Source organism: Muntiacus reevesi, chromosome 12 (assembly GCF_963930625.1).
Source record: "Muntiacus reevesi chromosome 12, mMunRee1.1, whole genome shotgun sequence".
Taxonomy (NCBI): domain Eukaryota; kingdom Metazoa; phylum Chordata; class Mammalia; order Artiodactyla; family Cervidae; genus Muntiacus; species Muntiacus reevesi.
Genome location: NC_089260.1, coordinates 4,402,121 through 4,528,156, shown reverse-complemented (window position 1 = coordinate 4,528,156; position 126,036 = coordinate 4,402,121). Strand labels below are relative to the sequence as shown.

Below are 126,036 nucleotides of genomic sequence, written 5' to 3'. Positions count from 1 at the left end.
AAAAAAAGGAAGGAAATTTTTGGCCAACTCAGCATATTCACTTCAGACTCCGCAAAGCGGCACCTCCCTCTTGCTGTGGAGCACCTGGTACCCAGACTTTGATTTCTGAATGCCCTTGCCCTTTACAAGAAGTCAGAGCCCCTTGGAGAAGTGGCTACTTTCAGAAACGGAACAAGGAAAGACCAAGGTGAGTCTAGAACATATTTTTTATGCCAGAAACCTAGAAAGTGCTAAAAAAAACTCAGTCAAGACAATGAGACGAGCCACAGAACTGAAGAAAAGGCTTTCAAAGGGCTGCCGTCCAAGATAGACACAATACTCTTAAAACTTAACAGGAAGAAAATCACTTGATTTTTTAAATGTGCTAAAGAGCTTAACAGGCACCTCACCAAAGAAGATATACAGATGGCATACAGGCTAAGTCACTTCTCACCTCTGACTCTTCACGAGCCTATGGACTCTAGCCCTGCAGGGTCCTCTGTCTACAGGATTCTCTAGGCAAGAATACTGAGGAGGTTTGCCAGGCCCTCCTCCAGGGGCTCTTCCGGACCAGGGATTGGACCCACGCCTATTACTTGTCCTGCATTGGCAGGTGGGTTCTTTACCACTAGCGCCACCTGGGAAGTCCTATACGGATGGCAAATAAGCACATAAAAGATGCTGATCATACGTCATCATCCGTCATCCATCATCATACGTCATCAGGGAAATGCAGAGTAAAAAGAGAGATACCACCTGTTAGAATTGGTGAAAACCCAGAACACTGACAAGACCAAACGCTGGCAACAACGCAGAGCAAAATGAGCTCTCATTCGTTGCTGGTGGGGAAGCAAAATGGTACCGCCATTTCAGAAGACAGTTTGGCCGTTTCTTACAAAGCCAAGCATGCTCTTCCTGTGCAGTCCAGCTAGTACACTACTTGTTTGGGATTTACCCAAATGAGTGGAAATGTGTGTCTTCACAGAGGCTACACATGGATGTTTATAGCAGCTTGATTTGTAATTACCAAGACTTGGAAGCAACCAAGATGCCCTTCAGTAGGTGACTAGATAATATTATTTAGGAGTAAGAATAAGCTATCATCATGAAAAGACACAGAGGCACCTGAATTGCATATTGCTAAGTGAAAGAGGCCAATCTGAAATGTCTACATACTGTATGATTCCGACTATATGACCTTCTGAAAATGAAAAAAACTGTGGAGACAGTAAAAAGGTCAATGGTTGCCGAAGGGGCACCAAGATGAACAGGCAGAGCACAGACGATTTTCAGGGCAGTGAAACCGCCTGAAACAGTGCAATATCCATACAGGACCACCACCAGCGAAACACTGTGATACTACTATGATGAACACATGTTACTATAAACTTGTTCAAATCCACAGAACGTAAAACACCCAGAATGAGTCCTAATGTAAGCCATGGTCGTTAGGTGATTCCGATGTGTCAAGGTAGGCTCATCAAAGATACCCTCTGGTGGGAGACCGTTGAAAATGTTTGTGGTTATCCACGTGTAGGGGTGAAGGGTGTTTGAAAACTCTCTTCACCTTCCTCTCAATTTTGCTGTGAACCTAAAACTGCCACCCCAAAATAAACCATTAAAAACTGGACCCATAAAAAAACAAATGGGGTCATGTAAAACACATACACCCCCCACTCCGCCCCCTGCCGTGTGAGTTAGCTTACAGGAGGTCCCACTGCCAAATTTGGGACAATTTGGCCATCAGAAAGAAAAATGATACTAATACATTAAACCTTTCTTGCAAATGTCCGGAGGTCCATAGTGGTACACAATGAGAGAGAATGAGAGAACGTGAACTTCCTTATGAGAGAATAGCAACTCATACAGATGAAATGATAGAATTTTAAGCGACCATTTTTGCAAGGCCAACTTTATGCCTATTTCAGGCGAGGATCAGCTGCTGCTTCTGCTGCTGCTAAGTCACTTCAGTCGTGTTCGACTCTGTGCGACCCCACAGACGGCAGCCCACCAGGCTCCTCTGTCCACGGGATTCTCCAGGCAAGAGTACTGGAGTGGGTTGCCATTTGCAAGGTTCAGTAGCAGGTGCTAAAACTTCTGGGTGGAAGATTTCATTATTGGTGAATAAGATATTCACACTCTCTAGGATTAAGAGACAAAAGGTACATATGAACAAAACACAATGTGTAAATGCTTAAAAAAAAAACAACCCACAGTGTGTGACCTCAGTTGCATTGTAAATTGGAGGGGGGAATCTGTAACAGATGCTTTGGGGACAGCTAGAGAAATATAAGCACAGATGCTGTGTAATACTATTGAAATGACGTTAATTTTCATAGGTGTGATGGTGGTACTGGGAACACTTTAGGAAAGGAATGTTAAAGCTCTAAGGCTGAACTACCTGCTGCCGGCAACTGACTCTCAGTCAATAACTGTGACATTAGCGGAGGGATGTTTGGATGCTAATGATGCCATTCTTGCAATTTTTCTGTGAGTTTTAGCTTTCCAAAAGAATCTGTGGGGACGAAAACCTACTTTCTCAAAGCAATGAACCTGTTAACTTGCTAAGTAATTTATAACTTTGGGTGGACTTTCATTAACAAGAAGCCTCTGTCTATGAGATCAAGTAAAGTGAGGTTAGCACTAGCCAGAGAACCCAGAAAGCCTGACCAAGGACATGGTCATGCCCTCCACTTCACCCTTGAATGAGTTAATCCAATACAAGTTTCCTTTGCAGAAAAGCACGCTTAAATCACCTCTCCTCATTGAATCAGATACTATACATATGTGAGGCACTCCATAAGTTACCACCCTAGCCATGCAAATATTTAATTAAACATAGCATATTATAGAAATATCAAAGTGTGAATTAAAATTCTTTTGTTAGGGTACACACACAGACCCTTCGTCTGAAATACACATTCTTCTCCAGGGATTCTTTTTAGAAAGTCTAAATGTCAACTGAAGTGGCTATCTTCATCTGACTTTTGGTGGTGGTTTAGTCGCTAAGTCATGTCTGACTCTTGCGACCCCATGGACTGTAGTCTGCCAGGTTCCTCTGTCCATGGGATTCTGCAGACAAGAATACTGGAGTGGGTTGTCATGCCCTCCTCCAGGGGATCTTCCCGACCCAGGGATCGAACCCAGGTCTCCTTACCCACCAGGAAACTGACCTGAGCAAGGTTCCTAACTCCTCGGTTTCCTGGAGAGGCAAGCCTCACAGGTAGGAACCCAGCCTCCGTTTGCAGAGGCCCACGTCCAAGGTGCTCTCACTTTGCACCCGTGTCCTTCAGTCACCAGTCCTGGGATTTGCACCCCTGAGACTGATTAACCGAGAGACTGTCTTATCATTTGCTTTGTTTGATGTCTTGCAGAAAGTGTTGATTTTATGGAGCTGATACGGTATGCCGGTTTCGATGTCTTTAATTTTCCATTCCTAAGGTTATCCTCAGGTTAGAATTGCATAAGGCAGGCTCTCCAGGAGATTACACTGAGGCCCAAAGGGGCTAAAGGTCTTGTTCAAGGAATTGAGACTTCACACCTGGATGAGAACTCTCAGATCAGAACTGGAAAGGTGTCTATAAAGAGTCAGCTCTTAAGTCACTTCCCAGATTACAACTTTCAGAAGCTAAAGTTTGTCCCTTAGGATCAGAGAAGAGCACATTGCTAAAACCCTGCCTTCTACATTTTTGGTCTTTTGTTTAATCTCACATTGTTTTGTAAAGTAGTAGAAATGTATCCATATCCTATTTTATAGTATTTTGTGTCTTATTTGAACGTAGTATAAAAGCAGATAAAGTGTGACAAAGGAGAGCCAAGATTACTTAAAAGAAAAGGAAGTTGCATAAACATTAGAAAGGTGTTGAAAAGTCCAGATAATTGATGCCAAAATAATTTAAGTGCCAAAGAATTTAGTTAATTATTCCTTGACTTTGAATAAGTCAATGTCACTCTATTCCTGCCAACATTTTGAAACATAATGACAGATAAATTCAGGTGCTAACAGACATTCTGTCATCAGCTCTTCTAAAGCCTATTTATCCTGTTCTGTCTTCTAGGAAAGGGCAATCTATTCTATCAAGAATGGTACCCATAGCTCCATCTCAGTACCAAGGGAGGCTTGATACAGCCACACCTGGATCCCACCATTCCCCTACTGAAGGTCTGATGCACTACCCTTGCACACCTAACAAAACCTCCCACTCCACATACCATTATATCCTTTATAACCGACATTACCAACCCCACGCCGTCATCATTGCCATCAGCAGACTAAGAATGAGTTCTAGAATTTTCTCTTACGGGGAAGTTTCTCCCAGCACACACATACAGCTCCCATTGGCTACCCACCCATCGTCTGGTGTTTCTTGGATTTTTCTCCCTATGAGTGTTCAGTCATTCAGTCATGTCTGACTCTTTGCAACCCCATGAACTGTAGCCCACCAGGTTCCTCCGTCCTTGGAATTTTCCAGTTAAGAACACTGGAGTGGGTTGACATTTCCTTCTCCAAGGGATCCTCCTGATCCAGGGACTGAACCTGCGTCTCTTGCATCTCCTGCATTGGCAGGCAGATTCTTTACAGTGGCACCACCTGGGAAGCCCTTTTCTCTCTATATTCAACTATACTAGTAAGTTTTATCCAGAGATACAGGACCACACAGTGCAGGTATGTCTGTGTCGTAAAGACATTTATGATAAGGAATTGGTTCACACAATTATGGAAGCTGCTATTGCTGCTGCTGCTAAGTCGCTTCAGTCGTGTCTGACTCTTCGCGACCCCATAGACGGCAGCCCACCAGGCTCCGCCGTCCCTGGGATTCTCCAGGCAAGAACACTGGAGGTGACAAATCCCCAGATCTGCAGGATGAGCCAGCAAGCGGGGGACCCTGAAGAGTCAATGGTGCAGACGCAGCCTGAAGGCTGGCGGGCGTGTGACCTGGAAGAGCCAGGGTTTCGGTGCCTGTCCGAGGGAGGTGACAAGCTTATGCCGCGGTTCGTAAGCGGTCAGGCAGGAGGAAGTTTGTCTTCCTTGCGAAAGGCTCAGTCTTTTTGTTTTATTCAGGCTTTCAGTTGAAGGATGAGAGCCACATAATTTGCTTCAGGCCATCTACTGATTTCAGTGACAACTTCATTCAAAAACATCCTCACAGAAACATCCAGGACAGTGTTTGCCCAAACATCCTGGCATCTTGTGAGCCAGTCAGGTTGACAGAAGAAACTAACCATCACACAAACCTTTAAATCTGGGGGGATTGGGCCTTCCCCCGGGATCTCTCCTCTCTCTGCACTCTCTTTCCAGGTCCTTCTATCAGTTTCGAGGATATCATCTCCAGAGATCAGATATCCAATTTTGCTGGATATACACTAATGATGGATAATGCTCTTCCAGCGTGATCCACATTTTACATTCTCAACTGTTTGCATTTTTTTAGAAAAGTGAAAATAAAAGTGACATTTGTTTAAGTGATGTGTCTTATTTAACCCGATATATCTAGAACCTTATTGTTTTAACATGAATTAATACAAAAATTAATGTGTGCCAATTATCAATTTATTATTAGATTGATTAATATTAGATTAAATATCATTATGAAATTCAGCATTGAACTACCTGCTCTGTGAAAACAGAGCTTTAAAAATCTCTTTGCAGCAAGCACAAGGGTGTTTTCTCCATGGAGGGACACTGTAAGGGGGGAGACTGGCTTCCTGGTTCTGGCGTGCTGCGTTTTTTTCTGCTTTCCTCTTGCTCCTCTTGGGCGCCTGGCAGGGACATGTGTGAGTGCGCATGCAGGGGCACCTTGCCCCATCCTCACACCGAGCGTGCACTCGCTCGGCAAGCCCGCAGCCTCAGCCCCAGGCCAGCGGCTGTCTCTCTGCCCCTCTTAGGACGGGCCCCACGTGGCCCAGCTGCCAGGCCACCCTGTTGGCACAGAGATGCCCCCACTCGATGTGCCCAGCTGCTCACCAGCCGTGGGCGGTCTGCACCATGGACAGCGTCCGCCACGGCGCTCTTACCAAGACCTGTTCCGCACACTCCAGGCTGTGTGTCGCCCTGCCAGAGCTGATTTCCCGGCTCTGAGTCCCTTTTGCCACCTGCATGCCAGACGTATTCCTCTGTACCCTGGAGGGGTGTTTCTGCCGGCCTGGCAACCGTGGACCAGCTTGGTCCGGGCCACCCTTGAAACTTCCTTCCGTCCAGTGGGTTGCAACCACGCGTCTCCATTGATCCGAGTCCTGACTTCAGAAAGGAGGCCAGCTGCCAAGCTTGCCCTTCCTTGGAAACTCTCCCTTAGCCGTAGGGTGTTCCTGAGTGTTCTCTGACATCTTTAACTCCATTTTAGAGTTAATAATTCTTTACAGTAAACGTTTCCTGTTCAAGTGATCGTGTGATTTCTGCCCCCTGGTTGGATCTTAAGTGAAATAACATAGCTTTGACATTCTTTTTTCTTAGGAAGTCTTCCAAATCTGTTTTGTATTTTACTCTGACGGACTGTCTCTGTTCACCCCGCCTCATTATAAGTGACCGCTGGCCGCATGGGGTCACTTATATATTGGGCAGCTACTACCCTGGGCAGCACAGTTCTAGGTCCCCTGGACTGTACTCAACTGCTGCAAGTTCAGGTGTCCAGAAAGGAACGACTTACCCCCTCCTCCACCCCATTCTCCTTCTCACAGATTTTGCTCTCTCATTAAATGGCACTACCACACTCTCAGCTGTGCAAGTCAGAAACTTGCTACTCATATTTCCAGCTTGTCTCTTTCTCCCCTCACCTCTAAATTTTGTCAATTTTGACTCCTAAACAACCTGTGGATATGACAAAAACAGAAAAGAAAGAAAACTGCCCTTTATTTTATTTTTTTGAAAACTGCCCTTTAAACATATAACGAAGTTCAAAAGACATGTAATTCTATAAAGGTCTTTATGCTCTTTCTTCCTAACCAAAACTTCAGTTTCTTAAAAGGCATCAACATTCCATATTCATAATGATGCTGTGAAACACGCATGTTCAGACACTGTTTGTAGAAACATAAAATACATGTTTATATTTCTGGAGACAATTGATAACTTAAATCAAGTATTTTAAGATTTATAATCTTAGATCTTATTCCTCGTCATGCTCTCCAAGAAAATGTTAGGAGATTGCTCAAAGGTTTATGTAGAAGGGTGTTCATCACAACGTATTCATAACAGAAGAAATCTAGAAACAATCGAAATGCTAGTGATAAGAATATTTAACTAATATCAAACATCAACAAGATGTAACTTTAGAAAGATACTAAGTATATTTTAAAATATGCTTAGTATGTATGTTTACATTTATAAATTATAAATTATCTAAAGAAAAATTCCAATTTTTAAGAAACAACAGTTTATCTGTTTAGGAAAAAAGGCTGCAAAGAAATAAATCTTTAGAAAGTTAAGTGGTGGAATTTATTCATTGTTCAAGAATAACTGTTGGGCTCCCTTTACGTGCCAGGCACTGTTACAGGCACAGGGGATACAGCTGCTGCACTAACCAGCTTCCAAGATAGTCTTCAACGATCCTCACCTAGTGTTCAGCTCCTTCTGTAGTCTCCTCCACTGGATAGGGCCAGCATGTGTAATTGTAAAAATTCAGTGGAAGCAAAGGTGTACAACTTCTGAGTCTAGGGCATAAGAGATATTGCAGTTTCTCCCTTGCTTTACTGGATCATTCAGTCTGGGACTAGCCTGCTTCCACAGCAGAGGACCCTCAAGTAGCCCAGCAGGGAAGTTCAGGAGAGGATTTGGGGAAACCTGGCAACAGCCAGCACCAGCTTGCAGCCATGTGAGTTGCTTTGCAAGGAAACCCTCCAGTCTCAGCCAAGCCCTCAGATGCCTGCAGCCTCGATCAACATCCAACTGAATCTCGTGAAAGACCCTGAGCCAGAACCATCAAGCCAAGTCTCTCACAAATTCCATGCCCACTGAAATCATGAGAAAATAAATGAAGACTCTTATTTGGAGAAACTCAGTTTTAGGGTGATTCATTATGCATTAGCGAACTAATACAGTAGCACACAAAACCAGATAAAATGCTCTGCCTTTATGGAGCTCACATTCTAGCAGGAGGAGATAGGTAATAGGCAAAGTAAATAGCATGGGATGCTACGTGATGATAATGGTGGAGAAGGAGGGCAGGGATGTGGGAGGAATTGGTATTTTACAGGGGTAGTCGTGAAGCCCTCACTGGAAACCAGGGCATATGAGAGAAGACCGGAAAGAGGGTCCCAGGTGGCACAGAGGTGAAGAATCTGCCTGCCAATCCAGGAGACGCAGGAGTTGGGTAGGAGTTGCGGGGGGTGGGGGGCGGGGTTAGATCTCTGGTTGGGAAGATCCCTTGGAGGAGGAAATAGGAAGCCACTCCAGTATTGCCTGGAAAATCCCATGGACAGAGGAGCTTGGTGGGCTACAGTCCATGGGGTTACAAAGGGTTAGACATGATTGAGTAAGCACACACTGAAAGAGAGGGAGGAGCTTTGCAGATATCTAGTGGGCGAGCACTCTGGGCAGAGAAGTAAGAAAACAGTCAGGGGTGGGGTGGGGTGTGGTGAGGGTGGGGAGAGGAAGGTTGTCAAACAGGACTTCACAGGCCATTGTAAGTACTTTGGCCTTTATCCCGAGTGATGTGGGAAGTTCTGGAACTTCTGAGCTAAGGAATGACATGATCTGATTAACATCTTAGCAGGATTCCTTCTGGGGTAGGTAGAGATTAAAGCAGGGGAACCAGTTAGGACGCTATTACAGTAATCCAAACGAGAGAAAGACTGGTGAGTTAAGGCAGAATGCAGTAACTGCTGGCTGTTCACTTCCTTCTTTATACTTTTCTGAATTTTCCGAATTTCCTCAAGTACTCTTCATGACTTTTCTAATCCAAAAGGAAAAAAATCATGAAATCCTTATAACCCTCAGCAAATTCCGTCTTATTTAACAAAATATAGATGATTACGTAATTCTTAGTAGGATTTCAGAACAAGAGAGTTCTGAACAAACAATACACAAAGAGAGTCGGAAACTGTCTACTTTAATTTAGATATGATCTTGGGTGGCCTGGGCCTGAATGCCTTGGGGCAGGGCTGGGGTTCCCAACCAGAGATGGAGGCTGCGTCACGGCAGCGAAAGCACCAGATCCCAGCAACTAGACCAGCAGTTAGTGACAAGGGCCCCAGCCCTTTGGCGTTGCAGAAAAGAACTTCCACAAAGACAGAAAGTGGTGAAGCAAGTAAAGCATTTCTTAGGAGGAACAAGTACAGTACATATGGATAGACACATGGGCAGACTGAGAGAGCACCCCTGAGTCGCGCCCTTGCGGCAGTTTACATCACTTCTGCGGGGCATTTCTCCCAGATTTCCTCTGGCCGCTCATCTTGACCTGCCTGGGTTCACAGTCCATATTCGGTATATCTCAGGATCTTTCCACGTGTGTGCACGCATCTTAGCCAAGATGAATCGTACCAAAAAGGCATCTGGGTAGAACAGCAACAGAGCCTTTTCTGTGCATGTGCGGCCAGGGAGGGTCTCCTGACTTTGGGACGAGAAACTTGTGGTCTGTGCAGGGTCCAATCTCCTCCCTTTGATTGCCCTGCTATTCTTGTCTTGGAGTTTTGGTCAGTAGAGAATGAATCTCTGATTGCTTTACCCTGGGGGGCCCATCTGCCTCCTGCCTCATATAGACTCTGAACAGAACCATATCAACAGAAAAAAATCTCAAAATCATTGCTGAACTTTATAGACAACTTGAGTGTTTACATTATCAATTAAACATGGTAATTACAAATCACAGCAGCCTTTAATTTTGCTTTAAACACTGTTGAAATTTGGAGTGCCAAATGATAATTTAATAGCTCACTGCCTCCTTTGCAGCTACCAATTTTCTGTGTTAAAAATGCATTTGCTAAATATTCCCCAATTCCTATAACTGTTAACCATTGCTTGCATTTTAACCTAGCATCACAAAAAATGTGAAAGGACTTCATGTACTCTTTGAATATCTTTATTGCCTTTGTGATAGGGATTTCACTGTTCCTCACCTTCAGATATTTCATATGCAAGCCATCCTTTGTAACTGTAATTAGCTCAGGTTCAGGATTTCTAGGCATTTGGCCAGGAGATTACTCTGAATAAAATCTGCTTAATTAAATTTAAAACATATTTGTCAAACACCTATCACTTCCAAGGAACAGTACTACAAAAAGCTAAAAAGAAGTGTTCTAAGTATTTTTCAGTCGTGCTAAAGACAGAGCTTTAAAGTCATTTTCAGTGTATTGGCTACAATCTCTTCTCTGCTTCTTATATTTAAGGAAATTTTATTTCATTCAGCAAATGTTTATGCCACACCTTCCATGCACTGGAAATAAGGAATCCTGCATGGCAATATAAAGGTGAATGAGTAGTGAACCTGGCCCCTGAAGAGGGCATGTACTAGCTGAGAGACAAACGTACATACCAGTAATATGATATTTGATTTAAATTATAGAAAATAAATAATAAAAATACAAAGCCTGTAATTCACCTCCTACAGCTTCAGAATACCCTAAGGAAGTGTCGTTTTTCCTTCACTGCAGAGTGCTAATACAGATATTTCCAGGAATCTGACCTAGACAAAAAGATGGAAGGTCCTGTCTGCTCTGCTCTACTTTATTATATAGAATGTTATAAATGCTTATTCTTAGTCTGAAAATAAATTCTTCTGTCACTGAGGGGTCAAAGGAATAAAAGACTCTGCATTCCTGTAATCAATCATGAAACTTTTCATGAAAATTGGCTCCTCACAAAAAATGCATTTTTCCTTGAAGGGTAGGTAGCTTTCAGGATTCTGGAGAGGGAAATACCCACTCCAGTGTTCCGGCCTGGAGAATCCCATGGACACGACTGGGCCACTCTCACTTCATTCCTGCTGCACGGCTTGTTTACACTTTCTTGCGCCTTTGCTGTTACGTCAGTTCTCATCCGCCTGAGGAAAGCACTGCAGCTCCGGCTCACTACAGTCTTCGCCTAGAAGTCCCAGTGCTAGCCCCGGATCCGCTCAGACCCTAGGCGCTCGGTGCCGCCCAGCGAGCCTGGGGCGCCCCCAGCGGCGCGCGTCCCGCGTCCCGCGTCCCGGGAGCGCGGCCCCGCCAGCCCGCAGGACGCGGCCGAAGGCCGACTTCTGTGAGACCGCCTTACGGCTCTGGTGACCAAGAGGCGCCGGCTGGTTTCTGTACGCGACTCCGCGCGAGGAGCTCGAGGCGCGCCGCGTCTTCCGCGTCTCCGCCGAGTAGAGCGCCTCAAGGCAGCATTGGGCCAGAGACGCTAACCGGCGGGACTTCACACGGCGGGCGTGACTTCGCCCTGTGGGCGGGGTTGCGCGGCCTTCGGGGGCTGGAGCTCTGCGCGCCTCGGCCGTGTGGGCGGCCCTACGCTCGGTGGGTGGGAACCAGCGTGGGGCGGAACCACGCCCTATGGGCGGGGCTTATATACGTCTGCAGCTCGAACTCTAGGACGGGACTACTCTCTGTGGGCGGGGCTTATCCTGTCTACCCACCGAGCTCTGCGACGGGACCACGCTCTCTGGGCGGGGCTTACTCTGTCTACCCACAGAGCTCTGGGACGGGACTTCGCTCTGAGAACGGGAATTCGTCCTGTGGGCGGGGCTGCGCGGCGCTCAGGGGCGGAAGCTCCGCGGGGCCTCGGTCCTGAGGGCGGTCCTACGTCAGGTGGGTGGGAACCTGCCCGTGGGTGGAACCACGATCAGTGGGCGGGGCCTATCGCCCTTTACAGACCAAGACCCTGGACTGGACCGCGCTCTGTGGGCGGGGCTTACCCCTGTCTACCCACCGAGCTCTGGGACGGGACCACGCTCTGTGGGCGGGGCTTCGCCCGGGGGCGGAACCGCGGCCCGAGGGAGGCCCTATGATCCCGGAACTTCCGGGTGTCGCGTGTGTATATGGCGTCGCCTGGAATCTGAGAGGCTACACGAGGGTGTCGGAGGCCTGGTGAGAGGTTAGTGAAGGACACTTCCCGGGCGCTGACGCGAAACTTCGCGGGGCTGGGGCAGGCCTGGTGGGCCGCTGCCGTCCAGAGGTCGGTTCGGCCGCCCGCTGTCTTGGGCGGCTGTCCTCGGCCGCCGGCCCGCGGGCTCAGGCCGGAAGGCCCGGTGCTGGGCCCTCAGTCCGGGGCGAGGGACCAGAGTACAGTCGTTGTTTTGTCATTCGTCTCCACGGAGTCGTCACGGACAACCCCTGTACCCGCCCTGCCCCCAGCTGAACTGTCACCTTCTTCACGAACCTTGCCCGAGTCCCCAGACCCGTTGGATCTTTCCGTCTGCTCACAACGCTTTATGTTACCAGACTCAGCCCCTGTCTATGCGTTTTGTGTTTGTATATGTTTCATATGATGCATATGAGTTCTGTACCGAATTTGGCACGTAGTAATTCGTTAATGAATGATCGGATTCTGGTTACTTATTGGAAGGATTTTAGATTAATTTGGGGTGGCTTTTTATGTGTATTTTCTGCTTGTATAATGCTCAGGTATTTTTTACTGTTTTCCTTTTTTTTTTTTTATTAGAAGGAGTACTATTCCGGTTCGGGAAGTTTTGCCGTCTCTGTTGTTTCCTTAAGTTGGACATTTAAGGAGGAGAGATACAATGTGAGCAAAGGAAGGAAAGGAAGAATGTGTAAAGTGTCTTCAGAGATTAGTTAGTATTCTAAGGTGGCTACAGAGATATAGCAGAAGATACCTTTGACACATTTATGCTAGAATCAGCTTTCCTGCAACATATCATGACAAAGAATATTGCTTCTTGTGGGTTGGAGGAGCCATTGAAGGATTTTAACATTGGGACAGTTCATTTTGTACCACTGTGCAGGATAGACTTGAATGCATATGGCTTAAGCCAGGGCTTCACAGTCTTTCTTTAAAGGGCCAAATAATAAGGATTTTTGGCCTTGTGAGCCACAGTTGTGGCAGAAAAGCAGCCACAGACAATACATACATAATTAAATGGACAGAGCTGCATTCTAACAGTCATTTGCAAAGACAGGTGCCTGACTTGATTTGGTCTGTGGGTAAAGTTTGTCCAACCCAGAGTCTAACCAAACAGTCCTAGGAACTAAAGCAATAACCCACTCCTGAACTAGGCAGTACTAAATCGTGGTTTTGTGTTGCTCTTTATGTATTTGTGAAGCCATATCACATGAGAGCTCAGGATCTAGTCTTCCTGGCTTTGAACTGTGGCATACCCTGACTACTAACAGTGTGACAATGGGCAGATTAACTTCTCTTTGCATCAGTTTTTTTATCCACAAAATGAGGATGAAATAATACCTCCCAAAGTGTTTTTGTAAGAAGTAAGTTAGTTGAAAAGCACATAAAATGTTAGCATAGTGCTCATACATGTAGTCAAAGCTTAATAAATCTTAACAATTAATATTTTTGAAATTGTTCCTCACATGCATTGTTAAAGACAGGTTTGAGAGATGTTTCTAAAATAGAATTTATAGGCTTAGTGTGTTTAGCTGTGGAACAAAAATAATATGTAAAATTTTTAGGCAAGAGCCATTCACACAGTAGTGACATGGAAGTCATGAAAATAAGGCTGGGATTTGGACATGCAAGATTAAGTACTGATTTTGAGGAGCTGGGCTTCCCTGGTGACTCAGAGGTAAATAATCTTCCTGCAATGCAGGAGACCAGAGTTCAATTTCTGGGTTGGGAAGATCTCCTTCAGGAGGAAATGGCAACCCACTCCAGTATTCTTCTTGCCTGGAGAATCCCATGGACAGAGGAGCCTGCAGGGCTGTAGTCCATGGGGTTGCAAAGACATGACTGAGCGACTAACTTTGAGGAGGTGCACACAGGAGTGAAAATGGGGCAAGTAAAAAGGAATGAAAGAAGGAAGGAGAAAGGAGTCAGTCTTAGAGTATGAAAGGAACCCCAGTGGAATACCACCATGTAAACTAGCGGAAGGATGGGTGGTGACATTAGCATTGTCAGAAAGTTGAAAAAAAAAACCAGTTGTTGTGTTGGTAATGTTAGTTAATGACTCTAACTGGCAGAAATTAATGTGGAGCCTCTTACGGTCCAGGTGCTGGAGATGCAGAAAAGAATTAGATACTCACTGCACTCAAACAGGAGAATCTGTAGGACCAAAAGACATGGAATTTAATACAAGTAGCAGTTTTAAAAATAATCAGGAGTAAGGTGGATCATCTTAATTGGTATCTTTATTTCCTAAATTTTAGTTGATTTACAGTTCATAAATGTGGGTAACTTAATTGAACTCATTCTTTTTTTCCTAGACAATGGCCAAGAACAAACTCAGAGGGCAGAAGTCCAGGAATGTATTCCACATAGCCAGCCAGAGAAGCTTGAAGGTTAAAAATAAAGCAAAACCAGTTACCACTAATCTTAAGAAGGTGAGTGTCACTGAAGCACTCTGCCTTTGCTGCCTACAAAAGCAAGATGATTTTAAGTATTTGTTTTAAAAAAGAAAAATGATGAAGAAAAATAACCTCCCTTTCTTGAATCCAAATGTGTGAAAGGAAAACATTTTAACTACAAACGTATGAGGCTCCAAGTAACAGTTAATTCTCAGAGACTGGAAATCAGAAAAAAAAAAACAAACACATTATGGAAAAATTCTCTCTAAATTCATATATATTCAAGAAGCTCTCAACAGAGCCAGGACATAAAATGTCAGTCAGCACCCATTCTTTTTATCCTCAGTAATTCTTATTTCTCTGTGGACATACCTAGAACTCAAATAAAAACCTGAAAATAGGAGATAAAATATTTTGTTTAAAATACAAAATGAAAAGAGTTGCTTTATTTTTTCAAAATATTTGGGGAATGAGAAATTTCTTCAAGATTAAGTAGACGCCTTAAGAAGAAGATTCAAGGAAATGTTTTCAAGCTTAAGTACTAGATGGAGTCAGCTTTCAAGGACTTAATAATTATCATAATGGTCCATAGAAATGTAACATTTTATCTTTCCATCTTCATGAACTAGCTGAATTAAACTTTTTGGTGGAGCAGTTTCATGTCTTTGGAAATGCTAAAAGGGAAATAAAGCTGAATGATATGACTGGAGTTTGGGGGTGACAAGTGTAGATAGGATTGTCTTCAGGGTTGATGCTGAAGCCAAGACCTGAGTGACAGGAGCTCGTGACGCCAAGAGCGGTGCAGTGTTGGAGCAGCAGCATGCTCTGGGCAGGCAGAATAGCGGGTACAAAGGCCTCCAGCTGGGGAAGAGCTTGGTGTATTTGAGAAAGATTACTCTGTTTAGACAGGAAGTCCTAGAGACTTTGTGGATGCTACTGGAAAAGACCTGTGGGTAGGTAGCCTGGTTGGAGAAAGTATCAATTTTCCCAGAAAGTAGCTTAACTTACTAGGGTAAGATTGCCAGGCAGCACATAAAAGGTAAGTTGAAGTTGGTGGTTATGAACGGACATGAAGCCAGGCAGCCAGTTGTGATTTCCTACAGCTTCCATGTCAGGCTCAGAAAAGGCTGATAGTTGAGTTTAACCAAGTTGCCACGCAAATCTGATCAAGGGAGAGGAGGAGAGTTAAGAGGGTGTAAGGAGTGACTGACGAGTGGTCATGGGATCTGAGTAGGCTAACGCAAGAAGTGGAGATGGAAAATGTGAACAGTAGGCAACTTAGAAAAGGTTTCAGCGAGATTTAAGAATTACTAATAAACTAAGTGAACTAGAGGGACAGGAGGTGGTGCAGCCTAAGGTAATGCAGTGCAGTGGTGGCAAGGTAAGTCATGGATAAGATCCCTGGAGACGAGGACCTGAAAAGATGAAGCGGCCCTGGATAGTTCTTGTTGAAGCCACTAAGCAGTGCTGCCAGGCACGAGGCGGGTCAGTGAGCCAAGGTTTGAGGTCGTTCACAAAGGAGTCAGTCATCCTGGTGTTGGCAGGGGGCAGCACTGAGGAGAGGGGGGGTCAGAATGTCCTGGGGACTAAGGTGCAGAGGAGCTGAGAGTTTGAAGGAGGAATGCTCGGGAGCAGTGAAGACCAGAACTCCGCCCCACCTCGTACTCAAGCACGAGGCGCTCCCGTCAGGGAGGATCCGGAGGGGCTGTGCTGGGACCCTGGCAGGGTTCTATCCAGGGTCCTCGTTTCACAGATGAGAGACGGTAGCGTCATGGCCTGCAAAGATTGTAGGCACATGTTTTGGCCTGGTTATACCAGGAAAGTCAAGGTAGAAGGTATAGCTACATAATTCTTTTTTTAAAGCAGAACCTTTTGTTGAAAGTGTCTCAATAAGACTATAAGAATTTTAGTGTGAAAAAAAATTTTAGTGTGAATTATCTGCACAAATTGGTAGGATGGATAAGAGTTTATAGATTTGGGGGTTTAATAAGATTAAGGTTGCCTATATTTTATCTATAATGGTTTTAAGATCATGAATTACTGCTCTTTTTTTCTTGTTTTAAAAGATAAACATTGTGAATGATGAAAAAGTTAACAGAGTGAATAAAGCTTTTATAGATATACAGAAGGAACTGGCAAACTTCTCAACAGGCCTTTCCCTTGAACCTCTGCAGAAACAACTGGTGAGTAGAAATCACTTGCTTTTCTTCTGGCTAATGAATTCCAAATTTTCAAAGCCCATATTGATTGTAATTTTTAGTACTTGACTCTGTAGTATGTGTAACACATTCAGACAAATATGGGAATTTACTGTTCCACTTCCAAAAGTAAGACTGGAAGAAATTATATTGGATAATAGATTATATGTCAGTAGACTGTGTCATTTTTGTTTGCAGTTATGTAAATTTTTAAATGTAATTTCTTCTTTCTAGATATCTCAGCAGTGTCATGAAAACGTTCCAGTTAATGTTGATGAGGCTACAAGATTAATGGCTCAGTTGTAATACACCAGTGATGCATCAAATTCCCCAAAAAGACCAATAAATTTAATCTTTTATACAATTTTATTTAAAAAATCTTGTTAATGTACAGGCATTGGCACATTTTAAAAACAAACTACATAAACAGATCTTTCCTATAACCTAGGAAAGTGGAATGTCAGAAGTCAACAAAATGTGATCAACTTAAAGTGCTAAACCAGAAGGCACTTCACAAACTCTGTTCACTGAAGCAGTTAACATATCCCAGTTCACACCCTTCACTTCATGAGTGGCAGTGAATGTCTGGATTGGAGGGCACAGACACAGTCTCGCGGCAGTAAAAATGGAAGACAAAACAAGTGATGAGCCCTTGGCCAACGTTCTTGTTTTTCACGACCTGAAGTCTACTTAAACTTTCTTCTCATATAAGAAAAAAAAAAAAAACAAGGGTTCAGAGTGGGAAGAAAAGTTGAAATTTCAGAAAGTAATTACTTGAGGGTGGAGGGTTGGTGGATGTGAAATAATTTTTTCTCCTTAAACAGTCAGAATCCTTTGTTTTTATAGTTGGAAGTTTTGTGAAGCAAAAAGAAAGTATTAGGGAAGAACATTTCAGAATCAGTGAACTAAAAAGGTGTTACATTCATTATTTTAAATACTTAGGTTATTAAGAAGTCTAAAATGTTACACAGTTAGAGGTAGATAACAGTCCCAAGTTTCCATGGAATCTAATAATTTAGTATCTGGACATCAAACAGATCACAGACGCCTTCATTATCGTCTAAATTAAAGTTGTAGTCATCTGCTGGGGTCGGAGAAAGCCGTAAAAGCGGAAACACTGCAAGCGAAAACACAAATGCAGTGTTAAAAGATGGCTTCTGCATACAGGTAACGATGTCTAAGATAAAATACCATCAAAAACATCAAGCCAAATTATGCTTCCCATGTTACAATAGGAAATGTAATGATCAAATTAATCATTTGTATTTTGTGTGTATCTTCAAAGATTCTTATTTAAAGACATTTTATGCATTGATTATAGGTTTAGCTTGGGAAATAGAAGTTAAAATTTTTATTGGTTGAATTCATCACTAAAATGATTCAGAAACACTAGTCAGTATTTTCTCTGATCTGCTAACTAAGCTACCATTTTGAAAACAGACAGGAATCAGACATAAGTTAATAAAAATGCTGAAATTCTCCGCTTTTACAGAAACGTTTGCTAAGTCTTTTCAGTGGTTACTAGAACACTTGTTAATTTAACAGTTGCCGTGTGTGTTGTATGTGTGTTAGGAATTCAAGAACTTACAGGAGGGGGAGGTCCAGACAGTAACTGTTAAAGTAACTACAGTTTTATAATCAGTTGATTTTTAGGAATTATTTCAGGTTAGATGACGATGTAGCTATCACTGAAATTGGCCATGATGGGCCTATTTACAAAATTAAGTTTTCAGATTTCTTGTTGACTCAGATACATTGTTCTATTCTTCTTGGCCAGATTGTTCAGGTGTGAAAAGAGCCAGCATGCCAACAGTATAGAAGTTTATTCTGTAAATGTGACTAAGTATCCCCTTATGAATTATTTTTCATAAAAATGCAGGCAAAGAAATTCTTCATGATGTCTATAACTTAACTATAAATTTCATGAACCATCATATTAAGCAGTAAAAAAAATACAGGTTCTTTGTGTCTTTTAAATCGTAAAGCCACCCATAAATTCTAGAAAAGCATTTTTAATATATAAGGTTAGTTATTAAATTTTTTAACTACTTACCATCAGAAGACATTAACTCATCAATGATATCTCCACTAATAGATCCCGCTGGAAACAAATGTGATAAAAGTTTTTTTACATTTCTTTTTATATATTTTAACAGCAAAAAGAACAAATAATGGTCTAATTCCAAAATGGAATCCTAAGGAAAACTGTATATAGATACATATTTACACAGTCTATGAAACTAGTAGTAGTAGTAATATAATTAAATGGAGAGGGAATTGGCAACCCACTCCGGTACTGCCTGGAAAATCCCATGGACAGAGGAGCCTGGAGGCTACAGTCCGTGGGGTTGCAGAGTTGGACATGACAGAGTGACTAAACACCACAATGTAATTAAAGACAGGATCTGTTTTTAAATTTTCCTTCTAATATGTATTCCAGTGCTGGGCATGTAGGAGACACAAAATTAATACTTGTTGATTAGGTTTACTATTTAGCCTCCTATACTAGATAAGCGAATAACATCACAACTGAGAGATTCAGAAATGCTCACTTGTCCAGTGCAGTCTTCATATTTTCCCCTCTTTTTTTGAAAACAATGGCTCCGAACTCACCTGAAGACAAGTCTGTGGCTGGCGTGTGCTGAAGAGTCTGGCTCCGCTCGGAGATGGGGGGCTCAGGCGGGCTCTGAACGGCCGTGCTGGGCTTGTGCGGAGGCACCGGGGTGGGGGGCTGAGAGGGGGGCTGCGTGAGGTCGTCCGGCGGGGGCACGGGGAAAACCACGGGCTTAGCTGAGCTGGACTCTTTATTTATAAGCAGCACGTGGATAGGTCCTGAATGACTCTTTAGATTGATCTGGTATTTCTTTTGTCCATTCTGACCCTTCGAAGTTATTGGGCATAAACAAATGAACAAAGGTCAACATTTCTAACCAACATGAAACAAAAATAAGACAGGCAACTACTGTATCCTATTTTTCTGTGTATTCATTCTAGAGAGTTTCATATTGAAACTCCAACTTAAAATCTTTATCTACTTAAAAAAATAACTAATGGAACATCCATACATAATGGAACTCTATGTAACCTTGTTCTGTATTTTCCAAGTCTACTATAAATGTGTTACCATATTTTCATTTAAAAAAAGAAAGGCAAAGCTATAGGGACTGACTAAATACAGCAAAAGTCAGTAAGTCAAAACAGTGTAGAGACCCGAAGAAGGGGATACTGAGGACTACGAAGCACTTGACCCTAAAAAGTGAGCTCTTCTCAAACAGTGGTCAGAACCTCCCAGGTGTAGACTGCCGGAGCCGTCTGTTTTTGCTCTAATTACACACTGCTCAGCGGTGCTCAGAGCATTCCCCCCAGCTGTGGCAGCCATCTCCTTCGGCGCTGACGGCCATGCACGTGGTGGTCATCTCAACATGTGGTCTTAAATAGCAAGTTTCGCAAGGCAAAATTTTTTTCCATTCAGCAAAGCACAAAGACAACTGATTTTTCCTACAGAGATATAAATGTAAATCCCTCCATTTCAAAAAGGTAATTTGTATCCTGAGGCTTAAGAAACTATAAATGCCTAAATACAAACTTACAGAATAGCTGAGAGAAGCAAAGGAAGTAATAGGAGATAACAGTAATTTTTTTTCTATTTTTGAAAATGGTTTTCAAATCTGTTTTAGGAAATTTGAAAATGAAAACAATGAAATTTATATTAGCATAGAGTCAATAGACATCCTTGACTCAATAAACCAGAAAATGTTTTTTAAAAGACCTAATTTAAAGCAGTATATTATTGTTGATATTTAAAGTGAACTTTTTCTTCAGGATTGTTATATTGGCTATAGATTGGTCAAACTGATTTTTTAAGGTTATTGACTGTATCATCACTCATTCCTTGATGTCTTCTAGCTCATAAGATTTTTTTAAAAGTAATCTGTTCAATGATCAGTCACATCCATAATTTTGCAAAAGTACTGAAGACATCTAACTTCAGATATGAATACTTACAACTTAAAAGGAGTTACTTGAAAGTGTTTACAATTAGCTCATGTTCAGCTCTAGAAAATGTCCCTCGTGAAGCAGCAGACCCATTTTAACAAAAGCTATCCTACATACGTACCATTTCTGGAATAGGTACCTCCAGCTGTGTACCAGAAGGTGCTTGAATGGCCAAAAGTGTATCACCTGGTCAAGAAAAAGTTAAATAGATTTTAAATTTTAGAAAACACTATTGACCTTGCAATACAATGGCCAAGAGAGTGGGCTGTGAAGTCAGAATGCTTGGATTTGGTGACCTGGGGTTCTGGTTCTTATTCTGTAAAATGGGGGTGACATAACTTACCGCACAGGGTTTTTGAGGGTTAAATGAGGAAACATATCTTGTCAGTTTTATATAGAGAGATACAGATAAATATATATAACGTCATTTAATCCTCAAGGGCTTTCCTGGTGGCTTAGATGGTCAAGAATCTGCCTGCAATGCAGGAGGCCTGGTTTTCACTCCTCGGTCAAGAAGACCCCTTAAAGAAGGGAATGGCAACCTAGTCCAGTATTCTTGCCTGGAGAATTCCACGCACAGAGGAGCCTGGTGGGCTACAGTCCATGGGGTCACAAAGAGTCAGACACAACTGAGCAACTAAAGACACTTATGTGTTAGTAGATCTTACAACAGGGTAAATGTATTCACTCTATTCTCATTAACAAATACTGCTCAAGTTAATTTTGGTTTCACCCAGGCTCATGTCATGTCTGAGACTCTCAAAACTTCCTTTTAGCCTTAATTAAATAACATTGTTTAGTTAAGTATTTATACTACTTAAATTGGTATGATACAGTGAAATCTGAAGCTTACATGAACTTTTGAAGCCAGATTCTACAGCAGTATCTGCTGGGCTGAACATTAAGAATATTTCCCCAAACTTTGTTTGAAAGCTTGGGAAATACGGTGACAAAGTAGAGCAATGAGGCCGCGTATGAAACCAGCGCAGCCTTAGAGTCAGGTTCCACTTGGCAAAGCGTTTGGCAGTTTTTCTTTTTTTTTTTTGTATGTGCATGTTACAAGACTGTCCTTTTAATACCTATGCCTATTTTGTGTTATATATTACGGGAATTCAGCCCCCACCATCATTTTAGTTATTCATAGTGGTAAAGATCCTGCCTGCCGGTGCAGGAGATGCAAGAGATGCAGGTTCGATGCCTGGGTCAGGAAGATCTCCTGGTGTAAGAAGTGGCAACCCACTCCAGTATTCTTGCCTGAAAAATTCCATGGACAGAGGAGCCTGGTGGGCTACAGTCCACGGGGCTGCAACGAGTCGGACACGACTGAGCAACTGAGCATATCATCTTAAGGGGAACACGTGGAAGCTGGGGAGGGAATAAGGTGAGGAATCATTTTCCAGATTATAAATGGATGAACCTGGCTGTGTCCTCATGCTTTCTTTGAGCTTTTTTGGTGCATTTTTCACCATCACATCTGCTACACACACTTTCATAAACAGTACCAATGAGAACCATGTTCTAGTTCAAGTTTAGTCATTGACTGATTCTGTGACTCTGAGGCTGTTATTTAATCCCTCTCTGACTTAGCTGCCTCTCCCACACAGAGTTTATACCTACCAAGGCAGGAAATGAGGTGACAGCTGGGAAAAAGCAGTTACTGTCATGAGAACAGAAATGAAAGCAGCCTATCAACACACAGCACTACAGAGGGAGACCAAACAATGGCCACAAATCCAGAAAATAATGACGTGCGGTGACTGCATGGGGAATTTTAAATCACATCACACTAAATATGTTGATCAAAGGAAGAACAAGAAAAAATATACGAACAGTACTTACCATTAAAACAATTACAGATGTCTTCATGAGTTACATAGGAAAATGTACTGTCAGAGAGTTAAGGAATAACATTTTTATCAAAGCCTGGATATATAAATTAAGATAATTCTGAAGACCAAAGTGACCAAATGCATGAAGGGACTGTCACACATGGTCAGATCAAAAAGAACACAAGTCTTTTGTCTGAAAAGGCAATCAAATAAAGATCCGTAAGAGAAGTATCCATCCTTTGCTCTAAGGAGAAGCCACTTTGGATTTGTGTCTTCTGAGGACTCCTGGGGGAGGGAAGGAAACACATTCCATGGAGACGGGAGCTTCTGGGGGAAGGACCCTGATGGGGGAGGATGCTGTCGGAGGGACTGAAGAGCCAGCTACCGAAGTCGCTGCATCGAGACTTCTTGGGTCATAGTTTGGGGAACTGGGAGTGCCGAGATCTTGGCAAGTGGTGCAGCAAAGTGCGTGATCAACTAGTTCAATGCTTTTTGGAATCTCGGGGCTCCACAAGGCACAGCTGAAGACCCCCATTATTATCAAACTGTTAAGGAGTTCTGATTCTAGAAAGGAAATAACAAATGACATCATGGACTCATTCACCAAAGACAAGACAACATGAAAAATAAATTATATACACAGTCAAAAGTTCATGAGAGGTGGTACAAGATAAATGTAGTTAAAATGTTCCATGAGTACGGGTAAGTCACAAATCAACAGCCACATACCTGAAAGAACACAGTGGTCATAAGAAACATATGGAGTATATCACTAATGTTTTTCCCCAAATATGGTAGATATACCAGCCTTAGAACCCTACCCTCTACTAAAGTTCTGTCTTTGGGTTAATATTAGGCAGAATGTATCCTGGATTGATTGCAGGCCTGTGATATTTCATTTTCAAAACAAAATTAATTTTTTAAAAAGAGTTGCTGAACTTTCACCACTTTGAAACACTGAATGATTTAGGTTCAGTCATTAACAACGACTTCCAAATTTGCAGACTCCTTCTAAGCACACTTTAGCTAGTGTATTGTATCCTGTCAATGGGTAGACCAAACAAAGGGGAATTTGCAACAGACGTATCTATTTGATAATAGATGTACTATATGACTTAAGAAAGTAAAAAATTTAAAATATTCATATAAATTATTAGAAGAATGTTATAAAATTAAAATGTTACAATCACTTGCAAAACTGAAGTCTCTAAAAACACTAAAGTAACTGATGTTCAGACTGAAAGATAAATACATATTACATCTATGTACAGTTCATTTAAAAGGATATCTACTATTAATGGAGTCGTCCATCACATTTTTGATGCTCTGCTGTAGCCACAACTTCTGCTGGTCAAGCTCTCTCTCCTTCAGCTCTAGATCCTCGATCTCGGCTCTGAGGAGCCTTAATCTGTCTATGACTTCTTTAGTGTTACAGCCAGCGCCCACACCCCTTAAAAACAGGAAAATTAACATCCCCAGTATCAGACCCAGGTTAACATCACTTAACTTTTATAGTAAAGATTGTAAAGCTCACTGAATACAGACAAGACAAAAATCTTTACAGGCTTCTAAAATCCTTAACCATTAAAATCTTTAGAAAACGTAAACACCACACCACCGTCTAAACAAACACCCGAATCACAAAGTTCTGCATCTCTTCTGTTGTGCCCTTTGCCATCCAGAAGGCCGACTGGTGGCTGAGGCACCAAAGGATGCCAGAGTCGAACGGCCACACTGGCCGTCTACGTGGACTGAGACGCGGGTGAGACAGATTACCGTCTTTTAGTGTTCTGTCGGGATTTTTGGCTAAAATAAACTGAAAAGCTAAGGATAAGGGGGGCAAGTTTGTGGAAAAGAACGTGTTTGTCACAAACATACAAGTTAACGAATGACAACATGCATTTCATCTAATCATTATTTATAAAGTACATATTGTATGTATGTATGACACTTAGTTCCTGTTTTCAAGGAGTTTATATTAGGTGAGTACCTAGAACACCCAGGCAAAGAAGGATTAATGATAGAAAGCAGGATACAGTGTGTGCCAAGTAAGCAGCTGGAGGGAGAAGAGTTGAACTGTGAGAGTGTAAATTAAACAGCGGAGTGAGCCAGCGGCCATCCCGTGTCACACAGGGGGGACACAGAAGTCCAGAGGTGTGCCCAGGGACACGCGAGGGGCCGTGTAACCAGCGGAGACGGCTGGGACAGAGGACTCAGGAGACATACATGGCAGAAAGGTAAGCGTGCACAGAGCATTGAGAAGAAAAAGGTAGACTAGAGTGGTTTGTAACTTACTTCCATTGTATACTATTTTTTGACTTTTTTTCAATTAAGTCAATTCCTTCCAAGACATTGGTGATATCATAAATTCTTCTTTTTTGCCTCACAGCCAAAGTATCTGCAGCCTGCTTTAAAAGGGGGGGGGGGGGGAGGTGAACAAAGAAATAAATTACAATTCATATTTTAAGGCCAGAAAGGCTTTGGTTATTAAGGTCACAGCATGAGCGCCCAGTCTTAAATCTGACCCAGGCAGTTGCTTGGGAACAATAGCAGGGTATGCGCAAAGCAACCCTCAGACACTGAAAATACCAAAGCAAAGATTCCATTTAAAAGCCAGCAGATGTTGGAATGGAGGAAAAAAATGAAAAGGTCATGACACAAAGCCCACAAAAATAAAAGACCACAATGAGAATACTTCATATCACCTTATGGGCTAATCCTTAGGAGGCGCTGCTAATTGTCTACCCTTGTCACTTCCTATCTTATTTCTCTGTTCATAAACAGTCTTGTTTAAATACAGCCTTACTTTGTTTTGAAACTTTGAAAAATTATATCTCAGTGATTTTTAAATAGTGAAGTCAAGATACTTGGGAGAAAATTCTAAATTATACACACATTGTACAATATCTTGAAATACACAATCTGCATTTTCTAAATTCAATGATAATAGAGGAATGAATCATGCCATCCCAAAACAAAGCATAAAATTGACAAGGTTGTGGTACTAGCAAATACAAAAGCTTGGTAGTTTCACTTACGTTAGGTAAGACCAACAAAAATATTTCATGCTACCATGCATGTCATGAATGAATCAAGGAACGCTCTATAGTTCCTCTAATTAGTTCTCACTCACATGTTACATTTGTTCCCCACCAGTATAAACAGAACCTCAGAGAAGAAGTTACCTGAAAGCTCTTTTTTCAGAGTAGATTAGTCAATAGACTATTTTGAATGTGGAGTCACATTTTAAGATTCATGGTAGTAACAAAAAAACACATGTATGTCCTTACTGACAATATCCAGTACATTATCTACAGAATTTAGTCTCAGATGATTAGTTACTGGCTACCCCAGGGCTTCACTAACTGCTTCATTCTATATATAAAAAGAGTTCCTCCTACAGAGCCAGGGCAGCATCGTGTTTCCTTCCATGGGGAGCAAGTGTGACCAACAGCTCACTCTGCAGGCATCTGGAACCTGTAAGAGATCTGGTGGTTGCATTACCAGAAACGCCAAGTGCCTGCTGCCAACCTCTGAGGCCCTCAGCAGGGGATTCGTGCCTCGGAGAGCGGACCAGAGGGCGACTGGATGTGGCAGGGTGAAAGAAGGAAGCAGGGTGTGAGGCTGTTTGAATCCCCAGCTCTGACTAGAATTTGGCTCATCTCTTCTGGCCACGGTTTCTTTCACCCACACCCTCCTCACTGTACTCGGCGGTTCCCTCCCTGTCTCATCTACCAGCAGAGTTTCTGTTCTGAGTGGGAGGCTGTCTTTCTCAAGAGTAATCGTCTGCTGCAAAGCTAAGTGTAAAAATCTTAAGTTGTGAATTCATGTCTCATTTCCCTCTTGAGAAGCAGCCAGAGCACTCCAAGCTCTGCGTCATCCGTAGCTAGGGACTCACACACCAGAGCCGTTACAACCTTAGCGACAGCTCACCAGGTATGAACCAGGTCACAGAGCTATTCTAGGTCACTAGGCAAAGAGCCATGAGATCTCAAGTTTAGTTCAAAATTTGTAAAAAGGATCTCATTTGCAGTTGATTTGTTGTTATTGTTCAGGCACTAAGTCGTGTCCAACTCTGAGCCCTCCAAGGCTTCTCTGTCCGTGGGATTTCCCAGGCAAGAAGACTGGAGTGGGCTGCCATTCCCTTCTCCATTTATCACTGCTTAACAATTACAACTCCGGGAGTTGGTAATGGACAAGGAAGCCTGGCGTGCTGCAGTTCATGGGTTCACAAGGAGTCAGACACAACTGAGCAACTGAACTGAACAATTACAAAATTGAATCCCTGGTTCCCAAAACGAAATACCATTTCTTAAAAAATCTATTAAAGCATATGAACCTAGAAATGACCAAAATTAAACAGGATCTCCAAGAGGCTTTTATTTTAGCAGCTGCATCAGCTGAAGTCTGGTTCTGGAGCTGGGCACACCAGTTCCAGATGCAACCCAGTCCTGCCACTTCCTGTCTTCAGCTGGCTTCAGGCTCTTTAAACCTCATTTCCTTTTCATAAAATGGGATAACAACACAGGCTGAATTGTGGGTGCTATGCAGGACGATCTTAGCACAGTGTCCTCTAGGTAACTTATACTTAAATGTTGGTAACAGCCTCATCATCAAACAGAGGCTGAAACAAGGGATCAAGGGTGAGAGTTTGCGTGGATACGGACCTATAATATTTTTTATGTAGTGATTTAAAAAGCTGCATTAAATTCTTAATTTTATTAAGTAATTTAAGACCTTTGTAGTCGTAAACCCATACCATGAATCATCAACCCCTTCATTCATGTCTTCAGCTCCCACGGGGTGCCAGGCTTGTTCTGGGTCTTGAGGATACAGTGGTGACAGAACAATGCTCCTGTCCTCAAAAGGAGGCGGCAGTGAATAGTGTATTAACATAAGTATTATCTTAGGAGGAATGCATGTAGGACGCTACTGTATTTGACGGCCTGTTCAGAGAAGGGCTCCCTGATAGAGTGAGTCTGAACTGAAGACAGTGACCCCGGGAGCGCCTGGAAGAGGTGCGGAGGAGGAAAGGGAAGAGTGCAGGACGGAGGCGGGGGCAGGGAGAGGGGAGGGAGGGGGAGAGGGAGAGGAAGATGACAAAGAAGAGGCGGCGGCAGGGGCCAGGGGTCTTGGTGCGGCCACTGTGGGCCACTGGAATGCTCTGAGCGCAAGGGCAATTGGCTCCACGTTTGAAAAGGTTCTCTGGGGCTGCTCTGGGTGAAACAAGGAAACCAGTGAGAAGGCAGCGGTGACAATCCGTTCAAGAGATGGTGGTGGGGGCTGAGAAATGGTAAGAGCCGGGATCTGTTTGGAAGGTACGGTCAGCAGGCGATACTGAGAGAGGACTCGACAGCGACCCTTCCCTTTTTCACGCGGGCAGCTGGAGACGGGAAGGCCGCAGGAGGAGCAGGCTCGGGTTGCTGGGAATCAGGAACTCTGCTCTGGCCGTTTTGACACCGCAGGGGAGAAATCCAGACCACCACTGGACATGAGAAGTGTGTGGGTTAAGGGAGAAGTCCCAGGGGAAGTGCAGAATCAGGAGGCATCAGTAAGTAAGACACTTTAGGACACAGTCGGGCACCCGCTGGATTCACCTAGGAGGTGAGCATAGATGTGGGAGACGTCTAAGGGCCAACCCTTGGGTTTGGCAGTGTTTAAGATCCAGGGAATGAGGAGCAGGCTGCCACTGAAGTAAGAAAAGTGGGTAGAGTGGGGTCTTGAAAGCCAAGTCAAGAAACAGTGAGTGTGTTAAGTGCTGCTGGCAGGGGGACCCACTTCTGCGAGACTGCATCCCTGGATTTGACTATGGAGACATCATGCCGACCTCGCAGGCAGTTTTGATAAAAAGCCGAAAGCCTTCTTGGAGAGATTGAGGCAGAGTAAAGGAAAGTTGGCGTGGACAGCTGTTCTGAGGATATTTACTGGGAAGAGGAACAGAGAAGTGGGGCGGCGGCTGCAGGAAACTATGGGGCCTCCCCAGGAAGTTTCTTCTCTCCTTCATCTCTTTCCTTTTAAAGACAGAACCATTTCCACACGTGAGGATGCTGAGGAATGACCTGGTCAAGGCGGGAGGGGGGCAATTCGTGATGCAGGAGAGAGAACAGAAAAAAAACCATCAGAGAACCGCACGGTGGGCGGCGGGGCCCTAACCAGACGAGCGGAGGCGAGCGGGGGCGATCGGCCTTAGGTGAGAGGGCCCCTTACCAACCGGAGCCCGGCCCGAGCGCGCGCGGCGGGAGACAGGTGAGGGGTCACACGGCGGTAGGCACGGTGAGGGGCCAGGCACCTCCTGGGTGTCTTTCCTCATCAGCAGAGAGGGGAGAGGCGGCTGCGAGAGGACAAAGTGCGATCCTTGTCGAGGAGCGCCGAGGTAAGCCGTGGAGCAGCAATGCTGGCCCCACCGAGGCCCCGTTGGGCTCAGCGTCCCGAATTTAAAGCGGGAGCCGCTGGCATTACTGGGCTTTCCCCTGAGGCCCTGCAGAACGCCGGGTGTTGCCAAGGGGCAGGCAGGGAACAAAAGGGGGCGGCCTCGTCCCACGCTGCGCTGTAGCACTGAATAAACGCCCATGTGTCAAATGCAGCAAATTGACTTTAAACGTTTACATTTACTATTGTAACACCTGACCATAAGGGGAGCATAAGCCATAAAGGAAGCATCTACTAGATGCTTGACTTCTCAGGACAAACAGAAGCCTTTGAAAGACACAGATCTCCCCTCCAAATATTACATCTTTTTGTAAAAATGCCACCACCAGTGAACAAAGCGATATCCACAGTTGGAACAAAACAAGAGCGTGTGATGCTTTTAAGTCAAACAGAACGCGGAGAGCTGACAGAGCTCACGCTTAAGTGCAAACAGGGCTTCAGGAATGTTCTGGCCCCACCCCTTCACTTTGGCAGATGACTCCAGTAAGACCCGGTGCTAACTCCGGGGTGCTAACGAGAGATGGGGGTGCTAACGAGAGATGGCTGCTAGCTTTATTTGGGTTAGGATTAGCTGCAACTCATTTGCTCAAGGATGTTATCCCCATGAAGCCTGACGCTGCGCTCAAAGGGGCTGACATAAACACAGTAACTATGGAAACGTACTGTCTTTGAGGTTCTCCATCTACAAAGCAGAAACTTCACTCTCTTCCAGGACCACAACTGTTGATACACGTGCACTGGATGTCTTAGCCACTGTGCTTCAGAGACTAACATTACAGCGAGGAAGTCCAGATCCAAAAATCAACTGTGCAACAGAATCATCAAATTACAAAACATCAATTAACTATACACACATGCACACAAACATGCACAAGTGATGGGATCCTGAAAATAAGGTAGGAGGACCTCAAGTGATGCATCAAGACGGCTTATAAAATATTTAATGAGAATTTTTAAAAAACCTGAGTAAATTCATTTTCAACTGTGCTCGATAATGTTACTTTGCTTTATCTCATAATAAGATTACTTGTTTCAAACACTGCTAAAGATAATTGAGATGTAAAATGTTTGATTTCAACCCACAGTTAAGAAGAACCATTTATAAGCCAGTAATAGGATAATTCTGTAATAGGCTCTTGCACAGATACTATCTAATTTAACACTCACAACTGCTTTGTAAAGTAGGTATCATTCTCCCTGTTTTTTAGGAAACAGATTCAGAAGGCTAATGAATAGTCAGATGGAATTTGGCATTAATTATACATTTATGAAACAAATTTGTGGCAAAATATTTCCACATGGGCTATCACTCTAAAAGACTCTAAACACACGTGGCGGACAGTCAGAGGCTCCCAAGTATGCACATCCACCGAAGCGCAACTCAGGTGCCACTGGTGGCCTCACTGAGGGCAAAAATGGTCTGAGAAAGCAGAGGCCGTCATGTCCATATACGCATTTACTTAAAAATGATGACCAGTAAAAACATTATAAACACATTCAAGGCTTCAAGACCATGGCTACCACCGTCCAGAATGAGGCTGAAAAAATGAAACAGTTCTGGAAAGTGAAGTGTTACAAGAGACTGAAAAAAGATTACTGAAGGTGGGGGCAGAAAGGACAGAGATCCTGGAGGAGGCTGCTTTGTGCTTTCAATGCATCTGCAGGTGTTGAATCAATAAGGAAATTAAACGCCACAAAGTAACACACTTACTTTCAGGATACACACCGCCCCCTCCAGAAGCAGCACTAAGCGTTAGGCAGGTGTTTCAACCTTTTCCTGAACGACTCTCTCCTTAGTCTGCGGTGCTTTCACTACCCCAGACTAACTGCTCCTGCATATGACATTTCAAATGCGTAAGGCTTTAACTTTGTTCTAATTCTTAAAATGTTCTAACAGACTCTGCATAAACCTTTACAAAGAAGCTTAACTGTACTGTCTTACGCAAGTCAGCAAAGAGCTCTCAAAAGGAAAAACAAGGCAGTTGATAAAATACCTATTTAAGTAGGAAAAGCATACTAAGACTCAGTTCTAGAGACTGTTCGCTGGAGTCCCCAGCTGCATGCTTTGAAATTCTCATGTACGTTACGTTGTTAAACCAGGAACCAAACTAAGCAGCATCTGCTATTCTACCACTGGGCTCTGCATCTGTACATTTTTTATAACCCTGATGGGTAGTCATGTATGGATGTGAGAGTTGGACTATATAAGAAAGCTGAGTGCTGAAGAATTGATGCTTTTGAACTGTGGTGTTGGAGAAGACTCTTGAGAGTCCCTTGGACTGCAAGGAGATCCAACCAGTCCATCCTAAACGAGATCAGTCCTGGGTGTTCATTGGAAGGACTGATGCTGAAACTCCAATACACTGGCCATCTTATACGAAGAGCTGACTCATTTGAAAAGACCCTGATGCTGGGAAAGACTGAAGGTGGGAGGAGAAGGGGACGATAAGAGGATGAGATGGTTGGATGGCATCACCGACTCGATGGACATGAGTTTGAGTAAACTCTGGGAGTTGGTGATGGACACGGAGGCCTGGTGTGCTGCAGTCCATGGGGTCGCAAGGAGTCAGACACGACTGAGTGACTGAACTAATGGTTAGAAGTTAGGAACCAGAGAAGTGGTGAAGAAGTCAAGGACATGGGCTAGGCTGTGAGATAGCAGCTAAGATGTTGTGGAGAGTAAATGAGTATATCCAAAACACTTAGGAGACTGCCTTGCACAAGTATTACATCGTGTTAGCCATTATGACTATTACTGATCCAGTTTCTCACTTACAGTAAGAAAACACTGACCTTTGAAAAACGTATCATGGAACGTAAAGACCATCTTTATTTATCTGCAACTTTAATACTTCAGAACACAGTCAAGCACAATGAAGTAGAAGCAAAAATAGATGCAAAAAGCTATGTTTTACTACTCAAAAGAGTTCAGTCATTTGGATCCTATGTATTCCTCTTCTATGATTCCTATCAGTGGGGCTACTTAATGTCAATGTGCATAGGAGAACTGGAAGTACCATCCAGGACACTGGTGAGGAATCACAACAACAATCAAGGGATGTGGCAGAAATTATAGAAAGGATAAAAACCTCACTGACAAAGCTAAAGCCACTGGACACAGCAATAATCCACCATACTTAGAAAAGCTTTGGGGTTATCACCTCTAAGGGATACAAAAAATAATATTCATCATGACTAACCTGAGTTAGACAAAAACTAAGTGCAGTTTTTTAGTTTTAAACAGACATGTAATGGATTTTGGAAATTTTTCAAACCAAAATGGTTAAATGTTCTTCTATAAGAAATGTCATTAATAGACATAAACCCTTAGCTAATCAGAAAACTCCTGCTATGGACAAAAGGATAAACAATGGTTTCAGAATACCTAGACTTGTCATATTCAAGGATACACTAGTCGGATTTTAAAATGAACCTAAAAATCTCAAAGGGATTACAGTGCATGTGACCAATGGCTGAGTTACACTCCATTTTCATGTCAGTTTCCTTCACAACTGTGACCGGCAGCCAGTCTCCTATTGCTGCTGTCCAAATCACCACAAATTTAGGGACTTAACCCAACGCAGATGTATTATCTTACAGGTCTGTAAATCAGAGTCCAAACATGCCTCCCTGAGCCCGAGATACAGTGAGGCTGTGCTCCTTTGGGGTGCTCTAGCGCAGACCCCGTCTCGGCTTCCAGAGTCTGAGGCACTCCTTGGCCAGTGGCTTCTCTCCTCCATGGCTTCCCTGGGGGCTCAGAGGGTAAAGCGTCTGCCTGCAGTGCGGGAGACTAGGGTTCGATCCCTGGGTCAGGAAGATCCCCTGGAGAAGGAAACGGCAACCCACTCCAGTGTTCTTGCCTGGAGAATCCCATGGACAGAGGAGCCTGGCGGGCTACAGTCCACGGGGTCACAAAGAGTCAGAGACGACTGAATGACTTCACTTCCCTCTGTCCTGCAGCAATGGTCGGGCTAGTTGTCTCCACGCTGCCATCTCTCTGGCTCCCTCTTCCACTTTTAAAGACCCTTGTAATTATCAGGGGGCTCAACTGCATAATTCAGGAAAATTCCCTCATCTTAATAACACCAGCTGATCAGCAACTTTAATTTCCCTTAACTGAACATATTCATGGGGCTTCCCTGGTGGCTCAGCGGTAAAGAATCCGTCTGCCAATGCAAGAGACATAAGAGATGTGGGTTTGACCCCTGGGTTGGGAAGATCCTGTGGAGAAGGAAACGGCAGCCCACTCCAGTATTCTCGCCTGGGAAGTCCCACGGACAGAGGTGCCTGGCAGCTACAGTCCACAGGGTTGCAGAGTCAGACATGACCGAAGTGGCTGAGCGCATACCACAGTCACAGGGCCCAGGCATTAGGCCATGGGTATCTTTCAGGAGTCATGTTCTATCTATCACAGCATCTAAGAAAACATTTAAACTGAGACCACAGGGTTTAGAGAATCAGCCAGTGGGGGGTGGGGGCAGTGTGTGTGTGCGCATGAAAATGCGCTCCAGGTAGAAGGGAACAGGTGTGTGTGTGTACACATGCGCTTCAGGCAGAAGGAAAGTTGGGGGGGGGGGGAGGTCTGTGTGTGTGCAAACATTTGCTCCAGGCAGAAGGGAAAGTCTGCACCCGCAGTCCTAGGGCAGGAGCAGAGGGTGAGGGAGGCCCCAGAAGGACTGTGGCTGGAGGGCTGGGCGCTGAAGAGGCGGGGGAAGGACGCACCAAGGGGCCGGGGTCCTGGAGGCGCTGGGTGCTGCTCTAAGAAGAGAACCACCTGACCTTAAATGCTCCCCTTTCATACGTGAGAACAGCACCGGAGTCTCTGAGGCCCGTGGAGCTGGCTCGCCCCTCACTGCCCCCTGGAGTAATGCGGCTCTCCCGTCGCAGCCCCCGGGCTCAGCGGGTCCACACCTCTCTGAGCCCGGAGAAGGGTCCAGCTCCCATCTCCCTCCCTCTGCCCCTCAGCTGTAAGCTCCAACCTACTAAGGAAGGGGCCAGGGTGCACAATGGTTAACTCGTGTTTACTGAGTGAAATGGAAAAACCTAGAATCAACTTACATATACCTACCTGTAAGAATGGTGAGTTTTTGAGGATAGCACTAAATTGAGGCTCTCAAAATTTATGTTTACAATTTGAGAAAATAAAAGTTATCACCTCAGCTATAAAAAGGTTAACAAATTGGGGAAATACTGAAAATTGAAAATAGTCGCTCCCTGGGTAGTGGTGTACTGGGTAGTTTTTATCCCGGACTATATTCATTTCTTCCCAAGTTTTCTACTATTTGTATGCTATTTCAAGATATCAGTCAGTCAGTTCAGTTGCTCAGTCGTGTCCGACTCTTTGATACCCCATGATCCGCAGCACACCAGGTCTCCCTGTCCATCACCAACTCCTGGAGTTTACTCAAACTCATGTCCATCAAGTCGGTGATGCCATCTAGCCATCTCATCCTCTTATCGTCCCCTTCTCCTCCTGCCCCCAATCCCTCCCAGCATCAGGGTCTTTTCCAATGAGTCAGCTCTTCGCATGAGGTGGCCAAAGTATTGGAGTTTCAGTTTCAGCATCAGTCCTTCCAATGAACACCCAGGACAGATTTCCTTTAGGATGGACTGGTTGGATCTCCTTGCAGTCCAAGGGACTCTCAAGAGTCTTCTCCAACACCACAGTTCAAAAGCATCAATTCTTCAGCACTCAGCTTTCTTCACAGTCCAACTCTCACATCCATACATGACCACTGGAAAAACCATAGCCTTGACTAGATGGACCTTTGTTGGCAGAGTAATGTCTCTGCTTTTTAATGTGCTATCTGGGTTGGTCATAAGTTTGCTTCCAAGGAGTAAGCGTCTTTTAATTTCATGGCTGCAATCACCATCTGCAGTGATGTTGGAGCCCCCCAAAATAAAGTCTGACACTGTTTCCACTGTTTCCCCATCTATTTCCCATGAAGTGATGGGACCGGATGCCATGATCTTAGTTTTCTGGATGTTGAGCTTTAAGCCAACTTTTTCACTCTCCTCTTTCACTTTCATCAGGAGGCTTTTTAATTCCTCTTCACTTTCTGCCATAAGGGTGGTGTCATCTGTCTATCTGAGGTTATTGATATTTCTCCCAGCAATCCTGATTCCAGCTTGTGCTTCTTCCAGCCCAGCATCTCTCATGATGTACTCTGCATATAAGTTAAATAAGCAGGGTGACAATATACAGCCTTGATGTACTCCTTTCCCTATCTGGAACCAGTCTGTTGTTCCATGTCCAGTTCTAACTATTGCTTCCTGACAGGTTTCTCAAGAGGCAGGTCAGGTGGTCTGGTATTCCTATCTCTTTCGGAATTTTCCACAGTATATTGTGATCCACACAAAGACTTTGGCATAGTCAATAAAGCAGAAATAGATGTTTTTCTGGAACTCTCTTGCTTTTTTGATGATCCACAGGATGTTGGCAATTTGATCTCTGATTCCTCTGCCTTTTCTAAAACCAGCTTGAACATCTGGAAGTTCACAGTTCACGTATTGCTGAAGCCTGGCTTGGAGAATTTTGAGCATTACTTTATTAGCACATGAGATGAGTGCAACTGTGCGGTAGTTTGAGCATTCTTTGGCATTGCCTTTCTTTGGGATTGGAATGAAAACTGACCTTTTCCAGTCCTGTGGCCAATACTGAGTTTTCCAAATTTGCTGGAATACTGACTGCAGCACTTTCACAGCATCATCTTTCAGGATTTGAAATAGCTCAACTGGAATTCTATCACCTCCACTAGCTTTGTTCATAGTAATGCTTCCTAAGGCCCACTTGACTTCACATTCCAGGGTGTCTGGCTCTAGGTGAGTGATCACACCATCGTGATTATCTGGGTCATGAAGATCTTTTTTGTACATTTCTTTTTTTTTTTTTTTTGACCTTCAGAGTCCGCCAGAGTGTAGCCCTGGCCGGGACTCATCAATTGCCCCCACAACCGTTCGCCTGTTCACTGAAACTCCCAAAAAGGAAAGGAGTTGAGGGAAGATCAGAGAAGAGGAGGAAAGGAGAGTAAGTCAGAAGAGAGAGAAGAGAACGATGCACCAGAAGAGAACGAGACCAGAGACAATGCTGGCACACACAAAACACGGAGAGCCGAAGACAAACACACGGACAAACAAACGTCGGCCGACGACACAGCGCTGGGTTTTCGGGCCCCCTGAATTCTCTTGCCTCCCGGTAGCAGATTCACCTTACCGAATGGCGCCCGCTGTTCACCAGACTCGGGATCAGGAGAGGAACTCCCCTTCCCGCGGAGCCGGCAGCCTTCCAGTGCGCTCGCTGGCCTCGGTCTTGCGCTGGCTGGAACGTTCAATCCGTTCCCTCTTTATAGAAAGCTTTCTCCTGCGCCAGTTACCTTCCTCCTTCTCACCGGTGCTATTATTTATCCTTCCCCTCTGTCCTGAAAGTGTTCTCTTTCCCCGGTCAAAGGATCCCAGACGAGCCCCCAAATGTTATGCCTGATGTCCGAATCCCTGAGCGGGAAGAGAGAAGGCTTCCAAGACAATGCAACTCACAAAAAAAGGGAGGTTTATTGCTGACTCAAGTCAGGGCTCCTGCTGCATGTCCAACGCAGTGGTACGGGGTCAGAGAGCCTTTTTTGTACATTTCTTCTGTGTATTCTTGCCACCTCTTCTTAATATCTTCTGCTTCTGTTAGGCCCATACGATTTCTGTCCTTTATCAAACCCATCTTTGCATGAAATGTTCCCTTGGTATTTCTAATTTTCTTGAAGAGATCTCTAGTCTTTCCCATTCTGTTGTTTTCCTGTTTCTTTGCATTGATCACTGAGGAATGCTTTCTTATCTCTCCTTGCTATTCTTTGGAAATCTGCATTCAAATGGGAATACCTTTCCTTTACTCCTTTTTGCTTCTCTTCTTTTCTCAGGTATTTGTAAGGCCTCCTCAGACAACCATTTTGCCTTTTTGCATTTCTTTTCCTTGGCGATGGTCTTGATCCCTGTCTCCTGTACAATGTCACGAACCTCCATCCATAGTTCATCAGGCACTCTATCAGATCTACTCCCTTAAATCTATTTCTCACTTCCACTGTATAGTCGTAAGAGATCTGATTTAGATCATACCTGAATGGTCTAGTGGTTTTCCCTACTTTCTTCAATTTAAGTCTGAATTTGGCAATAAGGAGTTCATGATTTGAGCCACAGTCAGCTCCTGGTCTTGTTTTTGCTGACTGTATAGAGCTTCTCCATCTTTGGCTGCAAAGAATATAATCAATCTGATTTCGGTGTTGCCCCTCTGGTGATGTCCATGTGTAGAGTCTTCTCTTATGTTGTTGGAAGAGGGTGTTTGCTATGACCAGTGCGTTCTCTTGGCAAAAGTCTATTAGCCTTTGCCCTGCTTCATTCCATACTCCAAGGCCAAATTTGCCTGTTACTCCAGGTGTTTCTTGCCTTCCAACTTTTGCATTCCAGTCCCCTATAATGAAAAGGACATCTTTTTTGGGTGTTAGTTCTAGCTTGTAGGTCTTCATAGAACTGTTCAACTTCAGCTTCTTCAGCGTTACTGGTTGGGGCATAGGCTTGGATTACTGTGATACTGAATGGTTTGCCTTGGAAACAAACAGAGATCATTCTGTCATTTTTGAGACTGCATCCAAGTACTGCATTTCGGACTCTTCTGTTGACCATGAGGACTACTCCATTTCTTCTAAGAGATTCCTGCCCACAGTAGTAGACATAATGGTCATCTGAGTTAATTCACCCATTCCAGTCCATTTTAGTTCACTGATTCCTAGAATGTCGACATTCACTCTTGCCATCTGTTTGACTACTTCTAATTTGCCTTGATTCATGGACCTAACAATCCAGGTTCCTATGCAATACTGCTCTTTACAGCACTGGACATTGCTTCTATCACCAGTCACATCCACAACTGGGTATTGTTTTTGCTTTGGCTCCATCTCTTCATTCTTTCTGGAGTTATTTCTCCACTGATCTCCAGTAGCATATTGGGCACCTACCGACCTGGGGAGTTTCTCTTTCAGTATCCCGTCATTTTGCCTTTAGATATACTTTAACTTAAAAAAGGTAAACCTCCCTTGTACAAACATATTAAGTTTAAGACAGAAAGGGAGATCCATGAACTAATAATTGGGGAAATTCAGTCTTAAATGGCAAAATCTAAAAGAAATGTACTTATAAGAAATATTTATCATACCCAAATGTACCATACTAAAGAATAATGTACAACACATGTCCAGACAAAGGCACGTGTGATCCATGTTGCTAAGGACTATATAAACAATGACTTTTACGATTTGCCTTTGGATTATGACCTCTATCAGTTTACACCATTGAGTGCACCTGATATTAAGGCAGACTTTCTCTGGAAATCAGTACCTTTACTCCTGATTTCTCGTTGCCTGGTATACTACAATTAAAGTTTTTGATTCCTTTCCTATGTTGGTGCTTTTCTTGTAGACAACAGATGCCTGAATTTTTTTCCATCTAAACCACCTTACTAAGAACAAAGGAATTGGATACATTCACATACTGGAGAAACTAGTAGGTTTCAATCATTACTCATTTGATGTTTTTTGTGTATTATGCTTTCATGCATTTTATCTTTTGATCCTTTTCACAGATTTGTTAAGCTTTCTGTTATTTTTACTCCCCTGTAAGTGAGCTAGTAATTCTCTAGCTAGTGTGTCTCTAGTCTGTTAAGTTACCTTTTGAAGAAGGAAATGGCAACCCACTCCAGTATTCTTGCCTGGAAAATCCCATGGAGAGAGGAGTCTGGCTGACTAGTCTATGGGGCCACCAGAGTTGGACACAACTTAGTGACTGAACAACAGCAACGATACCTTTAAAAATTTAACAAGATAAGCAAAATGATGTATCAAATTAACAAAAGCTCAACACCTGGGCACTCTGCTAATGAAATCTCTGTTAACTGAGCGTCTCAACTAAATCCTCCTTGCTCTTCTTAGATGAGAATATACCTAACGTGTCTCCAGTTGTGCCTACACACTTCCCAGTCAAGGGAAGGCTCTCCCAGCAGTGGAGGCCCTTGCATCATCTTGAGCATCCTTTCATTCACTGCTCAGTCCCCTGGAACACAGATGATGATTAGCTGCAATTATGCCAATCTTGTTCTTTTTAACAATATAAAATTTTAAATCTTATAATTTTCCTATTCCCCAGTAAGTAAAACAAAATAGAATTTTACTGTAAAAGTACATTTTAATTTATTCCATTAAAGAAATGACTCTCAAAGCTTACTAATTTCCACTAGAAATTAGGTCCCTTAATTAAGATTTAAATGCCATATATGTGTGCATGATCAGTCGCTTCAGTCGACTTTGCGACCCTTTGGATTACAGCCCTCCAGTCTCCTCCGTCCATGGGATTCTTCAGGCAAGAATACTGGAGTGGGTTGCTATGCCCTCCTCCAGGGGATCTTCCTGACCCAGGGATCAAACCTGGCCATAATATGCTGCTATTCAGACATAAGCAGAGACTATTCCAGAGCATATAAAAGAGGAATTTCTTCCATCCATAGCTTCCAACATTTCCCCAAGAGTAGCTCTCATCAGTCTTAGTGAGCTCCTAAAGGGTCAATTCTGTTCCAACATTAACTCCTTCTACTACCAGAACAGTGCTTTTTGATTCATGAATAAGGCAGAAAAGAAGAGGAACGAGAGTTCATTCCATGGTTCTCAGATGTCAGAATATATCAAAACTACCTGGGGGTATCTATGTAAAAATGCCAATTCCTAGGCTCCTTCTCTAGCGCTATAGAACCTGATTTCCCAGGTCCCATGTTAGAATCTATTATCTTTAAAAATTCAGGAGAGGCTGATGCATTTGACCTTTGGTCTACACACCGAGAAAGTCAGTATAATCCCTTTCAAGGCCACCAGCTTTCTTGAAGCACTGGGGAGGAGGGACTGTAGTTTTGCACAAAAATAAAATCTGCCTGGTGCGTCTCAGTTCACAACTACTGCCACCACTGAGGATGGCTCATCCCTTCCTCCTCCTTCCACCTTAATGATAAAACAGAAAGGGTATGGGACATAGCCAAGACACACTGCTGACAAGTGGCAGAATCAAGACCAAGAACTCATTAGTACTCTTTTGGCTATAAGCCTGTCCAGAACTGCAAAATGAGATGGTCGGTTTCTTTTTTATTTTCTTTTTCTCTAGAAAAGTCATTCTTCACGTTATACCAAAACTTTGGAGGTAGGCAGGTACTTTACCTAACATGGCATCAGTTCTGACATCAGATTATTCAGCTTCTTACCTCCTTTTTTGCAGATACTGGCTGTAGCCGATTAACCTTATTAAACCTCAATCTCCTAATGAACAAAATGAAGGTATAGTAACTCATTTATAGTTTTATTACAAGGATGAAATGTGCTGTTAAAAGTAAAGCAGCTGGCCTAGTACCACGCACTTAGCATTAGCTACTAGTAACCGTGTGTATTAGTGCTGCAGAGCTTTAGTCTCCTAAGGACTCCCTTTTCCCATTTGGTCATGCATCTTGTATTCAACAGATGTTTAATAATTAGATCCTTGAATAGATGTATCCAGAGAAGCTTCCTATATCCATTTTAATATATTTTTTAAAGTAGCTTGAGGCTCATGGCAGAACTGTGTAAAACATAGAGATCTCCCATATGCTTCCTGCCCCCACACATGCAGAACCTCCCCCTTGATCCACATCGTCCCGAGTGGTGCGTCCCAACCGATGAGCCTACTCTGACCCATCACAATGACCCACATCCACAGCTCACATCAGGGTCCCTGTTGGCGTGGTGCCTTCTGCGGGTACAGGACACCAGTCTCACTGCCCTAAAAGTCCTGTGTTCCACCTGTTCATCTCGCTCCCTGAACCCCAGGTCTTTTCCTGTCTCCATAGTTTTGACTTTTCCAGACCCTTATATGGTATCAGTCTTATAGGGCAGCCTTTTCAGATTGGCTACTCTCACTTTGTAATATGTATTTAAGGTTCCTCCATGTTTTTTCATGGTCCTAACTCATTGTTTTCCAGCACTGAATACTATTCCGTTGTCTGGATGTACCACAGTTTATTCATTAGTTTGCATACGCAAGGACATCTTGACTGCTTCCCAGTTTTGGCAATTATGAATGAAGCTGCTATAAACATCCATGTGCAGATATCTTTGTGAACATAAGTTTTCCACTCCTTTGCATAAATACCAAGTAGTGTGATAGCTGGATTGTATGGTAAAAGTATGTTCAGTTTGGTAAGAAATTTCTGTAACATTTTGCATTCCCTCTGACACCAAATGAAAGTTCCTACTGCTCCACGTTCTTGCCAGCATTTGGTGGTGTTAGTGTTTTGGATTTCTGCCATTCTATCAGGTACACAGTGGTACTACATTATTGTTTTGCCTTTTTTTACCTGCAGTAAAATACACATAATATAAAATTGGCATCTTAACCCTTTTTTAAGTGTACAGTTCAGTAGTTTTAAGCACCTTCACACTGCTGTGCAACCAATCCTCCAGAATTCTTCTCAGGTTGCACAACTGAGACTCTACACCCACAGTACTAGTTTGCTAGGGCTGCATAATGAAAATACCACAGACTGGGTGGTTCAAACACCAGAAATTTATTTTGTCTCAGTCCCGGAGGCTTGAAGTCCAAGATCAAGGTTTGGGTGGGCTTGTTCTCTTCTGACGTCCCTCTCCTCGGCTTGCAGACAGTGGCCCTCGTCTGTCCTCACCCGCGCTGCCCTCTGTGCGGGCATCCCCGGTGCCCGCGGGTCCAGCCTGCCTCTTCTCACACAGACACCAGTCAGATGGCCTTCGCTCACTCTAATGGCCTCGTTTTAACTGAATCATCTCTTTGAAGGCCTTGTCTTCAAATACAATCACATTCTAATGTACCTGGGGTGAAGACTTTTACATAGGGATTTTGAGGGAGCACAACTGAGCCCCAAAACACCCACGAAGCAACAACTTCCCATTCTCCCCTCCCCCAGCAACAACTCCTCTGCTTTCTGTCTCTATGAACTTGACTACTCCGGTTACTTCATTTTTGAAATCATACAGCATTTGTCTTTGTGTGACTAGCTAAGGTATTAAAGGTTCACCTATGCATGTGTCAGGAATTCCTTCCTTTTTAAGGTTGCATAACCTTTCATTATACATATATATCACAATTTTGCTTATCTAATTCAATTGTGGATGGACCCTTGGGTTGTGTCCACGTTTTGGCTCTTATGAATTATGCTGCTAGGAACATAGGTATACAGGTATCTGTTCAAGACCCTGTTTTCAATTATTTGGGGTATATACTCACAAGTGCAATTGTCCTGTGAAGATTTAAGCACGTATTAAAGTAATGGCTGTTCCACCTAAATCCCTCTCCTTAGGATAATCCTTGCTTTATTCTGTAACATCACATCTTTGCTCAATATCACAAACTAAGGCCTTAGAGTAAATCATGTATTTCTTGCAGGATGTGTATTAATCAGCTAATCATAAATGAGTGTGAGTCAAAGACCTGTGAGATAAGAAACACCATAAATATTTTATCATATGAATCCAGGTATCATTCAGGCAATTGATAACTTGAACAATTATAATAAAAGATAAGGAACATTCTTTAAAAAGTTGATTATGGCATCAAAATAGCAAATATAAAAACCTAGTTATAAGAGGAATTTTCAAAAAAACATATAGACAGTCATAATTATCCTAACTTACTTAAATTCTTAGTTCTAGAAAAATAGAACTAGTTTAATTTATGAAATATTATGGAATTTGTCATCAATATCTTCATTTTCAATGCAGGAGATTAATACTTTCTGTTCTATCATGAGTAGAGGTATAATAAAAATAAATACTCATGCATTTTTCTTTCAAGAAAGATTCCATGCCCTTATACAGATGAAAAACTTAATAAGAAATTAACTTTTTTAGGAGTACTGAAAGGCAGTATAGCACAGAAAATAAGAAAAAATGGTCTAGTTTCAAGTCACAGCTGTCACTTTCTACTGTGTGACATTAGGCAAGTTATATAACCTACTAGTTTTCTCATCTGTGAATTGGGGATGATAAGCCCAAATTTCTAAAGTTAGGAGGATAACATTAGTTAATATATGTAAAATGCCTGGCACGTACTAAGCTTGCAATAAATGCCAACTACTAACGGCATAAATTGACAAACCACATAAATGGAGAGGACCATGACGTAACTTGTCATCTCACTGGAATTAAGAGAGAGTAACTACCCCACTCCCACTGTTGTAAAGGAGGCTATATGGTGGGGGTGTAGGAGGAAGACACTGAATAAAAAATCTTAAACTACTTCGAAGGTGTTTCCATTCCCTCCTTATGGTTAAATTATACTAGAATAGCCTTATTAGAATGTGTTTGCTTTGTTAAGCTATGTCCTCAGTTAGTTAAATTACTAAGAAGAAAGGCATCACTAAGATACAGCATTATGTTCTTATTCTTCAGTAGTATATGTCCTAAGTTAGGAAAGAAACAGCATCTACATGGTGTGGATATTTTATGGATATCTAAGACACTTGGATGTGATGGTTAATATTATTTTTTATAGTCATGATATTCACAGAAATCTTTCATTAATTGCTCTTAAAAAAATATCAAGTGTATAAGGTTGAAATAGACTACCCCCAAGCAAGAATGTAAGAAATACACTACTCCCAAGTAAGAATATAAGAGATAATGATTTTATAACTAATTTCAAATTAGAGAAACTTATCAAAGTTAATCCATCTTCAACATGTATCATCAAAAGTCATGATGATCTTTTACAATGGTGCACAGTAAGAAACATCATTGGAAAGATTTCAATATAAGATTTTTATAATATAAGATTTTACACATATATAAGCAAATGTAAATAAATGAAGTTTACAAACATATTCATATATATGTAAAAAAGAATACCGTTTTTTCCAAATTGCTTTCTACAAGTAAAAAGTCATTAATATAATGAGACCTACTGTTACTGCAGAAACCTTTGAACTTTTCAGAAAGTTTCAGGATGAATGAAACAAAGTTGTTATGAAATATCAAAACTCCACTTCCCGCTCACTGCCTTTTTGACTTCTGGACAGTGAAATCTGACCACCGATGAAACACGAAGACCACAAAGACTTGAGGGAAAAGCAAGGGCAAAGTTCCATCCTATTCCAAGGAAGTTGTAGAAGCCCTCACAGTCAGCCCTCAGAGCTCAGTTTCATCTGGAAAACCCCAAATTTTCCTGATTCCGTACTGAAGGCACAGGCTACAATTGAATTTCTAGATTCTGAATAGCAATCTGCAAGCTGTGTTGTGTAACATCCCTGGCTTTCACCGATGACCTCATGATTTCCTGTGAAATTCTTTAAACAGAATCCAATTTAGTTCATAACAATTTAAATACTACTATATATGCCATAAACCACTTTGAGGGAGGGACAGAGCTATGGAGGAAAGAGCTGGGGGTAGGGGGACGGCGGGGAAGAATAAGGACCAGAATTTCCAAAGGTGTGGGAAAATTCTAGGAATGACACTTCCAAAAGAAAAGACTATAAATCACCTCCCAAAATGCAAAATTTGTGCATCATGCCTTGTTTGTGTAAAGTAGAACAATTCAGATAACTCAACAATCACTTACTGAACACCTACTACACCCAGGAGATGGAGAGGGCATTCCAAGACACCTCACCTCCTGGGGTAACCTGAGAGGAGGGCTCCTGGCAGGGGCCATCAAGTTGGCCTCTTTTTTTGAGTTTCAGGTCAGGGAGAACTAGAAGACCCTCTCTGCTCAGACGCTGCAGCCTACTTTCAGCACAGCCTTGATAACTGCAGCCTTCAAGGGAGGTAAGGTTGTTCCAGCACTCCCTTAGGGGCTAGGACCAATCGCCCGTGTCAGACCAGATTCAGGAGTAAAGCCTAGGAAAAGCCTGCGATGCTTACTGACTCATTAGTAATATTCGTTTGTTCTTAAAGCTTTAGTTCTACTTAAACTGGGTGTGCTGGATGAATTTTAATTCAAATGATCACATTCTTTTGCTCCTCAGCGCTGTGGAATCCTTCCAAATCCGGCCTGGAACGGTTAAGTCACTTTGTTCAACGGAACAGCTTTTGATGCATGTTGTTGTTTGAAAATTCTGAAACTGTAGTAACAGACCAAGCACACGGTCTCAGGAAACCGGAGAGTTTACAAGGCGCTTCCATCTCTTTTGGTGGTAGTTATTAAACATCCCCTCGTCGTGTGATGGCAAGTCTCACTTTTATAAATGTGTATCAGATACCAAATTAAGTCGCAAATCAAAAATCCCTTTTAGTTATCAGGGTTATGAAAAGAAGTGTAAGAGCGAGAGGTATTTTTATTTACTATTATTATTTTAAGAGGAGAACTGAAGAGTTCACTTTGTTTTCGTTTCATCCAGGAGAGGTGGCAAACTCGGGTTTTGTTTGCTTGCTTCAGATACCAAATTAACTGACAAATCAAACATCCTTCTTAGTCATCAGGATTGTGAAAAGTGTAAAAGAGGTGTTTTTATTTACTATTATTAAGAGGAGGACTGAAGCGTTGACTTTTTTGTTTGTTTCATCTAGAAGAGGTGGCAAACACCGGTTTTGCTTGCTTGCTTCAGATACCAAATTAACTCACAAATCAAACATCCCTCTTAGTCACCAGGATTGTGACAAGAAGAGAGAGAGGTGTTTTTATTTATTATTATTATAAGAGGAGGACTGAAGAGTTCACGTTTTGTTTGTTTCATCCAGAAGAGGTGGCAAACTCGGGGTTTGCCTGCTTGCGCGTTTTCAACAACCGACAGACGCCCTCACAGGAATCGCCCACGAAAGCCGCCAGTCCGCACCGGCGGAGACCCCCCGGGCGCCCCGGCCCAGGCCCGGCGCGCTGAGGTGAACGCCATGCGGGCGCCGCGGCTCTTTGTCGGCGGCGCGGCGCGGCCCCTGCTCATGCCCCGCGCCCCTCACCCCCCCCGGCCCGCCCTTCCTCCTCCTGAGACCGCGGCCCGCGCTCACCGCCTTGAGGTCCAGCACGCCATCCTTGGCCTCCTGCAGCAGCGACACGAACTTGGCGGTGAGCAGCCCCAGGCTCTTCTCGTGCCGGCTGCTGCCGGGCCCGGGCGGCGCGCAGCTCGCGGGTTCGGCCGCCGCCATCGCGTCCCCGCGCTCCGCCACCTGCCGGGCCGGACCCGCGGCGGCCGAGGCCGTCGCCGCCCGCCTAGGGCGGGACGAGGGTTCGCGGGCTCCCGGCAGCTACAGGTGCGCGGCGCCCACCCGTCTGGGGCCTTCGCCCCTCCCCTCCCCTCCCCGAGCCCTGGGCAGCTACAAGGGGGCCGCGACCGGGGGCGGGGTGAGAGCGCGAGCCGGCGCGCCGGGGGCGGGGCCCGCCTTTAAATGGCCGGAAGTGACGAGCGGCCCGCCGGCGCTGGGAAACGCGCTTCTCCGAAGGCGGGAGGGGAGAGTGGGGCGGGGCGAGGCGGCATGGTGGGCGGAGCGATGGTGGGAGGGGAGGGGAGGGCGGGACGAGAGGGGTGGGCGGGACGAGAGGGGTGGGAGGGGCAATAGGGCGGGGTGGAGGGGCAATAAGGCGGGGTGGGAGGGGCGGGGCAATAGGGCGGGGTGGGAGGGGCGGGGCAATAGGGCGGGGTGGAAGGGGCGGGGCGATAGGACGAGGCGTGGATGGGGCGGAACGATAGGGTGGGTGGGGCTGGGCGACAGGGCTGGGGGTGGGATAGGGCGGGGCGGCAGGGGCGGCGGCGGCGGCGACGGGGCGGGGCTGCGGGGCGACGGGGCGGGGCGGGAGGCGGATCCCACGACTGGGAAAAGGGGCTTCAGTTCAGTTTAGTTCAGTCGCTAAGTTGTGTCCGACTCTTTGTGACCCCATGGATTGCAGCACGCCAGGCCTCCCTGTCCATCACCAATTCCCAGAGCTTACTCAAACTCATGTCCGCTGAGTCGGTGATGCCATCCAATCATCTCATCCTCTGTCGTCCCCTTCTCCTCCCACCTTCAATCTTTCCCAGCATCAGGGTCTTTAACAGTAGGTCAGTTATTCGCATCAGGTGTCCAAAGTATTGGAGTTCCAGCTTCAGCATCAGTCCTTCCAATGACTATTCAGGACTGATTTCCTTTAGGATGGACTGGTTGGATCTCCTTGCAGTCCAAGGGACTCAAGAGTCTCCTCCAACATCACAGTTCAAAAGCATCATTTCTTCGGCGCTCAGCTTTCTTTATAGTTCAACTTTCTGTTTAACATCAGTGATTTCCAATACCCTGTCTTCCAGGTTGCTGATCCATTCCTATGTATTATTTAGTATACTGTTGATTTCTTCTAGTGTATTTTTCATTTCAGTTTTATATTCTTCATCTTTGGTTGTTACCTGTATTTTCTAACTCTACTGTTAAATACTTCTAGTTCTGCGCTAAAGAATTCCATTCTTTACCAAGTTCTTTGATCATCTTTAAAATCATTCATCCTGAGTTCTTTCCAGGTCGATTGCCTATCTCCACTTCTTTTTCTGGTGTTTTATCTTGTTCCTTCATTTGGAACATGTTCCTCTGTCACTTTATTTTGCCTGACTTGATGTTTTATTTCTGTGTATTTGGTAGGTTGCTTATATTTCCCAGCAATAGCTTCTTGTAGGAGACACAGCTATGAGTCCCAGCAGTCTTCTCCCCTCTTGTCACAAGAGGTAAATGCTCTGGTGGTACCTTGATGTGGGCTGCTAGGGTCCTTCTGTTGTGGCAGGCTGACTACTGTGGGCAGTCTGCTAGGCTTGGTTAGTCCCTGGTCCAGCTGGTGGCCGGGCCCTGCCTTGTGTGGAGGCTGCTGACCATTGGTTGTTGAGAGCAGGTCATGAGGTAAGCTGGCTGCAGAAGCTCAGAGGACTAATACTCACTCACCAGTGCAGTGGGCTGGGTCAGGTTCCAGGAGACCCTAGGGTTGGTTACTGCCCACTGGTGGGTGAGGCCATGTCTTGGGGCTAGTGCTAACCTTTTCGTAGGCATAACCACATCCCGAGGTCCACTTGCAGGGCCCATGGAGTCCCAGAGCTGTTATTGGATAGCGCTGGTTCCTGATGCCCCTCTAATGTGTTCTGTAGCTGGTGTGGGCTTGCTGGTGGGTGAGGCCAAGGCCCCCCAGTCCCAGGGCTCGTGCTGGGCTGTTGGTGGGTGGGCTGGGCTCATCGACTGTGGGGGTTCACTTGTCCTGGGGTTAGGATTAGCCTTCTGGCCTCTGAGGCTTGGTTCCAAGGCAGACTCACTGGTGGGCAGGGCCAGGTGCCTGCTCATTGGTATTGGTGACTGAGGGCTGCTGGGTAGGGGAAGGGCTGGGTCCTGAGGCTTATGAGCTAGAGGGAAGATTCCAACTGGGCACTTGGCCAGCAGCAGTGTCCATGGGGTAGAAATGAACTCCCTAGAATGGCTTCTGCCAGTGCCTAGGTCCCTAGGGCGAGTTCCAGTTGCCTCCTCCCTCTCCAGGGAACTCTTTCAAGATCCCCATGTAGGTCTGACCCAGGCTCCTTTCAAGCCCCTGCTTCTGCACCGGGTTCCCAGAGTGTATGAGAGTTTGTGCACACCCTCTAACAGTGGAGTCATTTTTATGTTTCTCTACCTTGGAGACGTGACTGTCTCTGCTGGCCCTCCTGGGTGTCCCCAGTGTCCCCTCCTCTCGTCACCCAAAGGCTAGGGGCCAGCTGGTCCCAGGAAAGTGTCTGGCCTGCATGCGCGGACTCAGCCTGCAGGCTCTGGTGCTTTAGTTTTCTTACTTCTGGTATCCGTGTCCCGGTACTTAAGGCTGGTCTAGAGGCTTGTGCTTATTTAACTTGTATGCAGAGTACATCATGAGAAACGCTGGGCTGGAGGAAGCACAAGCTGGAATCAAGATCACCAGGAGAAGTATCAATAACCTCGGATATGCAGATGACATCACCCTCATGGCAGAAAGTGAAGAAGAACTGAAGAGCCTCTTGATGAAAGTGAAAGAGGAGAGTGAAAAAGTTGGCTTAAAACTCAACATTCAGAAAACTAAGATCATGGCATCTGGTCCCATCACTTCATGGCAAATAGATGGGGAAACAGTGGAAACAGTGTCAGACTTTAATCACTGCAGATGGTGACTGCAGCCATGAAATTAAAAGATGCTTGCTCCTTTGAAGAAAAGTTATGACTAACATAGACAGCATATTAAAAAACAGAGACATTACTTTACCAACAAAGGTCTGTCTAGTCAAGGCTATGTTTTTTCCAGTAGTCACGTATGGATGTGAGGGTTGGACTATAAAGAAAGCTGAGCGCTGCAGAATCAATGCTTTTGAACTGTGGTGTTGGAGAAGACTCTTGAGAGTCCCTTGGACTGCAAGGAGATCCAACCAGTCCATCCTAAAGGAGATCAGTCCTGGGCGTTCATTGGAAGGACTGATGCGGAAGCTGAAAGTCCAATACTTTGGCCACTTTATACAGAGAACTGACTCATTTGAAAAGACCCTGATGCTGGAAACGATTGAAGGCAGGAGGAGAAGGGGATGACAGAGAATTGATATGGTTGGATGGCATCACTGACTCAATGGACATGAGTTTGAGTAAACTCTGGGAGTTGGTGATGGACAGGGAGGCCTGGCATGCTTCAGTCCATGGGGTCCCAAGTCGGACACGACAGAATGACTGAATTGACTGATTGAGAGGCTTGTGCTGGCTTCTAGGCAGGAGAGGCTGGTACCTACCCCTCGAGGGTGGAGCTGGGTCTTGGTTCCATGGTGGGCAGGACCATGACTAGGGGCACGTCTAGAGGTGGCTGTGGGCTCAGGAAGTCTGTCTGCTGACAGGTGGGGCTGTGTTGTTTGGCCTGAAGCATTCCATCACTAGAGCCTACAGGCTGTTGGGTGGGGCCAGGTCTAATGATCCAAGCAAGATATCTGCCTCCAGTGAATTCACCTAGATGAACACTGCCCTGTATCTCTGCCATCACTATGTATGTCCCCAGGGCAGGGCAGAGCTGCCCCTTGCCTCCCTAAGAAACCCTCCAAGACCAGCAGGTAGGTCTGGTCTTCAGTTCAATTCAGTCGCTCAGTCGTGTCTGACTCTTTGTGACCCCATGAACCGCAGCACGCCAGGCCTCCCTGTCCATCACCAACTCCTGGAGTTTATTCAAACTCATGTCCATCGAGTTGGTGATGCTAACCAGCCATCTCATCCTCTGTCGTCCCCTTCTCCTCCTGCCCCCAATCCCTCCCAGCATCAGGGTCTTTTCCAACGAGTCAATTCTTCACATGAGGTGGCCAAAGTACTGCAGTTTCAACTCAGGGCTGATCTCCTTTAGGATGGACTGGTTGATCTCCTTGCAGTCCAAGGGACTCTCAAGAGTCTTCTCCAACACCACACTTCAAAAACATCAATTCTTCGGCACTCGGCTTTCTTCACAGTCCAACTCTCACATCCATACATGACCACTGGAAAAACCATAGCCTTGACTAGATGGACCTTTGTTGGCAAAGTAATGTCTCTGTTTTTAATGTGCTATCTGGGTTGGTCATAAGTTTGCTTCCAAGGAGTAAGCGTCTTTTAATTTCATGGCTGCAATCACCATCTGCAGTGATTTTGGAGCCCCCCAAAATAAAGTCTGACACTGTTTCCACTGTTTCCCCATCTATTTCCCATGAAGTGATGGGACCGGATGCCATGATCTTAGTTTTTTGAATGCTGAGCTTTAAGCCAACTTTTTCACTTTTCTCTTTCACTTTCATCAAGAGGCTTTTTAGTTCCTCTTCACTTTCTGCTGTAAGGGTGTCTGGCCTTGGCAACTATTAAGTTGCTGCTTTCTCTGTTGGTCCTGGTACACATGAGATTTTGTGTGTACCCTTTAAGAATGAAGTCTCTATTTCTCCCCAACACTGTGAAGCTTCTGCAGTCAAGCCTTAGTGGTCTGCAAAGCTGAATGCTCTGGGGGTTTCTCTTACTGGTGCTGCACTCCCAGTCTGGGGGCCCTGATGAGGGGCTCAGAGCTCTCATTCCTGTGGGAGAACCTCTGTAATACAATTATTCTCTAGTTTGTGGGTGGCCCACCTTGTGGGTATGAGATTTGATTATATCATGGGTCTGCCTCTCTTGCCAGTCTCATTTGGTTCCTTCCTTATGTCTTTAGCTGTAGAGATTTTCTGGTAAGGTTCGGTCTTTTTAAGTGATGGTTATTCTGCAGATTGTTGTGATTCTGGGGTGCTCCTGAGAGGAGGTGAGCTTAGGTTCCCTCAACTCTACCATCTTGACTGCTTTTCTCCTGTAGTTTTCTAGTTAAGTTTTTAAATAAGGAAGTGTGAGTTTTCTAGCTTTTCCTTTTTGAAGATTGTTTTGGCCCAGATTCCTTGATTTTCTATATGAATTTTAGAGACATGTTGTCAACTTGTGCAAATAAGTCAGCTAGCTGAGATTTTGGTGGGGATTGCATTTAATCTGTAGATGAATTTGGGGGAGAATTACCATTTTGTCAATATTAAGTCTTCTAACCCATGAATATTGTCTCTTTTCAATAATGTTTTGTAGTTTTCAGAGATTGAGATTTTAACTTTTGTTAAATATAAACCTAAGAGTTTTATGTTTAAACTTTATTGTCAGTGGAATTTTTTTTAAAAAAATTTAACGACTTTATTAAGGCATGATTGACATGTAAAAGCTGTAATATTTAATCTATACAATTTGATGAGTGGGAATAAGTATACACATGAAATTATGACCATCATAAGGAAACATATTTGTCAGCTTCCAAAGTTTCCTCCCACTCTGTTATTTCTTTGTATTCATTTTTGATTCTAGTCATTTAAGCCTTTTTTCCCTTCATTAATCTAGCTCAAGATTTGTCTGTTTTTCAAAGTCAAAAATTTAGATGCATTTTTTTCAATTCTTTCATTAATTTTTGCTCTAATTTTTCTTTCATTTTTTTTGTTTTGGCTTTAGTTTGCTCCTTTTCCCCCTGTATCTCATAGGTAGAGGGGCTTCCCTGGTGGCTCAGATGGTAAGAATCCACCTGCAATGCAGGAGACCCGGGTTCCATCCCAGGGTCGAGATTTCCTTGAAGGGAAAGGCTACCCACTCCAGTATTCTTGCCTGGAGAATTCCATGGACAGAGGAGCCTGCTGGGCTGTCGTACATGGGATCGCAGAGTTGGTCACAACTGAGTGACTAACATTATAGGTGGAAGATTAGGATGTTGATCTCAAATATTTCTTTTTAATATAGTTGCTTGCAGATAAAAATTTCCTTCTAATTACTTTAGCTACATCTCGTATTTTCTATTTCCATTCACCTCAAAGGATTTTTCTAATTTCACGATATATTCTTTGATACAGTAGTTGTTCATTTCCACACTGTAAATTCCCCAAACTTGTTACTTTTCTAATTTCAGTTCACTGTGTTCAGGGAGCATACTTTGTGTTATTTCAATAATTCCAAATCCACTGAGGCTTGCTTTTTGATCTTGTATCTCATCTATACTGCAGAAGGTTCCAGGTGCACTTTGGAAGGACGTGAAGATTCTATTCTTAAAGTGTTCTACAGTTGTCTGTGAGGCCTCGTAGGTTGTGTTGTTGAGGTCTTCCATTTTCTAGCCGACCTTCTGCCTCATTGTTCTGTCCGTTGTTGAAAGTGGAGTATTCTTACTGTTTCTTTGACTGCCCTGGGCCTTTGTTGCCGTGCGTGGGGTTTAAGTTGCGGGGAGCGGGGTCTGCTCTGCAGCCGCAGTGCATGGGCTTCTCTCGTTTCAGACCATGGTGGGCTCAAAGTGCACAGGCTTAGCGGTAGCAGCACTTGGGCTGAAGTAGCCGTGTTCACCAGCTCCAGAGCACAGGCTCGGTAACTGTGGCGTGTGGGCGTAGGTGACCTGTGGCACACGGGATCTTCCTGGTCCAGGGATCAAACCTGCCTTCCCTGCATTGGCAGGTCAATTGTTTACCACTGGACCACCAGGGAGGTTCTGTGTTCCTATTGGATAATCTTGTCCCTCACCCCACCCGCTGCCTTCAAGTCTTTTGTCAGTTTTTCTTCATGAGTTTTGGAATATGTTGCTAGGTGTACCCATGTATATACTTATTCTTCTTGATGAATTGACACTGTTTCATCTCTTTTCTCCTAGTACAATTTTTTAGTCTATTTTGTCTGATATCAGTATAGCTACTCTTGGTCACTGTCTACTGTCTTATGGTCGATTTTTTTATCCTTTTACTGATATTTCCAATCTGTTTGCATATTTGAAAGTGTTATATAGTTGGATCTTGTTTTCTTATCTATTCTTTTGATTGGATCACTTAATCCAGTCACACTTAATGTAATTATTGATGTAGTTAAATTATGCAAATTAAAAAATTTACCATGGCCATTTTACTGTTTTCCATCTTGTCTTTACTGCATTTAAAAATTGCTTAATACTTTATTGCTTTTTCCTACTTTTGTATTACACGAATATTTTCTAGTGTAACATTTTAATTTGCTTTGACTATTTTTTGGTTATACATTTTGAGTTACATCCTTAATGACTTCACCAGTTTATACATACAACAGATTTATACTAACCCAATTTCAGTGAAATGCAGAAATATTTCTATTTAGTTCTATTTTCTTCCTCTTTTTGTTATGGAACTGTTTGGTTGCTGTATATAAAGTCTAAGTAGGACAGCAGACATATATTCATAGTTAAATTAATTTTCTCACTTACAACTCGTTATTGTCCCTTGTTCCTATGGGTTTCAAGTTATCCTGTCTCCTGTTTCCTTACTTCCCAATCCAGCTTTGCCTCCATCCAGCTTTGTGCTGATATGGAGAAATGTTACATTTTGTTTTACTCCCAATAATACAATTATAAACATTATTTTATATATTTTGATTCTTTAATCAGTTAAGGGATGAAAGTAAAATATGAATTTATATTTTTTTATAATTATATATTTTGCTTTATGAGTGTTTCTTCTTCTCATGTTTATTCAAATTACTCTCTAGGGTCACATTCTGAAAGGATTTGAAGTAAGAACTTCCTTCAGCCTTTTTCGTTAAGGTGGGTCTGGTAGGAACATATTTTCCAGCTGTTACCTGAGAATGACTTTATTTTGGCTTCATTTGAAAGACAGTTTTGCTGGATATAGAATTCTTAGCTGATTTTTTTGTTGTTGAAAACTCTGTCAGCCCACTGCATCTAGTGTGTTTTGCATTTTATTTTGAAGGATAATTTTGTTGGATGTAGAATTCTCAGCTTACTGTTATTTCCTGTACCTAAAATATGTCCTTCACTGCCTTCTAGTCTCCATTATTTCTCATGAGAAACTTCTCAACTGCTAATTACTCCTTTCCATTAAATCATATTTTCTTGCTACTTTCAAGATTTCCCCCAACAGTCTGACTGTGATGTGTCTAGGTGTGGTTCTCTTTGTGTTTACTTATCCTGGGTTTTACTGAAGTTCTTGAACATGTAGGTTCATCTTTTTCATCAAGTTAAGGAAGGTTCCAGCTATTATTTTCCCCAATGTTTCTTGTCCTCCCATCCCCCTAGAGGCTCCTATTATATGTGCTGATATGCTTGATGTCCCACAGATTTCAGTATAAACCTTGCCTATAATAAACGGGGCCCTCTCTTTACATTTTTTTCTGATTGCATTTAATTTTAAAAATCATAGTTCACTGACTATTAGAGTTTGGTATTATGTTCTCTTTCTTTCAGAAATAGTAAGGAAAATAGTATTCAGATCTTTGTTCTGTATACACAGGAACGTAAGAGATGACAAAATTGAAATAGGAGTAAATGAACTGATATGAAATGGAATATAAGTATTTTAAATTGTAAAATAAGAATTCTCCTCATAAACTAAAAAGGCGTCATTATGAGTGATGTGGAAACATACATATGCATTCTTAAAAATACCACATCTCTTATACAGATTTAAAATATTTTTTGGCTACACTTATGAGCATTTTAAAAGAATGGAGCTACCTCAACTAAAGGACAACCAATAAGTATAATTAGTTCATCAACACAGTAAGGTTAACAGTATTAAAATACTTTCCCTCATGTAGTCAAAAGACTAAATTTTCATTAACATACTTATAGGCAAATGTGTAATGACCAGACAATGTATATAGCACAGAAACAAGAAAAAGTGTTTTAAGTCTAGTTATTATGATAGGTTTTTCTAATACACATAATTGTCAACAATTTATTATAAAAAAACCTACATATACAATTAATACTTGATCAAAAGTCTTTTAAAATATAATCAGAATGAAATGTGTAGAAAGAGACATTTCAAAGTCACAGCAGTTACTACTATTACAATATTTAATCATTTTTACAACAGGCCTGCCGATCCATTTCAATTAAATTTGTTCTCAGAACCATCAAATTTCTTGCTGAATTTGACTTAGAGCAAAAGCAAGTTGCTTAATTTTTGTTTCCATTGCTTTTTTGTTCTTGCATGTTTCTTCCAGAAGTCCACGCATTTCTTCTTCAACTCGATGAACCTAAATCAATATGTACATTTTGTAACATTTAAATTTCTCAGTGAAAATGCATTTTAAAAAATGGAGAAAGTAAATTTATTTGTATACATTTTATAGTTTGTGATGTGATATTCATTTAAAGCAAGAGGTTAATAAAATGTTAACCTATTCAAACACTAAAATGGAAAACAATGTCATACTGTATACAAAATATTCACATGTGTACCATCCATTTATTTCTCATAGGCTCTTGTAATGAACACATGGTAATTTAACTCTATTTTGTAGTTCAGAAAGCGTGTTCAAGGTTGTGGTGCTTCTCAGTAGCATATCTGGATGAAACCTAGTCTTCTGACTTAATCTTCTGACTTAACTGCTTTCTCATTCATAAGCAGTTATGAAAGTCAAATCATGACTCTTGACTTATCCTTACAAACTTTCAAAACTGAAATCACCTCCCTTCCCAAAGAAACTCTTTAAACACTGCATTTCTAAAACTGCTGGTGGTGGTTAAACATTATCTCTTTTTGAGAGATAATTTTATGAGTTACTGTTAACCAATATTTATTCTCCTAGGATTCTATGTATTTGATACTATTAATTTCTGCTTGAAACATTCTCTCCTATTATTCAACATTCCTGAGTGTACTAGCAATATAGTCATCCCTATCTGTCTACTTCCCTCTTCCTAATCTCTAACATAGACTTCCTAATTTTTTTCTTCTAAAAATTAACATTTCTCCTAACTTAAATGATCACTTGTATGTGATGCCTTTCTTCATGATTACCACATTTAAACTTTGGTGCCATTTTTCTAATTCCCTAACAAACACCTCCCTATGATATTACATCATACTGTAAGATGTTCAAAATCAAGCAGAGTATTGTGCTTTGAGCTAAAGGCCTAATATCATACCTTATTTAATAATACCTAGTGTACTCTTGCTCAACACTCAGTAGATTTTAAATATGTGAAACAACCACTGAACTGAAATAAAGAACTAAATTGTGAACAAATTGTATTTCTTTATTAATTGTGATTATTTTCAAAGACGTAATTCCCACTTTCTGGTTATACAGACTCCTTTAATGTCATTTAACTACACAACCTTGATTATAAAATATGAAGTATTCCTTTCCTTTTCTATTAACTCTTTTCCTTTTCTAGTTGCTGATTTCTGAATTTCCAGTCTTAAGGATATGTGTTTCTTATTAACACTTCAAAATCAGGGGAAAATGAAAGTTCATAACTGTTTCATTTAGTGGACCTTAACAGTGGAGTCACACAAGAATCACCTGTTGAGTTTTAAAAATATCTAGGTTTGAACCTAGTCTTGGTGAATCAAAGTCTGAGGGGAAAGCTCATACATAAGTATTATTAAAAAGCTTCATAAGTTAATTCTGATGTTTCCCTGTCATTTAGTATCATCCTAAACCCATTTCTTTGTCAACAAGAAACTTGACAGGTTGAACCCTAATTCATAATAAAACAATCCTTGAGAACTTGTCCAAGGCAGTAACGGATTGTACTTAATACATTCACATTCTCACCTTGTCTATGTGTTACCAAAAGGGCTTCCAGCTGAAATTGGTGAGGGATATATAAATTTTTATCCAGAGCTCATGGAGCAGGTGCATATCAGGATCAAATTTATAATCTTCGTTTCATTAAAATTCTATTCTACAACTAATCTAAGTATTACCAACATGTTGGTCTGGCTTCATGATTGTATTAGTAACATTCTTCATATCTATTTTGGTCATTAAATCATGCTGCCTTTTCTCCTTATCACTATTGAAGATACAATTTACTTAGCTATAACAATTTAATATTGATTATCAAAGTGAATTTTACTTACGGTACCTTTAAATTTGCAGAATCAATACATTTCTGTTTTTCATTTGCCAGTTGTATTATTTCATTTTGATGAGCTTCAACAATTGCATCAACTTGTTTCTTAAAGGCATCATCCATACTATGAAGCTTTTCCATTGCATCCCTTAAAAACAAAACAAAACCACATATATACCTGGATGTATAAAAATTAGGACTTTTTGTTTTTACATGGAAGCACTCATGTTCACATTTTAATGGAAGCATAACTCCACTGAGTAGCAAAAGACTACCCTGGGTAACTAAAGTTGTAAGTCGTTCATCATCCAACAGAATCTGTCAGTGCCAGTTCAGAGTTGGGTGACGTAAGTGGGAGTCTGTTACATTATCCTCTGAAAGTGAGGATACATGGTTCTCACTTATTGTGAGTCTAAGGATATGCTTTATAAGCATCTTCACAGATGCTACTATCAATTTTTTTTCTCCATGTATTAGCAGTATGATAATAATTTACAATGCACGTTCAAGTTTATAATCATATGTCTGATTTTCCTATGTTTATGCTTATCAGATAAAACCATATGTTAATAAACATATTATAAATAGTATTTACAAAATTTCACTGCTACATGTTTCTTACAGGCAAAATACCCATTTCTTAATATTAAGTGTGAATAATTTTATTAAAAACGTTAAGCTCATAATGAACAAGCTTCCTGGTTTTGGCACAGCCCACTGCAATAGTGGACTGAACATTAGGACCGAAACTGTGCTCCTGGGCGCGGAAGCCTTTCTGTGTCCCCCGTTTCCTGTTTGCAGGGAAGAGACTCCAGCCTCCAAGACTTTCCCTGAGTTTCAACGGGTAGGTATGAGCAGTCGCTTATCAGGGAAGGGAGGGGATGCAAAGATTAGGGAGCAGACCACCTTAGGCCTGATCAAAGGAGTACAGGCCCTGCACAGACCCTACTCTTTAACAGCAACTCCACCCCTGAACCACTGCTAGGCTGCTGCTGCTGCTAAGTCGCTGCAGTCGTGTCCGACTCTGTGCAACCCCAGAGACGGCAGCCCACCAGGCTCCGCCATCCTTGGGATTCTCCAGGCAAGAACACCGGAGTGGGTTGCTATTTCCTTCTCCAATGCATGAAGGTGAAAAGTCAAAGTGAAATCGCTCAGTCGTGTCCAACTCTTAGCAACCCCATGGACTGCAGCCTACCAGCCTCCTCCATCCATGGGCTTTTCCAGGCACGAGCACTGGAGTGGGGTGCCACTGCCTTCTCTGGAACCACTGCTATAAAACTCAGCAAATCCTCCCGCACTGGGACACAAGTTTTGAGGCACAAGCCTGCTGCGTCCTCCTTTGCCGGGCAAAGCAACAACGCGATCCTTTTCTACGTCACCCAAAACTCTCTGACACTTCGTTGGGCACAGGTGCAGGGAGACTGAACTTTCAGCATTAGGATCATGAATCAAAAGCCTTTCTTTTATTCCTGTTGCAGCATTTGGTAGCTATGTGACCAAGGGCAAGTTCACAACCTCTGGATTTAAAGTCTGTCGACTATAACACAATAATCCTGCCTGTTTGGCTAACCTCACAGCATTACTGCTGGGTTCAAAGTAAGATATAAGAAAAAAATCAATTTATATATTATAAAAAGCTATGCAAATACAATCTTTCTTATGAACAATGATATACTTACTTTATTAAAATTCCATTAAATTAAAAATCATATCTACCAATCTCAAGTTATAATAGCATTAAGGTAAAAACCAGGCCTTTTTATTGTTTTGCTCTTAAAACCACAATGAACAAAATAAGAGATTCTAAAAATTGTCAGGCTTTATGGTTTTTATTAAGTTTAGGAACTTCTAGTTATATGAAGTGATTGTGTCTTTTAGGATCAAAAGGACTTCACACTGCAAAGCTGTGACCAGCAGGAAAGAAAACAGGCTCTAAGTTGATGTTTCGTTGCATTCATGTTTGGTTGTAAAGCAAAGTGTAACAGGGGCCATTAGCAGACAACTGACTGTATTATCAATTAAAACTTCTGCGGTGTATAACAACACCTTTCACCTTTTCATTTACATTGAGTTAAAATATGAAAAATCAAATTTCGAGGTTCTATTAGATTTGATATAATGGGGAACCTACCTCTATATGGAATTTTAGGGCTACCTACATGCCACATTATCTACACCATTCTATATTTTGACATGAGAACTGGTCACTAAACCATGCTATCTATTTTATAGGTGAGCTAACTTTAAATTATTTTAACAAGTCTAGTCATATAGTTTATAAGGTTAAAACCCTCATTTCCTCTACAGTATTTTATAAAATCCATACAACAACGGCATATGCGTATAGATTTTCTTCCCCTTATTTAAAATCAGCTCTCATCCTCAGCTGGTGCAGGCCAACTGCTACCAGCATGTTGTAGATTCTTCAGGCGCTCTCTGTCCCTGGTAGCCAGTGACTGTTTTCCTCTAAACTTCACATGTTGTTGTTTAGTCGCTAAGTTGTGTCCGACTCTTTGCAACCCCATGGACCGCCAGGCTCCACTGTCCATGCGATTCTCCAGTCAAGACTGCAGGAGTGGGTTGTTATTTCCTTCTCCAGGGGATCTTCCCAACCCAGGGATTGAACCCATATTTTTTAGTGCTGAACCACCAGGGAAGCCAAAACTCCACACATAACTCCACACACAACAGCCAAAAGTATTAGCTGTTTTCATTCAAACAGAATTTGAAAACAATAATTCTAGTAATAAAAACTAAATATTTATATAGCAATTACTATGCATCAGGCACTATTTAAATGCTAAATAGCCCATACAAATATTATACATACATAAATACTCATATATACAAAGTTTAAACTTTCATCAAATATTAAGGGAGGAAATATTATAATCTTCATTTTATAGATGGAATGGAAACTAAGTACTTGGCAAATAACTATGCCCAAAATGTTTTACCCTCCTCACGCCTACCCATCCCAATTCAGCTTTCTTTAAAGATATCCCACATACTTAAGGACTCAATGCTTACTTTTGTAGTTCGATACTTTTGTCTCTTTCCGCTTTAAGTTTTCTTTCTTTGTTTTCAAAGTTTTCTTTCACTTCTTTTACTTGCATTTCAAGATGACAGAGAAGTTCTCCTTTATCATGCCACTTCTGATTAAGTGTACTAATATGAAAAGAAATAATTTTTTAAAAATGGTTACATGAAATTATTAAGCCACATGTTATTTCTCAATAGGAAATACTATATAATACCTGTAAGCTTTTCTGATTTCATCAAGTTCTAATTCCTTTACTTTCAACTGCTGTTTTAGTTTTTCTTTTCTTTCATTGTGTCTTTCTAGTTTCTCAACTATTTCATCCAGTTGTGAAGATTTTTCTTCAAGTTGTTCTTGAGTACATTTTTGTATTTCAGTGATTTTTTCATGTAATATTTTGATTTGTTCCTCTCTTTCCTGTAAACACTTCATTTTTACAGAAAATAAATCATCATTAAAAAAATAATTATTTTTCTTAATCTTAAATGTCTTATTTCCAAATTCAATATGGCTTAAAATTATTATAAAAACTACAGATCAAAAAATTAATTGAATGTTCAGTGAATGTTTTAGAAAAGATTTCTACAGAACATTTTAAAAATCACAATCAATATAGAATAGCACCACTACTTTGTTTTAAATGCCATTAAGCATGATACACCACTATCCACACTTTTTATTTCATTAGGTTACGAGCAACCACACAAAGGGAGTACAGGGGAAGAAAAACAGTACAATGACAATTTTATTTAACACGGAATATAGCAAAGATTGATATTCATGATGCATGTATGACATAAAACACTATTTCTACTCTGCTGAACAAGCGCCTTCTGCATTAGAGAGGACAGACACTGTAAAGCATGATGCATCGCTGCTGAAATGTCACATGGACATAGGCTCCACCTTCCCCCACACCTCCTGTCACTGCAGCTTCTGTCCTGGGAGGCTGACTGTACCCTCTATTTGCATACACAAATCAGGATTAATGAAAGATCAAAACCACCTTCGGCACTGTTAAATGTTTGCAGGCACTAGGTCTCATCTGACTCACTTATGCCAACGACCGTATCTGCCTTAGAGGGCCATGGCTGGCTGGCTGGAACACTGTAACATCAACTAGTGGTATCAGTCTCCAAGAGTGAGAAAAAATGAAATTAGCAGTTCCTGCTTTCATCCTGTTTCCCCTGCCCCACCTTGCCTTTTTTCCCTTTTGGGAAGATGACGGAGGCAAACAAACAAATACTGAATGAGGCTAATTTAGGAATGAATTCATCAGTATTTTAGAAAATGTGGTTCAATTCCTCAGTGTGTTATACATCTAAAATTCTAAGCAACGATATCAGGTAGTCTTGACCAATATTTCCATAATTTATTTTCTCCCCACAACTCTCATACTTAAGTACTTAGGGGACAGCAGTCTTAATATATTATTAGGAATTAATAAAAGCTACCGAAGATTCTTATGAAATAACCCTGTTAATAAAAATAATGGTAGCATCAGAGAATCTTGTGGCCCATACTTAAAAGTACCAAAATAATATATATGAGGAAATCAAACCTCAAAAATCCTGTTTTAAAATCTACTTTATTGAAAATATCAAACTCCAAATTCTACAGATTAGGTCATTATCCCTGTAACTTTTTAGCTATGGTGAAATATTTGGGCTTCCCTGGTGGCTCAGTGGTAAAGAATCCTCCTGCCGATGCAGAAGACACAGGTTTGATCCCTGGGCTGGGAAGATCCCTGGAAGAGGAAATGGCAACCCACTCAGTATTCTTGCCTAGAGAATCCCATGGACAGAGGAGCCTAGTGGGCTACAGTACATGGGGTTGCAAAACGTCAGACATGACTGAGCAACTGAGAACATGGTGAATTTATTGCTATAAAAAATTATACCTAGTTATCTCTGTATGTTCTGTGATGAGCTGGGATGCACCATTAATGCTCCTATCTTTGAGGGTGATACAATGCTCTTTAAAGTAAATGTACTAAATTGCCGGGAAAAAAAGAAAAATGATGAGTTGAAAACCTGAAAACTTTTTTTTTTTTAAACCAAAAATCTAAAAACTAAAAGTCATTTCCTTTTTGGCGCCACTGTGTTATTCAGTACTAGTCATTTTCTCCCCAAACTCTGTTCAGAGACGGATAAGCAGCAGTCTCACTACAGAGGTAGCTATGTCAAACACAGTGTTATACTGAGCATAGAAAAAATGGTTATTGCTTAAAAATTCTGAATAATTTTCAGTGTAGCTTGGCATGTATGACAGATATAATGTAAGTTTTGGTTTCATCGAAAAGCAAAAAAACAATATAATTGTTTAGGGTAATTATATTACCTAAACACAGTTCAAAAATCACAGTTCAAGCATTCATAGTCTAAATCTAATTATGGATATAATAACATGGTGGTAATGTTTCTTTATTTTCTGTACTTGATGAAGTTCTGTTTCTTAAAAATGACTAAGGGGAAAAAAAAATCAAATCTTAGGTAGTTATAATTAAAAAGTGAGTTCCTTAAAAAAATAGAGAGAGAGAATGACTTTTTGGGTGATAATCCCATTTTGAAGTTTCTCAAAATCTCTTTTCTTGGGCTATTTTTTTTACACCTTGAAGATAATCGTCAGAAGAAAATTTTGGAGTTCAAATTTTATTCAAATTTTGGAGTTCATTCTAACTGTCAGAATAGTTCTCTGGGAATTTTCAAGTAATATACTTTGAAACAAGAGATCCTTAGTTTTCTCTAAGACAGGCCATATTAAAGAAGAGGGTAAAAACGGTGTCTCTTGGAAATAAGCAGGAATCTTTTACATTCTATTCATGGCATGCTGAAGTCCATGGGGTTGCAAAGAGCGGGACACGACTGGGTGACTGAACGTTTTGTCAGAGAATTCTGAGAGCTGATTAAGGAATACTGGGGGATACTAAACAACACAGAGTTTAAATAAAAATGCGGCCTTCTTTTGATTCCTAACCCTTTTTGGGGCTCTGAAGGCAAGCACACTGAGGTGGTTTGCCATGTCAGGCCCTACAGCCGCCCCACGCGGCCAGACAACACGCCTGGCGCCCTGACGTCCGCTGCTGGTCCTTGCTGAGTGTGCAGAACTCTACCGGCCGCCGAGGCCAGGGGAGCCTGGTGTGCAGCGGTACACGGGGTCGCAGGGAGCTGGACGTGACTCAGCAACTGAAGAGCAACGACCACCCATTATGGACGCTAGTTTCAATTACTCTGAAGGGCCATCGTAACACCCTCCATAAAATTTTGAGGTAAAAGTAATTTCAAGTTAATAAATGTTATATATAACTTTTAAAAGCAAAGTGGCAAACATTATTAAAAAAACACGATAGTATGGCTTAAACTCCACAACAGTTGGGATTCATAGAGACAAACATTTATTAGGTACTTTGATCCACAGATTTTCAAACTTCCCCTAGCTTTTCCTAAAATAAAATGTCAAACTTACTTCTTTTAATTTTCCAATGGTTTCAGTTTGGTCGTCTATGATTTTACATTTGATTCTTATTGTGTCACTGTCACGCTCACTTGCTTTTCGCAGACATTCATTCTCCCTGCACAAACTTTCAAGCTGAGCCTCTACTCTCCCATGATTTTGGACTAGACAAGATCCTAAGAAACAGACATCACAGTAAAAAACTTAAGAAGACCTTAGAGATTTGTTTTTAACAAGTATCTAATTTTACAGTGTATGATATAATAAATGAAAGAAGCTGAATAAAGAAACAAAATATGTAACAGCATAATATGAAGTGGAAAGAGAAGAAACAGGCCTTTTAAAAACTGTGGATATTTGAGAACCTAAAACCACAGTAACCATGTAAGCAGTTACTTTTGTAAACCCAAAATATTTAATGGGTCATGTTATGCTGTCCATACAAACAAAATTAACTTGTAATCATATTACAGATTCCTACATGGAATGGTCAAATAAGCAATGTTCCATTTAGGCCAACATCTACTATTCATAATTTGTAAAGTCCCTGTTTTACAACTGTTTTATGCCTTAGAACAGTGTATATCTCTTGCTTTATGGTGACTGGAAAGGGAGTGAGACTAAGGGTAAGTTTACCTGAACCTAAAATGGTTTTTATTCATGACTGATCTCACATTTCTCCACATGTAACAAGATAAATGTTGCTAACATTTATTGCTATGTTAGCAACATTTATCTTGTTAGCAAAAAAATGAATGCTGCATAAGTACAAACAATTAAAAATCACTAAGATAAGAAAGAACTGTTTTCAATAACTTACTCAGCTGTAGCATCATAAAGGTATACCTGTTCATAAACGTAACCAAATTATACTGGGAATAAAACCAGAGACAGCAAAACATCAGAGCTATAACCATAAAATGGGTGTTCCTTCTCAATTCCTTAGTATAATTTCATTACTATCTGACTGACCGATGACCAGTTACCCTTCCTTATAAAGCATCACCTTCTTTCCTGGGATGTCTAGGAAGAGTTAACCTTCCCTTTTCTAATACACCGGTTTGGAGGATGAGCAGAATGGCTATTTTTTCCCTTTGAAAATTTGAGAATTTTACCCTGTAGTGCCAACTCATGTCCCCATACTGTTCTTTCTGTTCTTAAACCATAAATTAGCGATTCCTTGGCAGCTAGCTCGGAAATAAGCTGCATTTTTTCCTGCTTGAGAAGTTCTATTTGAATACTCTTCTGCTTGTCATCTTCAATTAAAATTTCAAGTGTGTTGATTTGATTCTGTATACCACCAAAAAACATTGAAAAGAATGCAAAGTTATTATGTTTAAGTACTTTTAAATTTTCTTTCTGTATTTTATAGTGAGAAAAAGTCTTAAGCAAATACAAAGTAATATTCCTAAATTTTACTAGAAAATGTTTTAATTTTATCAACTAAAAATAAATGCAGGTCATTAAATAAAAAGTCAAATTTTAAGAGGCTATTCCTGTAAAAACTCTGAATTTTATTTAATATTTTAAAAGAGCAACCACACATTTATTACTCAAAATTTCTCACCAAGGATCTACATCAACAGTCTAAAGGTCACTTATATAAAATGAGTCCTTTAGAGCAAAATATCACTAATATTTAAAACTGAGACAACAGAAATAAAGTAATTAAAAATTATTATAGTTAGGTATATTAATATGTAAAGAAGTCTACTACCACAAAATTAATATCAATAATTCCTTTGATATTTTCCAAACTTCAACCATCTGTATCACTGTAAAACTGGCATCTATTTACTTAGTATGCTTCTTAAAATTAATTCACTTATTTAAATACGATTTTAGTATAAGTAGTACAACCTGGGCAGCCATGGTTTATCTCCTTATTAGTCTTCACACACATAAAAATACACTTAGTGTTATCTAGTTCACAACTGTATACTTCCTAAAATTATCACAATATACTTGAAAAAATGACATAAAAGTTAAAAAGGAAATATAATGGTACAGTGTCTTACCTGTAAATTTGCTGCTGTTTCCTGTTTCAATTTAGAAACTTCTGCAAGTTTTGTTTTTTGTTCCTTCACCATACTGGTTAGGTCTTTAATTAAAGAGGAAGACTCATTTTCTTTTCGTTGAGCCCAAACAAGAGCATGCTTGCTCTTTGCTAATTCAGTTGCAACATTTTCAAAACCATCTTTAACCTATATTTTAAAATTGCATTATAAATAGCAGTTCTCTGAATATTTAGAAAATACCAGATTTTGGAAGCAGCTTACTTTTTTCATTTTTAGTATCTGAGTTTTAGCAATAGAATGAAATTCACAGATAACTGGCTTCGTAGGTCAGCCAGGCCATATGTGTTTATGTTTTTTTGTGTGTGTGTGTGTTTATGTTTTAAGGTCTGGACCCTGCTACTTTTTGACATAAAAGCAGCCAGACACTGTGTAAACAAGTGAGCATGGCTCTGTTCTCATAAAACCTTACAGAAATACGTAGTGGGCCAAAAATAGCCCAGAGACTTTAGTTTGCCAATCCCTGCTCTATAGCACTAGATTATTAACAGAGGACGCAGGTTTCCCCATTCCTATTCGAGTGCTCTCTTTACTTGACCATTTATAATGTCACTTAGCTTTGGCAATAGCACTGAAGATTAGCTATTATTTATGTGAAGAAATTAGGCTCCTTATAAGAACCTAAGTAATCTGCTTAAGATCCTATAGGCAGCATGCAAATACAGCTAGAATTCTAAAACATAGTCCTCTTATCAAATCATAACTTGCTGATTGTTTTCAATGAAAAGCTAGATGCCAGTTCTTACATCTTTAAATCTTCTGGCTTCAACAGTTAAAGCAATGCGGAATTCATTTTCTAAATCCATATACTGTTGATTTAATGCATCGATTTTGTCTTGATATTCTTTTATAACTTGCTCATGCTTTCTCTCTTCTTTAGCAATTTCTTTAGCTAAGGCTTCCTGGAACTCAGCTTCACTAAAAAACTCCCTTGTTTCAATGTCTTTCCTGGAATGAAAAACAAATAAAAATCACAGGATGCTATTTACATGGAAAGAAAAACTTTAAAGACCTCTAAGTACTAAATATTCTATATTCCCTATTGTTAAAGATCAGCTCCTTACTTTCAAATGCAAAACTAGGGACAGGATGGTAGAGCAGAAAGAATATGAGTTTTATTTGACTGTTCATTCAGTGGTGACAGGGATATGCCAAGTCTTAACTTCACTGAGATAGTTCACAGTCATTTTATGGTTTCTAATATCCTTTGGGTGCATTCATAGGAGTCAGGTTCTGCTTCACTGCATCTTCTACGTTGCTTGAGTCTTTAATATACAGTAAATACAGTCTACTGGGCAAAACTACAGCCCTTGGACCAAATCTGGCCTGGTGCCCTTCTTGTGGGGAAATAAACTTTTATTGGAACACAGCATGTCCATTTGTTTACACACTGTCTATGGTTACTTTTGGGCGACAGATAGTTAGACATGACCTGAAAAGCCTGAAGTATTTTCTATCTGGACCTCCACAGGAAAAAGTCTGCTGAATCCTGCTTTAAAGGAGTAAAGTATACTGATAACTTAACAAGTAGTTACTTGGAAGTCAATTAAAACAGTTTTCTCTATATTATAATGATCAACTTTTGGTTGGGCTTAGAGAAACGCAAAATGAGCTTCACTGCTATAAATTCATACTTCAACCTTAACAAAGTCACTGATTTGTTTCTAAGTTACAAGTTCTTACAATAAGACTGATTCTAAAGTGTACATAAACATGTCATCTTTCACCAGCTAGTTCTGTCCGACTTCACCATTGCTGAATCACTGTCTAGTTCTGGGTGAAGGGGCAGAGAGAACCAAGTGACTTTTCCTGTTGTTAAATGTCCATATTTTCCTGATCTACACATCTTTCACTGACCTGTGTTCTTGTTCTTTCAATGCAAGCAGTTCATGAAGCTGTTGCACCTGTTCCTTCTCCTGATGAAGAGAACTCCTAAGTAAGTTTATTTCTCTATCAGCAGCGGCAGCTTTGAGTTCCACCTCTTGGATAAGTCGCATCTGAGTAAAATACACACAATTACAGTATTTAGATAATCTCCTGTGCTTCTATTTTAATGTCAGTTCCCCAAAGAAAAGTATCTTCTAAGTAACAGGACCTAGTGACTAAGCTGATTTCCAAAATTAACTAAATAACGGTGTGGTTACATAAAGTTAAGTCTTAGAAGCATCAAGGGTTTCCCAGGTGGCGCTAGTGGTAAGGAACCCAGCTGCTAATGCGGGAGACGTCAGAGACGCGGGTTTGACCCCCGGCTCAGGAAGACCCCCTAGCGGAGGGCAAGGCAGCCCATCCAGTACTCCTGCCTGCAGAATCCTGTGGACAGTGGAGCCTGGTGGCCTACACTCCACAGGATCACAAAGAGCTGATCACAACTGAAGCGACTCAGCACGCACGCAGACGCATCAAATGTATTAGCATGAAATCTTATTTGCACCATGAACCTTAAAAATTCTATTCAGAAAACACAAAAAAGCCTTCAAGCACCCCTAAGGAGTCATTTAAAAACTGGCTCTAATAAGACACAAGCCTAACAACTAGCAGTGTATCCACCAACTCTTCTTATAACTGCTTTGTGAATGTTGGCGGCCTTAGTTCAAGAAATAATTCCGCAGGTTAAACGACTGGCATGTGAAATTTCTGCATCCAGCCCAACAGCTCTGTCTGCGCATGGGGACAGAGGCGTTTCGGGAGAGGCGCCGTGAGCGCGGGGCCCGCGGGCGCGCAGACGGCAGCGCGTACCTGCGCGGCTTGCTGCTGCCCTTTCTGCCTCTCCATTTTCTCCAGCGCCTTCTCCAGCGTTCTCAGGTGTCTAATGTGGTCATCCTGTTGATCTCTTGCTTTAATTAATTCAATAGTTAGTTTTTTAATTTCATTTTGAAGTCTGTGAACCATAATTTCCAGCTGCAGCTTGGAATTTCTCTCTTTAAAAATAATTTCTTTTAGCCTAAAACATAAATCACATTTTAAGTATACTATACATATAAAAAAGACGAAAATTGTACTAAACACTAAGCTTAGAGAGGAAGTAAACAGGAAGATTTGTAAGTAGGAACACAGCAGAGAGGAAGATTTGAAGTATCTTCCAAATTCTCATTAGATTAAAAAATGGCTGAAAAACAGTATGCCATCCCCCTGATCCCTGAAACTAGCATTGTGCCAAAGGGAAAACATTTTACATAAATTAATGAATCTTAATCTTTTGTGAACTTTACTCTATTTGACAGCAAAGTTTAAAAACATCTTATTTGTTTCAGGCATTGTGCTAGATGTGGGCTTAAAAGCAAGTAAGATAATTAAGATACAGCCTGGCCTGTAAGGAGCTTAACATCTGGCAGAGGACACACATTCATTTATAAAGCGACAGAAGAGAAGCAATTCTGAACAGAAGCCTGCAAGTCAACTCTGACTTTCCTGCATCTTCCCCAGATATTAAGTACCACATCCTAGTACTATACTAGCTCTGTGTTACTCAGAGTCTTTTGACTGAAAATTCTCAGTTTTAGGAAGAAAGAATTTAGTGAAACATATAACTAACAAATTCGGTGCCATCAGGCAGGGATGGCACTATTCTGAGGGACCACTGAAACCAAGGATATGAATACCATAAGGTCTCTCTGGATCCCTACAGGCTGGTCTGAATTCTTCCCATGGCGGGTTTTTTATAATGCACTCAGGGGAGACAGGGAAGGCTACAAACAACTCTAGACTCATGTTCTGACAGCAGTGAGAACCAAACAGAAGAGATTACCTTTCTCTAGCTCAACTTTGAACTGAGTTCTGGGAAAAGCCCCGGTTAGTCCAATTTGGTTCATATGCCCGCTTCATGCACCAGTCACTGTGGCCACGGCTAAGGCTTACCTTTACCTCTCGTGGTCAGGGGTTCCTCTCTTGACCAATATTATAGGCAGAGAGGCAGTTCATGACAGAACAGGAATGTTTGAAGAGGGGACAATGAATAGCAAAGACAGAGCCTCATGAAGGAGTTTCTGAGCCAGGCAGCCACTCCAATGTGTCATTTCCAGTCATAATTGAGAAAAATCCCTGTACCTATCAACTCCTACACAAGAGTCACTGCTCCAATTTTCATTCTTAATATCTCTCTTCTTGCTTTTGAGAGTGGTCTCCAAACTGGTCTTTCAACTCCAGTTTGTTATGTTATATGAAAGAATATTAGACTTTAGTCTGTGAAATATATGGTGGAAGGGGCAGAGAAGCTACAGATCAAAAGAATTAGAGTAGTCCTCTGAGCAGGAGATAAGGGCCTAAACTAAAGCAACAGTTTGGGGATAGAGAGAAGATGGTTCAACATCTTTTAAGAAGAATGAAGAGGGTATCAATTCCTACTGGTTATGAAGTCTGAGAAAGAGGAAGGAAGCAAAAAAATGATTCTGAAATTTCTATCTTTGGTGGCTGATGATATGTAATGTCATTTATTAGAACAAGGAATATAAAATAAGGGAGCAGGAAAAGTTGACCTAATGATATGTTGATCTTAGGAACTTAAAGCAAAGTAGACAAGGAATTTTTAGTAGATGATTAGATGTACAAGCTGTTAATCAAGGAGGCCTGGATAATAGATAAGAGATTTGGGAGTTTATAGATTAGGTATTAAAAGGCATCAGGTTAGTTCAGTTGCTCAGTCGTGGCCAACTCTTTGCGACCCATGGACTGTAGCATGCTAGGCCTCCCTGTCCATCACCATCATTACTCAAACTCATGTCCATCGAGTTGGTGATGCCATCCAACCATGTCATCCTCTGTCGTCCCCTTCTCCTTCTGTCTTCAATCTTTACCAGCATCAGGGCCTTTTCAGATGAGTCAGTTCTTCGCATCAGGTAGCCAAAGTATTGGAGTTTCAGCTTCAGCATCAGTCCTTCCAATGAATTTTCATTGGAAATCCTAAATTTCTTGAGGATTGATTGGCTGGATCTTGCAATCCAAAGGACTCAGAAGAGTCTTCTCCAACACCACAGTTCAAAAGCATCAATTCTTCTGTGCTCAGTTTTCTTTCGGAGAAGGCAGTGGCAACCCACTCCAGTACTCTTGCCTGGAAAATCCCATGGATGGAGGAGCCTGGTAGACTGCAGTCCATGGGGTCGCGAAGAGTCAGACACAACTGAGTGACTTCACTTTCACTTTTCACCTTCATGCACTGGAGAAGGAAATGGCAACCCACTCCAGTGTTCTTGCCTGGAGAATCAATCCCAGGGACGGGGGAGCCTGGTGGGCTGCCATCTCTGGGGTTGCACAGAGTCAGACATGACTGAAGCAACTTAGCAGCAGCAGCAGGAGCTTTCTTTATGGTCCAACTCTCACATCCATACTTGACTACTGGAAAAACCAAAGATATGACTAGACAGACCTTTGTTGGCAAAGTAATGTCTTTGCTTTTTAATACGCTGTCTAGGTTGGTCATGGCTTTTCTTCCAAGAAGCAAGTGTCTTTTAATTTCATGGCTGCAGTCACCAACTGCAGTTATTTTGGAGTCCAAGAAAATAAAGTCTCTCACTGTTTCCATTGTTTCCCCACCTATCTGACATGAAGTGATGGGGCAAGATGCCATGATCTTAGTTTTCTGAATGTTGAGTTTTAAGCCAACTTTTTCACTCTCCTCTTTCACTTTCATCAAGAGGCTCTCTAGTTCCTCTTCAATTTCTGCCATAAGGGTGGTGTCATCTGCATATCGGATGTTACTGATATTTCTCTTGGCAATCTTAATTCTGGCTTGTGCTTTATCCAGCCCAGCATTATGCATGATGTACTCTGCATATAATTTAAATAAGCAGGGTGACAATATATGGCCTTGACGTACTCCTTGCCCGATTTGGAACCAATCTGTTGTTCCATGTCTGGTTCTAACTGTTGCTTCTTGACCTGCAGGTCAGAATGGTCTGGTATTTCTCAGGAGGCAGGTCAGGTGGTCTGGTATTCCAATCTCTTTAAGAACTTTCCACAGGTTGTTGTGATCTACACAGTCAAAGGCTTTGGTGTATACAATACTGCAGAAGCAGATGGTATTCTGGAATTCTCTTGCTTTTTCTATGATCCAATGGAGGTTGGCAATTTGATCTCTGGTTCCTGTGCCTTTTCTAAATCCAGCTTGAACATCTGGAAGTTTGCGGGTCACATACTGTTGAAGCCTGGCTTAAAAATTTTGAGCATTACTTTGCTAGCGTGTGAGATGTGTGCAACTGTGCGGTAGTTTGAGCATTCTTTGGCATTGCCTTTCTTAGGGACTGAAATGAAAACTGACCTTTTCCAGTCCTGTGGCCACTGCTGAGTTTTCCAAATTCGCTGGCATATTAAGTGCAGCACTTTTACAGCATCATCTTTTAGGATTTGAAATAGCTCAGCTGGAATTCCATCACCTCCACTAGCTGTGTTCATAGTGATGCTTCCTAAGGCCCACTTGACTTCGCTAGGTGAGTGATCACACCATCGTGATTATCTGGGTCATGAAGATCTTTTTTGTATAATTATTCTGTGTATTCTTGCCACCTCTTCTTATCTTCTGCTTCAGTTAGGTCCATATCATTTCTGTCCTTTCTTGAGCCCATCTGTGCATGAAATGTTCCCTTGGTATCTTTAATTTTCTTGAAGAGATCTCTAATCTTTCCCATTCTATTGCTTTCCTCTATTTCTTTGCATTGATCACTGAGGAAGGCTTTCTTGTCTCTCCTTGCTATTCTTTGGAACTCTGCATTCAAATGGGTATTTCTTTCCTTTTCTCCTTTTCTTTTAGCTTCTCTTCTTTTTCAGCTATTTGTAAGGCCTCCTCAGATGACCATTTTCCTTTTTTGAATTACTTTTTCTTGGGGATGGACTTGATCACTGCCTCCTGTACAATGTCATGAACCTCCATCCATAGTTCTTCAGGCACTCTGTCTATCAGATCTAATCCCTTGAATCTATTTGCCACTTTCACTGTAAAATCATAAGAGATTTGATTTAGGTCATACCTAAATGGTCTAGTGGTTTTCCCTACTTTCTTCAATTTAAGCCTGAATTTGACAATAAGAAGTCCATGATCTAAGCCACAATCAGCTCCCTGCCTTGATTTTGCTGACTGTATAGAGCTTTTCCATCTTTGGCTGCAAAGAATATAATCAATCTGATTTCGGTGTTGACCATCTGGTGATGTCCATGTGTAGAGTCTTCTCTTGTGTTGTTGGACATGGGTATTTGCTATGACCGGTGCGTCCTCTTGGCAAAACTTTGTTAGCCTTTGCCCTGCTTCATTTTGTACTCCAAGGCCACATTTGCCTGTTACTCCAGGTGTTTCTTGCCTTCCAACTTTTACATTCCAGTCCCCTATGATGAAAAGGACATCCTCTTCGCATGTTAGTTCTAGGTTTTATAGGTCTTCATAAAACCGTTCAACTTTAGCTTCTTTAGTATTACTGGCTGGGGCAGAGTTGGATTACTGTGATATTGAAAGGTTTGCCTTGGAAGTGAACAGAGATCATTCTGTCATTGTTGAGACTGCACCTCAATACTGCATCTCAGAGTCTTCTGTTGACTATGAGGGCTACTACATTTCTTCTAAGGGATTCTTGCCCACGGTAGTAGATATAAGGGTCATCTGAATAAATTTGCCCATTCCAGTCCATTTTAGTTCACTGATTCTTAAAATGTCAATGTTTACTCTTGCCATCTCCTGTTTGACCACTTCAAATTTACCCTGATTCATGGACCTAACATTCCAGGTTCCTACGCAATATTGCTCTTTACAGCACTGGACTTAACTTCTATCACCAGTCACATCCACAACTGGGCACTGTTTTTGCTTTGGCTCCATCCCTTCCTTCTTTCTGGAGTTATTTCTCCACTGATCTCCAGTAGCATATTGGGCACCTACTGACCTGGGCAGTTCATCTTTCAGTGTGCTATCTTTTTGCCTTCTCCCACTGTTCATGGGGTTCTCAAGGCAAGAATACTGAAGTGGCTTGCCATTAAAAGCACAGTAGAGATCAAAGATTGGGCTTCTCAGGTGGCTCAGTGGTGAAGAACCCGCCTGCCAATGCAGGAGACATGAATTTGATCCTTGGGTTGGGAAGATTCCCTGGAGAAGGAAATCGCAACCCACTCCAGTATGCTTGCCTGGGAAATCCCATGGATATAGGAGCCTGATGGGCTATAGTCCATGGGGTCACAAAGAGTCAGATAAAACTTAAGGATTCAAAACAAGAGAGAAGATTCAGTTTTTGAGATAATATGTACTCACAGCTTGGTACCTAGATGTCAGACCCTGTACAGGTATGAAGAATACAGAGTCCCTGCCAACTCACATAAGGGAATAGCAAGACTGGTGAGGATCTAATCTCCAAAACCCGTTTTGGGGGATAGATGAATCAGTACAAACTGAAGCTAAGTTTGCAAGAAAACAATGAATATGTAACATCGCAAACATGACACAACAACAGAGTGGTAAAGGAGGATGAAGATGAAGCATGTCCAAAGCTTTCCAATTAAAATAGAACCTGGCTCGCAATCCCAGACACAGCTTCCTTTAATATTCCACCAGATAACACTTAAAAGCAGAGGAAAACAAAGCTGCATCTGCAAATGACCCTGAACAAGAGAAACACACTGCCAAAATCTGGGAGGAGTCTCAGTACCAAGCAAAGGGAACTAAACGAAACAGGAAGAAGAATCCCCCTCTTTCATTGTCTGACTGTGACTCATCAAGTCACACAGGCTGTGTACATCCATCATTACACTGCTGACTACCTCTGCACCTCCTGCAAATTAAAGTGTTGTTTCTTCTAAGTGGTTATAGGACTGCTACTCACCCATTCTGCTGTTACATTTGTCCAGCATCTTACTCTATCAGGAATAGCAACTTCCAAAACATATAAGGTAAGAAATTGATGGGTAAGTGGTGGATTGTCTAGTAATAGCATAAAGAATCATAGTTTGCCTAATTACAGAGGTTTTCACAGAACACATGGTGCGTATTGAAATTTTCCTTATTTTCCACAGGTACAAAGAATGAGAGAATCTGCTAGAAAATACCACGAAACTTTACTAGTTATACGTATAACAGAATCTGGGAATCGGGCTGGGGCCCATGGACACAAACTTACTAATCAATGAAGACTGTAGAAAGGGAATTAGCAACTGTATCCGTAGGTAGGAAATGGAACCAAGAGCAACTTCCTAATGTCTATTTGTTGGCAAGTACCAAGTCTAGAAATCTGGTGCTTGTTCAAGAGTAAGAAGAGATAAAAATCAAAAGGAACTCCATGGACAAAATCTTTAACCTTTTGAGAAAAATCATAACTTTAGAAATAACTGCCTACAGGAAACCAAAGAAAAAAGTTATTGTCATTTCAGAAAAACTGTGTGGTATTCTCACATATTAGAATAAGACATTCCTGTATTACATAATACAATATAGAAAAAAAAGATAAAATGGGAAATGAAATAAGACTGAACAAAAACATTAGAATTAAGAAACGTGGGTTATCTGATACCAAAGTCCATTGTGGAGAATAGCAGACAGAGACTGATCATGACCCAGAAAACCTACAGAAAAAGTATGCCAAGACCTGTCACTTACAGAACAAGTCTGCCAATCCCTGCTCTATGCTTTTCCTGTTTTTCACTTTAATACTTTATCTATCTGACATCTCCCACCTTGAGGGCTCAAATTAATATCCTGAATCCTTTGTTTATATAAGCTGATAAAGCCCAAAGTCTTTAAACAAAATTAGTTCAATTCAAACGAAAATCACACACAGTTTTCGATCATACTGCAGCTAGTTGAAGGCATTTTCAGTTCCAAGTTCAATACTTTTTTGTCCTACGAGATAACCTTAGGTGTACACTTTTCCCTTACCTGTCTGTAGCAAGAAGAGCCTGGCTATGAATATCTTTTTTTTCATCTGCATGTTTATGCAGTTCATCAATATAATCCATAAGCTTCTTTTCAGTTTGTTCAGCTTTCCATCTTTTCTCTCTCTCTTCATCTAGTTCCTCAACAAGTGCCTAAAAAATACACCAATATATTTGTTATGTGAACTCAGAAAAGTTACGTATAGCCTCTCACTGCCTCAATTTTCTCATTTATGATATGGGAATAAAAGTATCTAGCTCAAAGGGCAATTGTGAGAATTAAACAAAATATGGAAGTAAAGCATGCAGAATAGCGCTTGGCATAAAATAACCACTCAAAAAATGTGTGAATGTGTGCTAAGTCACTTCAGTTGTGTCTGTCTCTTTGTGACCCTGTGGACTATAACCCGCCCGGCTCCTCTGTCCTTGGGAGTCTCCAGGCAAGAAACACTGGAGTGGGTTGCCATGCCGTCCTCCAGGGGACCTTCCCAACCCAGGGATGGAACCAGCGTACGTTACGTCTGTACTTGCAGGCAGGTTCTTTACCACTGGCACCACCTGGGAAGCCTTCAGTAAACGTTAACTGCTACTATTACTGTCAGAATGACTATTACTATTGTCTAAATACTAAGGCCTTTATAACCGAGAACAAGAGGAAAAAACCAATAGCATAATATTGGAAGTAAAGTGTACTTTACAATGAAAAGTATAACCAGCTGTTCACAAGTAAAATAAAGGAAAGTAAGTAAAAATTATAAAATAAATCAACGTGTACTAAAAATTCCTAAATGACTAAATCTGGAAACCATGGGTCCAAAATTGGGTTTCAAAAGAGTCCATGAAAACCCTGAAATTATTTTCAAAATATTACTCAAAATACTTTATGAGTTTCTCTAAGAAAGTTTCTCTGAGAAGACTTATAGATTTCCTCAGATACTTAAAAGACTCTAAGACTCCTAAGTTAGGAATCACTGTTTTAGGAAGAATTTGAAAATTTAGACCTATTTTCTCCTTCTGAAGCATATGACAAAATGATTTCACTAAAATCTGATATAAAATGTTGTAAGTTCCATTCCTTTAAAAATTATAAAAATAGTGACATTACACAAAATCTGGAAATCAGGATGGGGAAAATAACCCAACTTCATCCCCTCAATAAAATATTTTGTGCTCAAAAAAACATGCATTGTTTTTCTGGGACTAACTTGTATTTAAAACTAAGATTATTCATATTCAATTTCTCTTCATCTCTTGAATCATACCCGGTAAGTGGCACCATCTGAGCCATCGTTGTTTATTTTCATTATTTCAGTCTTCTGGTTTTCCGAGTCTTCTAACATATTATTGTTTGGCAAAGATGAACTTATATATAATTCTTTAAGGAAAGGTGGTTTCATTTTACGATTACAACTGTGAATAAAAAACACAGTTAATAACCCAAAGAAATGTATGACACTTATAGTTTTTACAACTTAGGTAATGACAATCTAGCATAAAGAGATTCTTTATATACATTTATATGAATATACTGACCAAACCTGAGCTGGCAAGGCTGAAAAGTCAAATCTTTGACATTAGGAAAGTAAAAAGAAATAAGACCACGAGGCAGCTTTAAGGAAGGAATAGGGAGTATAAACGTCTGTGTGTCGGATCTGAATTTCTAGAACTAAAAGAAGTACCTTATAAAAGTACTGTTGTTTTTACTGTGGTGTTTAATAGTCTGAATAGTTTTGGAATAATAGGGGATTTTTGATCTTCGAGAAGTTTTCTTACTACATTCTTTTCTGTTTCCATAGTCACTTTCAGAAGTTACATCTGTGTCTCTTTTTGGTCTGGGATCTTTCTCAGGAATATTATCTATTATAGAATTAGAAGTCTAGAATAAAAAAAAAAACAACAACAAAGTGTTTCAAAAGTTCATTTTGGTATAAAAGAATATAATTTGACGTTTTCTAAAATTTTAAAACGTTTTATAAGTTTAAGATCTATAAACTAGGTATGTTTGCAATTAAAGACAAGGGATTCAGCTTCTAGTATGGACAAGTATGACCCTATGAGATTTGATTCTCTCAAGATCACAGTTACAAACCAGGGCAGAAATACAAATGAAACAAAAACTACTGAGAGATCCTGGAAAGTGAACAGGAGCAGGCTTATTCTAAAGAAGAGTTGACTCTTGAAAAAATGACCAGAATTAATTATTTCTGCCTTATGGTTTTTAGCCTAAGAACATATCACAAGTGGCACTATGTAGGGAGTCTTAAAACTCAAGTGGAAAAACCACAAACTTTAGAGCCTGAAGAATTAGAGAGTGTGGAGTAGACTGTAGGAAGTTCAGTAAAGGATTCAAAAGAGCAGCAGTTAAATCAAAGCAAATTAAATGCTTGCTATAACAAAATTATTAACACTCTTTGGAGGCCTACAGCAGCATCTAAAGTCTCCACAAAATGACATTCACTATGTCCAGGACAAAATCCAAAATTACTCACAATAGGAAGAACCAGGAAAATATGACCTATTCTCAGGAGAAATGGCAATCAACAGAGACCTAACCTCAGAGACTTAAATGTTAAAATAAGCAGAGAAGAACTTTACAATACTGATCAAAACTATGCTCAATGATATAAAAAATGCTTATCATGAATGAAAAGAAAATTCAGCAGAAAAGTAAAAATTAGTTAAAAAGTGGAAATTTTACAACTGAAAAAATACAATGTCTGAAGTAAAAAGTGACTGGCCACACTATAGAGAATGAGATGATAAAAGAAAGAAAGAATATGTAAACTTGAAGATAGTTCAGTGAAATTATTCAATATGAAGAACACAGAGGAAAAAATTAATAAGATGTACAGAGCCACAGGGGACTGTGGGATGCATCAAAAGGCCTAAATGAAATTTGAAAGAAGAGGGAAGAGAATGGGACAGGAAAATATTTGAAGCAATGATGTTCAAAAATTCCAAAACTGAGGAAAGACATAAATGTACATTTCAGAATGATAAAAGGGGTCAGTTCATTAGGAAGAAAAAGTAGCCATAAATGTGTATGTGCTTAGTAACAGAGCTTTAAAATATAAAAAGCAAATGTTGAGAGAATGTCAGGAAACAGATGAATGCACAAATAGACCCCCAAAAAATCAGTAAAATTAAAATTGCTGCTTTTCAAAAGACCATTAAGGAAATGAACATATAACTCACAGGTTGGGATAAAATGTATCTGACAAAACATTAGTATTCAAGATACAAAATAGATTCTTATGACCCAGTAATAGACTAACAACTCAAAAAAATATGGGCAAGATTTTTGAATACTTCACAAAAAATTCAATAAGCACATGAAAAAGTGCTTAACATCATCATTCATCAGTGAAATGCAAGTTAAAATTACAACTAATACCAGTGTACGCTCACCAGAATGGATACAATAAGATCAGTGCTGACAGGAAGCCCTGCTGAGTACGTGGAACCACTGAACGGTCAGCCACACACTGCTGGTGGGTGTAGGATGGAAGTCACCTTGGGAAAGCACGGGCCGCTTCTTATTTACCTAAACAAACACCTACCCTGTAATCCAAAGTCTGGTTCTAGGCTATTTACTGAAGAGAAATGGAGACATAAGTTCACAAAATGACTTGCACTGTATTGTTCAGTTTTATTCACAAACCTGGAAGGAATCCAGTGGCATATCAATAGAGATAATGGAAAAATAAACTTTAGAATACTCATACAATGGAATACTATATAGCAATAAAAACTACTGATACATGTAATAACAGAGTGATTTCAAGGTTATGCTGAGTGAAGGAGGCCTTACACAAAAGTGTTACATACTGTATAATTACATTTACATTAGGTTCTGGAAGAAGTATTAAATAACCTATGGTAAAAAAGAGGAGAAAAGTGATTGTGCGGTGGGGATGGGGGTGGAATGCAGGACAGGACTGCCTGTGAGAAGCAGAGTGAGGGGACATTCTAAGACAGTGATGTTTATCTCCATGTAAGTCTGGGTAACACGCGCTGTCACTGCTGCTGTTCAGGTCCCTTCCTGGACCACAGCCCTGTCATGGCAAAGGGCCTGGTGTAACTCAAGGAAGCCCTGGGCCACGCAGGGCCACCCAAGTTGGATGGGCCACAGGGAAGAGTTCTGACAAGTGTGGTCCACTGGAGGAGGGAAGGCCAAACCACTCCAGTTTTCTTGACACGAGAATCCCATGAAGCACTGTGAAAAGGCAAAAAGATATGACACTGGATGATGAGCCCCTCCAAGGCGGAAGGTGTCCAATATGCTACCGGGACGAGTGGAGGGCAATTACTAACAGCTCCAGAAAGAATGAGGTGGCTGGGCCAAGGGGAAATGACGCTTGGTCATGGACGTGTCTGGGGGTGAAAGTAAAGTCTGATGCTGTAAAGAATGGTATTTTCGTAGGAACCTTGAATGTTAGGTCCATGTTAGGTCTAAGCTAAGTTGGACATAGTCAAGCAAGAGATGGGAAGGGTGAACCTCGACATCTTAGAAATTAGGGACTAAAATGGAAGGGAATGGGCAAGAATTCCCCTTGGAGTAGTCCTCATAGTCAGTAAGAGTCCAAACTGCTGTACTTGGGTGCAATCTCAAAAACAATAGAATGATCTTGGTTTACTTTCAGGGCAAAACATTCAACATTATAATAATCCGGGTCTACGCCCCAACCACTAATGCTGAAGAAGCTGAAGTTAATCTGTTCTATGAAGACCTACAAGACCTTCAAGAACTAATACCAAGAAAAGATGTCCTTTTCATCACAGGGGATTGGAATGAGAAGTAAGAAGCCAAGAGATCCCTGGAGTGACACACACGTTTGCCCCTGGAGTACAGAATGAAGCAGGGCAAAGGCCAACAGGAGTTCCGTCAGGAGAACACACCGGTCAGAAAAACACCCTTTTCCAACAACACAAGAGATGCCGCTACATAAGGAATTACCAAAGATCAACACCAAAATCAGACTGATTATACTCTTTGCATTAACAGGCAATTCAGTGAATTGTAGGGTCAATTCAGAGAATACGAACATCTCTATTTTACATCAGAAGTAAAAAAAAAAGTAAATGTAAATACTTTAAAAAAAAAACACTGAACTCTGTAAAGATACAGAAGCTTAAATAGAGGGAAGAATACTGACATGTGCAATTCACTTTGAAATGTGTCATAGAATAATACAGTTTGATAAATGGATAGACATATAATGAAATAAATACAGTAAAATGTTGATAGTGGAATCTAATTGGTGAATATACTGGTATTCACTAAGAAAGTCTCTTATATTGCTCTAAGTTTTAAAACATTCATAATAAAATGGTGTTGAAAAACGAAAACCTAAAGACAAGTCTCTCACAGAAAGAATTCTCACAATTAATATAATGATTAAATGGGTGTTGAAAAATGAAAACTTAAAAGTCTTTCACAGAAAGAATTCTCACAATTAGTATAATGACTAAAGTACAATAATTAGGAAGAATAACTATACTATAGCACATTTTCAGTAACTTTATGACTTTACTTATAATTTAAGTGTATATATCAACTGAAATTCAAATTGCATGTTTACGCTTTATACTAAGGTAGTGAAAAAGAAGGGCTCCCCTGGCAGCTTAGCTGGTAAAGAATCCACATGCAATGCAGGAGATCTGGGTTTGATTCCTGGATCGGGAAGTTCCCCTGAAGAAGGGATAGGCTACCCACTCTAGTATTTTTCGGCTTCCCTGGTGGCTCAGATAGTCAAGAATCCACCTGCAAGGCAGAAGACCTGGGCGCAATCCCTGGGTTGGGAAGATCCCCTGGAGGGCATGGGAACCCACTCCAGTATTACTGCCTAGAGAATGCCCATGGACAGAGGAGAGTGGCAGGCGACAGTCCATGGGGTCACAATGAGCCGGACGTTATTAGCCAACTTAGCGCAGCACAGCACTGCACAAGACGCCCTTCTCTCAAACACTTTTACATGTGTAGCAACAAATCGTCCTCTCCCCCGCTGCCCCACCGTCCCCCACAGGCTGGACTCCTATTCTCACTCATAAAGTAGGAAGAATGACCACTGAGATGCATGACTGTGGAAAGGATACCAGAGTGGGTTTTAGGACATTTGAGTTTGAAGTTCAACTCTGCCTCGCTAAAATAAAGGACTCAAATAAACTGAGTTTCTATTCTATTTTACAACAACAACATATTAATCCTTATTTCCTTGATTGAATTGTCATGAGAATGAAATGAGGATGGCCTAAGAGAAGCTGAAAGTTCACTTCAGATGTGGATGTTAAGCTTAAATCTAAGCTCTGACACGGGCAGAAGAGGCGGCCATTAGAAAGGATGGAGGACAAGCTCTGAGGAGACGAAGGTCCTACCAGCTCGGTGGGGTGTTATCAGTGATGCCAAAGAATGTATCTGCCAGCACTCCCGTCCTGGCTCTCCTCTGACCTACCTCTGTGGCCCAAGCTGAAACCTCCAGGGATTTCTGGCACATGGGATCCTTACAGTCTTAAGCACATACCCACCTAAGGTAGGTCTCATGTTTATTAAGCATTGCTAGTGTTAAAGATCATAGTTCAGAATTATTACAAATCAGTGAACTATAATCATTCCATAAGCATTTTCTATTACCCACTGCCAGGAACTGAAGCAGGAATTTCAACTTGCCACTTAGGTGTAAGTTATAGAAGTGGTTTTGACTATGAAAACAACTGAAGAGAAAGTAGAGGCCAAAAGCTGCTCATACATCCTTTGTGCTAGTAAGCACTGAATCCAAAGGTAGATGGGTGGAACTAATGTGAAGTACAGTAGAACACCCAATGAATTACATAAGATTTGAAGAAGATCATTGAGGAAAATGAGTGAAAAAAGTGTGTTACCACCACCACTACAACAGAATCCTATTTTAAAGAAAAAAAATAAACATACACACCAATGTAAATACAGATTGTTTCTGGTTGGTCAGCTTGTATGCAATTTTATTGTCCATTTTCTTAATTTTTTTCTTCAACAAACACACTGCTTAGAAAAGCAGGAAAACTACTTACTTCACTGAGAAGCTGTAAAATTTGGTCATCTAATTTCTGCAGTTTCATCTCATTCTGAAGATCATTTTCATGATTGACTTTCTCTGGCTCGGAAGAGGGACACACAGACATGAGCGATGTCAAACCGGTATCTGTTGGTGTGCTTGCAAACTGATCCAAAGGCGCTGCCTCATGGATGGGGGGCGCCACTGGCATCCCGTCAGTGATCTGGGACACGGAGGCAAACCAGAACCCTTTACACTTACATTTATTAGAATCTGAAAACATCTTTTACATTAGAAAAACAAAACAGTACCATACCTCATCTTCACTTATGTTTAGGGGAGAATCAGAAGAAACTAAATTATCCAAAAGACCTTCAAAGCACTGTAGGTGTGATGAGTTTATTTCTGCCATGTTTATTGGCTCACCAAATATGTTCTTACAATCTAGGATTCTGAGCTGCGGCAAAGTCTGCAGCATAACTGCTCTGTATCCTTGGAAACAAATCATTCAAATGAAAACTCAAGCATTAAAAAAAGGTTAATTACGTTCAGAATAAAGTAAAGTTATCAGCTACCACATATATCACCTGAATGATAAAATGAGTCCTGGAATGCAACTAATAAACTAACAAAAAACTACTCAATTCTTCTCCAGTGTGCAATCATTAAATACAGAACAAACAAAACACTATGCCCAAATCCCTCCCAAACAATCCTCCTGATGAAATCAGGAAGTTAGTATCATTTCTGCATTGTTCATAAAACTGCCTTAAAGGTATAAATGCATGAAACCAGTAGCAATGTACTCTAGACAGGAGGCCAAACATACCTCTTGCTTATCCGTAATACAACTAGTACAGATGTAAATCAGGATGATAAGAATAACAAATCAGAGATCAAAATTTTGCTAGTGAGGCTACAAGTATTAACCAGCTTAAACATTTCTGCTTTCTCCTCTTACACTACACAAAACTAGGATTAAAACACGCAATCTATTGGGTATTTAAAAATATGATCATCTTCCTTAAGTATAAATAGGAGAAATCTGGCAAATGAACATAAATTTGGTTTTTAGGCTAACAAAAATGCTTTAGTTAATTTTGCTCAACTGCAAGTTAAGTGGTTGGATAAAACTCCAAAGGAAAGAAGTCTAGCAAATTTACATTAGAAATTTTAAGGAAAGAAAAGTAATTTCAGTAATAAATAACTCTGGGGAGTGAGCAACTGTGTTCAGAGAAATACCTCATCTAGGAAAGAAAGTGAAAAACAAGGGTTCAAACTATTGGAACTAGAGGCTCTTGAGATGAGATTATTAGAAAAAATAAATCCAGCTTGTGGGTTAGTAAAGGAAAATAAATTGTCTTAGGGATAAGGTTTTCTTCTAAGAAAAGGGTTTCCCTCCCAAACAGAAATCTGTTCTGATTTTCAGTGAGATTCTATTATTCTGTGGGCTTAGGAAAACAGGTGATCTCAAACCTAACATATTCTTCTGAAAGTAAAACTATGAAAGCAGGTTTCCATTCTGGGAAAAGCCTTCTTATAACTGCATATTAATAAGACTAGAGCCTCTTCAGCCAACTTCTATCCAAAAAGATCTTAAGAATACATGTTCATATTTTACATTTGAATCCTATTGTTAGGTTAAGCAATTTGAGATAAATGAGTTCTAGAAATGATAGTCTGGTCCACTTTATCTTCACAGATCTCAGTGATTTTGAATAAGATCAAATGGCATTTCAGTAGCATCTTCTATATATCATATTAAGTTTAAGCTTTCTTCTTAAAAAATCATTTACTTATTAATAAGTTAAGACATTCACATGGAGTAAAATTCATAAGACACTAAAAAGTTTTTCTAACATTTCCTGATTTTCAGCTGCCCTTTTCATATTTCCTGATCCCTACCCACCAAATACTGAAGCTAATTATTATTATCAGTTTTTTTGTGAATCCTTCTAGCTATTTTATATGTATACTCAGCAAACACACACAGTTATCCTTTGCACACAAATAGTAGCCTATTATACACACTGCTTTGCAACCTGCTTGCTTTTCTTTCTCTTAACAGTGGTATATATTGGAGATAACTACTTATCAATAGCTATAGAAATGCTATATTCTTTTTTTGTATGGTTGCTTAGTATTACAGGAATATATCAAACACAATTTAATTTTGAAGCATCATTTATTAAATATAAAACTGTCTAAATACAATTACTTATCTGTTCAGTCTGTATCCCTCTTTTAACAGTAATTCAGTCTTAAAATAATTTATTTGTAATTATATTCTTCCAAAAATATTAAGCTGCAAAGTTTAAGACAAATTCAAGGAGGTCATAAACAGTAGTTGCAGAAAATAAAGAACCTTTTAATATCATTGTTATAAAAATCATTAAGTGAATCATTCATACCTGGTAAATGACAGACAGGATTATCCTCTCCATTTTTTTCCAAAATAAGATTAGTCAAGAAGTGTAATCCTACTGTACACTGAAGTAGGTGATGGATACTATCGATACAATTACTATGCAGGTCAATATATCTAAGTTTATGTTTAATTCCATGAAGAGGCATCAAACCTGCAATACGAACAATGGTCTTGTGATGTCACAGCAGTCATTTTTCTAACAACTCATTAAAAATAACTTTCATATTCATTCTGTTTCAAGAGGCAAAGGAGCTGCATTAATAAGACTCTGCTGCAAAGAGCTACCTAATGAATAGGCTATCAGCAAAGTGAGCTGTTGTTTTGAAGAAACGAGGGTTTGACATCTTTCGAGGCCAGAGTCTGGGGTACCTAGGCTCTGGTTCTCTTCCAACAAAAAAATGGGCCTCCCCAGCCCCATGCACTTTTATGAGAATAAGAATAAGGCAATGGCCTCCAAGTTCTCAACCAACACACCTTTTTAAATGATCAGACACAAGCTAACACCCCAATGCTACTGGGTTGATTGAGCATAAAACAAACACCAACAGCATCCCTTTGACTTAGTCCCCTGGTAACGTCTCTCGCAGACGCTCACAGAGCAAGGCGACGTCAGAAACCAGGGTCGCAGTAGAGGCTCCTGGTGCCGGCACAGCCCCTGGTCAGCCTGACTTCAGCCGCAGCTGCAGCACACAGGGGTCAGAGCTTTACTCAAAATGGAGTGTGCTGAGCAAGGCTTAACCCAGAAGTGTGAGGCAGTCAAAACACCTCCAGGAGCCCCTCAACGAGAGGAGAATCACCTGCGTGGCCCTTCTTTTGGAAGGGCCATTCTTTCAAAAGGACATCTCTACTCTGCTCCACTGAGGGTCTTAGTTTTCGAATTTTGCCTGGCTTAGTACTCTCCATTCATAATTACACAAACTTCTAGTAATTTGAAAACATTAACACAAATAGGAAGAAAAAATATAAAAATTAATATAAAAACTGCCCTAACATAATAATAAAAGGATAAGTACACAATATAGTACTGTGCTTAATTGCTCAGTCATGTCCAACTCTGTGACTCCAGGGACTGTAGCCCGCCAGGCCCCTCTGTCCATAGGATTCTCCAGGCAAGAATCCTGGAGTGGGCTGCCATGCCTTCCTCCAGGAGATCTTCCCGACCCAGGGATCGAACCCAGGTCTCCTGCATTGCAGGGGATTCTGGAAGCCCATTATAGTAGTATATTAACACTATTGATAACAATGGAAGAGGACTCACCTTTCTTTTCTTCCATTTCTTCAACCTGACTGGAATACTCTTTTCTCCTCAATGATCTTTGTTTCTTGCTAACTTCTACTTATCTTTTTTACAGAGCTGCCTCTTATTTTCTTCATAGGCTTTATCACTAACTTCTGTTCATCTGTCACACCCTCAGAAGTCTTCTTTGACCACTCACTACAAGATCAGATTTCCTGTCATGTATTCTCATGCATACTCAACATTTCTTCTTAATTTACCATCACATTTCGGAGTTCCAGTTCCCTGTTACCTGTTCTTTCTCTTAAGTTACAACTTCACATCCTGTTTATGTTTCAATTTTAAAGTGCCCCTGGGGGCTCATTTCTGGTCCTCCTTCTCTAGCAACAGACTCTCAGAATCTCCCAGAGTCATGGCAAGGAACACCACTGAAGTGCTGAATCTACAGCACCCACTGTGATGCCCTACCCCCAAACCGCAGATCACACACACACACTCCCAATAAGGTTCTCAAATTTAAGACAGAATCCTTAATTCTTACCCCTGCACACGTTTGTGCGCACACACACACACCCATATATACCTCATGAGGGTCTCAAATTTGAGAATCCACAATTCTTATCCCTGCTCCAATCTTTCCCATGTCAGGAAATAGCACCATCATCCATTCATTATTACAAAGAAAACTCTTAAAATACCTTTTGATTCCTTCTCCCTTCACTTCCTCATCTCAACCTATCAACAAATTCTATGAACTTCACATGCAAAACCTATTACTTACTTCTCTATACTATTTCCATACTAGTCCAAGGCCCCGTCATCTCATACCCAGACCACTGAAAAAGCTTTCTATCTGGTCACTGGCCTTTCACTCCTGTCCTACTAAAGTTCATTCTTCTTCACCCACTCAGTAGCCAGAGTGATTCTTTAAGCAGATGGATTAAGCACTTACTGATTTAAAGCCTTTCAATGGCTTCCTATTGTTCTGAGAATAACATGTCAATTTCTCACCCTGCTTATGAAGCTGCATGTGATATGATTTCACCTACTTTCCCAACTCTTTTCTTAGCACATTAATCCACCATTTGCTATGCTCTAGCTGCAGCAGCCTTTTTCCTGTTCATTATCCTGGCAAGCTTGATCACACCTTGGTGTCTCTGCATGTGCTTAATAATATAAACTGTCATTACCTACTGAAGTGCTTTTAAACATTTCATTTGAAGAATTCTCTATCAGAACTTATAGTTTTGCATATTATACTTTCCTTTGGACTGCAGACAGATAAAATTAGTCAATCCTAAAGGAAACCAACCCTTAATATTCATTGGATGAAATGATGTTGAAGCTGAAGCTCCAATACTGTGGCCACCTGATGTGAAGAGCCAACTCATTAGAAAAGACCCCAATGCTGGGAAAGATTGAGGGCAGGAGGAGAAGGGGACGACAGAGGATGAGATGATTTGATGGCATCACTGACTCGATGGACATGAGTTTGAGCAAGCTCTGGGAGATGATGAAGGATGGGGAAGCCTGGTGTGCTGCAGTCCATGGGGTCACAAAGAGTTGGATACAACTGAGCGACTGAACAACAACAAAATTATATATTTTCTGCATAGAAAATATATACATAGAATCTGATGTGCTTTAACAAACATATATGGTTATGTTACCCTTACAATGGAGATGAGCATTTTCATCACTCAAATCATTGTGTCCCTATGTAAATCAATCTTTTCTTGTCTTCAATACCTGGTAACTATCTCATTTCTGCCTCTGTCAGAATATCACACATATGCTGCTGCTAACTCACTTCAGTCGTGTCCGACTCTGTGCGACCCCATAGACGGCAGTCCACCAGGCTTCGGGGTCCCTGGGATTCTCCAGGTAGAACACTGGAGTGGGTTGCCATTTCCTTCTCCAATGCATGAAAGTGAAAAGTGAAAGTGAAGTCGCTCAGTCGTGTCTGACTCTTCACTACCCCATGGACTACAGCCCACCAGGTTCCTCCGTCCATGGGATTTTCCAGACAAGAGTACTGGAGTGGGGTGCCATCGCCTTCTCCCGATATTTGGGAGATTTGCTTCCTTCAATTAGCTTGAGTTCATTTCAGTCCCTCAGTTGTGTCTGACTGTTTGCAACCCCATGGACTGCAGCTTTCCTGTTCATCACCAACTTCCAGAGCTTACTCAAACTCATCGAGTTGGTGATGCCATCCAACCATCTCATCCTCTGTCATCCCCTTCTCCTGTCTTCAATCCTTCCCAGCATCAAGGTCTTTTCCAATGAGTCCGTTCTTCACATCAGGTGGCCAAAGTATTGGAGTTTCAGCTTCAGCATCAATCCTTCCAATGAGTATTCAGGACTGACTTAAGATTGACTGGTTTGATTTCCATGCTGTCCAAGGGATTCTCAAGAGTCTTCTCCAACACTACAGATCAAAAGCATCAATTCTTTAGTGCTCAGCTTTCTTTATGGTCTAACTCTCACATCCACACATGACTACTGGAAAAACCACAGCTTTGACTCGATGGACCTTTGTTGGCAAAGTAACATCTCTGCTTTCTAATATGCTGTCTAGGTTGATCATAGCTTTTCTTCCAAAGATCATCTTTTAATTTCATGGCTGCAGTGATTCTGGAGCCCAAGAAAATAAAGTCCATCACTGTTTCCCCATCTATTTGCCATGAAATGATGGGACCAGATGCCATGATCTTCATTTTCTGAATGTTGAGTTTTAAGCCAATATAAGTCTCCCTCACTGCAGGTGGCTTCTTCTCCAGCTGAGCCACCAGGGAAGCCCAAGAACACTGGAGTGGGTAGCCTACCCCGTCTCCAGTGGATCTTCCCGACCCAGGAATTGAACCGGGGTCTCCTGAATTGCAGGCAGATTCTTTACCAACTGAGCTACCAGGAAGTCCTCACTTAGCATAACTTAGTGTAATATTTCTAGATTTACCTATGTTGCTGCATATATCAATATTTCACCCCTTTTTTTTTTCTTTTAGGCTGTACATGTGGGATTTTAGATCCCTCATCAGGGCTCCAACCCACACCCTCTGCATAGGAAACATGGAGTCTTAACCACTGGACTGCCAGGGAAGACCCAATAGTTCATTCCTTTTTATTGCCAAGTAATAATCCATCCTGTGGATGTAATACAATTTGTTTATCCATTTACCAGGTGATAGATATGTTGGTGTTTTCTAGTTTTGGAGATTAAGAATAACCATATAAGCATGATAATTAAAAAAAGAAATATAATCATTTTACCATTCTTATACAAGTCTTTGATTAGACATGTTTTCATTTCTGTTGGGTAAACACCTAGGAGTAGAAACGCATGATTATATGCTTACCTTCAAACTATTTTCTGAAGTAGTTTTACCATTTTGAATTCTACTAGTAATGCATGCAAGCTTTAATCTATCTCACCAACATTTTGTAATTTTTTTAAACTATATCTAGTCTAGAGGTATGAAATGGATCTCACTGTGATTTTAATTTGTATTTCCTTAATTACTAAGGATGCAAAACTTTTTTTTTGGTGCTTGTCATTTGGATATTCTCTGAAAAAGAATCTGTTCAAATCTTTTGCTTATTTTTTTTAGAGGGCTGACATGATCTCATTTATTTATTTCCCCACTACAATGTAAGCCCTATGACAAGAAACTTAAATAAATATTTGTTGAGTAAAACTATCTTATCCAAGATTCACATTTTTCAGTTAAGGAAGCTGCATCCAAAGAACAATATACTTTGCCCAACATCACACAGCAGAGACAGAGCTATGGTTAATACTCAATTCTAATACTTTCACATTTTGGGGGAAAAATGTTTTTATAAATTAAAATATTTTTGCTGCTTTGCTTAAGGGTAGGGACTAGGTCACTGTATTTTATTTTTTGTGTACTAAATTCCTGGCATAGGATAGTATTTTCCTAGCAGGGGAGAAAAGCAAACAAATGAAATAAGACTGCTTCAAATACAGTGTTGATAAGGATTATGAAGATAATTAGGGGCTTCCCAGATAGCTCCGTGGTAAAGAATCCACCCGCCAATACTTGAGATGCAAGAGACGGAGGTTTGATCCCTGGGTCAGGAAGATCCCCTGGAGGAGGGAATGGTAACCCACTCCAGTGTTTTTGCCTGGAGAGTCCCACTGACAGAGGAGGCTGGCATGGACTGGGTTTGCAAAGAGCTGGACGAGACTGATTGACTAACAGACAAGAAGCAGCATGAAGATAATTACAGAATTTCCCTGGTTCTGACAGATTATTTTAAGAATAATCATAAAACTTTGCTCACTCTGTCAGTGTATCACTGTAAGTCATTAAAAGATTAACAGTTTTCAGTGTTCTTAAGACATGGAAATGTCAAAAAGAAAAAACCGTTTGTCTGACAGTCAATTTGCTATAGCCTTTGGAATGCTACACACCTATGTTACATCGAGCATGGTAGTGCTAGTCACATGTGGCTTTTTAAATTGAAATAAAAATTTAATTAAAATTAACTAAAATTACAAATTCAGTTCCTCAGTGTACTAGCCACATTTCAAGAGCTCAAAGGCACATCTGTCTATTAGCTGCCATACCTGACAGCACACACATAGAGCATTCTCATCTCTGTGGAAAGTTCTATTAGAACTATTCCTCTCCATATACTAGTAACAGATAACTCATCAATCCTCTAAGATTAAAAGTACATCCCTCCCAAAGTATGTCCTTCTTAACCAGATTTTTTTTCTGTAACTCATTACTCTAGTTTTTATTCCTGGTTTTTTATTCATCTACAGCTTCAGCTCCAGCAAAAAAAATATGACTGAGAAACACTCTCTAGATGAGATTTTAAGAAAAAAATTATTTTATTATTCAGTTCTACAACATGCAGAGCTATATCACTCATTACATGTGGCCAATACTCAGCTTTATAGAAAACAGAAGCTCATCTACTTACCACTAAGATCATTTATGTGGTTGTAAGATAAATTCAGTCTAGTCAGATTAGTCAGTGCTTCAAGACCTAAAATAAAATAAAGTCATTATAAGATTCAATCCTAATCAACTAATTAGGATTATATAATATTACAATACTATTTCAGATTGCTTTGAAGCAAATCTACAGTCTGATAACAATGAAATCAGTTTTACTGGTACTTTGCAAAATAATTTTTTTAAAAATTGGTAACGTTTTTAGAAAAAACTTTTTATATAATGACTTAAAAATTTATGAATATTTATCATCTTCCTTACACAAAGTAACACATGAAAAGCACTTACAAACCTTCTATTCTTGTGATCAAATTACAGGACAAATTTAAAGTGCATAGTTTTGTCAGTGTGTTTAGTCCTTCAATTTGACTTATTTGATTAGATGACAGATCTAAATGTTGTAAATTCCAAATGTGATCAATGGATGTGATCTTTGAGATGTTATTGCAATGCAGATTGATGGCATGAAGAGCTGAATCTAAAGATAACTCTGATATGCTACAAAGGAAAATATATATTATTAAAAACAAGTAAAAAATGGACTTAAAAATCATGACTAAAAAACTGAAATTAACCAAAGAGCATGTAGATAATATGCAGGTATTCTATTCATCCTATAATAAAATTTTTCCTACTTATGGTAGCTTTGAAATGTCTCATAAGGTGCAATGTTTCCTACAACCAGTCAGTATTTGGTACTATTTATATAGATAAGTAACTCAATTAAGAAAGGAAAGGGATGCTGGACATTTCTAGGTTTTATATGCCGTCATCAGTATAAAGCAAAAGCAATATCTATAAAAGTTCAAATCTGCACTTTTTTTTGCTGTTATTTGAGTAAACGAATTAGTCTCTCTAAACCTGTTTCCCTCTGCTCATTTAATCCTCACAACTCCAAGCAGTAGGTATTTAAGGACACAATTTACAGAAAGTAGGTAACTTGTCCAAGTTCTTGTGCAAATTACCTAATTGAGCCAGAATAAATATGGATCTGACACTTGAGTTTACAATCTTACTCTCATCACTGTCTGCAATGTCTGTTTAACCCAGAATGTAGCTGATTTCAAAATAAACCACTAGCTATAGCCATTCGTAGTGAAAAAGTCCCTGTCCTCCCTTGCTGAAATTTGGACCGCATCTCCTCTAGACAGAACTCATCTTTTCATTCTCTGAATTGCTGCCATTTTTAACTAGAGTCTCTTTTGAATATAGGAGTTCTAGGAATACAGGCTACAGTGCACATAATTCAGAGATGCTGGAACTGGGACACACAAAATCAGGGGCATTTCTTCCATGTTTTGTAGAAGCCACAGTAAAGCTGGAGGAAATCTCACAGCGGGAAAATGAGTTAGCAGTCAAAGAGGAAAAAGGGAAAACAAAGAATTCAGGTTTGCTTCCAAATTAGTATTAAGAATCTCAAATTTAAAATTGAAACACATAAAGTTTGAATATGTCGTAAGATCAGTTTATGCTTTACTCTTCATACTGAAGCTCGTAAGAACTCCTGGCAGAAAAAGATTACGTGTTTCTAAATTTCATACTAGCACTCTCTGTGACTATTTCTAATATTTTCCAATTACCTAGCTTCTGTCATTTACTGGGTATTCCCTTGTGGTTCAGACGGTAAAGAATCTGCCTGCAATTCAGGAGACCCAGGATAAGCTATTATTTAGTGCCAGACCTTATGCTAGTAACACATGCTCTTAATGACAGACATTTATTTTCTGAAACATTGTTTCTGAAAGATAATATTGTGCAGATATCTTAGTATAGTTATCTGTCTGAAAAGCAGACCGTGAAATTAGACAGCAATGATTATGAATTCAAACTCAGTCCACCAGCTGCATGAAGTTGGGAAAGTTATAAAGATCTTCTGAGTCTCAGGCATGTCCCCCGTAACAATACTACCATGCACAATTCTGAGGATTGATGATAATACAGTCACACACATAGATGGCATTCAACGTGGCAGCTATTATTAAATATAAATAGTCCTCTGGGAAAAACACCTTCGTGGAATTTTCTGGCATATTTTAGATCGAGATCCAGAACAAGCTATTTTAATTATCAGCAGGGTGTTCAGAGAGCGCAGGCAACAAACCACGTATGGGAAAGGCAACAAGCCTACAGTGGCACAGAGCTGCCTGCCTGGGGCTTCAGTGTGGCTAATTTCAGGGTGTCAGATGGAGAAAGGGAGGGGGTGAGACTGAAAAAAAGCACACATGGGGCCAATCAGCAACGCAGAACCAAGAGCCTACCATCGTGCACACGTCTGGGCTGCATGAAACAAGGAAACGGTAAACTAAATAGGGTTAGCATTTTCAAAAAGCGTGAACAATACACGCATCACAGCGCTCTGCAAAGGAGAAATCAGAATGGGGGCAAAGAGAACGGAGGCAAAACCAATGAAGAGCAGCCAAGTCTTACTTCACAGTTGCCAGAGACACTCCGCTGCCACTTTCTGTCACAGGGAAGGAGCAGAGAGGACAGAACCCGAGAAGTCCAGGAACGACAGAGAGAGCAAACGAACAGCAGCGGTGAATAAAGGACCCGCAAAGGCTGGCAGGGACGCGGGCAGTCCCGGGAGCGGAGGGCGGGCGGCCCGCTGGACACGAGCCTGGCCCCTCAGCAGCGCCGCTGTGGCGCGGAGCGGCGGGCGAAGCCAGACGCCTTCGGGCGCGGCCTCCGAGAAGCCGCTCCGCACCTCCGCTCTCCCCCGAGGCCGCCCGAGGCCCACGACCCCCGCCCGGGGCTGCGCGGGCCGCTCCCGGCGGCGGGAGCGCCCTTTACCTCCGCAGGCCTTTGTCCATGAAGCACAAATCCCCGCAGTTGCTGTCGCCGTCCTCATTCTCGACTTCCGCCTCCCCCGGCGCCTCCATGGCACCGGCGACGGGGAGAGGGGTCGTAACCGGCGCCCAGCGCAGGGCCGAGAGCCCGGAACACGCCTCCCGGGATGGCGGAAGCCCGGCCCTACGGGGCGCGAAACCCCCCTCTCCAACCGACGGAGAGCCCTTTCCCGCCCAGACGGCGTCGTGAAGCCGGAAGCCAAAGATTCTCCCTAGAGGGCGTCCTTCCCTTTTACGGCATCTATGGCGAACGCTTGGGACTTGCCGTAAAGCGAGACATCTTGCGGGCCGTTGGGTGTTTGGGGAGTGAATAGGTCTTTCCCGTGTGGCTCTTCTGTATGGTTTTTGCACTGTGGGCAATTGACTTCTGAAGGCGATTTCACAGCAGCTTGTTCTTACAGATGTATAGGCTTTCAGTTCACTCATTTCAGTCCCTCAGTCGTGTCCGACTCTTTGGGACCCCATGGACTGCAGCATGCCAGGCCTCCCTGTCCATCACCAACTCCTGGAGTTTACCCAAACTCATGTCCATCGAGTCGGTGATGACATCCAACCATCTCATCCTCTGTCGTCCCCTTCTCCTCCGGCCTTCAATCTTTGCCAGCGTCAGGGTCTTTTCCAATGAGTCAGTTCTTTGGTCAAAGTATAGGCTTCCATATCTATCAATTGTTCCCCAGGGGCAATTGGCTCTCCTGTTGATTCCACAGACATTTGTGGGATGCCTTACTTGTGCTAGTAGAGTTTTGTTAAGAGAACGCGCTGGTCATAGCAAATACCCTCTTCTAACAACACGAGAGAAGACTCTATACATGGACATCACCAGATGGTCAACACTGAAATCACATTGATTATATTGTTTGCAGCCAAAGATGGAGAAGCTCTATACAGTCAGCTAAAACAAGACCGGGAACTGACTGTGGCTCAAATCATGAATTCCTTATTGCCAAATTCAGACTGAAATTGAAGAAAGTAGGGAAGACCACTAGACCATTCAGGTATGACCTAAATCAAATCCCTTATAACTATACAGTGGAAGTGAGAAATAGATTTAAGGGACTAGATCTGATAGAGTGGCAGATCAACTATGGATGGAGGTTCATGACATTGTACAGGAGACAGGGATCAAGACCATCCCCATGGAAAAGAAATGCAAAAAGGCAAAATGGTTGTCTGAGTAGGCCTTACAAATAGCTGTGAAAAGAAGAGAAGCACAAAGCAAAGGAGAAAAGGAAAGATATTCCCATTTGAATGCAGAGTTCCAAAGACTAGCAAGCAGAGATAAGAAAGTCTTTCCTCAGCGATCCATGCAAAGAAATAGAGGAAAACAACAGAATGGGAAAGACTAGAGATCTCTTCAAGAAAATTAGAGATACCAAGGGAACATATTATGCAAAGATGGATTTGATAAAGGGCAGAAATGGTATGGACCTAACAGAAGCAGAAGATATTAAGATGAGGTGGCAAGAATACACAGAAGAACTGTACAAAAAAGATCTTCACCACGCAGATAATCATGATGGTGTGATCACTCACCTAGAGCCAGACATCCTGGAATGTGAAGTCAGGTGGGCCTTCGAAATCATCACTACGAACAAACCTAGTGGAGGTGATGGAATTCCAGTTGAGCTATTTCAAATCCTGAAAGATGATGTTGTGAAAGTGCTGCAGTCAATATGCCAGCAAATTTGGGAAACTCAGCAGTGGTCACCGGATTGGAAAAGGTCAGTTTTCATTCCAATCCCAAAGAAAGGCAATGCCAAAGAATGCTCAAACTACTGCATAATTGCACTCATAATTGCCACACTAATAAAGTAATGCTCAAAATTCTCCAAGCCAGGCTTCAGCAATACATGAACCATGAACTTCCAGATGTTCAAGCTGGGTTTAGAAAAGGCAGAGGAACCAGAGATCAAATTGCCAACATGAGCTGGATCATCAAAAAAGCAAGAGAGTTCCAGAAAAACATCTATTTCTGCTTTATTGACTATGACAAAGCCTTTGACTGTGTGGATCACAATAAACTGTGGAAAATTCTGAAAGAGATGGGAATACCAGACCACCTGACCCACCTTTTGAGAAACCTATATGCAGGTCAGGGAGCAACAGTTAGAACTGGACATGGACCAACAGACTGGTTCCCAATAGGAAAAAGAGTACATCAGGGCTGTATATTGTCACCTTGCTTATTTAACTTATATGCAGAATACACTGGGCTGGAAGAAGCACAAGCTGGAATCAAGATTGCTGGGAGAAACATCAATAACCTCAGATATGCAGATGACACCACCCTTATGGCAGAAAGTGAAGAGAAACTAAAAAGCCTCCTGATGAAAGTGAAAGAGGAGAGTGAAAAAATTGGCTTAAACCTCAACATTCAGAAAACTAAGATCATGGCATCTGGTCCCATCACTTCATGGGAAATAGATGGGGAGACAATGGAAGCAGTGTCAGATTTTATTTTTTTGGGCTCCAAAATCACTGCAGATGGTGACTGCAGCCATGAAATTAAAAAACGCTTACTCCTTGGAAGCAAACTTATGACCAACCTAGATAGCATATTTAAAAGCAGAGACATTACTTTGTCAGCAAAGGTCCGTCTAGTCAAGGCTATGGTTTTTCCAGTGGTCATGTATGGATGTGAGAGTTGGACTGTGAAGAAATCTGAGCGCCAAAAAATTGATGCTTTTGAACTGTGGTGTTGGAGAAGACTCTTGAGAGTCCCTTGGACTGCAAGGAGATCCAATCAGTCCATCCTAAAGGAGATCAGTCCTGGGTGTTCATTGGAAGGATTGATGCTGAGACTGAAACTCCAATATTTTGGCCACTCCATGCGAAGAGTTGACTCATTAGAAAAGACCCTGATGCTGGGAAAGATTGAGGGCAGGAGGAGAAGGGGACGACAGAGAATGAGATGGTTGGGTGGCATCACCAACACAATGGACACGGGTTTGGGTAGACTCCGGGAGTTGGTGATGGACAGAGAGGCCTGGCGTGCTGCGATTCATGGGGTCGCAAATAGTCAGACACGCCTGAGCAACTGAACTGACTGACTGACTGACTTGTGCCAGGTACTTCACCTTGTAATAAGGAATAAGATGAAAACCGTTTTCATTCCTGGAAGCATTCATAGTTCAGTAGAAGAAATGAAGAACTGCCGTGCGGCAATGCTCTTGTTTGGAATAGCACAATATCATCTATGGCCAACTGCACAGTTCCTGTGGGTAGTGGGGAAATTTCTAAAATGAGGTCATCAATAGACGCCTGAGCAGGATCTTACTAGGTTACAGTGTGTTCTGTACAGAATGTCATTCCAGGTAAGCAAACAGGGCCCAGATAAGGTAAAAAAAAACACTCCTGGTTATTCTATGTGGCATGGGAAAAATTTTGTTGCATTGTGTTCAGTCACTTAGTTGTGTCCGACTCTTTGTGACCACATGGACTATAGCCCTCCAGGCTCCTCTGTCCATGTGATTCTCAGGCAAAAATATTGGCATGTATTGCCACGCCCTCCTCCAAGGGATCTTCCCAACCCAGGGATGAAACCTACATCTCATGTCTCCTGCAGTGGCAGCCAAATTCTTTACCACTGTGCCACCTGGGAAGCCCTACACAACCATAGGATGGCTAAAATGACCATGAGATTCAGTTCAGTTCAGTTCACTGCAGTTGATCTGTGAAGCCTAGCTGCTTCAGTTTTGTCCAACTCTGCCACCCCATGGACTGTAGCCCATCAGGTTCCTCTGTCCATGTGATTCTTTAGGCAAGAATACTGGAGTGGGGTGTCATTCCCTTTTTCAGGGATTTTCCCAACCCAGGGATTGAACTAGCATCTCCTGCATCTCTTGCCTCGGCAGGCAGATTCTTTACCACTGTTCCACCTGGGAAGGCCACTGGGAATATCTTTAAATGGAGACAAAAGTTATAGCTCAACCCTGGACCTGTCACTGTCCTGAACTAAAATCTTCAGTGGTTCCTCATTAGTGATGGAAGAAATTTTCAAATATTAAGTCATGCAGAAGTCATTCTGGCTTTTATATGATTTGTCTTTATGCTAACTAGAACTTCTGTGTTATGTCAAACATGCAGTGTACATCTGCTTTCACCATTAAATGAGAGAGTGTGTTTAAAAGTCGAAATGGATTAACTGATTCAGACATTCAAAATGGAGCTGAATGGCCATTGTGGATGTGGTTTCAAACACATTCCTGCATCTTTGAGAATTTGAGTTTTCTGTGCTCTGTCAAACTCCAGGACACCACCAGTTGTTTTCAAAAGAGTATCTGCTAGCAGCTACCAGCTGCAACATTATGGTCACAAGTCTCCCCTTGTAACTATGCAACCACTTCAGAGCCCAATCAATCCTTGTTTATTAAGCATCCATATTTCTTGCCAGCTCCAATCCTAATTCTGGACAAACAATTTATATAATTTTGCTGTTTTTGCCTTTATAAACTTTCCCCGTTTTGTAGCCCATCAGAACATTATTTAAGTTCTTCTTGAATCTGTGCCTACTGAGCTATAATCCTTAGTTTGGCTGTAATAAAACTCTTTCCTATTCTTATTATAGATCATTTATTGATTATCAGTGTCAACATTGGCCATCTAAATAAAGGCCTAACTTTCTAATCTAAAATGGAAAATATTTACAGATGTAACTGTCAGTAGTCACACACTGTACAGGTGTACCTAATACATTCTAAAGCTTGCAGCAACAGTTAACTGTGTCTTACAGTTATGCACTTTACTGTGTGTCCACAGCTCCTCTCAACAAAATGTGGAGGTATGAACTCTTTACCAGCTCCTTGATTCTGGGTTTATATGTGACTTTTTGTTTTAGTCAGTAGAATTCATTGAAATTGTAGTGCTAGTCCCAAGACATCAAGTGCTGGGCCTCAGGATGTCTTGCATGCTTCTGCTCTGTCTCTTGGAAGACTGCCTGAGCTTCCATTTGAGCAAGCTACCTGGAGCAGAAATAAGTCACCCCAGATAAGGACAGACAGATGCATGCATGAGCCTGGAAGCACTTAGTTGAACAAGTGCAAATTGCCAAATACTGGAAATAGAAGCTAAATAAACAGTTTTTATTTATAAACAGTTTGTTTAGGTTGGTAAATTATGGAGGAGATAGGATTAGATGACAGATAAGTCACTTATACAGTAACTGAATATCAATTAAAATAGAGATTTTTTTCAATTAGGATAAGTATTATAGTCTAACCTTAAACAAACAAATGATATAAGAAATAAATCATTTTAAAATGATTTTAAATGTACCAGGTCTTTTCTCCAAAATTAAGTGCACAATTATTCAAGATATTTATTATAGTTAGTCAAGTTTAAAACTTGTAGGTTGTATCTGAATTGCCTCAGCACCGAAAGATTGATTTTTTTAGAATGATAATTTGATGAATTATATTTCTATTATTTGCCTGTTAAAATCACTAATTCTTAGAAACCTGAAGTTTTGCTTTTAATTCTCTATCTGCAAAAAGGATTGTTAAAGTAGTTTCTATAGGATATCTCAGTTCTAAAATTCAAAACAACAATATCATGGTAAATAATCTGTAATCAACCCTTTTCAGTAAGGACACTGTAATTTTATTTTATATTTTACATTGGAAAAAAATTCCTTTTAGAGAACATGTATTTATTTGTTTATTTTTGGCTCTGCTAGGTCTCAGTTTCAGCGCGTGGGCTTCTCATTGCAGTGGTTTTCCTTGTAGAGCACAGGCTATAGGCACACGGGCTTTGGTAGTTGCAGCACACAGGCTCAGTAGTTGTGGATTGTGGGCTCAGTAGTTGTGGCACTTGGGCATAGGTGCTCCATGGCTTGTGGGATCCCTCTGGACCAGGGATTGCATCCCCTTTCCCCCACTGGCTGTTGAATTCCCACCCACTGTATCACCAGGGAAGTCCCTATATTTTACATTTTTGAATTGCACTTCAGTCTGCCTTTGACTTGCTTTACATAGTATGAATGAAGTGTTTGTGGTTGCAGAATGGGCAATATATTTGGAAGCAATCTTATCAATGTGTAATCAAACAAGAGATAGGCAGTCAGGTTGATGAGCTGGTATTGTTGGGAAGGTAGAGATAATAGTATCTATTCTGTAAATGATAAGTTATGTAGAAAGGCTGGTGTGTGATGAGGGTGTGTCTGTTTGTGTAAGTGTGTATGTGTGTGCATGCAAGAGAAGGCAAGAGATGAGGAAAGAAAGGTAGAAAGTTAGGCTTGAATCAGATCTTGGAGAACCTACCATGGTCAGCTTAGGAGTTGATATTTAGTCTGAAGAAAGGTGATGATGAGGTGATGGTGTGGTGGTTGCACAGTTGTGAGTGGGAGAAGATGCAACAAAATGAGAAGGCAGAATATTTAAGCAGGAAGGTGATAGGATTAGATTTATGTTTTATGATATGTATAGAAATGGAGTGGAGGCTGGATCGAAGGGAAAATATTGGTGGCGGGTGCATAAATTAAGATACAGTTGCATAAGCTAGGTGAGAAAAACGAAAGCCTGGACGAAGGCACTAGGGGTGGGACTGACGGGAAAGAAAAAGACCTGAGATGTTAAAGCTTTGTTGACTGATTTGGATGCAGGGTGTAAGACAACGATAGTTGTTGACTTTTTCTTCATCTTGATAGTTTTTAAATATCTCTTGTGTTTTACCGCCTTCCTATGAGACCAAAATGTAATGGTGGTGTTACACATCCTGGAATTTACATTTGTCTTTTTCTGGTTGGACTCTACTGGCACTTTTATGATAATTTTTTCAGATAAGATACAAAATCATTTTTGTTTTGTTTTTTTTTATTTATTTTTCTTTTTAACTACATAAAATGCGTACAAGCTTTTTGCAAAATAAAACCCAAAGCTTTTAAAACGTTATGATGACGTGATACTTCCAGATAGCAGTAGAGAACATCAGGTCAATGACACGGGCACAGAAGATCAGTCTCCTTTGTAACTTGTGGCCTTGAAAAAATTTACATCACTCATGAATTCTAGTTATGCTTAGTTGTGTATATTACCCCATCCAAACAATGGACAGAGAATGCCAGAACATCCTGGCCTTTCATGGAGCTGCTAGAAGAGCTGGCTTTGGCATTCTTTGAGGGGCGGGGGTGGGGTGGGGTGGGAGCTAAGAACAAAAGAAAAGAGACCAGAGGCTTGCTGTGCACCCAGGCACAGTTCTGCTAGGCTGGGAGAAAGCCTGGACTTGAGGCTTCTCACAGGAAGTGAGGAGAACTGTGCAACTGCCTTCACAAGCTGGCCTTCGGTTTGTACAGAGGTTGTACACCAGAGGGAGTAAGAGACTATGGGCTCCTGAACAAAGAGAACTAAGGACTAGAAAAACTGTAGGAAAGCTACAAAACAGAGTTGGTGATTTTTTGTTTTTTGTTTTTTTAAGATAAAATAGAGAAACTGTTGGACTAACAGAAAAAAAGAGGGAAGACTCATTAAGCTAAAAATGGGCAAAATATATCCTACATTAGTTAATTAAGAAGAAACCATAGTTATCTTCAGGAAGCCAAGGGTTGTTTAGTAGATTCAATATTTTTTTTCATAATTAAAATCTTAACAAGTGAAGAGTAGACAATGGTATAGATAACTAAACAGCATTTTCTAAACACCTATAGCAAATATCATGCTTAATATGAAACATTAGAAATATTTTCTTTAAAGTCATGAGCAAATTCAGGATTTCTGTTTTTCTTTTGAAATTAACTAGAACTGATGCTGTAAGAAAGAAAAAATGTCTTAAGAATTTAAAAATAATAGATAAACTTCATTTGCATAAGATATAATTTTCTTGGATTTTCTAAATCAACATAGCCACTAAAATTGTAAGCTGTGAAATAAGTCTAACAGGAAGTATGCAAAGGTTTGTGTAAGAAACTGAAGCTTAGGGAAAAGCTTCCCCCTGATCCCTCAATAAGTTTCATCAAGAGAAACCTTTAATCATTACAATAAAGGTGTCAATTTTCCCTAAATACACTTTAAATAAAATTCCATTATGAGAGTCCCAAATGAATCTTTTATGGAACTTGACAAAATTATTCTAAAATGCATATGGTTTCAACTAAAGAGCCTCTTGATGAAAGTGAAAGAGGTGAGTGAAAAAAACTGGCTTAAAACTTAACTTTCAGAAAACTAAGATCATGGCATCTGGTCCCATCACTTCATGGCAAATAGATGGGGAAACAGTGACAGACTATTTTTGGGGGCTCCAGAATCACTGCAGTTGGTGACTGCAGCCATGAAATTAAAAGACACTTGCTCTTTGGAAGAAAAGTTATGACCAACCTAGACAGCCCATTAAAAAGCAAAGACATTACTTTGCTGATTAAGGTTCGTCTAGTCAAAGTTATGGTTTTCCAGTAGCTGTGAGCTGGACTATAAAGAAAGCTGAGTGCCAAAGTATTGATGTTTTTGAATTGTGGCATTGGATAAGACTCTTGAAAGTCCCTGGGACTGCAAGGAGATCCAACCAGTCAATCCTGAAGGAAATCAGTCCTGAATATTCATTGAAAGGACTGATGCTGAAGCTGAAATTCCAATACTTTGGCCACCTGATGTGAAGAATTGACTCATTTGAAGAGACCCTTATGCTGGGAATGATTGAAGGTGGGAAGAGAAGGGGATGACAGAGGAGATGGTTGGATGGCATCACCAACTCAGTGGACATGAGCTTTGAGTAAGCTCCGGGAGTTGGTGATGGACAGGGAAGCCTAGGGTGCTGCAGTCCATGGGGTCACAAAGAGTTGGACATGACTGAGCGACTGAACTGAACTGAACTGATATGGTTTCAAAAATTAATTTTGAGGCTGAAAGAGATTTCATATTGAAAATGAGCAGGTAAAGAATCTGCTTGCAATACAGGAGACACAGGAGATGTGGATTCGATCCCTGGGTCTGGAAGATCCCCTGGAGAAGGAAATGGCAACCCATTCCAGTATACTTGCCTGGGAAATCCCATAAACAGAGGGGCCTGGCAGGCTACAGTCCAAAGGGTCTCAAAGAGTTGGACACAAATGAGCGACAAAGCACATACACTTAACATTTTAATTCAAAAACTTTTAATGGTAATCTCTTCAAGTTCTTACTGGTTACCATCAATGAGAAACCTTGCTCACATGAGGAAACAGTAAAATAACTTCACAAAATTATTTTTGTCCCCATCTTCTGTTGCTATACTTTTCACCACTTCCCTATCTGTGCTCCATGTACACCTAGACCCTGTCACAGACACTGGAGTATATAGCCAGATGGTAATAAGGTTTGAGCAGCTATTCTTAAGGGCTAAATAAAAGTTTGATCCAATAACCAAGGAAAGTAACAGAGGATCCAAAAGATCTTTTGAGGAAATACTACTGTGCTCCACTTCTAGGGCAGGTCGTCCCCAGCTCTGCGTGGCTGAGAGTGGAGATCAAAGTCACGCCACACAAGCTGCCCAGATACTCAGGGAGACAGCTACTTCACTGTTTTTTGTTTTTTTTTTTTTTTTTCAATTTGGGAAACCTGGATTTAATGTAGTTTACTTCCCTGGTGACTCAGATGGTAAAGCATCTGCCTATCCTGTGGGAAACCAGGGTTGGGAAGATCTCTTGAAGAAGGAAATGGCACCCCACTCCAGTCCTCTTGCCTGGAAAATACCATGGACAGAGGAGCCTGACAGGCTACACTCCATGGGGTCTAGAGTCGGACAAGACTGGACGACGTCACTTTCACTTTTCACCTATAACAAAAGGGTATTTTATGTTCCTGTAGGAATAGAGGGCTCCCCAGGTGCTCAGTGGGTAAAGAATCCGCCTGCAATGCAAGAGATGCAGGAGATTCAGGTTCAGTCCTGGATTGGGAAGGTCCCCTGGAGGACGGCATTGCAATCCACACCAGTATTCTTGCCTGAAGAATCTCCATGGACAGAGGAGCCTGACGGGCTACAGTCCATAGCATTGCAAAGAGACACGACTGAAGCGACTGAGCCCACACACAGTCACAGGAATAGAAGACCTGTACACTAAAAAAAAAAAAAAAAAAAGATTTTACATCCCTTCCTCTTCCCTTTCTTTCTAAAAAAATTGAAAAAATAGTTTTATTTATTTAATTTAAATTTTATTTTTATTTTAATTAATTATTAATTTAATTTTTGTACTGGGTGTTTGTTGCTATTTGGGCTTTACTCTGGTTGTGGTGAGTGCTGGCTACTTTTCAGTTGCAGTGTGCGGACATCCCCCCGCGGCGTGTGGACTTCTCCCCGGCGTGCAGGCCTCTCACTGAGGTGTGAGGACTTCTCACCGTGGAGTGCGGACTTCTCCGCGAGGTGTGAGGACTTCTCTGCGAGGTGTGCAGACTTCTCACTGTGGTGCGCCGACTTCTCACTGTGCTGTGTGGACTTCTCCCCGGTGTGTGGACCTCTCACTGTGGTGTTCGGACTTCTCCCCGGTGTGCGGACTTCTCACTGAGGTGTGCGAACTTTTCACTGAGGTGTGCAGCCTTCTCACTGTGGTGTGCGGACTTCTCACTGAGGTGTGCGGACTTCTTACTGAGGTGTGCGGACCACTCACTGAGGTGTGACTTCTCACTGAAGTGTGCGGCCTTCTCACTGTGGTGTGCGGCCTTCTCACTGAGGTGTGCAGCCTTCTCATTGAGGTGTGAGGACTTCTCACTGAGGTGTGCGGACTTCTCACTGTGGTGTGCGGGCCTCTCACTGAGGTGTGTGGACTTCTCCCCATGGTGTGCGGCCTTCTCACTGAGGTGTGTGGACTTCTCCCCATGGTGTGAGGACTTCTCACTGAGGTGTGCGGACTTATCCCCGCGGTGTGAGGACCTCTCACTGTGGAGTGCGGCCTTCTCACTGAGGTGTGCGGCCTTCTCATTGAGGTGTGCGGCCTTCTCACTGAGGTGTGCGGCCTTCTCATTGAGGTGTGAGGACTTCTCACTGAGGTGTGCGGCCTTCTCACTGAGGTGTGCAGCCTTCTCACTGAGGTGTGCGGCCTTCTCACTGTGGAGTGCAGCCTTCTCACTGAGGTGTGCGGCCTTCTCACTGAGGTGTGCAGCCTTCTCATTGAGGTGTGAGGACTTCTCACTGAGGTGTGCGGGCTTCTCCCCGCGGTGTGCAGCCTTCTCACTGAGGTGTGCGGCCTTCTCACTGTGGAGTGCAGCCTTCTCACTGAGGTGTGCGGCCTTCTCACTGAGGTGTGCGGCCTTCTCACTGAGGTGTGCGGCCTTCTCATTGAGGTGTGAGGACTTCTCACTGAGGTGTGCGGACTTCTCCTTGCCGCGGCTTCTCTTGAGGTTTCCGGGCTCTAGTGCTCAGGCGCTATAGCTGTGGCACATGGGCTTCGTTCCTCCCACATGGCATGTGGGATCTGCCCAGATCAGGGCTCAGTCTTGTGTCTTCTGCGTTGGCAGGCGGGCTCTTTTAACTGAGCCACGAGGGAAGCCCCAGTTGAAATTTTTTAAATGGGAGCTAATTGCTTTCCAATGCTGTGCTGGTTTCTGCGGTGCAGCAGTGTGAATCAGCTCTAGATAGACATATATCCCCTTCCTTCTTAAGTCTCCGTCCCATTCACACCCCCAACCCACCCCTCTAGGTTGGCTTAGAGCACGGAGCCGAGTCAGTAAGGCATACTTTAATACACCTTTGGAAGACACAAAGGTTCCTGCTCCTGTTGCTGCAGTCAACATTAAAGTGTTTCCAAGGAGGAATCCTATTGCCTTCAGGAGTTGCATGCTTTTACCTTTTGCATCCCCCTCCTTTTTTTAAATCCTGAAAAATAATTTTAAAATTTAGTGTGAGTTACTGTGTTTTTACATTTTCCTTTCATATTCCTGGAAGGCACCCCAAACAGGGACATTCCCTTAATTTCACCATCTCAAGCATTTTATTAAACCTTACTTGGTTTAAAAAATGATTGACTTGCGAATTGTTATAGGATGTTGTGACCTCTTTGAAGGCCAGAGTTAAAATGTCTCTCATGTTAATTATTATTTTTTTTTTAAATGACTTAGGCCGCTGAAAAAGTTAGTCACGGCTAATTAAGAAAGGAAGATTTCAGAAGTTCTGGGTGGAGACGTCTGCTCCGGAGGTATAGCAATGATATTTAACTCTGAAATAGTCCTTTGTAGATGAGTACCTAGGGAAGAAGTTGTAGTTTAAAGGAAAGAATGTAAGCTTTGCATTCAAGTCAGCAGAGGTTTGAATTCCACTCTGTCATTTACCTGCAGCATGATTTTCAGCAACTTGTGTGGCTTTTTTTTTTTTAAGAATCCACATTTCATCATCCATGAAATGAGGATACTACTTTAATATTGTAGGATCAGCTCCATAGTATTGAATGAGATAATATATGTGACATACCTACTGATTTCCTCACATATTAGAGATAATTACTCCACAGTTAGGATTAATTAGAATATCTTTATTGGCCCTGAGGGTATATGCACAGCAGTCTAGTATTAAATTTATGTAAGGCTACTGCTGCTGCTGCTGCTAAGTCACTTCAGTCGTGTCCGACTCTGTGCGACCCCATAGATGGCAGCCCCCCAGGCTCCCCCGTCCCTGGGATTCTCCAGGTAAGAACACTGGAGTGGGTTTCCATTTCCTTCTCCAATGCATGAAAGTGAAGTCCCTCAGTCGTGTCCGACACTTCGAGACCCCATGGACTGCGGCCTACCAGGCTCCTCCGTCCATGGGATTTTCCAGGCAAGAGTACTGCAGTGGGTTGCCATTGACTTCTCCGGTAAGGCTTCTACTCTTCCCCTAATATATATGTGTTAATTTAGCCAATGTGTATTTATTCATTAATTCAAACATTTATTCCTGCCCTAATTTGGTGGCAGGATCAGCCATAGAGAAATTAAGGTGTACTGATGTTTTGTCCATTTCACCCATGTTATATGAAGGAGCCAAAGGTGACCCATGCATATTAGATTCTAGGTTGTTTGGTTCCTCATAGCAGGCTGAGACCCAGTAGCCCTAAAGCCAGCAAGCACCAAACTCAAGCTTTCAAACATTTGATTGCTTAACACATAGCCCAAGAAAGGGTAGGTTTAACCATTTAGAATTTGCCTGCTTTGCATGCCCCTTGAAACTGCACAGCACATCTGTGAACCACAAGTAGGATAAGCTGAGGGCAGTAAAGACCCCCCATCACTGCTGCCCCGGGGGGGCTCTTTGACCAGAGACTGCCTGCTGCGCTACTGACTGACGCCTTCTAGACAGGCAAGCCCCCTGTCGGATTCTCCCTCCTCCCAGGAATTTTCTTGCTTTCCAGTCTGCCTGGATGGTGACTTGCTGTGGCCTCTGGAGAATGTCTTGCAAGGCAGAGAATTGCCCCAGTAAGGCTTGTGTGTGCTATCACAGGCTGCAGGCAGTGGCAGGCGGATTCTTTACCACTGAGCCACCCGGGAAGCCCATTCTACAACTTAAAAATATTTAAAAATAGCCTAAGACAATAAAAAGTGCAGGTAACTCAGAAAGGTGCACTTTACCGGATATCCAGTAATCCTCCTCTTATCCCAATTTCAGCGTCTTTACCAAGTTTTCGTGTCACTGTCCCCATTTAAAAATATATATATAATGTTTTATTTTAGTTTATAATAGAAATAGAATAAGATAAAGTCATAGTCAATTCAGTGTTATCAGACTTGAGAAGCTTTAGTGTTGTTATGTTCTTTTCTTCCCCTTTCAATGCCACTTAATGCATTGATTTTAGGATCCCACAGAATTTGGGAAATATTTTGACAAACTTCTCTTACTAGTTATGAACTTAATTGACATGGGCATATTTTTGAGGGCCATGATTTAGTGTTTCCTGCTTTACAAAGGCTAAACACAGAGGCCTAAAGTTAAAATATTTTCTTTTAATTGGTATCACTGTGAAGAGTTTAGACCAGTGAGTAGGAAGCAATAATATTTATTAATATAAATTTCAGATTTACAATATTTTCTGTTAGTTTTGCAGATACACCTTACATTCATTCATTCAACAGATATTAACTGTCTGCTAATACTAAGTACTGTTCATCAATGAACTTCTCTTCCTGGAACTGATTCTTTGTGTTTTTTTTTTATTTTCTTGCTTGCTTATTTGTTTATTTTATTGATATATAATTGACATACAACATTTTATTAGTTTCAGGTATACAATATGATATTTCAGGCATACAGCATTATAATATTTTCTACACACAGAAGTAGGCAGTAATTAAGTGATTAAGTCATATTATGCCCTTTCAACTTTGTGTGTGTTTGTGTGTGCATGCATTCATTTAAAATTTCTGACCAGGAAAATAGTGGTGAGAAACATACTGGACACTAAGGAGCTAAAGCTTCGATTACAAGGGAAATAATTTGAACTGTAAAGAATCTGAGCACATAACCGAGTGGGAGGTAAATCGGCTACGCGTAGCTGGGAACAGGGCAGGAGGTGGCAGGAGGTGGCAGGCTTTGTGTTTGTGAGTGCATAGTTTAAAACAGAGCTTACCTTTAAGAATGCATTCATTCACTACAAATTTTACATTGCAAAATTTCTTACCTACAAAAAGATTTCTTTAAGATCATTTTTTTCTGTTGAAATGCCTTCATTGTGGCCTTCAGATGGTGAAACATTAAACAGTAATTGTAAATAACAGGTGACTTTGACAAAACACACAGAATGTTGATTAAGATGAACATGAATCCAGTAACACAAGAGTCCACTGAATATAAAGATAAGCCCATAGACATGCTCCATTTTAGGAGTTTTAATCAATGGCGTCAAAATCAGAAACAAAGATATAGCTATGGATCCAAATATAAATGGCAAAGGCACCTGAAAGTTAAAAAAAAAAAAAAAGATTAAGGTTAGTGATGACATTGTCTAAAAGTTTCTGTAAGCAACATGAGAAAAATCTCTTTCTTTTGGAGCAAGTGTTTCCAAACACCAGAGAGAAAACTACAAATATATTTTCAAATATATTCAGAGAGAGAGTGTCAGTATTACATTATAAAAAGTAAATCAAAGTCAGACTGAATGGAAAAAAGTTATTAAATTTTATTCATTTTATACTTATCAAGAATGCCTACTCTAGCCATCAGATATTGTCATTTATTTACTAAGATTAGTGCTTTATTTTCAAGCATAGAAAAAAATACATTTTAAGCATCATCATCATAGATAAAAATTTAACTGTGTCATCCTAGGGTTAGTCATTGAAGCACTTCTACTTTTGGGAATATGGAAACCCAGTCATGTCATAACTGTAATATTTGTTTATAATGCTTCTTTAGTGGGGCATATGCCAGTCTTTCCTAGTGAAGCATCAAGTAATAGAAATAGCAGGAATGCTGGAATCAGAAAAGTCTGGTTAGAATGCAACCTCTATTACGTTAATTGCTCATTCTTTTGAGAAGTATTCACTGAAATTCTAAATGGCACGCGCTGTGCTATGGATTATTGTTATTATTCTTTAGTTGCTAAGTTGTGTTTGACTTTTTGCAACCTCATGGGCTATAGCCCACCGGGCCCCTCTGTCCATGGGATTTCCCAGGCAAGAATACTGGAATGGGTTGCCATTTCCTTCTCCAGAGATATTTAAAACAGATAAAGAAGGTTCTTCCCCAAGGAGCTTAGTGCCAGTATCTAGCAGTGTAACTTTGGTCTACCTAATAATCTGATCTTCAAACCCATTTGCAGAGAAGAGCCAGCAGGTGGCTCCCCAAGTGTCCATCCCAAGGAGACCCCAAACACGGCACAGTGAGATCCTCAGGGCCTCACACCCCCCAGCCCCTGAAGGAAGGACGTGGTGGGTCAGCAGATGCTAAGGGATAAATATGTTCAGGGGTTTTCAATCAAATATTCGTGAAATGTGTGTTTTGTGTGGAGAAGGAAATGGCAACTCGACTCCAGTGTTCTTGCCTCAAACTTCCCATGGACAGAGGAGGCTGGCGGGCTACAGTCCATGAGGTCGTAGAGTCAAGACACGACTGAGTGACTAAACACACACACACACCATTTAAACTCTGAGTTTCAGAAAAAAAAAAAAGAGTCCTCTTAGACCCATTTGCAAAATGATTTTTTTCTGGTCTTCTAAAGTCTTTGTCAGAATTGCATACAGTGTACTTCAACAGAATGTGCTCAACAAAATAAGATTTCTTAATTAACTTTATAAAAGTAATTTGTATACACTTCTTACTCTTCTATGAGACTCAGAAGATTCTTGATGAAAGATTCATCTTTATTTTTCTGAACTGCCTAATAAAGTAACTGAAACACAGCAGGTAGTCACTGCGTATTTGTTGAATAAATGGATGACTGAAATCCAAGATATTGTTCACTCTTTCCAACATGAAGCATGGCCAAGAGGGATCCATTGGTGGGGGAAGAAAGTCAAGATTGCCTAAACTAGTGTTTCTTAAAATAGGATCAGTCGACCTCTCTGCATAAGAATCCCCGAGATAATTGATAAACACACAGATTCCTAAGGCTCAATTAAGATCTAGTAAATAAGAACCCCTGGGGTGAGTCTGGGAATTCAGATTTCAGTAAACATACTCAAGTGGTTTTATGGTCAGTGACATGAAATAAGGGACTATCATTTTATTTTCCACACAATCTCTACAACCAGGAAGTATCTTAATTATATTGACCACTAGATTATAATTATAACACAATTAAAAAGTAAAAGAAAGACTACTTGGGGACCTCCCTGGCAGTCCAGTGGTTAAGAATCCACTTTCCAATGCAGGGCACGTGGATTCAGTCACTGGTCAGGGAATTAAGATCCCGCATCCCAGGGGATGTAACCCAGTACGTGGCAACTGGACAAAGCCCGTGCACTGCAATGAAGACCCAGCACAGTCAAGAAACGAAACAAAACAAAGCAAAATATTACAAAGACTGGTACCTTTTAGGATTTACTTTATAGCAAGGTATTGCTTAGTTTATACCAAGGCAAAATAAATGAAAATAAGAAAGAGAAATGAGGGAAATAAATATGGGTAAAGAATGAATTTGGCTCACAAAATGCATGCCACGTAGCCCCATATAGATTCTGGAAGCAGGCCACCAAAAGGCATAGGCTAAACCGTTGTTTAGAGGAGGTCCAAGTATTCCTGATGCTAAAATCAGAGAAAATTTCCTCAGTGGATCTTTCATAGAATACAGGTTTCATCACTATCTTTTCAGTAAATATAACAAAATTTTGGTTTCTGAAATCAGAACGTGTGGTTTAAATCCCATCCCTGATCCTTTCCACTAGGGTAATTTACCTAGTCTCTGAGCTCCAGGATTCTCCTGAAGTTAAGTGGAGTAAAACTAAGAAAATCTACGCCAGCTGTTTGACCTGAACAGGCCGTGCTCATGCCTCCTTCTAATACACTTCCTACACTGTTGTCAGAATGGTCTTTTTTTCAAACAGGAGTTTGATTTTATTTCTTTTACATATGGTTGCTTGCATGCATGCTCAGTCGCTCAGTCATGTCCAGCTCTTTGCGGCCAGCCAGACTCCCCTGTGCATGGAATTCTCCAGTCAAGATGACTGGAGTGAGTAGCCATGTCCTCCTCCAGGGGATCTCTCTGACCCAGGGATCAAGCAAACCCACATCTGCTGCATTGGCAGATGGATTCTTTTCCACTGTGCCACCTGGGAAGCACATGGTTGCTTAGGCAGCTCATTACTCATATCCCACTGAGGGGGCAAAAGGAAGCTGATGTCTAGCTCGTGCTCTGCTCACCAGGCTCTGTGTCTGGGCATGGATCTGTGTCTGCCTAGAAGCAGGGGTGCTTTATTATTTTTTGCACAAAGACACTTTGGGAACCTACCGTAGCCCTGCCGACATTACCTACAGGATGGTGGTTGCATTTTGTTAGCTAAGTTCAGGTTCAAAATTTTTAGAATCAACTAAACTGAGGCTTAGAGTACCATCTTGTTGGATAAAATGAAGACCTTTCAAGGACATACTCAAGAAGAGAATGCCATGTCATGGGTCGTGGGTCGACAATGGTTGACATTGGGTCAGGGACTGAGGGGATGCTTTTGAACAGGGCCAGGATTCTTCCCTTAAAAGTGTTATTGCCTAACTCCTGAAAGATGATGAAAAGGATAACATTTATCTTCCTCATAAAAAATCAGTTTCGACATTATACTCTAGAAAAATCAAACCAAATGCACCCCATACGGCCAATTACACATTCAGTTCAGTTTTGTGGCTCAGTCATGTCCGACTCTTTGTGACCCCATGAACCGCAGCATGCCAGGCCTCCCTGTCCATCACCAACCCCTGGAGCTTACTCAAACTCATGTCCATTGAGTCGGTGATGCCATCCAACCATGTCATATCCTCTGTCATCCCCTTCTCCTCCCACCTTCAATCTTTCCCAGCATCAGGGTCTTTTCCAATGAGTCAGTTAATTACACATTAGTAAGCTGGGAAATGTAGGTCTGGTTCAGATGTTTCAAAGTTCGACTCATAATTGGTTAGAAGCATCCCATATAGAATAAAAAAGGCTTCCCTGGTCCCTCAGATGGTAAAGAATCCGCATGCACTGCTGGAGACCTGGGTTCGATTCCTGGGTTACAAAGATCCCCTGGAGAATACCCAGTCCAGTATTCTTGCCTGGGAAATCCCACGGATAGCAGAGCCTGGCAGGCTGCAGTCCATGTGGTTGCAAAGAGTCGTACACGACGGAGTGACTAACACTTAATATAGAATAAAAACTATATTCTTAAAAAGAGAATAGAAGTTTAATATTAAGTTTTTAGACTTGATTTACCTTGTAGGGTCTAGGTAGATTGGGTTCCTGGTACCTTAGTTTAAGTAAACCTATCATATGTAGACCTCTTAAAAACCATAATGCTAATCCTGAATATCTTATTAAATTGATTAAATCTGAGGTGATAATAACAATGGAAGTTAAGATGATTATCTGGCTCACAGCCATGGTTGGACAGGAGTGGTTATTGAGCATTGAGAAGATCAAAGGCAGTTGTCCTTCTTGGCTTGCTGTGTAGATCATCCTTGACGCTGAAAGCACTGTACAGCACATGGTGCTAAATACTGAAGTTGAAATTCCAAAAGAAATGACCCACTGCATAGAAGGGATGATTTTGTCCGTCCAGGTGAGAGCAACAGCATCTACAAAAATTTTAGACAAAATTTCAAAATGGTCAGTCCCTTTGCTTGATTGGAATTATGGCAATAATTCTTCACTTCCTCCTGCATCCATACCCTTTTTAATAAATCTTGTCACTTATTCTGAGAAAGGGAGTCTCTTTACTTATTCTTGAATACAGTTTGACCTTGTGGTCTGCTTTTGGCCAATAGAATGCATTGGATGGGGTAGTTTGCTTCTGCAGTTCAAACTTTCTAAGACTAGCTTTTGCATAAGATTTGGGAGGCACTTTTCCATACTTTTCAGGGCTCAAAGTGTATTGAAGTGAAAGTAAAGTGAGTGTTAGTCACTCAGTTCTGTCTGACTCTGTGACCAAATGGATGGTAGCCGGCCAGACTCCTCTGTCCATGAGATTCTCTAGGCAAGAATACTGGAGTGGGTAGCCATTCTCTTCTCCAAGGGATCTTCCCACCCAGGGATTGAATCCAGGTCTCCTGCACTGCAGGTGGATTCTTTACCATCTGAGCCAGCAGGGAAGCCCGAGTGTATTGAACTTAGAATCAATCTTATTAGTGGGACATCAGGCAGGAGATAGGCATCTCACTCAGGCTGAGGAGGGTGAGATGACATTGTGGGGGAGGCAGAGAGTATCTGTTCTGGAAACAGCAAACTGTTCAGAAAGTCTGTTGTGTGGCCAGGGTGTATGTGTGCACAAAGAGACAAGAGATGAGGATGGAAAGCTAGGCTTCACTCAGATCTTGGGGAACCTGCCACGTCAGCTTAGTGGAAGTGAAGTCGCTCAGTCATGTCCGACTCTTTGCGACCCCATGGACTGTAGACCACCAGGCTCCTTCATCCATGGAGTTTTTTAGGAAAGAGTACTGGAGTGGTTGCCATTTCCTTCTCCAGGGGAACTGATATTTGGTCTGAAGGAAGGTGATGATGGGGTGACAGCAAGCTTAGGAGGAGACGTAAGAAAACAAGATGGCAGAACACTTAAGCAGGGAGGTGATAGGATTACACTTGTGTTTTGTAGAGCCCCACTTTTTGCGACCCCATGGACTGTAGCCCTCCAGGCTCCTCTGTCCATGGGATTCTCCAGGCAAGAATACTGGAGTGGGTTGCCATTCTCTTCTCTGGGGGATGTTTCCAACTCAGAATTGAACCCAGGTCTTCTGCACTGCAAGCAGATTCTTTACTGTCTGAGCCCCTCATAGAATTATTTCTTGAGATTGAGTGGAGGCTGGATAGAAGAAAGTTAGAGGTGAGGGTGTAAATTTGGAGGTTGTTGCTGCGAATGAAGTGAGGAAAATAGGGGCCTGGGCATGTGGGGTGGGAAAGAAGAGGAAAGAACAGCTGAGGAGATGTGAGTGAGGTGGGTCTTCACAGAACTGGCAACCTGGTTTGGAAGTGGGGTGAAAGGCAAATTATAGCTCTCCCCTTCAGTTTAATAGTTAAAAGAATTCTCCTTCAGCGTGTTACTGTATTCCTGTGAGACCAAGTTGTGGCAAGGAGCTCGTTTTTTGTTTACTTTTAAAAATTTATATTTCTATTTTCCTTTTAGAATCAGCACATCATTTTTATACTGGTCCCAGAAAAGATGCAGAAATACATCTTTTGGTCTTTTTGAGCCATGTATAGGTTTTTTGTTTTTTAAATGAATTTCAAATCTTCTGATTTTGGTGAAGACTTTGAGTGCGGATGACCGCGCGGAGCTCCAGTTCAGAGGGGCAGCGCATCAGACTGACCCTTTGCGGCCTCTGCCTTGAGGCCACACCCCGGGCAGGGAACTCAGGTCACTGGAGTGACCCCGTCAGCCCCTCCACGACCACACACACCACACGTGGTCACCTACGCCTGTCTGTAGGTACAGCAGTTTTGTAGTCTGTGTTTTTGTTGATGTGTTATTTGGCCTTTATCCAGAATATTTGAAGAGCTAGTCACTATCAATAAATGAGTTTTCTAGATAACCAAACTTCTTTCGGGAATAACTATCTTTTCAAAATTAAAATTTGGTGAAATTTTTCTAATATATTTCAAACACTACTCAACCTTTTTAAAGTAAAATGAACATAATTTAACACATTTTTGGGGAAGACCCAATGTTGTCATTAAAAATCATCAATTAATTCTGTGGAAATATAATTATCTAGTATTAGAAAAATGATTTTTTTTTCTGATCAGAAGTATAAGATGCTAACTGTGGGAAATATGAACAGTATAAAAAAAGAAATAAAAATTTCTTATAATCTTACCACTCAGATGGCACCATTTACTATTAACTTTTTGTTATATTTCCATTTAGTCATGTCTGTGTGTGTATGTTATAAAATATGTATTAATAAAATTTACCACCTGATGTATATTAATATGTATTCATACGATTGCTTGCTTTGCTTTCATTTTACTTGCTTATAGTGAGATATTTTAGTATGGTGATTGAGAACATAGGCTTTGGAGTTAGCATGGATTTGAGTCTGTCTTTTTCAATTGTGAGCTGGGCAGCGTTGAGCACCATATTGGTAGAACTGGGAAGAATATATTTTTTGAAGGTCAGATCTTGTGAACTGCTGTCCAGATTCACAACCCATTGCTAGCAATAAGCTGGACAAGAAGCAATCTTTTATCATGAGAAGGGCATGACTGAAGCCTACGTTTGAATCCTGTTAAGTTTGTTCATTACTTAACTCCCAGGCATTAAAGTTTCCTCATCTGAAAAAAGAAGATGACACTGCCTGTTCCAAATGACTGCCTTGAGGGTGGTTATCCGGGTGCGCCCTGAAGAGTGGAGCGTCTGCTAACAGAGTTTTCTTCTCTGCGTCTCGCCTGGCTGGCTCCTATTGCTCTTTTCTCTCTCTCCTCTATGTCCCACTCCTTCTCTTTTTCCACCTCCTTCTCCTCTTTCTCTTTCCAGTTCTTATTGTTTCACAGTCTTCTACCCTTTGATTTTGGTCTTTAGCATGTACTCATCTTCTGTAGATTTTTAGATGACTGTTTTTCCTTTCCTTATAAAAACCAAAGCAGGAACCCATTATATTCGTACTCTTCCGGGTGTACTGAACAAATCAGTACTATATAGGAGTCCTTGTTTATTCAGAACAGACAGTAGTGACTATTTTCTCTTTGTCTAGATACATTCATACCTGCAGAGACGATTTCCTTGGGAGTCAAAACTGCCAGGTAGGATACATTGGCCAGTAAGTAAACCACAGCCACCATGGGAATGCTAGTAATCAGAGATTTGGGGATGTTCTTACCAGGATTTTTTATTTCTCCTAAAAGACACAAATAAACTCATCAGAAAAGGACGTATTATGAGACTTTTGAAGACTTTGTGATAAAATGTATGGAAAAGTATTATTCCTGTATCTGTTGTTTCCTCATCTGCTTGACTGTTTCTACATTGGTCCTGTGCAAGTTTTGCCCGAAAGCTTGGATTTCTCACCATCTTATACTAAAAATCCAATTATTCCAGTCGTTTGATGATTATGGGTTTACAGTGATGGAAAAGACCATGTAGTTAGTACAAGCGACTGTGTACAAAATGATAAGCTACAAGGATATGTTGGAATGTAGCCACTATTTTAGAACTATAAATAGAGTATAACCTTTAAAACCCGTGACTCATTCTGTTGTACACCTGAAACTGCTACAATATTGTAAGTCAACTATGCCTCAATGAAAGAGAGAAAGAAATGAAACAGAGATGAGAGCAGAGTAAGGGAGAGAGTTTGCATTAAATGAGACAGCCGGGGAATGACATTTGAGGGAAGGCCTCAGGGAGGTGAGGGAGGGAGGTATGTGAAGATCTCAGTAGGGAGCCTTCTACGCAAAGGGAACAGTAGGTGCCGGAGGAAAACAACTCCCCTCCCCCGCCTCACCCCCGCAACTTTTCGTGAGCACTTTTATGTCTGCCCGTCACAGGCTTCCACCGTGTGGTATTGCATACCCGTCACAGCGTTAAGGACATATTGTGTTGTGTCTGCATTTCAAACACAGAGGAAACAGCAAGATCTCAGAGAAGTTAAGAGACTCGCCCAAGGTCACACAGCCACCAAGTGGTGAGGGAAGGATTTGAAACCGTCTAGTCTGACACCAGACAGTCAGCACTGCGCCCTCCAGCCTGGGTTGCACTGCGCCCTCCAGCCTGGGTGTAGCTAGGTCTCTTGGACCTTGGGGTGATGGGTTTCTTGGACAGAAGGTGCAGAGTCCATTTTGACACTTGCTCCCAACCTCTTGGATAGAAGTCCTCAGTTGAGAAAATCCTTGAGCTCTGATACATAATAATGTTTTCAAACCAATAGCAGGGATGAGGTCAAATCACCCAACAATGTCAGTTTCTGTCAATTGCAGGGGCCTTATCTCAGGGGAGGAGACACCACATCACCAGTGAATTCTGGAAATTGGCATATGATCTCAAAATTCCTAGACATCATACTGTTTTTCTTAAAAAGGAAGTTCAGGAAAGTAGTTAAGAACATAGGCTCTGGAGGTAGAGGGTTCGGGGCTTGAGCCTGGCTCTAACCCTCACTAGTTGTTGGACCTTGGGAAGCAGGCTTCGCAGTTGGCAACAAAGATTGCCGGTTCACAGATCTGTGCAAATAAAAAATGTACAACTGTTAAAGACTCTTCAGTATGTAGCCTGTCTCTTCATCCCGTCTGAGATATGTCATTTTCCCCCCTTTTTTCAGAAGTAGTGGTTCCCTTGTCATCTTTTTCCCTCAAGCAAACGGACCTCTGAGGAAGTTCCTTTCTCTCCCTTTCTCTCCCAAGCAAGCTTTTGTTTACCTAGGCTTAAGTGTGAATGGAATTCATCTTATGGAATTTGAATGAAATAATAAGAGGAAAACAATTCAGAGCCCATTAGGCAATCAAGAGATTGCTTGAATCTACTCAAGTGGTGAAGGAAATTTGTTGTAAGCCATGCAGAAGAGTCTGTCCACCCAAATTCCGATTGGGAGGAACTCAGGAGATGGTAATATGAAATCAATGTTAGGTGACCTGTGAGTTCTCGGGTTCCCCTATTACCATAGCAACGGGGTGACGGAACCAGTCTGTGCATATGCGACCTGAGGCCTGAAGCGCTCGGGGCACATGGTCCGTCTGGAGTCTGGGCGGTGTAAGTGGCTGTGTGCGCTGGCTTCTCCCCACGGCAGCTTCAGCCACCGGAGAGTGACCCGAGCCCCGGCGTGAGCGATGGCTCTATAACACGGCAGGCAGGCGCGCCCCTCCTCCAGCTTCGGGGAGCAACGGCTGCTGGCTCCCCACAGCTGACCCCTTCTTCTGGGATTTGCCCTTGGCCCTTGGCTGGCTTGGCAGGGATGGGTAAGCTGCCTTGCTTAGAAAAATCTACAAGTTTACTTTCTCCCATCAGAGGCAGCCCCCAGTCGCTGATTAACTGATAAAAGGTACAAAAGTCCATCCCTAAGGCCGCTACTTGGGAACGTTTTGCATTTTTCCTACTCTAGCAGTACTGTCTATTCAAAATATGCTGTGAGCCATTTATGTATTTTAAAATTTCTAATGACTACATAAGAGAAAAACAGGTGAAATGGAATTAATGATACATATTTATCCCCAAACATCCAAAATGTCATCTTTGCAGTATGTAACATTTGTAAAGAATTAATGAGCTCTGGACAATGGACAAGGTTTTGTTCATTCAAGATTTTGATTTCTGGTGCGTATTTTATGTCTGTGGAGCACCTCGGTTTGACTGACTACATTTCAGATGCTCACTGGCTCTGTAAGGCTGGTGGCTACCAGGCTGGGCAGTGTGGCCCCGTAGGATCTGGCTGAGGCTAGACTTCAGCTGAAACCACGTCCTCAGCAGCTCTCCCTGCCCTGCCCTGCTTCCCTCACTCCTCACGCCTGTCTCTGGGAAGCAGGTCCTCAACAAAGTGCTGGCACCGGGATCCCCATCTCAGGCTTTGCTTCTCATTAACCCAATATAAGATGGGAATGTGTCAAATTAAATACAACAAGGATCAGCCCCTGACACCGTTTACTTTCTGCTAAATTATACAAATTGTGCCAGTGTCTAATCTTTATGAGAATCTGGCATGTTAGATTATCTGAAAGAACAGCCTTATTACTTAAATTTGAAATGTAAATGAATTTTCAGATGTGCGATTTAAAGTTGCAAGTATAGGAGACATTAAGTTTATAAACCACATTTAAGTGTTTAAGGAAATAAAATTCACCTTATATGAGGCAATATTTTAGCATTACGGGATATGAGATTAGAAAGGTTTTTTGAGTCAGACACTTAAAATGCTTAAAAATTAAGTACATTTTAACACACAATTGAAAGAGTTTAAAAGAATGAGGTTATATTCTTTAGTGAAATTTAATATGTTCAATATATTAGTCAACCACTTAATAAAGAACAAGAAAAAGTGAATTTTATGTTAAATATTTAGTTTTATATATGTATATCATTATTTATAAGTTAATGGTTTATGAAAATATGATTTTGATTTTATACTATAAGAAAATTGACTAATAATTTTAACTCCAACTTTGGGAAGTTCTAAAACTCACATTAACATCTAACATGGATTTTTTTTTTTTTCTTTAAGAAGGGAAAAGTAAAAGATAAGAAAAATTTAACCTGTGCCTTTAACAGTTCTTTCTTCATCCTACCTTTTTCCCACCATAGTTCAGATAAACAGCATCCTTTATAAAGAGTCCTTTGGGAATACTGTCTCTTGGTTCAGCCTGGCTGTTTTTAATGTGGAAAATTCTTCATCCTCCCAAACAGATCCCAACTTTGCTCAGATCCTTAGGACCTGGGAGTATTATCAAATTTTAAGTATGTCCAGGGAAGTGGTAGACTCTTTAGGTTGTGTTTCCTGCCATATTCCTGTCTTGAGTGTGAGCTGAGACCAGGGCCTCTGATTTCCAACCATAAGAGAGGGGATCTGCCTGCTTAGACTTCCTGCTTGGTGGCCCATAAAGGGAGGGAAGATTAGGCCTAATGAGCCTTTTTTTTTCTTCCATGTTTGTACAACTTCAGTTTCTGGAGAACTAACGGGGACTCTTGAGGGTGAATGAAGTCTGTCATAGATTTCCATCTTGCAGCAACTTAAACAAGAGAATGGGTGCTTCAGGCTCACCAGTCCTCAAGAAGTCTGCCTTTCCCCCTGAAACTGACATACTGCACCCCACTCCCCACATCCAGTTTCATGATCCATGGTTTCATTTACATGCAGTTAACCACAATCTGAAAATATTAAATGGAACATTCCAGAAATAAACAATTCATAACTTTTAAATCGCATGCCATTCTGAGTATCATGGTGAAAGCGCACATCATCCTGCTTGTCCTTCCCAGGATGAGAATCACCCCTTTTTCTAGGGTCCACACTGTATATGTATCAACCTGATCCCTTAGTATAGCAAAAAGCATAGTATATATAGGATTCAGTATTAGCCATGGTTTCAGGCAGCCACCGGGGGTCTTGGAACGAATCCACCGTGGATAAAGGGGAACTACTGTATATTGCAACATGCTTAATGTCTGGAGGAGTGTTTCCTGGTATTTCTGTGTATTCTGTCTCTGAAAAGTTCCTCTAACAGGCAGCCAATCAGGGTGTTGGTCTGGTCAAACGTGAAGTTGTTTTGGGCAACCTTCTGTGCAGCTGGGGAACTAGACTTTTCAGGTCCTTTTTCAGTGCTTTGGAAGAGGAGTGGATGCAAACCTAAGCTAGTGGGGTCATTATTACTGCAGCTTTCGCTAGGGGTCAACCAAAACTCCAGCTATCAATTTCTCCTCCTAAATTCCCTTCACTAACAGTGGTAATGCTGGGCAGCTTATGAAATCTAAGGCTCTCTTAAATTGCTCCCAATATTAATGTATTTTATGTGATCCTGATTTTCTAAACAGCATACCATGGTTCCTCGCAAGGATTGTTTCTTGCAAAAGTCACACAAGTCATGTTACAGAAGCAGAGACCTTCTGTCCTTTTGTAGTTGCGTGGATAGAACTCAAGTCCAACAATTTTCTACATCACTGGAGACTTCTCTGAATATTGTCAGACCTGCTACTGAGGTAGCTGCCCTGATGGCTTTGAGACCTCATGAAAATGAAAGTGAAAGTGAAAGTCGCTCAGTCGTGTCTGACTCTGCAACCCCATGGACTATAGAATCCCTGGAATTCTCCAGGCCAGAATACTGGAGTGGACAGCCTTCCCTTCTCCAGGGGATCTTCTCAACCCAGGGATCGAACCCAGGTCTCCTGCAATGCAGGCGGATTCTTTACCAGCTGGGCCACTGCTGCTGCTAAGTCACTTCAGTCGTGTCCGACTCTGTGCGGCCCATGGACAGCAGCCCACCAGGCTCCTCTGCCCGCAGAATTTTCTAGGCAGGAGTACTGGAGTGGGTTGCCATTTCCTTCTCCAAGCTGAGCCACAAGGAGACCTAATAAAATCCCTTATTTCAGAATTAAATATAAGGATGTCTAGTGGTGCTTGGGATTCAGTGGTATTCCTTCAGGAGGCCCTGGCACAAGAATCTAGATGCAAGCTGTCTATTCTGTTTATACTTTGTCAGGAATATGACAGCTCAGAAACTCCGAGAACCAAACCAGAGGGAGCTAGTTCTTTCTAGCCAGGATCACCCTATTCTGACACAGAAGAAGCCAGATCTCTAAATTTGGTAAGTTAATGAAGTGCTGGTTCTGCTAGCCAGCCTCATTCAATTAGCCCCAAGTTCTGACCCTATTACTGCCCTCCTGGCATTCGGCCTTCTGCTCTGAGAGTCAGACCTTACTGAGTGACTGAGCTTACTTGTCTGCAAAAAGTTCACCGGGCCTTGCAAACACAGCCACGTTCAGCTGACGTTGCTCACATTTCTCTGACCGGCTCCAGTTATGAGATTCTCGTCCTTCATTCAAGGTTTCACTTGTTTGATGACAAATCCAACCAGGAGCAGGAGGAGAATGAGAGGAGTGCTGCAAACAGAACTGAGTCTCAAGCTGCACTGTGCTGTGTCTTTAGGCAATAATCACTCTCAGGAACACCCGTGCTTGCTCCCATGTGATGCTTTTCTTTAGAAGGGGTGCTCCAACATCTCGGCATTTAATTTTGCAGAACCGCCCCTCCTGCCCCCCACTGACCAGGTGTCCTCTGGAGGGTGCAGTTGCACAAGCAGTGACCTGTGAAACTGCCTCCATGTATATCCAGGGTTTCCACTTTGTACTCAGGTACCTTTTAATGGCCAAGCTAGCAGCAAGGTGATTATGTCATAATTAATTTGTGCGAGGTAAATTCAGGTCTCATCATTATTCGAAAAGCCTTGATATTCAAAAATCCATTAATTTTATAGTGAGAAATTTCAACATTACATTTGCCAATTAAAAAAGAAAATGTCAAAGTACTTAAGAATCATATCAACTATTAAATTTTAGTAATCTACATGAATGAACAAAGCATCTCATTGACCAACATAAAAAACGTAAAAAATAACATAAAAGTTTCAGTAATTCAAAGATTGAGAATTTGTATAAAGATTTTGTTTGGAATTTTATGCAACTGTGGTATTTAATATATCCTTAATATTTTATATCCCTATAATTTTATAACCAAGAAGTAATACAAAGAATTATTTTCTGTCTAGTTCTTTTGTTTACTCTAGACAGCTGTGTAGGTATTACCAAAGTATTTTGGCACCATGATGTCAGAGGAACAGTACTGCCCTGCAGAAACAACAGTGCGTATGAACAGGGAAGCATTGATATTACACCAGTCATTGTAATTGTTTAAAATGCAAAACATTTCAAGTATCCACTATTGTGAAAGTGCAGCAAAACCATTCTAAGGAATATTATGCAGCAGTTAAAAGAATGCTGGGTGACTTAAGAACTGCTATGGAAAGTTCTCTAAGACACACTGTGGAATCAAAATTAGGATGCAGCGTTTTACCAGTACAGTAGGGGATGTATAAAATCCGATGGCTTCATTTTTTAACACTAACATTATATTAACATATTTCTAATATAATTGATATTTAACTCAAAGTGTCTTGAAAAATCGCTAGAATAAATTACAGTAGAATCTGAGAGTGATCTTTTCCCCAGCAAACTTTCCCCAAGTTTGTTTAAATGGGGGTGACCAGAAAAGCACTAGATTCTCAGTATTTTATGTAGATAATTATCTACCAAGGCTTAATGATGATTAAACTGTCCTACTTGCATGTAGTGCAGAGCAGATTCAATGCAGTTTCTCCCAAAGAAACAAACTGGGTGTTGTCTTTCTCCAGAGGGTTGTAGACACAAATTTATGCCTACAGCAGAAGTATGTCAGAAAGGGATTTACCTGCCATGCTGTTCAGAATGGATGTGCCAGAATACGCAAACAATCCTTGCAGGAAGGCTTCTGCAACCTGTGAGACGTCAGGAAGCTCGGCATCCAAAGCGTTCTCGAACCTGGCCACATTCTCCTTTTCCCCCATCCCTAGCAGCACAATCCCAGTGAGGCAAATGAAGCCGAGGACAGTCATCTTCGCCAACGTACTGACAGTTTGAAGCCAAGCCACAGTTTGCACCCCTCGAGCATTTAGAAGTCCCAAAGACCACAAAACAGCCAATGCTAGACATCTCTTTGGTAGCTCTGGAGCTGGGCACCCAGCGTAGAAAGGCTGAATTGTATAGGTAGATAATAACAAGCTTTCAGTAGCTAGTCTTAAGGGATGAGTAAATAGTTTGATCCAAAGATTGAGGAAAGCAAGAGAGGAACCAAGAGATCTCTTGAGGAAATAATACTGTGCCCCACTTATAGGGAAGGTCGTCCCCAGCTCTGCATGACTGAGGGCAGAGATCAAAGTCAGCACCGCACAAGCCGCCCAGATACTCAGCGAGACAGCCACATTCAGTGAGGAATATTTTAACACCCCTTTCGGAGACACAAAGATTCCTGCCCCTATTGTGGCGCTTAAGATTAAAATGTTTCCTCGGAAGAATCCTATTGCCCTCAGGAGTTGCATGTTTTTGCCTTTTCCCTGTTTGTTTTCTTAATCCTGAAAAATAATTTTGAAATCTCATGTGGATTGCTAACTCTTATACATCCCTCTCACGATGCTTCTGCACCATGCTTTCGTGATTTAGCCATGGTCCTTACATAAGCATTTTATTACTGCACTTAACTTGGTTTTAAAAATGATTAACTTGTGAAGAGTTCTAAAATTTTGTGACCTCTCTGAAGGCCCAAGTTAAAATGTTCCACACGTTAATTATTTAAAAATTCAGGTATGCCTCTTGACGTTGCACAACGCTCTGAATGTGATTACTGCCACTGAATTGTACACTTCAGAGAGGAGTACATGTTGTGTTCTCTGCATTTTGCCACAAGTTTTAAAGAGTCATAATATACAAAAACCCATACAATTGTACACTCTAAATGGGTGAGTCATTTGGTATATGAATTATATATCCACCATAGGCACCCTTGAGGGAAGTTTAGCCCTGAATTGAACTTACTGCAGTTAGAGATAAATGAGGTTTCTATCTATTGATTCCTGATGCAAGGATGTTCCTAAGCATGCAATAACTGGCTGTCTGGATCATCTATTGTGTAACTTGTAGTTTTGGAATTAGACCTTCACATTAGGAAAGGAACTGAGGATGACCACTCCAAGTACACAGAACTAGCAAGTATTCAAGCTTAGGGACAAGAATGCTGGCACTGGAGGCTTGAGGTGATTGGACTCTTGATAGACGTTTGAATTAGATGTGGGGGTGTGAGAGACGGACAGGAACAAGAGTCCCCAAGGTGTGTGGGCCTTGCAACGGGAAAAATGAAGGTGACGTTACAGTTTTCTACTTACATCTATGTAAATAGAATATAACTGCAAATGTAATTATAGATGCTACATTAACATGCTATGTCTATAGAATGTGTAGTTTTCTATTTATATTTATGTAAATAGAATGGAATTACAAATGTAACTTCATTACATTTATTACATTTACTTCTGTGTCGTTACAAATATTACATTTACTTTTATATCTATAGAGTGGATGTATCTGCCTTTTGATAAACTTCTTTTCACTACTAAATTCAGTGTGGCAGGAGCATTCTTTCTTCTGGCAGGAGCATAGTTTCCTCTTTAAAATGTGTTTGATTTTATCTATGATAATCATTGGAGAAGGCAATGGCACCCACTCCAGCGTCTGCCTGCAATGCGGGAGACCTGGGTTCGATCCCTAGGTCAGGAAGATCCCCTGGAGAAGGCAACGGCAGCCCACTCCAGCGTTCCTGCCTGGAGAGTCCCAGGGCCGGGGGAGCCTGGCGGGCTGCCGGCCATGGGGTCGCGCAGAGTCGGACAAGCGGCAGCAGTTAGTGCCACTTTGCACTTGCTCATGCCTGCTGGGTCGACGCCGTAACTGCTGAGCTCAGAGTCCTTCTACACAGGGGACTCGGCCCTCTCCCAGGCTCCCTGCGGAAGCGCGAGGTGGAGGCCTCAGGGGTCTCCCAGAGCGGAGCCCTCCGCGCCCCCAGCCCGCTCCCCCTCGCAGCCCGGCGCGCCTCGCTGGCTCCCGAGTCCGCGGCCGCCTGCAGTCCACCAGCCGCGTGCCTGCGAGTTACCGGGAGTCTGCAAGGTTTCCCTCTGACGCGCGTCCTGCAAACCAGACTCCCTAGCTATTACTATGAAACGTCAAATTTAGACTCAAAGGCCTATATTCTAGAACATTTGAATCACCTTGCAAACTGATTATAGACTACACACCGCTCAGACACCTACCATGTGTGAGTTTCTTTGCCAGACACATTTTGCCAAAAACCTCACTGAGACAAAATTTGAATGGAAGAGAGGGCTCTGTGTCCACTAGGTCGTAAGTGAGTATATATGCAATACCTAGTTTTGTC

At 41.5% G+C, this 126,036-nt stretch overlaps 4 protein-coding genes across 7 annotated transcripts; 1 reads left to right on the top strand and 3 right to left on the bottom strand.

Moving 5' to 3' along the window:
* Positions 1–11,814: 11,814 nt before the first annotated feature.
* Positions 11,815–17,288, top strand: RBIS (ribosomal biogenesis factor). Its single transcript, XM_065902583.1, has 4 exons — positions 11,815–11,980; positions 14,281–14,397; positions 16,428–16,544; positions 16,794–17,288. Exons 2-4 carry the CDS (start codon positions 14,284–14,286, stop codon positions 16,863–16,865), a joined length of 303 nt encoding a protein of 100 aa, XP_065758655.1. The 5' UTR covers positions 11,815–11,980; positions 14,281–14,283; the 3' UTR covers positions 16,866–17,288.
* On the bottom strand, positions 16,907–46,144 carry E2F5 (E2F transcription factor 5). 2 transcript variants are annotated; one of them, XM_065902581.1, is made up of 8 exons: positions 45,832–46,144; positions 24,680–24,789; positions 23,673–23,834; positions 22,395–22,438; positions 20,677–20,741; positions 19,173–19,440; positions 18,613–18,660; positions 16,907–17,676 (listed from the first exon to the last, which is right to left on the bottom strand). In XM_065902581.1, the coding sequence occupies exons 1-8, from the start codon at positions 45,967–45,969 to the stop codon at positions 17,567–17,569; spliced, it is 945 nt and encodes a 314-aa protein (XP_065758653.1). In that variant the 5' UTR covers positions 45,970–46,144; the 3' UTR covers positions 16,907–17,566. The 2 variants fall into 2 exon arrangements, with proteins under 2 accessions (XP_065758653.1, XP_065758652.1); XM_065902580.1 differs by having other exon boundaries at positions 24,680–24,792; positions 45,832–46,142.
* An 8,846-nt stretch (positions 46,145–54,990) lies between these two features.
* On the bottom strand, positions 54,991–94,250 carry LRRCC1 (leucine rich repeat and coiled-coil centrosomal protein 1). Of its 3 annotated transcripts, XM_065902679.1 has the most exons (19): positions 94,016–94,250; positions 91,518–91,723; positions 91,191–91,256; positions 84,984–85,151; positions 82,889–83,064; positions 82,589–82,795; positions 77,221–77,417; positions 76,804–76,951; positions 75,546–75,694; positions 68,444–68,648; positions 67,565–67,704; positions 66,454–66,655; positions 65,651–65,836; positions 64,748–64,922; positions 63,645–63,808; positions 60,397–60,605; positions 60,170–60,307; positions 57,152–57,287; positions 54,991–55,308 (listed from the first exon to the last, which is right to left on the bottom strand). In XM_065902679.1, the coding sequence occupies exons 1-19, from the start codon at positions 94,102–94,104 to the stop codon at positions 55,186–55,188; spliced, it is 3,084 nt and encodes a 1,027-aa protein (XP_065758751.1). In that variant the 5' UTR covers positions 94,105–94,250; the 3' UTR covers positions 54,991–55,185. The 3 variants fall into 3 exon arrangements, with proteins under 3 accessions (XP_065758751.1, XP_065758750.1, XP_065758752.1); XM_065902678.1 differs by lacking the exon at positions 91,518–91,723; XM_065902680.1 differs by lacking the exons at positions 77,221–77,417; positions 82,889–83,064; positions 84,984–85,151; ... (1 more) ...; positions 91,518–91,723; positions 94,016–94,250 and having other exon boundaries at positions 82,589–82,755.
* A 13,681-nt stretch (positions 94,251–107,931) lies between these two features.
* LOC136145130 (solute carrier family 7 member 12-like) lies at positions 107,932–124,268 on the bottom strand. The gene is made up of 4 exons (XM_065903365.1): positions 123,487–124,268; positions 116,314–116,445; positions 112,832–113,193; positions 107,932–108,889 (listed from the first exon to the last, which is right to left on the bottom strand). The coding sequence occupies exons 1-4, from the start codon at positions 124,151–124,153 to the stop codon at positions 108,614–108,616; spliced, it is 1,437 nt and encodes a 478-aa protein (XP_065759437.1). The 5' UTR covers positions 124,154–124,268; the 3' UTR covers positions 107,932–108,613.
* Between the last annotated feature and the right edge of the window lie 1,768 nt (positions 124,269–126,036).

Excerpts from the sequence above, each read along its gene's own strand:
- RBIS (XM_065902583.1), top strand. The coding sequence starts at position 14,284 with ATGGCCAAGAACAAACTCAGAGGGCAGAAGTCCAGGAATGTATTCCAC. Across the intron at positions 14,398-16,427 it reads TTACCACTAATCTTAAGAAG|ATAAACATTGTGAATGATGA; the intron begins GTGAGTGTCACT and ends TTGTTTTAAAAG. Across the intron at positions 16,545-16,793 it reads AACCTCTGCAGAAACAACTG|ATATCTCAGCAGTGTCATGA; the intron begins GTGAGTAGAAAT and ends TCTTCTTTCTAG.
- E2F5 (XM_065902580.1), bottom strand. The coding sequence starts at position 45,969 with ATGGCGGCGGCCGAACCCGCGAGCTGCGCGCCGCCCGGGCCCGGCAGC. Across the intron at positions 18,661-19,172 it reads AGCCACAGACTTGTCTTCAG|CGGGATCTATTAGTGGAGAT; the intron begins GTGAGTTCGGAG and ends ATTTGTTTCCAG. Across the intron at positions 17,677-18,612 it reads TGAGTTAATGTCTTCTGATG|TGTTTCCGCTTTTACGGCTT; the intron begins GTAAGTAGTTAA and ends TTTCGCTTGCAG.
- LRRCC1 (XM_065902679.1), bottom strand. The coding sequence starts at position 94,104 with ATGGAGGCGCCGGGGGAGGCGGAAGTCGAGAATGAGGACGGCGACAGC. Across the intron at positions 67,705-68,443 it reads GGCAGCAGCAAGCCGCGCAG|ATGCGACTTATCCAAGAGGT; the intron begins GTACGCGCTGCC and ends TATTTTACTCAG. Across the intron at positions 60,606-63,644 it reads CCATTGGAAAATTAAAAGAA|TGTTTACAGGAAAGAGAGGA; the intron begins GTAAGTTTGACA and ends GTAAAAATGAAG.
- LOC136145130 (XM_065903365.1), bottom strand. The coding sequence starts at position 124,153 with ATGCAACTCCTGAGGGCAATAGGATTCTTCCGAGGAAACATTTTAATC. Across the intron at positions 113,194-116,313 it reads CAAGGAAATCGTCTCTGCAG|ATGCTGTTGCTCTCACCTGG; the intron begins GTATGAATGTAT and ends AAATTTTTGTAG. Across the intron at positions 108,890-112,831 it reads ATCTACCTAGACCCTACAAG|GTGCCTTTGCCATTTATATT; the intron begins GTAAATCAAGTC and ends TTTAACTTTCAG.